This window comes from Leishmania infantum, chromosome 24, assembly GCF_000002875.2.
Source record: "Leishmania infantum JPCM5 genome chromosome 24".
Taxonomy (NCBI): domain Eukaryota; phylum Euglenozoa; class Kinetoplastea; order Trypanosomatida; family Trypanosomatidae; genus Leishmania; species Leishmania infantum.
The window spans coordinates 1-133546 of NC_009408.2; the positions used below are offsets into that span (position 1 = coordinate 1).

The following is a 133546-nucleotide window of genomic DNA, read 5'->3' on the forward strand; positions in this document are numbered from 1 at the left end:
ACACCCGTTCAGCAGTACACCAGTACAACAGTACACCAGTACGCCAGTACATCAGGGCACGCACACGCCTCCCATCCTGTTTCAGACCATGTCTCCGGGCAAGGAATCACTCCGTGAAAAAAACCCTAACCATAACCCTAACCCTAACCCTAACCCTAACCCTAACCCTAACCCTAACCCTAACCCTAACCCTGGGCCCCCGCACCCCCCCCCTCGCCCCCGCCTCGGCCCACGGCGCAGACCCACCCCACCCCCGCGCCCCAGGAATGGCCACGGCCGCGAAACAGCAGAGGGCCACGCCCCGCGTGCCGACGCAAAGAGCTTCGAAAATGGAGCAGACAGCGGCCGTCCAAGCAGCCACAAGATGGAGAACAACTAGCGCGGTGGTGCAGTCAGGCTCCCTCTGTGCGCTCACCTCTGTCACAGAGGCAAGGCGCACAACCACACAACACGGGGCAGCCAAGCATCTGCAGAGGGGTATGGCAGATCGCGCAGGCACAACCACGAGGGCACCACAGGCCGCTACAACAAGCAAACATCATAGGAAAATCTCAGAGCAGCACAGGTGGCACAAAAAGGAGTCACATCCCTCATTCCGGTGTCCTCCAAGGGCTTTCCACAGCTACCAGTCATGTGAAGAGCGGCTGGGGCGCACGGTTCGGACCACAGACAAGGCACCCATAGGAGGAGCGAGGACCGGCCGCTGGATGCCACAGACGGTGAGAGCCATGGGCACTGCCGACGTGGGTGCCACAGGCGCACACACCCACCCGTGAGCTCACAGGCAGGGCGTTGCGGCGCACCAGTCTCGGCACCAGCCCCACTTGACGGCCTTCATTCACGCGCCGCACGCAAGCCCATTGACGACACGTTGTTTTCACACTGGAAGCACCAGTAAGCCAGACCGACTGGCGTTACGGCCGCCTTCACCACAAGCAACTAAACAAATGCGAAGCCCAGGGTGCTTCAGCGCGACACACCCTAGCCCACCAACTCTGTGACGGACACCCCACCAAAAAGGCAGGGGAAGAGAGGCGTCAAAGCCGCCAGCGCAGCTGCGTTCCACAAGGGAAGCGAACGAATCTCCTGAACGCCAAGCCCCCGCACACGAGGACTAATGCAGCAGCCACGCCCCCGCAAGCGGCAACGAGAGCCAGCGGCAGTCGAAAGCCATCCTGATGAGCAGGAAGGTTCGCTTGTTGGTGGCCCAGCATGGACCGCGAGCATGGGGCGCATTACATGGTAGTCGGCGGGGTCGAGTCCCTGCCGCATTACGGCACCACGGAACCGACTACTCGAGAGAAAGGCAAACGTCGCGCATCTTGTACAGCTTCTCGGCGGTAGCGCACGCAACGGTGGCAAGCGCGCCGTGGAGGAACCCGTGTCGACGTGGTTTCTGTGTCTATCGCGCATAAAAAGGTCATCTAACTGGCTCTCGTCACAACTGTGGCCTTGCATGCTCGTTCGTGGGCAAGGAAATCGCATTGATGCAATGCTGCCGCGGTCACACGAGCGTTGGCAACGACGCTGAGAAGCTCGCAATATGTGCGTTGTGAGAGCGGACACCAGCCGCATAGCTTACAGGGACTGCTGTCGTCCCAAAACGCCGAAACCATACCCTATCATCCACACCGCGGGTGCCGCAGCTACGATCCTTGGGCGCGGGGTCCTTTTGGTGCCCTAGATGGATTGGTGCACGGAGCGAGCTCTAATCTTTGCTGCGTCGACTCAGCAGCTTGCAGGAAGAAATGAGGCAGGGCAAGATATAGTGAGACGCACTGTCTCATGCGGCGGCGGATGGTTTGTCATAAACACCTGGGATTGCGGCGCGTTGCTGCGACGGCACTGAAACTGCGGTTGTTTCCGTGAAGGTGGTCGTGGGTTGGTGCGTGAAAGAAGCAAACAAGCGACCAAGGCGGACGAAGGTCGTAAGGCTTCTGAGCTGCGTGATGTGCGGAGAACGCTGACCACCATTGCCAGCGACAGACTTGCAGCGGCTGCGCGAGGTGTGGACGTGTTTGTTCTTGAATGGTGGTTGGGGGGGGGGGGGGGCTCTAGGTTTCGCGTGTTTTGCCGACTTTCGGCGTGGCCGAGCCCAGTGGAGCCGGTGGGGGTCCACGGGCGTCTATGGCGCCACGGTCCGGAAAACCCCAGGGGGCTGCTGAATAAAATTGGCAGCGAGGAGGGGGTAGTGGTGGCCAGCAGGTTCGGAGGAAGAGTGCGGGCGGAAAGCTTCATGGCGGCTGACGTGGGTGCACCGCCTATGTGTCTGCACAGAGCATCTATGATGTGCTGGCGGTGACTTGAGGTGAGGCAACTTGTGTGATCGATTTTTCGGCGCTTTTATAATGGTAGCAGAAAACAGTGAAAACGGTGAAGGGTGTGGGAAAGAATGGGGGTACAAGTATATCGCTCTCATGGAAATCACCTTCAGCAATCAAAAAGGGAGAGAACGATTTCACAAAATAAGGGCATGATGATGCATTCCAATACATGCGCCTCGTTCTTCCCAGCTGGCGAGTTTTCTATCACTGATCAAGAATATACCAAGCTGCTATGCTTCGCCTTAATCTCACGATAATACTACGCAAGAATACGAAGACCTACCTTTTTTTTCCCTCCATTCAAGGATTCCTGTCTCTTCATTGTAGTAGCCCTGCACTACGCCTCGCATGGTTGATGACAAGCCACGAGACGGCCTGTCTGCAAGAGTATGTTTGAAACGAATGTAGACAAATGCGAGGAGCACGCCCAGGATACGGAGAAGTGTATCCATGCGTGCAATATCCACTGTCCCCGTCATACGCTGCGGGAAGTCTCCTCTGACGAATTCCAAATGTGATGTGTGTCTCACCCAAAATATGTGAATGCACGGCAACGTGCGCGGCAAAGGGCCGAATAACCTAACCCTACGGTCCGTGCTTCAACCTACGTCAGCGCCTATGGCGTAGAACCGCCGTTGTGACCAGCTGCGCCAGCCTCGCCACCTTCAGCAAACAAAGCAGCCAATCAGCCAGGCAATTGCGCAACTGTAACCATATTCACCGTCGGAGCCTCCCTCTTCCCTGGCACGAAGCACGGCGCGTTGTCCTTCCGTCGATTCGGCAAATCGGTGGCCTGCCCCAAAGGCAGTCCTGGGACACCCATCCTTTTGACAGAGCCATGCAATCAGGCTCGGGTTATCCACACTCATGGCACTGAGCCCCTGCTTCGGGTTTATGATTGCGCACCGCGGCACGCAAGTACTTCATCGGGAGCTTCATTGGGTTGATTCTCGTGTTGCTCCGCGAAGACCAGTGGTGCCACTTGCGAAAAGCCGTTCTTGCATGTATAAGCGAGCAATCGCTCCACCGCGGCACTGTCCGCCCGGGCTATTCCGTGTCAAATGGCTAGGGAGCTTGACAGCGTTGCAGACAAACAACATGAGCGAATGTAGCGCCGTCTCGAATCCCTCATGAGGCGCTATCAGGCCCCTGGGTAATTTCTTGCGCAAGAACCGACTCTGCAGTCTTGCCCGACAAATCAGTGTATGTGCCTCCCCACGTCTTCACGTCCGTGAGAGCAAGCGCGCCCTCCACACCGTTGGCTTCCTCGCGCTTTGTAAGACTTTCTTGGTCAGAAGAATGCGTCCAAAACCCGCTCTCACGTCTCTGTAGGGTTAGCGGTACCTTGTCAGCTTCGTGGTGCAGCTTGAGAATAACAGACGTCTGACTGAGAAAGGTCTCCTCCACGTTCCCCAGTTTGTTTGCCAAGCGCATCACCTCGACAGCAGGACGCCACCAAACTCATCGAGGGTCGTCTTCGCTGTGTTGTCACCCTCATCCACGGCCGCCACAGCTTGTGGAGTGGCCTCGACTAACGGTTCCAAATGTGCTGTATGCTGGAATGAGGATATTCATGTCTTTCTCCAAGACTGAGACTTGAGTGGCTAGCTGTCCATCCTTCGTACAGATCTGGCCCCCTGTTAGCCTTTCCATTGTGGCTTTCTCTTCACCGAAGCGACGGTTGAACTGATGTAATTTACTTTAAACATCAACTCGATTGTTTCTCTCTTCCAGTAGAGCTCAAAAAATACCTTTTGTGTTTTTGGCGACGTAAACTTGCGAGAAGACACACGGTGACGTTTGTGAATGTGCAGAAGGAGGCACTAAAAGCCACTGGTGCACTCCAGATCTGAGATGCGCAGGGGTGCAAGAAAGGGAGAAACGAATGTTTTATCGAATGATCCTATTGTACTGGAGGAAAGTATATGAACTTGGTCGTCATGATCATATGGTTCTTGCCGGCCATCACGCAGTCAATTATGTCACAAGGTTGGGCAAAAAAAAAGATTTGGAAATGGCTCATCTGCATGCCAAATGCAGACGACTTCTGTCTAGTGGCCCTTCGCGTAAGCCGCACTGAAGCGTGTGCTGTGCGCAAGTGTCATTTTATCATTGGCAGTGAGGAACTCATACACGCTGCCTACTGTCGTGCGTGAAGGGATACTTTCTGTGTCCCTTGTCGGTGTCGCTATATCATGTCTCGACCCTGTTTACTTCTACTTGGTATTGACGTTGTCTTTGCTCACATTTCGGGTAGCTGCATCAATCACGTAGGGAGAGCAGATTTAGTGATGCTTCGTCGAGGCTTTTGCCGCAGTATCCCGCTCTTGGGACCTACCTTCACAGAGCTTGTGGAGCGGCTGGACTCCTTTGAGAAGGAGTTCATCGAGTGGAAGGCGTTTCGCAAAGCGGTCGAGTCAACGTCGCCGAAGGTCACTGAAGCGGCGAAAGAGATTATCGCGGAGAGCATGAAGGAGGTGAAGACGAGCAAGGTCAACTTAGAAAATCCGCTGACGCCTGAAGAGTTCACGGAGTTGAACCAGTTTTACGCCAAGCAGAAGGTGAAGGATATATTCTTCGAGAACTTGCTCTATATCAACACACCGAATGATTTGATGCAGCATTCGGAGACCGTTTTTCGACAGTACCTTGTGCGCATTGCCCGCCGGGTACGCCACTTGAACCATGCACCGTACGGCCTTTCACAAATGCCGGGGATCCAAATGCTGAAGAAGTGGTACCAGTGGAGCTTTCACGACGTTCGCAGCACTCCAGTTCCAACGACCCGAGACGAATGCTACCGGTGCGACCGCATGGTGCGCCGCGTTTTCCTCCGCCACTACAACGTGAGCTCTCTCATCACCGATGGTATGGTGGAGTTTGCCAGCCGCGAGGGATGGACGCATGTAGACGAAGAGGTGATGCGCACATATGATGAGCTGCAGAACTTTTTCGAAGCATTTTGCCTGGGTCGCGTCCGACTTCGCTTTTTGGTAGGCAATTATATGTACCTTTCAACCAAAATCCTCGGTGTCTCGAAGGAGGAGTACGCCGTGAATGATCCAGACGGGCTCACAGTGCCAATTTTTTTCGATCATAATGCGGAAGACTTTGTTGGGCAGATATGCAAGAAATGCTCTCTGCTGGTGCTCACAAAGTGCGCGATCAAAGAAGCACAGGCGAGTTATGATGCGGAGATCGAGCTAAAACTGGCGGGGGATCCTAATTTGGTCTTTGTTGGGATACCGTATATCACGTACGACATCATTTGCGCGATGCTCGAGGACGCCGTGTCTGCCAACGTAGATCGCCAGGAGCGGACAGGCAAGGCGTGCACAAAAATCGAAGTCACGCTTGCGCAGTGGCCGACAAACAAGCGCTTTGTTCTGCGTATATCGGATACGGCGGGCGGGATGACTTTACGCCAGGCTTCGAAGCAGCTGTCCTGCTGGTCTCTTTACAGAAACATCCAGGGTCATAATCAGGATACGATTTCGACGTGGACCTCGAGTCCGATTCGGCTACCTTATGCGTATAACGCCGCTCGCGTGATTGGTGGGAACATCACCCTGGCGTCCATTGAAGGCTACGGGACGGATCGGCAGCTTTATCTGCCGTCCACAGGACTTGCTGGTGTGTCTCTGTGATGCTGCGGAGCACCGGAATGAGGGGGGTGAGGCCACCACAGCCTATGCGTTTGAGCGGTGCCGGTGCCTCATTTCGTTTTTCGTCACGCTTTTACGCGGGCCGTTTTTCCATGTGCGTTCTCTATCTCTTAACCGACTGCTTCTGTTACCGTTTTGTTGTTTTTATCGTAGTAGGCGCCGGCTATTGTCGGTGGAGCCTGACTCTCTTTTTTTTTGTTGTGGAGGTGTGATTTTTCGTTCGCTGAGGTGCATGAAAGTGTCTGGATTTCTCGCCTCTGTCGAAGGTGGCTTGCTACTCTCGTTATATACCATCCTCTAGTGCGTGCAGTCACGTTGACAAGGAAGAACGAATAGGTGAAAAAATTATCTGACTGCGGGGCTGAATATATGCAGACACTGATTTTGAGCGATGCTCTGCAGCGGCTTCTGCTACCAGTGTGGTAGCGCCTGTACTCAGTGAAGCATCTCCCTACTCGTAGCTTCTCTCATCCATGGAGTACGCTGCTTCGTAAATGTCTACGTGAGCGCTTTTTCGTCTTCAAACGCCTCCCGCTTTTCTCGCTTGATTTGCAGTCGGGTACGCCGTCACGAATTCGCACCGTGTAGTTGACACACACGCAGCAGAATAGCGTTTGCTCTCTTTTTTTCTCTTGTCGCTGAATAAAAGAAACGGAAAGATGAACAGTACAGATACAAAGCAGAGTGCCGGCTACTTTAAGGAAAAGGCGACGATCGGCTTGAGCACCTTCAGTGGTGATGAAATAGTAAAGGCTATTTTGAAGACTACCAGCCATCTTCTGAAGGCACCGAAGGAAAAGTACATGCAGAAGCTGCTGGCGGCTTCGTACGGGCAGTATGGATCTGGATTGAGAGAGGGGCTTCCGCTCAATGAGTTCATTGTCCGCGAGCTGGAGAAGCGATCTCACACGCACAACTGGATTGTAGTGCTGAAGACGATGGTCTCTTTTCATCGGCTGATGTGTGATGCGTCGGACAATATGGTGGAAACGATCTGCTGCTACAGACATGTGTTTAAACCCTCAAAAATCAAGAACCTGGCTGACACCGCCGACGGGGCTGGGCAAGCGTATTTTATTACTCAGTACATGACCTATCTGGAGGAGCGCTGTCTTATGCAGAGTGCTCTCGGGAAGGGTCGGCGCATTGAGATTCGTGAGTTTGAGGAGTACCTGGAGACGCTGAATTCAAACTCGCTGCGGCCGGTGTTTGAAATTCTGCTTCGACTCTTCGAGGCGGTGCCAGAAGTCGAGTACCGTGAGGCTGTGGTGAACAACTTTTGCACCATGGAGGCGTATCAGCTGCTGATCCGGGACGGAAAGCAACTCTTTCAGCACTTGGCGAAGCGTGTGATCTTTGTACTCGATGGATTTGAGGAGTTTTCGCTGCCTGAGAAGCGGTGCTGGTTTGACCTGTACCGCAGATATGCCAGTGCATTTGTTTCTGTCAAGCAGTACTTCGATTCCATTTTGTGTTCCTCGCGCGTTTTTCTGGAGCCAGTGCCGCAGTTAAAGCCGCTACCGGAGTCCTTGCTGACTCGTTTGGAGGGTGACATACGCGCCAGTGAAATGGCAAAGGAGCGACCGTGCACGCTGGAGAGCCTCGGTATTTGCAGCAGCGAGGATTCGCGCGTTGATACAAAGGATGAGAAGATTCCACCGCCGCGCCCGCCAGAGCCGGCTGTGGTAAAGCAGCCGGAAGCTGTCACCACTAGCACGCCAGCGGCACCGGCGTTTTCATTGGATGACCTTTTTGTGCTGAATCAGGAGCCAACGAAGCCAGTGCAGCCTTCTTCCTGTCCTGCCTCTTGGACACCTGCACCACCGGCGGCCACGTCGTTCCAGCAGGGCTCCGAGCAATTTCAGTGGGAAGCTGGCGTGCCGCAGAACTGGGGATCTGGCGGCCCTACCACCCTCCGATCAAACGCGTCGCCACCAGGGCCGTCGCCGCCGCATGCTTTTTCAGGCGGTGCACCACCGCCTGCTGGAGAAGGCGCTCTGTACCCTCTGGTGCAATCGCCGTCGAAGCAGCCGCCGCCGCCGGTGCACTTCAAGAAGCCGGCGGATCCGTTTAAGGACTTGTACGATAGCTGCCACTTGGAATCCAAGTAGTCACTGATTTTCGAAGGAGAACGCTGTTTTTGGGAGTATGCTCTCTCTGGATGCCGTCCGTCGCCGCAGGCGTGTCGTGCTTGCTGTTTGACGCGGTTCTGCGGAAATGCGAGAAAAGGGATGCCAAGGGTTTCCTGTATTACGGTCCTCATTCTATCATCCTTTTCGACACTCTTCGGGGGTTCTTTTATCTTGCTGTACTCTTGCGAAAAGTTACTGTTATGAAGGATAAAATGAAGCGACAGAAAAGGTAGGATAGAGTACCTTGGTAGTAAAGGAGACTTGCGCAGAATGAATGCGACGAACCCTCTCTGTGGCGCCATCGTGCACATTGTTGCGTCTGGAAGTGGACGATGGCTTTTCGCGTCCTCATCATTTTCCCCTTTTCTTACACTCTCGCTTTGGATCTGTTGCGAACGGATCTGCTTTGCCTTCTCTTAGTACGTCTCACGAGTCTGTTAGGAAATGAGAGTGCTTTGTCTTCGGCCTCTGGCAGCTTTGCCTGCTGGCTTGGCGGCTCGGTTCTACGGCGGGGAGGGTGGAGCACGACCTCCTGCGGGTGGGCGATATCCGCGGGGTGGTGGCCCTCCGCATCCGGACCGACGGAAGGTGCCCACGGAGCCACAGATCGTTGCCCGCCTCATCACATTTTTCCCGCGTATCAACACATTTGTTCCGATCAGCCGATGGGCCGCTGCACTTCCAGATGACCTGCGAGAGGCATTGGTCCCGTACGGAGGTCTCGGTGCCTTTGCCAGCGCGCAGAGCAACTTTTTCATGATTCGGAAGGAGAATGGCGTTACCGTGGCGTCGCTCTCAGCGATGGGGGCAGAGCTAGCAATGGAGCACGAACGAAAGGAAAAACAAGAGCAGAAGCGTGTGGAGAAGCTCAATCAGAGGAGAGAGAACTTTGCGCAGCGCGGCCGTAGCTTTCCACCGTCCCGAGGCGGCCCGCCGCGGAAATAGTGGTTTCACAACTTTGGCCGTCATCGAGGTGGGTGACAACTTAGAGGCGCTTTGCGTGTGTACGCGTGCGTTTCCTGTTTTGCGTGTTGTGTGCTTCTTGTTGTGAAGATGTGAATGCTAAATGTGTTATGCTACCGCGAGAAAATACATGACGGATAGGCGGCTGGTTTTGTGCTGGCGCCGTGATGAGCGAAGGCATCGTAGTAGGAGGTGAGGTGTGCTCGCTGTTCTGGGTTTTTTCTGCCCTCTTCTCGTGTGATGATGTCAACTGCAGCTGATGTCGCCCGTTTTCAATCCATCACGCCTTTGGACCCCCTTCTCACTTTTTGTCTGAATCTTGCTGTTTCTTTTCTGGCACCATGCACGCAACGACAAAAACGATTCGGTTGCCAGGTCGGTTCGAAATCATGACGCACTACTCCCGAAAGCCGCAGGTGTCGTCGAAGAGCGCCAAGGCGAAGGTTAGCGACCTCCGCTGCCACTACAAGAACACCTTCGAGACCGCAAATGTGATCAACGGCATGCCGCTTCGCAAGGCTCAGCAGCTTTACCGTCAGGTGCTCGCCAAGACCCGCTGCATCCCGTTCAAGCGCTACAACGGCAAGATCGGCCGCACCGCTCAGGCGAAGGAGTGGGGCCAGACCAAGGGCCGCTGGCCGCGTAAGTCCGTCGTAGCGATGATGTCGCTGCTCAAGAACGCCGAGGCCAACGCCATCGAGAAGGGTCTTGACCCCAACCAGATGGTCATCAAGCACGTCCAGGTGGACCAGGCTGCCCGCATGCGCCGCCGCACGTACCGTGCCCACGGTCGCATCACGCCGTACATGTGCAGCCCCTGCCACGTGCAGCTGTTCATGTCGGAGAAGAAGGAGCGCGTCCCGACCCCGAAGAGCGCCCCCAAGAAGTGAGCGCTGCACGCATGAATTCACAGGCCAACATTCTGTTCTGATTTTGGTTTTATGGGATCGAAAAAGAGAACAACGTTAAGGATGACAGACGGAGTTGCGCTGCAGGTGTAGGTATATTTTCTTATGGGGCGATGCACCGAGAAAGCTGAGCGTCTTCATCTCACACGCTGAAGAGCAAGAAAGCCTGATCGTCCGCGCGCTGCTCCTGTTTTACAATGAACTCGTGAGTTAGCAGATTTACCTTTTCGGCTGTCGTCCCTCTTCACTCCCCAGAGTGCTGCTCAACTTCCGCATGTCTTCTTTTTTTTTCGTCTCTTGACACGGCATCTTTACGCTTCAAATTGCGTTTCTGGTGACATTCACTGCTTGCCACAAAGTATCCGAAGAATTTAGCTGCACGTTCTTCCACAGAGCAGGTTGCTGCGTTCTAAAAGTAGGCGAGGATGCGCTCAGAATGATTCGATGGGCCGCAGTTCTGCGTTGTGGTTCTCATGGCGTGCGCGAGGATCGCCAGGCCCTGGCGCGCCATCACTTGAATCTTCTTGACAAGCGTCACTGGGAACTGACAACGCCGTCTCGGGCGCTGCCGGTGGTGGAGGTGTTGATCCGTTCCGGTGTTCTGATGGACAGGCTTGAAAAAAGCAGCACCAAGCCCCTGGCGAACTTGACTCCATCCATGACAAAAAAGGAGCGCGGTTTGGTGCAGAAGCTCTCCCGCATGCTTCACCAAACCTCGCCACCTACGGCACGCCACGTATCCAGGAATGCAATGGAGGTGGACGAGGCGGTTCGTGCCGCGTATTCTTCGGCATGCGCAACCGGAGCGTGCACGCTCGATGTGGTAGTCGACCTGGCTTTCGTCCGACACCTTCGATTTCCTTCGTCTGCGCTGATGCTGCTGGAGCTGGTGGAATCGCGATGCATGAAAGTGTGCTGGACAAGAGGGAAACCGTGCCTCTCCAAGGAGGTGCTAGACTCCATTTGCGACCTCTTTGCCGAACACGAGCAGTCACTGGACTTCAGGGCAACGTGGTGGTTGCTCTCGCTGCTGGGCGGTGGTACCCAGGCCAGCGACTCCCCGATCACACTGTCTGCTGGAAAGCGGCTCTTTCGGCTCTGTGTGCGCCGCATTCATTACCTGCTTCCTGACCTGCCACTCGAAGATCTACTCCTCGCGTATGTACAGCTTGCACGCATCGAGGGCTACGAGAAGCCGTTCATTGTTCTTGGCGAGATTGAGAGGCTGGCCCTCGCCACCTCGTCAGATGAATACACAGCTGTAAGCACCAACGTGCTCTTGCGGTTTATGACGATGCCGTTCGCGATGCGGCACACCGATTTGAATCTGCGCCTGTGTGCCGGCTGGAGTGCGGCTTCGAGGATAACAGAATTTACGCAGGAGGAGTGTCTCGCTGCGTTCGCAATCGTTGCCGCGCTGCATGAGGGCTTCTCTGCTGAAAGTGCAGCCGCGGTTGCGGCACTTCGGGACTGGGAGACGCTGCACGACGCGCTTTTCGCACAGGTATTCTTTGTTGCGCATGAGATGACGGCGGCCGACTGCTTTCGCATCCTTGACCAGTCGGAGTTGATCAATATATCGGGCTGGGGCATCACCGTGCCGCAAATGCTGCTTGAGAAGCTTAAGAAGAGAATCGTGTCGGAGTGCATGCACTATGCCATGGATGAATGCCGTGTTCCTGAGGCAGCGGAGCTGCTGCTGCGGGTTGCGCTTGCGCTGCAGGCGTTGATGCAGCGCTACACAGTGCTGCCGAGCAACGCGGCCGACGAGCACGCTGTTGCTGAGTGCATTCTTCTTCTGGAACGCTGTATCACAGCGTTCCCACCTCACGGTTGAGGGATGTGACTTGGGGACGCATACAGTCGCGACATGTGCGGTGCAGTGCGCCGGCCGTTTCATGCTTTGTACCGTGTGGCGTCAAGTGAGCAGCTGCTGTCGTGCTTGCTTTCATCTTGTGCTGCAGTTTTGTTCTACACCGATAGAGTTCTTCCGTTGAAGGCGCCCCCCCCCCTCCCTTCACACGTCTATTTCAGCTGAAATGATGAAGAGGAAGGCGTTTAGAAAAGTGTGCTGTGCGAGCAGGACGCAGATGTGCACGTACACCAGTGTGCGCGTAGGCTGACGCCGGCGCAGTAGCGTGGTCCACAAAACCACAAGCTGGAAGTGTCGTGCGTGCAGCGGCTTCTTTCGGAGATGCTGACCCTTGCTCGTTTGCCGCGATACTGTGTTGCAGCGCGTATGTTTCTCACTCCCTCTCTCCGGCAATGCCATATTCTTTTGTGGCCCCTCCTCCACTGCCTTTGCCTCATTGTGTTCTCTCTTTCTTGCTCTTTTCGTAGTCCGTTTCGACGCCGTCCACTTGTGCACTGCATCACCAGCGGTGCAATACGCGGCTGTCTTTTCTGTGTTGTCCATTTTCTGCGTTTCACTAGCGGCGAAAAGTGGTCATGCCTTATTCTCCGCTATTTGCTGCGCTCATCCTATTTGTCGTGTCGTTGGGTTTCGCCAATGGCGACAGCTCGTTCAACTTTGAAGCTCAGGTTATCTTAGAAAACGCTACAGTAAACTCTGACTTCGTTGTGACGACCGGCTTCACCGAACTCATCACAACCGCGCTCCAGAATGTGGCCAACCCGCCATCGCCCCTGAGAACGGTGGTGCAGGCTGTGCCGCCTCACTTGGTGATCATGCTTAGCATGTGGTACACCGGAGAGCCCGAGTCTGTACAGACGGCAATCAGCAATATTAACAAGACCTACACCAAATGGGCAAGCGGTGACACCCTCGCCGTGAGCGGGGCGTTGAGCCACACCTGCTTGACAAATATCGGCCAACAGCCAACGTTCATAAACTACACAAACAGTTGCAGCTCCTGGGACGCGCTCCTCCCACCAAGCAGCAATCAAACGTGCTGGCGGAACTTGTCCCTCACGTTCTACACCGCAGTCACCAGCCAATCCGACCCCCGCGCCAGCCTCCAGTCTTCTCTCTGCAGCTTTCTTCCCACTGACTGTGGGCTTATTACCTACGGCGACTTGACAAGGACACAAGTCACTATCAGCGACTCAGTTGTTACTGTCAACGTCATGCCATTCACTGTCATGTCCGAAAACCGCGAGGCGACGCTGGCGACGCTTGTAACGTACGCCCAATACGCCTCAGTGCTGGTTGAGCACAACATCGTATACATTTTAGCCAACGGAGTGCAGGTGTTTTTTCAAGGTGACCCGCAGTCGTTCTCGATTAACGGCACCTTTGAGCAGTGCGTGAAGAAGATGTGGTACCTCGTCTTTTTGATTATCCTTGTCCCATTGTTTCTCATCGTTTCATATTGTCTGTTTCAGCGCGGACGGGCATCTGGAAAGCGGAGCATCAAGAGCTCGGAGAGGGATATCCGCGCTGGTGTTCGCTTTAGCGCCGCACCGTGGGCTAACATCGGCGGCGGCTATCAGTACGGCCCTCCGCAAGGGTACGGAGGCGGCTACAATGGTGTCGGTGATGGGCAACAAGCCGGTGCTCTCTACGCGTCGCCACAAACTGCCCCGCAACGGTTTTCGGAACAGGGGTTTCAGGGCGGGCTTCAGGGTTGGGGAGGTCAACACTACGATGACCAGTACTTTGGAGGCCAACAGTATGATGTGCAGCAATAGGTTCCTCAGGAAAGCTACGAGAACCGAAACAGCCAGTTGTAGTACGGTGGAGAACAGCACGGTGGTGCAAACCAGTGTGGTGGCGACTGTGCGGGCCCTGCGTACCTGTGCTGGCTCCAAGAAAACAGTATTCTGCTGTTGCCGCTCTCTCCTACGCTTCCCACCGATTGCTCATCTTTTCTGCTTACTGTTTCTCCTTGTGAGCGACGATGCCGTGTGTGCATGCAAGTTTGCGGCTTTCTTCTACGTCGTATTTGAAATGGCTTTGCTGTTGGTGCCTATGTACTAGGCTGCTAAAGTTCTTAGATGGCTCGCTTGCTTGCGCAGAGGCCTGAATCACTTTAATTGCTTTGTTTTTGTGCTCTTCCTCCGTTGCTTTCCAGAAGCTGAAAAGTTTGACGGGATTACAGGCACGTGGATCTGTGCTCGTGCGAGTGCTGTCGTCTTTCGACTCCTCTACTGTTGCCTCTCTTCATGGTGCTTTGCAGGTGTTAGTGCTCGATCTATTGTGCTGGTCACTCACGGAGTGCGTTTCGCTCAGATTGTGAAGGAAAAAGAAAACAAGCATCTATCAGGCGGAAACGTATCCACGTGCGTGCGCGCTCACTGTGCACTACCACCTTTGCACGACCGCCGGCTTCTTGGAAAAGAAGCTTTGATCGCTCGTATGATGCAGAGTAGGCGATACACTTCATGCACAGCGCTTAGTCCAGCTGCTCAGCACTTGCTTCAGAGTACTTCAGCTTCACTTCCATTCCCTTGCTCAATTTCCACTGCTTCTCGGCCGACATGCTCCCGTGGGATGCGGGCGCTTTTTTTTCTTGCAGCTCTTCGGCAGTTATCCGTCGTGCGGAAAGACGAAAACGCGCGAGACTCTTCTTGCACATCTTTCCGAATAAGAGCTTCGTGTTGGGTTTAGGCTTTGCACCACATGAGGTGCACTCGTTTCTGGGTGTGTGGCGCGCTGAGCCACGTGCCTGAGGCAACAGGTGTGGTCAAGGACTACCAGAAGATTGATTCGCAGAGGAAGGAACTGGCGGCGCGCGAGGCAAAGAAGGAGTACGAGAGCTACCCGCTGCGCTACCAGCTCCTGGAGTGCCGGCCGGGAATGCCTCTCGCTCTGACGAAGCTGAAGTATTTGCTGGCGTGTCGCCGCACACACCCCGACGCAGGTGGGGATACCGAGTCTTTTCTGAGGGTGAGCCTGGCATACCAGGACGTGATGAAGGACTACGGCGTGGAGACGGTCGACAATAAGATCGTCAACTTGGGGAACTTCCAGTCCGATGATCATGAGGCGCAAAACTACCTGGAGGCACGGGCCAGCATTAGCTCGTACATCCCCATCTCGACACTCGAGGATCACATTAGACAAATCGAGGAGATTCAGAGACGACTTGGAGACGAACTTTCGGAGAAGCTGACGTCAAATAGCGATGAGGCGATGTGGCTACTGGAGGACATTGAGGACTTCATGGAGCAAACAGGCCTCAAAACAGTCAAGCTTCGTGTGCTTGAGAACGGCAAGGTGCGAGTGAGCGATGCGCAGGTGCTCACGGATGGCACTGAGAGACCGCTGTTCCTTGAAGACGGAGAAGCGCCGCCGGAGCGGCGCATTCCTGCTAGCACCACCGGCGCGGAGACAGCATGCGTAAATAGTGCCTCAAAGAATGCGTTTTCCGCGGACGCACCGTCGAACCCGGCAAAGGAGGCGCCTCAGTCAAGCGAGGAGACGCTGCACGAAGCAGAGGTCTCCAGATCGGACATTGATATTTTGAATGAAAAGAACACCCTGCAGGACAGACAAGATGTGGCAGGGGTGGCCGCGCGGACAGCCACAGAGGTCATGAACAACACGGAGGAAGTGAAGCAGATGAAGCTGGAGGCATCTGTGCTATATGTGTTTTTCGTTTCGCTGATGACGCTTGTTTACGTGTACATTGAGGGGGCGATGCGGGCAAAACGTCAGGCAAGCTCACGCCCGGAGACTATGGAACACGTCACGAGCGACACGATGCTTCCGTGGTGGGGTAACGACGCCGAGTATGAGAGCCAGGTCAAGCGCATTTTCGTGGACGAGTGGAGAAAGGCACGTGCGTCGTCGCGCAGGGCGCAGACGTTTCAGGATGGCGTTGCTCGCGAGTCCCTGGACGAGGAGACTAAGCGCGAGATGGATTTGAAAATCTTCACCGTCACTGCAGAAAAGCTGCGCGCCATGCGTGACAATGCAGAGAAGCACCACGTCCGCTAGGACGCACACCGCATTCTCGATTTCCTTTGCCATTTGCGGATTCTCTACCTAAGCGGTGCGTGCTTCTCCCTGTGGGGAGTTCTCGCAGTGAGTTACCCTTGCAGGCTCAGGGGACGAGTGTGCCTGTTGCGCGCGGCCCTGGTGGCGATGCGAACCTTGTGCTTGTGTGCACATAGGGCGGCACCGCAATCTCATTACTGTAGTTTGTGTTTTCGCACTGCTCACACAATGCCTTTTGGCCGTTTTTCCAGCCCGGTGATGCTGCTACGCTCAGCTGTCTCTCCTGTTGGCCGTCTGAATGGCACCCCTGCCGAACCCGCAGACATCTTCTGAGAACACGTAGTGAACGAGCGAAGATTGCTAAACAAGGAGCACAGCGACGAACACAACAAGAAGCGCTTTTTTCCTTTGCCCTCTGTTGTATGCTCACTGCTGCACCTGCGTTCTAGAGACGTGCGTCAAAGGCTTGAATGGCTCTCGCAGGCAGCGATGCTGCCGCTTGCTGATTGTTAACAATTAGCCTATCCGATTGCTTGTTAGTTCGGGCAAGTCGAGGCCCATCCGCCCCTCCTCCTCTTTACGCGGCACCGCAGTGTGAAGCATCCTCATTAATGCTCGTGCCGCGATGGACGTCGGAGTCTCAGTCAAAGAGGCACAGTTTCGCGTTCGATGCCCACACCCTCCTTTCTTTTCAAACGCATATGTTTACTCTACGGCGGCCTTTTATCAGCGTCACTCAAGCCTTTTCTTTTCATCGACCGCTTTCGGCAGTTGCCAACCGACACGAAAAGTGCTTCACAGCAATGCCCGTCATTGGCTACAACTGTGATAGCGGCGCTGTGGTGGAAGTTGTAAACCCTGCAAGTGGGGCGCTTGGGTTTGCAGGGAAAACTGTCATCCCCGGCGGCATCGTCTCGGCAGCCTCCGCAGGCGATGGAGTTCTTTACTACCTCCCAATGTCGTCTCCCTCGATGCTGCATCGACGCGACTTGGAGAGCGGGGCGGATGAGATCGTCGAGAGTTTAGCTCGCGCGCACACGCAGGTTTTTTTTCACCGCAACAAGGTCATGTGCATTTCCGCCGGGAGCACCGAGGTGGTCGTGTATGACCCGCTCTGCAGTGTGACTGAGATTATCTCTCTCCCGTACCGTCTTGTTCGCGCCGAGCCGGCCGACCACGGCTTCGCCTTTCTTAGCGACTGCAACAGGGTGTTCGGCTACGATTTTAACAACGGCCTGACAGAGGTGATCGGCGGTGGTAGCATAACGAGCTTTCTGGGCCACTACAAGCAGTACGCTGTTGCGCTGCTTCACGACGGCAAGGAGCGTGTGGTGGGCGTCACTGAGGCCGGAAGCATCGTAGAGCTGGATGCGGCGTTGCCACGTGTGCCGTTCACGTCGTTGGATGATGTCGTTCTCCACACAAGCAACAATGAAGTGGTGTCCTCGAAGGGTGGAAGTGCGGCATCACCTGTCGGGGAAGTCCACCTTTCGAGCTCGCAGCCAACTGATAGCGAGGTCCTGTGCACCGTTTGCTTGTGCGAGTTCGATGGTGAAGACGGTATCACCTTGGACTGCGGGCACTACTTTCACAAAGAGTGCATTGAGCAATGGGTGGGCAACTGGATGGACTTCGCGGCGAAGGGTGAGCACGTGAAGTTTACCCGCGCTGTCTGCCCTGGCGGGTGCAAGCACTTGGTTCGCCACCCTATGCTGGCACAATCGAAGCAGATCAGCGATTTGTACACGGAGGTGACTGCGAAGAAGGCGGAGCAGCTGAAGCACTTTGATGCGACAAAGGCCGAGCACGAATTCCTTTTCTATCTCTGCGGCAGGTGCGGCGGCGCGTTCTACGGCGGCGATCAGGTGTGCTCACGGATGCAGGGGCACGAACCGTCGTCTTCCCCGCAAGAGCTGATCTGCGATACTTGCCTAAGAAAGGACCACAGAACATGTGACACGCTGACGGCCGTCTTCAAGTGCCGCTACTGTTGCAATCCCGCCACACAGCGATCGTTCGGCACTCGTTTCATGTGCGATCGGTGCATTGCGCGGTGGGACACCGCCGAGCCTGCGCTCATTCCGTGCCCGGGAGCGGACAGCTGCCCGTTTCACGGAAATCACCCGGAGCCGGCGTGCGACATTGCGGCCTGTCTGACGTGTCTCGATCCGGCCATGGTGAGCCATATTTTTGATCGAGTGGCGGGAGCTGCTGACGGTGCAGGTGGCGGCACCGATTAGTCCGCCGTGCACAGGACGTTGTGCTCCTCCTGTGCGAGGTGGTGGACGGTATGCTGGAGGCATTGTACAGGTTGCTCCTGTCTTCTGTTATTACTGTAAGAATGTGCTTACGCTAATGAGCGGCTTGCGCGCGCACTAAACTGCATCATGGGCGCAACAACATCTCTTGAACACACTGTCATATCGCTCCTTCGCCGTGTGAGAGTGCGTGTGATGTACTCATGCTGCTGGGACGAGTTGCGAGTGCTCTGCGCGGCTGGTGAGGTGGGCAGGACAACGCGTAAAGAGGGAGGCGCTATTTGCGCAGTCGTTTGTTTTTGGCCCTTTTTGCAGCAGTTGACGGTCCTGGTCGACGCGCCGCTCGCGCGCGGCCTTGTGAAATGCGATCTTCTCCCTCTCTCCAACTGAATACGATGGCTTCACTTCGCCCCTCTCCAAGCAGCATGGGGCGGCTTCCGTGTTCCCGGGTTTGCAACCTCTCGCTTTTCCCTCGACTTGTCTATCTGGTTATCTTCTCGCGTCTTGGCGCGAGCGCAACATGCAATGCGATGCTGCTTGCAAAGAAAATGTCGTCTGGCAGAATATACAAGCTTTTGTTTCGCAAGGAGCAGCCCCAGTGGCTGTGGGACATGGCACTCGAGGTCCGCCTCCCTGCCTTGTTTCTGCTGGCCGTGGTGTACGTGAACACAAAGTGCTACTACGACTCGCTGAGCGCGTACCAGGCGGGCTCACGATGGGGCATTACACAAGGAAAGCTGCTAGAGCTACGGAAGCTCAACTATAGGTACATTATCGTTCCGCGGTATGCGGTCAAGTATGAGTTTGAGGTGGATGGCAAGCGATACGTCTCGAGTCGTGGCACCACCGGTTCTCCGTATCGAAACTGGATGGAGGGGTGGTATTACGACACGATCACGGAGGCGGAGTATCTCCAGGCCATTCCAGTGCTTCGCGTAGGGGAACGATGCAGTGTCTTCTATGACAAGAAGAACCCCAGGGCACATTCGGCACTTGCGCAGGACGCCAACTCATTCGAGATTTCCTTTCTGGGATTCTTGGCTGTCTTTCCGCTGCTCATGGGCCACTACATGAAGGCCCATTTCTGGATGCTACGAAAGGCCTACATGCCGAACAAAAAGATGCGTATCCGCTTCCCAGTTTACGACCATCCGAGGCCACCCCCGCCGCCCCCAAAGAAACCTCAACAGATATCGGAGCTGCCGCCAAAGAATTGACCGCATGCGTGTGCGAGAGTGTGCTAGGGAGACTGCAAGACTTTCCTTGTACGGTGTTTCCATTGGGTACTTCTACGCGCGTGCCTGGTAAAGATGTGCCTATGACCACAATGTTGCCTTCGGCTGCACATAGGTGGGGTTTTCGTTGAGGGAAGCCGGATACGCAACTCCGGTCTTCCGGTGTTTGTGGCGGCTTTTTCTCTGTCTCTCCTTCTTTCTGGCGTCGAGTGATGCGGATGTGGCGTCTTAGCATCAACACTTGCGGCTACTCGCAGCAGTGCACGGACGCTGCTCTCCGTCTGTGCGTTCGTGTGTGTGTTTGTACGGCGCAGGACTTTGTGTTGTGGTGGGGACAGAGTTGCTGGAATTGTTAACCTTCCACATCTATCACAGCGTTGTGCAAAGAAAAGGAAAGCAAAGTGATGTCGCGCACATACGCAGCGATACTTGCAAGAATAACATGAGGGAGCCGTAGGCCGAACCTGGTGGAATGAGTTTTTCCAGAAGGCCAGCCAAGGTGAGCTGCTTTCCAAGGTTGACTGCGTCTGAAGAAGTGACGCTATGTGTGTGTGTGCGTGCTTTCGTGATGGGGTTCTCCACTATATGAGCGTGCTGGTGTGAGGTTCTCTCTGGTACCTAGCTCTCTGCGTACTCCCCCCTCTCTTCCCCCTCTTCCTTGTCCCGTGATGTTGTCCCCGCGTACCGCAACGTTTCTCTCGCTTTGGAGTCTTCTCTCTTTTTTTCCGTTGCCATCGGGCCAATCGTGCGGTATTCCGCTGATGAATACGCACCCTCATTGCAGCCGTCGAAAGGTTTGGAACACTGACCCTTGCTCTGAAACATGTCTGGTGAGTGCGTGTACGACTTGGTGACCGCCAGCGACTCCTTAGGGGCGGGCGGGACCGTGGTGACCGTCAAGCCCGCTGCCACCGCCAAGAAGAGTCGCCGAGCACCACCGCCTACAGCGTCCACCTTCGGCATTCACGGTACTAGCGCTGTTGTAGCTAACGCCGGTGGCGAGTACACAGACGCTTCTGTGCACCCCTCGCGGAAGCCCATTGGGACTTTTGGCCGCGAAGTCGGCTCGACGGTGACCCCGGAGAACTTTCTCCGCAAAAACGAAGGCCCGCTCACCGCCAGTCGCGGCGCAACGACTGTGGACAACTCCGCGTTTAAGAAGAGCGAATACCACCGCGAAAAGGCAAAGCCCGACGTGCCTTTGCGTAACGAGCGCCCTGTCATGGGGTTACGGACAGAGAAAAACTTTGTAGTCGCTAACGCGGTGGAAAACACGATGGCGGTGCCGACCAAGGTAACGCCAGCCCCACAGCCTCGTGCGACGGATCGCGAGGACTTTGGCAAGGTGCCGCAGTACATCACAGAAATCAAAGAAGACATGAACGCGCGCAAGCAGATGCTCGAAGACCACAAGGCGGCGGACAGAGCTGCGCAGGAGCGGTGGTCGGAAATTTCTCCGTCTGAGCTGGCGCAGCTGCTTGAGGGCCTTCAGCGTCGCTGGGACGCACTCAACAAGGACTACCAGACGAAAGGATTCAGCAAGTTGGAAACACCGTCGCAGCGTGCACATCAGGAGCTCGTAGAGAAACAACTCGTGGCCGTAGAGTTTTCGATGCAAAAGCTTAGCCGGCAGCACGTCTTCGTATTCGACGATCAGAAGTGAGTCGCCACGTGTGTGATGCCGCCTCTCTCGCAGGCCCGGGAGTAGAAGGTTAGACGCGTGCTTCGATGAGTGTGTGCTGCATCAATACAGGCGTTTTCGGTTGTAAGAATCAAATGTACCCTTACCCTCTGTGTTCCTTTCTTCGTGCTTATTTTCAAGTCCGTGTCGCAGCGGTGCACCCGCTCACGGCTGCCTTTATCGTGCCGTACCTCGGCTGTTGCTTTTAGAGCCCGCGACTTCAGGGTGGCCGTTGGAGGGATGCGGGAGCGGCAGCTGATATAGATGACGGAAGCAAATGGGCTGCTTTTGGTGAACTGAAGAGGGTCGGTGCTGTATGTGTATGCGTGTGTGTGTGTGCGACTGCGTCGGTGCCTCTTTGTATGCCGGATGTATAGATGACCCTGCGGTGTTTTGGTTTGCGTAATCGTGCGCACGAGCGCGCCCGCTGATGTACCTGTCTTTTTGTTTTGTCTGCGCATTTTCGAGTGGTGCAATGAAACCGAATACGGCAACACGCCGCTGCTGGACACGTTGGCGGTGCCCATAAGGTTGTCCGACTTTAGCGTTTGCCTTTTTACAACAGCTCCTGACATAACGTAGTTCCTTGGGTGCAGAGGATGGCATCACAGCCGGCGAGGCCATGGCCTGTTGCGCATCGATATCACGAAATCAACGTGGGTATGTTTATCACTTCGGCTACGGCGCTGCCTCGAGCCTCCTTCTCATCACTGCTCCCCGTACGCTCTTTCCTTTTTGATTGCTGAATGGCGCGCACTCACTGCATCGTGCCCTTCTCGGCTGTTGCCGGTTTCTTGGTTCTGCTCCCTGGTTTCCTGTGCCTCTTTGTGAGATCGCTGGTTTTAGGCATCGGCTGAACGGGCTTGTGAAGTTGATAGGGCCGCAAGGAAGAAACCAATGAGAATGTTCTTTGACAAGCGCCGCGTACTTACGGAGGATGCGCCGCGTAGGCCGTACCAGAACAATGCCTCTACAGCATCCTTCGAGTGCCCACTTCTCAAAGGGCTGCACTACGGGCAGCGGAAGCTGTTGCTGTCGGAAGTGGAGTTTTTGGTACAGATTTCCATGCACGTCAAACGCCGCGGCAGCGGTGCGTCTCCGAAGAAGGTGCTTGTCGTGTACGCCGGCGCTGCTTGCGGACTTCATTTACCGCTTATCTTTTCTCTTTTTCCGGCGCTCGATTTTGTTCTCATTGACCCAGCACCGTTTTGCTCACGAGTCAAGGAGATTGCGTCGAAGGAGGGGAGCTGTGTGCTGGAGCTCATCGACGACTTCTGCACCGCGGAGCTGTGCTTGCGGATTCGGCGTAGTTACCAGGAAACGCATGACATTTTCCTGGTGAGTGACATCCGTTCCGGCCAACCTACGGGAATGTCGATGAATCAGGAACACACGGACATGATCCAGCAAGACAACAACGCCCAGCGAGAGTGGTGTTTCTCCCTGGAGGTAGAGGCGGCAATGCTGAAGTTTCACCCTCCTTATCCGGCCGCCAAGGATAGCGACCTGGCCAACTACAAGGCACAGGACGCGACGGTGGAGGAATACACATACCTGGACGGAACACAGCTGCTTGGGGTCTGGGCACCCAAATCTTCCTCAGAGGTGCGCTTGATCGTCGTCGGTCCGTTCAAGCGCGGCTACGCGGCGCCTACTCGACGCTACTACTGTACAGTGCACGAGGAGCAATGCTACGCGTACAACACGGATAATAGGTACGAGAAGGACTGCGCGGCGGAGCGCCTCATCCTGGAGACGTACCTCAGCGCTTTTCCCGGCGCGTCGAAATCCGTCGAACAACTGTCCAAGACGCTCAGTGAGCAGCTGGAGTATCCGCTGTTTTGCCCGCTCGAGCCAGGGTTCACAGAACAACATGCACGGTGGGTGACACTGCTGTACTCGACCAGGAATCCTGCTGCTCTCCAGTACTTTGACCTGCTAAAGAACTACATGTCCGTCGAGCAGGTGGCAGGCCTTGTGACGAAGTACAAGGACTGCTGCGAGATCCCTACTGGAGTTAAAGTCGGCGATATCGAGTTGAAACCTCGTTTTTGGTCCGTCTTTGCAGCCGGTGACTTTGCTGTCGTGTACTGCTTCCCCGCCGTTCGATGGGGATGGAAACAGCACGCGGATCGACGCCAGCCGAACAAGCATGAAGACGACGGCAGAAAGAACCATCGCAGGTTCGCCGGGAAAAAGCGAAGGGCAAACGCCGCTTGACAGGCAACAGCCGAGGAGCGCGCGAAAGACGCTGGTGCTGTTCTCTCTGGCCGCCTACGGCAACAGTCTTGGGCGCTGCTCGCGAAGAAGCTTCTTCAGTCACTGCCTCGCAGGCTACGCAGGGCGAGAGAGGGGGAAATGAGGCGAAGTATCGCTGAATTCCGTCGAGCGATGCGTTTTGCGTTGGACTGCGCTTGTCTCTCGGAGGCAGTGCGCAACAAGGGAAAGAAGAAAAAACGGAGCGCAACAGAGTCGAATCGCGGGAGTAGCCGGGCTACTGAAAATAGTGCAGGTTCAGAGAGAGGCTCTCGAGCCGATGGCACGGAAGTTTCTCTCTGTTTTTTTTTCTCTCAGATGCTGCGGAAAAGCCTGCCTTGAGATCTCCCCTCCCATCTCCACCACGTTTTCCAGCACAGTGTCACTCGGTCTTCATCACTGCTGGCAAAGTTGGCCGAGGTGGGGAGGGTGTAGCGATGTGTATGCGGGCAAGTGAGCACAGAGATCATGATATCTGAAGTACAGAATATGGTTTAGTCTTGTCTTCCTCTTTCGTTCGCTACTCTCCTCCGCTATCGGATGTGGCGCACACACTAACACCCCCCAATCTCCGCATCTTTTTTTTTTCGATACTGGCATTGTGTTCGTTCCCTTACTGCGGCTGTGCACCTCTGACGACACCTCCGCACGCATAGATCTCACTTTACTCTCCACGCTCAACTCATATTTTGTTAGCCGTTTGACCAGTTCATTTTCTCGTTTTTGTAGTTGGTGCTAGCCGAGGACACACACACACGCAAAAGAAGATGAAAATCACGATCAATATTGAACTCGCGCACTCGGAGCTGTACAAGGCGGCACATCTTCAGCAGACAGTGTCCGAGCTAGACCCGAATGCCGTGGTGCGATTCAAGACGGATACGAGCTTCCTAGCACAGCGCATCAAGGATGCGGTGAAGGCGAAGCAGTACGACACAATAGTGAGCGAACTGGCCCACCGTCTCTCATATCCTGCTTCCTTTGCGGATAGCCTAGAGGTGATGTGCTCGATGGCGTTCTTCAGCAAGGGCCGCGTAGACAGCGGCGAGAGCGTTGCTCCATTTGTAGAGGTGCTTACTCGTCTGCCTGAGGAGGCGAAGGCGCACGCAAGGGAGGCGATCGTGCAGCGTGCAATGGCGTTTCTGTCGAAGCCACGGCGCCTGGACTGTAGCCGTGCACCCTTAATTGGCTATGCGGAGACCTTGGCCATGATGACGCGAAGGGAGCTGCTAAGCGTCCGTAGTGTCGTTGGGACTTTGGTGCAAATGATCGAGAACGACACGACTCGGACTGCTGGCATGACATGCCTAGGCAAATTAATGGAGGTCGCGTACGAGGCTGTCCGGAACTGCGACACTGCGACGCTGAGTGCTTTGCGAGGCGCGGTCCGCCTCGCGCAGATGAACGATACATTCCTGTACGACGTGGAGTACATTATGGAGGCATTTGGATGGTCGCCGTACAAGCCGGCGCTGAGCCTGCGTCGCTCCAGCTGCCATCACGAGTTCCCCATTCTCTCTCTTGCCTACTGTGGTGGTGCGAACCATCGCGAGGTGGTCGTGAGCTCCTCGTCGGACGGCACGATAGGGACGTGGGACGGCGTCGGCGTGCTGCTGCAGAACGTCCTCCTTTCGCGCCATTACGCTTCTTGCCTAGACCTCACAAACCGCGGCCATACCCTGATCGTCGGCGCGGTGGGGCGGTACACAAACACCCCGCCGGCCGTGATCTTTTACAACGAAGATGGCAATCGCAAGGCACAGTGGCAGGAGTGCGGCGGCACTGAGCCCGACGACGCTAACTTTATCTCTAGCCTCAAGTGTCTGAAGGACTCGTCCGGGTCGCGGTACTGCGTCGGCGTGCAAACGTCAAACGCAAACTCCCTCATGATCTTCGACGGCCAACACGTGACGCAGCGCTACTTTGATCACACGGACATCATCACAGCCATTCACGTTCCCAGCGACCGCGAGAACCTGGTCATCACCGGGTCTCGCGACTGCTCGACGCTGATCTACGATCTCCGAGACCCCCGCAACGTCAGCGCGGCAACGCACCACACGAACACTGTTTCCTGCATCACGAGCTGTGACAACAGCCTGTTCACGGCCGGGCTCGACAAGCGCGTTGTGGTGGAGGACTTCCGAATGCTGCGTAGCCCAAACGTGCAGCGCGACATGGAGAGCGCCGTGCTGAGTATGTCTGTTAGCAATTCTCTACAGTGCGCCGTGGCGACGCTTACTGGCGTGTACCTGATCAACTTTTCTAGCAACACCTCCGTACCCACGTCGTCGCGCTCCGATTGTGGCGGGAGTGCCTCTCGCTACAACGCCGTGTGCTGGAACAATGCCGGCACCATCCTCTTCGGCGGCGGCGAGGCACACACGCTGGATTTGTTTGCCCCTGCGTACGAGCTAAACTCCTTTGAGGTTTAATGGTGGTATCGTGCATCCATGAGGGGCGGCAGGGACGGCAAAGAGACGCTAAAAGCGAAGCGAAAAAAAAAAATACAGGCGGAAGCCGCTCGAACGCGGTGTAGTCACATACTGCAGCAGCGTGTGCTGAGTGTAGGCTCTATGTGTTGCCTCACCTGACCTCCTCCTGTCCTCTTAAGCTTTCCCTAACCCCTCCTCCTGATATACTCCTGCAACTGTTAGCCACGTGTCTCCGCTGTCCATGCCCGACCTCAATTTCAGCGCCTGCACAGGCGAAGTGCACTTGCGCTTCTCCTCCGCGTTTTCTTTTCTCTACTTTCTTCCGTTTGTTGCAAGTAATGTTCTAACATGAAGAGAGGGAGTGCAAGCTCATGCCCACGACTTCTCTCCCTAAACACCGGCGCTTCATCGTCTCAGCAAGGAATCGAAGAGCGTTGATGCGCAGAGTAGCCGTGTGGGACAGCGGTGTGTGTAGGAGAGAGACGGGATTGAAGTACTGAGCAAGCGTGTGCTTGGTCGTTTGTGTTCTTTTACCTTTATGCTTTTTTTTGGTGACTAAATCCGGCTTTGAGTGCAGTAGCTGCATGCTGCCATGCTTTGTTCTTCTGTTCTCCTTTTGGTTTCCACTCCTTCGTGTGTTTCTGTGTCTATCTTGTTGGATCCGCGTCTGTGTTACGTTTCTTTTTTTTTTTGCTACCTCTTACTGTACACTGAACCCCTCACGACAGGGGGACCCCTTTGGCGTGGTATCCAGGATTCAGCGCCCGCTGCGGGCGAGGAAGCCAAGCAGCCACCCTCTCCCCTGTCAACGCCGAACCACGTCCGGTGCTGACAGGGTTAGGTACCTACGACGTGAGGAGGTCAGAGCAATGTGTGGCTGCTGATGCCGGAGGTGGGGCTGTGGATGGATCTGCGGCGGAGCGACCTGCGGCAGCGAAGACATGTACACTATCCATATTATAGACAGAGCTGCAACGTAGTGCGAACGCAGCCCACGCGGCCCTCGCGCTGCCTCCTGGTACGGGCTGCCTCAGCCACGCCGAGGAGGACGCACGAGGTGGCGGCCGGCAGAGCGGGAGGTGGGTGGGTGTAGTTCGAGGCAGGGGCCGTGCTCGGGTGAGTGAGTCGGCGCATCTCGTGCACCGCGTGTGTCTACGGCTGCTTGGCACCACGCGATGGGGCCTGTGGCCGTCTTGCCGGGGGTGGCGGTAGGGTGGTGTCTGAGGCATGCTGTGTGGCAGAATGGCCACGTTGAAGGGCAAAAAAGAACTGTATACTGATGCATATGCATGCACCCACACCTACAAGGGTTAGTGGTGGGTGGAAGAAGTGTGAGGATGCCATCGCCGGGAACGGACGGCAAACTTCAGTGTGGTGTCCGTGCGATAGAAAAGAAAATCGAAGAAGGGTCACACAGCTCAGACGAAGTGCACGTTGCACGTCTTCCTGGTTTTGCCTGATGCGCTCACCACTCTCATTTTCGCAGCGATCCCGGCTTTTCCCCTCTGGTCTCACCATACGTCGCCGACATTGAACACAGCGCTCTTGCTTTTCGCCCGCTGAAATCAATGATGCTGGTGAGCGGAAAGAAGAATGAGCTAGGCTGACCTTGAATGGAGAGGAGAGCTACTGAGCATCTCTGGCCACCATCACCCATATCAACTTTCCTCTGTTTGATTCCTTGTTCTCCTTTTTGGTGTGTGTGTATGTGTGTGTCTGGGGGGGGAGGATAAACTCTCCGTGCACCGGTGGCGTTGCCGCGAACGGCGGATAACCGACGGCGGCCTCCACGGGCAGCACAAACGATTGCACACATTAGTTAGAGAGCGATAGAGAAAGACGAGGAGGAAGCGGCGCGCGGGAAACAACGACATCATTCGGGGGTCAGTGCACTTTTTTATTCCCTAATAAACACGAAAAGAGACATGGACAACGGAGCTCGCATTGCCGAGGATGTGGAGAAGTTTCTTCGCGCTGCGCGCTCGCGCGACACAGCAGATTGCAGCCGAATGCTGAAGGAAAAGCCAGAGCTCGTGAACTGCGTCGAGGCTGGCGGCTACGCTGCCCTCCACTTTGCCGCCTTCAACGGTGATGCCGAGATGGTTCGCCTTCTACTAGAGTACAAGGCGGATCTGAACATCGAGAACATGGACGGTAACACGCCTCTTGTCATGGGTGTAAAGGGGCGACAGCTGGAGTGCATTCGCATGCTGGCAAACGCGGGTGCCGATGTAAACAAGGAGTCCCACTCAGGAAGCACGGCTGCGCACTACGCCGCATCTATGGGATACCTGGACTGCCTCCGCCTTCTGGTGGAGCTGGGGGCCAAGACGATCTACGGGGAGAGCGAAGCGGGCACTCTGCTTCATTGGGCGTGCCACTCCGGTGACGTCAACTGTATCGGTACCGTCATTTACGAGTTTAAAGTGCCAATCAACGCAGTGGACAAGCACGGCGGCACGGCTCTGTTCACGGCCATTTTCATGAAGAAACTGGAGGCTGTGGAGTTCCTAGTTGAGCATGGCGCGGCGGTCAACATCGCCATTGCCAACGACGGCAGCACGCCGCTGCACATTGCTGTAGAGCATGCAGACTCGGAGTGTGTCCGCCTGCTGTGCAGCTGCGGCGCCGACGCTAGCGCCAAGAACGGAGAGGGCAAGACGCCGCTGGACTTGGCGAAGGCCGCCAACAACACTAATGCGGCCAAGGAGCTCGAGAAGGCGCAGGTACCACAGGAGAAGCGGGCTGATGAGGCAGCGCGGTTCAAGAACCAGGGCAACAAGGTATTCCAGCAGGGCGAGAACGTGAAGGCTGCAAAGTTCTACACCCTGTCCATTCACCTCGACCCAACCAACCACGTCTACTACAGCAACCGCGCCGCCTGCTACTTCAACCAGCACTTCTACACAGGAGCTTACTGGGATGCTCTGCGCTGTATCGCACTCGACCCGTCGTGGCCAAAGGGCTTCCTGCGCAAAGCCGCCACTGAGCTTGCGCTGAAGAAATACAGCGACGCACTCACCACCGCCTCACAGGGCCTGAAACTCGACCCCACGAACAAGGACCTCCAGCAAGTGAAGGACGAGGCGTTCAAGATGCTGAAAAAGTGATTAAGATAGCCGTCTCGAAAGGAGAACGCCCAGGCTGTTCGCTGCCCCTCTCCCGGTAAGCGGCAGCGAGGAGATGGGGTAGGAGCGAGGAAGGGCTTGCCTGGCGTTGAGCAGATAAGCCGCCATTAAAGCAGCTTTTGTAAGACCGTTGTGGTGCACAGTGCACGTGGGAATCGAGATTGAAATATGAAGGATGTGTGGCGCGGTCTCTCCCTCTTTGCAGGTGTGAATGCGTCGGTGCTTGCTAACGTACTTCTTAGCAGATGCTACGGGCGCCCTCACGTCGCTGAAAACAATGGAATGCGGAGCAGAAGCACCGAGCGTAGATCAGCTCCAACCTCTCCTTCGCTGCAGGAGGGCACATGGGTACGCTTAAGCGTCTTCACGGTCACCGCTGCTTTCTGCGTGTCCGCGCCCATTTCTTCTGTCTAGAGCTAACTTTGATCTTTAGCAACACACCTACGAGAAAGCGAGGCCTCTCATGGCGCTGGGGGGGGGGTAGCGCCGTTGCTCTTGCATCTCCTGCGATGCCTTCTCTCCTTACCGTGGCACTTGAGCTGCCTTCCATTGCCATGTGGAAAATGCACTTGCGCGAGTGGTGGTGTGATGCACCTGCGAGCCAAGGCCTGTGTGGCAGCGGCTTCTACTGCATCGTACCGCTTCCGTGTCGTCCTGCTGTACACCCTCCCTTTCCCCTTTTCTGCTGACACCTCGCGTCGTGTGCCTGTGCATCAGCTGCCCCACTCCTCCGCCTTGCACGATTGCACTCTTGCTGCCTTTTGGTTCAACGCTGTTCCCCCATTACAGGTAAACACGCAGCCAGAGCACTCTTGCCTGGCACAAAACTATAGTCCCCCACCCTTCGTCTCGTATTTCTCCCTCAGCACCACCCATCCAGAAGTTCAAGATGTCCGTTGTCGGCACTCTTAGCACGTACATGGCCGCGACCGACTCACGCGACAAGATGATCAAGGGTGCCGGGTGCTTCTTCAAGATGATGGGCGCCCTTTACGGCAACCCCAACTTCATGAAGACAGGCGCGGCCATGTCCGATGCACGCTGCTTGATACGCATGCTGTCGTGGCTCAGTAACGTGCAGAAGATCAGTGACGCAATGGAGAAGCGCATTGTACAGCCGCGCGACGTTCTGTTTGTGCTGCGGGTGCTGTTCGACGGCATCTTCAGCCTCCTCGACAACATCGTGTTCGCCGGGCGCTTCTTCAACCCCAATTCGCCAAGCCTGTCACAGCTGTCATATGTCTCGCGTGCAGCCCTCTTCTACGGCTATGCCGTGGCTGTAGTGCTCGACATTTATGACCTCGTGCGGGATCCGACAATGCCGAAGCGCGGTGACCGCTGCCTGGTGCTGACGCGCAACGCCTGCGATATGGTTTCAGCCATCGGCAATGTGTGCACTGTGGACATCGGTGGGGCCAATGTCGCTGGACTGGGTCTCATCAGCGCCATTATCGCGACCCGTGAGCAGCTCCTGGCGGCGGCCGCCAAATCTGGTGGCAACACCATCGGCGCTATCCCAGCGAGGGCGGCTGCGCAGCAGCCAAAGAAGTGAGGGTTCTCTTCGTTTCAACGCATGCCCGGCGGTAGGGTGTGCTCGGCTGCTTTTTTTTTTCCGTTTCTCTTTTCCGTCCATCCGTAGGCTTCGTTCTGAACACCAGTGCTGGGCGCACTCCGTCACTGCGCTTCCCCCCTCCCCCACTCTCTTACAACCTCCAACGCTTTTTTCATTTGCCTGTTTTACTCTTTTTTTGATTTTGTTGTATACACATGCACGAATAGACTTCGCCCCCGTCGACTGTTTCCTGCTTGTCTCTCCGAGGCGCATGACTCTTTCCCGCCTCTCATGGGTTTTACCCCCTCGCAACGCCACCGTCGCCAGTCGTCGGCACGAATCATGCCTTTGCATGTACGCGCACTCGCACGCAGGAGTTCAAGCGTGCACCTGGTAACGCTGCTGAGTCTTTTCGTCTAGGGTTCGTTTCTGAGACTTACGCGTGTGTGTCTCTTCTGTCATGAAGGAGGACCCCTTTGGCGTGGTATCCAGGATTCAGCGCCCGCTGCGGGCGAGGAAGCCAAGCAGCCACCCTCTCCCCTGTCAACGCCGAACCACGTCCGGTGCTGACAGGGTTAGGTACCTACGACGTGAGGAGGTCAGAGCAATGTGTGGCTGCTGATGCCGGAGGTGGGGCTGTGGATGGATCTGCGGCGGAGCGACCTGCGGCAGCGAAGACATGTACACTATCCATATTATAGACAGAGCTGCAACGTAGTGCGAACGCAGCCCACGCGGCCCTCGCGCTGCCTCCTGGTACGGGCTGCCTCAGCCACGCCGAGGAGGACGCACGAGGTGGCGGCCGGCAGAGCGGGAGGTGGGTGGGTGTAGTTCGAGGCAGGGGCCGTGCTCGGGTGAGTGAGTCGGCGCATCTCGTGCACCGCGTGTGTCTACGGCTGCTTGGCACCACGCGATGGGGCCTGTGGCCGTCTTGCCGGGGGTGGCGGTAGGGTGGTGTCTGAGGCATGCTGTGTGGCAGAATGGCCACGTTGAAAATAAGCAAACAATCATGCGCCTGTGTGCCCGAGGACATGTGCTCATTTTATCCACCCACCCGCAGCTGGCACTCAGCCGATGAACGTGGTGACACAAGGTCAAAGGAGTGGGAGCGTACTGCGAAAGGGATATGCGCCTTGTGTGATATGAGGGCGATATCGGGGGCAAAGTGTTGTGCGCCACGTTGATGAGGTACGAATCTACGGCGCTCTTCATGCCATTGCGCCCTTGAAGGGATCAGCGGCACTTGTAGCAGAAGGAGACATACCGCTGGCGCACAACAATGTAGGGGCCATCGTTGCATGCGACTGTGGTGCAGTATTGAAATCCAAGTTGCCGTGCCCTCACACCCCGTCCTCCTTTTGCAGCTGTGTGGTGTTCTCCATCGACGGCCAGCGAGTCACACCGCGACGTCGCAGCTTTACGTCTCTGTGGCACTGCTCGTTTGCACACTTTTATTTTGTTGTATGCTGCTTGTCTGTTTCCTTCGAACCCCGCCTCTCATGCTCACCTGCCGAACCGCTGTCCTGGACCGCGTGTGCCGATCCTTGAAGTCCTTTTCAACCACTTCCTCTCCCCCTCATCCTAGGCGACGCGCGCCTTTGCGGCTGTCAACCACTTCGTCTAGCGCAGCATTCGAAGATCAATCGCCCCGTGCACAAACAAAAAAGAGGGGTTGTTTTTTTTCCGCAGAAGAGCTGCATCTTCTTGTCACCGATCGTGCCTCGGTTGAGCTCATTGGTACCCATGGCCACTCTTGAAAAACAGTTGCAGTCCAGCACGCTGAGCAAGCAGTGCAGGGCAGATCTGCTCAACCATGTCGAGGAAGTCGAAACAAGCTCTCGGCGCCTCTCCAAGAAGATGATCACGCTCCCGGATTCCAACCTCCCATCCGCGGTCACGATGCCGACCGACAACTCCGTGAAGCGTGGCATTCGCGCCGCCACCGCCGGCGCTAACACGGAGCGGTCGCTGCACTACACTGCAAGAAAGCAGGAGAAGGATGAGATGGTTGCCAGCCGGATCATCTCTGACAGGAATCTGAGCGGAACGTACTTCAAAGATTGCTCGCACAAGTTTGTGAACGGCGCACGCAGCTGGCCTGACCCATTCCGGTCCTCGCGCAGCCGCACAGCACTTTCGGGCAAAGATATGGATTTTGTCTACCGCTATGCCGAGGCAGCGACGGGGTCCGCAATTGAGCGCCCGCAGCCGTCAGACGACGCCTCCGTTGCTGCGACGGCGGCGTACCGCAAGGCGTTCCGGCAGTACAAGGGAAGAGACCCCACCGCGAAGGAGATGGAGGAGGCAGGCAGGCTGGTGTACGCTTTTGATGAACACGGCAGCGTTGGGGTGCTTCAGAAGCCACACAGCTGCTACCCTCACACACACATCTCGGCCGTCAAGACGCACATCCGCACGTGCCCAAATCAGGTGTACTTACCGGAAGTGCCTCCTGTGCGTGCCGCACGAAGCGAGTTCCCCGGACCAATCCCAACGTGGTCGAGCACCAAGCGCACTACCACCATGGCCACCAATGGCACGTACCGACCTGGCCACCATCAGGCCACGAGTCTGAAGCGGGAGGCAATGAGTACGGTGGTGGGCTCTCGTTGAGCCTCACTTCTTTCGCTCGGTGCACTTACTACTCGAATCTCGCCACATGTGGTGCGTATGCGCGCTATAGACAGCCTCCTCTGCTGGCGTGCGTGGCTACTGTTCTCTGTGTTGCTGTGGTTACTGTTCAAGGTGAGTGGATGTACGGTCCTCTTGTGTTCGTTTTTGCTTCTTTTGTCCCCTGTTTTCTTTGTATCTCCCCCGTCTGGTAGACAGTGCACCACATGTGTCGAGGAGAACTGAGCCATCAACGTGAGGTGCTCGCACGCACCAGCCTTCGCCTGCGTGTTTGTGGCTGCGTTTAGACGTCTCTAGCGCCACGCCTCGCGCTGTTCGCCTCTCCTTTCCTAAAGTCCATGTATCTTATGCGTTTTTTTTTTGGGGGGGAGGGGTGGTCTGCATGTTTCTCGTTTTCTCTGTATTTGGAGAATGCAACTTGACGATGCAGAGGCTTATGCTCATGAAAACTGAGCGGTTGCCGTCTCGACAAGCAACCTCCCCAATATCCAGTTTCTTGCCCTCCGAACGAGCCGTTTGCGCGGAGGAATTGAATGTGTAGACTCACCATTGGCCATCTAAGCGTTTCAGTGCACCGGTTTGGACGGCAAGGCCCCTGCCCTCCGCGCAGACACCTGCGCAGATCCAGCAAGGAGGGGCTGATTTTCTTTTTTGGAGACCGGCCTGCCTTATGGCGTTGGCTCCGCATGCTCATCTGCCCCTTCTATACCCCGCCTTCACCACCGCTTTTTCGTCCTTGTCTTGACCTTCTCGTCGTTTTGTGCTCTCATCGGATGGCTCACACAGCAAGGAAGCCATTTCTGTTTTACTTGCGGTGCGCACATCTGTTTTGCCAAGCCCACTCACAGGTACATCTCCCTATTCTCGAAACCAGACGACAGCTGCAGCGATGGAGCGCACGGCTGATCAGCGCATTCGCACGACGGAGTGGGAGGACGTGCAGTATCGGTATGGCAACCGCGTCGGCAAGTACAAAACACACGAACTGGAGATACTAGCCCAACAAATTGCCGACAGAAACCAAAACACGTGCCTCACAGCCTATGACCCACAAGCGGAGAAAGTCGCAGCCAAGCTTGAGCGTGGAGGGTACGAGTACAAGGGCGGCGAAGAGGAAGGCACCAACTTCATTGTGGACTCGGACGACGAGGACGAAGCGGTGGCTGCTATCCGTCGAAGACGTCTGATGGAGCTGCAGCGGCAGAAGGCGATGGAGCGCTTTGGGGTATTACGGCACATCCCGGGCGCTGACTACGTCGCAGAGGTGACAGAGGCGTCTTCTTCGTGTTGGGTGGTGGCGGCGCTCATCAAACCGGGTCACAGCGACTGTGAGGCACTGTTGACGGTGCTTCGCACGGTGGCTCAGCGGCGCCGATCGGTCAAGTTCGTTTCGATGATCTACACCGAGGCAATTCCTAAATTTCCCGACGGCCTCCTTCCCTGCGTACTGTTGTACAAGGACAAAGAGTTGAAGAAGCAGATCACTGGGCTGGCAGACTGGCAGGCCCAGAAGAGGTTGAGTGTTGCCACAGTCGAGCAGGTGCTTTCTCGCAACGGTGTTCTGCCGCCTATCGAGGACGACGAAATCGACGAAGCCGTGGATAAGGATGAGTGAAGTGCCCAGCGTCCGTCTCTCGGATGGCTCTTCGTACCTGTAATTTTTGTGAAGCCTACAGTGGAGCTGCTTTCCGACCTTGGAGCTGCGCTTACGCTGAACGATCCGATGTGTACCTCTCAGGCCGCTACAAAACGTTTCTTACTCGTCGATGCCGTTGCTCTTGCTACTCCGCGTGCGTACAGCCATCCGCTGCCAGGCTTGTCGTTTTCGAGATGCCATACCGCTGTGAATCTTCCAGTCGTGCATGTTCATGTGTGTGTGTGTGTGTGTGTGGTCGCGTTTTCCCATGAAAAGGGGTTTGTGTGTGCTCCCTTTCTGCCCCGTCGCTTCTCCGCTTTTATCACGCAGCTGTGACGGCGAACCGCTGACGATGCAGGACTGAAACCAAACGTAAATGGCGGAGGACACTCTCTAGCTGTCACTATGAAGATGGAGTTGCTCCCGTCGCAAAGCGTGTGATGATAGTGAAGGCGATGCTGCTTTCCCAATCGCTGGCGAGACATACACGGAGTGCCTTGCGTGAAAGATGCTGCCACCAAAGCCTTCCGGCACCAACGAGGTGGCTGTCCGATCACCTCAACTAATGTCCGCTCCTCCGCCCCTCTCTCTTTCCTGGCCGCTGCCGTTAACGCCCCCTTACCGGCTCCTCTTTCGCGGTTCGTTTTCGCCTGTTTGTGTGTGGGCCTTCGCACCATCGCTTGAGGCCTGTGCGTACGCCTCTGCCCTCCCTCTCTATCCCCAAACTCATCCGCCAGCCTGTCTCTTTGCCGATTGTGCTCGCGCTTGAGTGCGGGAGGGAGGAGGCTACCATCGGCCACTCCTCGCCATGCCCGTCGACGGACACCTTATCGCTGATGTGCAGCGACTTCGCCAGCTCGGGGAGCAGTCGCTCTTCCTCCTCGTTGTCGGCGGTAAAGGTGCGGGCAAAAGTACGGCACTTCAGAGCTTCGCCAGCGGACTGCAGGTGGCGACCAAGGTTCGGCACGCGGCCGGAGTGCACGACTGTGCTCTTACCGCACCGGCAGCTGCTTCACCCGACGATGACTTCACACTGTGGACGCTGACCTACGCCACTGTGGCGCACAGCAGCTCGACGTTAGGCGCACTCTCTACCCGTGCACCACTGTTGCGGCCCTTCTCGATCGTTGTCGCTGATGACATTGACCTCCTCTGGCTTCTATGCAGCATGAACGGCCTTCTGCCACCCCTCCAGTGTCTTCTCCACGCAGTGTTGACGAGCTCGTCGTGTGCGGTCGTGGCCAGTGCTCCTAGTCAGGACACGGTACCGCCATGGCTACTAGAACAAAAGCTACCTGCTCTCTACCCGCTCCGCGAGCTTACCGAGGCGGGAGCGAGGCGGCTGTTGCGCAGCGTTCGGCAGCCACTCTTCAAATCACGTGGCGAGCTGCTCATTAGTGCACAGACCCCCTTCACATCACGTCAAATGTTTCTCTTCAACGCATGCATGGCACTGGAGGCCGCCTCGCACGGCGCTACCGGAGAAAAGCTGCGCTCACTGGTTCAGGAGGACCGCGCCTTCCTCCACCACCGGCGTTCCCCTACTGGCTCCCAGCGCGCACCTCCCCACCTTTACGGTTTAGGCGAGGTTCGCCATCGCATCAGCACTCTTGTCTCTGTCTTCGCCGCACACAGTAGCCCAGGCGGTGGCGGTCAGCTGATGGCATCCCTCCCCTCTTCCACCGGGTTGCTTCTTCACGGCCCCTCGGGGTGCGGAAAGTCCAGCCTCGCCCGACAGACGGCCGCCGATTTTCCGTCTATCCCATTTTTCTTTGTGGAATGCACGATGCTATTTTCCAAGTACCTCGGAGAGAGTGAGGCGCAGTTGCGGGAGGTTTACCGTCGAGCACGGACGCGCACTCCGGCGGTGGTGGTACTGGAGGACCTGGACGTCATCGCACAGTCTCGCGGCGCGGTGCAGCACGGAGGCGGGGACCAGAGCAGCGGCAACAGCAAAAGCCAGCTCGACGTCACAAGGCGCATGCTGGCGGGTCTCCTCTGCGAGCTGGACGGCGTCACAGACAACAGTGGCGTACTCACCATTGGAATCACTAATGCACCGCAGGTGCTCGACGCTGCCGTCCTCCGCCAGGGCCGACTTGAAACGCTTGTGTACATTCCGCCCCTCACCCAGGACGGGGCAGAGGAATGGTGCACGCATTTTTTCGAGCGATTCGACGGCGCAGAGGGGCAGAGGCGCGAGTGCATCGTGATGGTGGCCAGCCACGCGGTCGGCTGCGCTGCCGCGTCGCTGCAGTACGTCCTGCGAAAAGTGTTCGAAGCATGTGCGCTGCGTCACGGTTGGGACGCAGCCTCAGCCGGCTCGCTGCCCTTGCCGACCCTTGCGGAGATTCAGGGACACCTCTTCGAGAGCTGCTCCGTGCTGCGGCGCGTGAACCACCCACACTTCGAGTAATGGGCGCCTCTCACAACGCCTGTTAAACAAAACATAATTTCATAGATCAAAGGCATAAAGCGCTCTACGTGGCGTGTGTGTGGGCCTGTGTGATGCAGACGGGAGCTCGTGTTCTTGGCCCCCTCCCCAAACCCCACCCTGACGTGCTGCTCTTCCTAAAGGCGCTGCGTATCTCTCTATGCACTTGTGCCGCAGAGCGGTGAAATAGGTCTGATAGAAGATCTCTGGCGTAGCGACGCCCTCCCTCTCTCCGCGTTAGCCGGTGCCGCTTTCTCCGTTTCGTGGCGCACCCACCTCGGGTCTTCTGCTTTCAAATGGTCTTCTCTGCAGAAGTTTCAACGTGCGTCGCCCAGCAACGTTTTTGCTCCTCTCCGTCGCGCATCCTCCTTTCACTCTCTCGATCACTCCTGCTCTTTGCGGCCACAGGACGTGGCAAGCACACGTACACCGGAGCGCGCGCCGATCGCATTCGTCTCTTTTTTTCACGTTCGGAAAGAGGCATCAGCTGAACGTTTTTGTTCTAAAGCTCTCGTTTGTTTGGAGCCCGCCGCGCCTGCGTGTCCAGGGGCTCGTGGCTGACCTTGGCTGCCGCTCAAAGGCGATCAGCTCGCACGACGAGAGTAGGCGGCATACACACACACACTCACAGCGTCGGGCGCCTTGTGTGAAGGGTGAGGAGCGGTGGAGAACTGCTTTCCTGGAGTCTCCTCCGCTACCCTGCGTCTAATCAGCCTCGTGCACACATCACAGCTGCGCGTCGCCCTCTTGCAGGAACCTTCTCGAGGCGCCTACCTTCTTTGTGTTCTGTCTTGGTTGCGCGCCCAGGCCTGAGGGCGTCACGTTTTCCGCGGAGGATTTCCCGCAGTGCTATGAAGTGGCGCCCGCTGGCGTTTTTCAGTGCTCCTCGCCAACACGCATTCTGCTGCCTGCCTTTGCACCCCCTACGCATTCTCGCAGACACACACGCGCGAACGGGATCCGTCCTGTCACATTGCTCATCGTAGTATCTCTTATCCTCTGTGTCTCGCGCTGTTCTACCATTGTGTCTTCTCTTCCGTATTGTCTGGCGTGACAGCGGATGGATTACCGGTCGCCATTTGAGCTACGCCAGCAGCTCCTCGAGGAGGCCCGGGCTTCCCAGTCAACGTTGCCGCCAAAGAAGTGGAAGAGCAAGACCAAGGGCAGCAGTGGCGGCAACGGCGACAACTGTGCCGCGCCGCTCCCTAGGCACTGCTCAGTGGGTAAAGATGGCTCGGGCTTTATGCCCTCCACCGCACTTCCTGATGACCCCACCGCACTGGTGCGCGAGGTTCCTGGCGCCGAGAACATTGAGGCCCTCAATGCGGCCCTGGAGCGCGAGGAGGCGGTGCAGCGGTATGTGGAGAAAGAGAAGCTCTCGGTAGAGGAGTCTGCCAAGTACATTATGGCAAATGGCAGCACAATGCAGCGCATCTCTTTTTTCGGTCATGTCCGCGAGCAGCTTGTCGACTTGCCCTCGAAGGGGATCTCCAAGGTGCTGGAGACGCTACTGGACTCGATGTGGGCGCAAGACCCTGAGCTGCAGTGTCGCGCGCCGGAGAATCTTCTGAAGCTTGTAGGTTTGCTGGACCCGAACACGGCAACTAAGATGTATGACTTTACCAAGACAATGCTGACCGTCCAGACGCCGGAGATTCGCGTAGCGTGGTGTGAGTTGCTGCTCGGGCTCATCGACTACTTGCCTGTTAGTGTGCTGCAAAGTGACCTGATTGTGCTCGCCGTGAACAAGTCGGAGCACGCGCAGCCGCAGGATCAGCGCGAACTGAGTTGCAAGCTCTTTGGCGCCCTCTGCCAGCATATAGCTTCTGAAAAGGTCGAGGAACTCATACTGCCCCGAGCCCTGGCCTTGTGCCAGGACACGAACGTCGGCGTCCGCCAGCGAATGTGCCAGCAGTTGTGTGCGATTGCGCATTCACTGGGTGTAGAAAAGGCCAAGACACGCGTAGCGCCGGACTTGTTTGAGCTCCTGAGCGATGAGGAGCAGGCGGTGTCGCGAGCTGCCTTCTCGTGCCTTATCGACTTAGTGGAGTTCTTCGGCCCCGTCTACCGGCGCGAGAAGCTGTTCCCCATCATCAAGAACTTCATCTCGAATCCACCAAGCGAGGTGGTCGGGCTCCTCGTCGGAGAGTTCGGTCGCTTCCTCGACGCCATCAAGACTGACATCATGTCAGACGACGACGTGAAGCTTTTTGCAGACTTTTTCTGTGCCGCTGCGACGCGACACGAAGAGGAGGCGCGCCGTCAGTGCGCCTTTAACTTTCCTGCTGTGGTGGCATCGCTTCCTCGCACCGTCTTCGCCACGCACCTGAGCAAAGCGCTCTTGTCCCTCTCCTCTGATAGTTGCGTTGCTGCCCGGGTCAGCGCCGCTGCGGGCATGCACGAGCTTCTTCCACTGCTGCACTCGCCAACTGCTGACCTGTTGGAGCGGCCCTTCCTGCGCCTCATCGGTGACTCTGACACGTCCGTACGGGCGGCGCTGGTGAAGCACATCAACAACCTTCTTGATTACTTCCGCAGCGAGCTGAAAAGCTCGTCCCGCGTGTCGTTCTTTTCTGCTGTCCTTGACGCTCTCCTTTCGTGGGTGTCGGAGCCTGTGGTGAATTGGCACACTATGCAGCATGTCATGCAGATTGTGGACCACTATATTGACTCGTTCGAGGAGAGGACGCTGACGGAGCAGGTCGTGCCGCGGCTGTGGGAGTACGCCAAGACCGGGGCGACGATATTGAAGGCCGACTGTGCCACGCTCATTATGCACATAGCCTCCCGCATCGAAAACTTCATCGCGAAGGCGCAGATGTTTAGCCGCCTGAACAGCGAGTACGGTAGATCCAGCTCGTGCTACGCGCGTCAGACGTACATCTACTTTGTCTCTGCATCCTTTCGCTTTTTTTCCATGCGCTGTGTTCGGGAGCGTATGCTGGAGTGCTGCCTCGAGCTGCAACGCGACAGCGTGACGGCGGTACGACTGGCACTAGCGCGTACCCTGCCGCTGCTGTCGCAGACACTGCGGAAGAGCAACGCCGGCGCCCTCGAAGAGGAATTTACTGCTATGGTCGGCCGGCTGTGCGAAGACGTGGATGAGGAGGTGCAGGAGGAGGCTGCGAAGTACGTAGCAGGATGCGAACGCCGCGCTCGCGCGAACACCGCTGCGCCAAGCCGATTCAACGAAGAGGTGGATAGCAGACGAGAGAAGGCGGAGCTGGCGATGCTAGAGCACGCAAAGGAGACGGACAAGGCGGAGCGGCGTGCAAAGCTGCGTGACTTGCTGAAGAGCGAGCGTGAGAAGGAGCTCATGGAGTTGCCGTCACCTCCAAAGGGACGTAAGCCGGCGCCACCGGCCAGCACAGCACCGCTTCCGTTAACTCGTCGTCACGGCAGCAAGCTCTCTATATTGCCCTCTGCGAACACGGTGAGTCTGCCCCGCATTGCGACAGCGAAGCAAACACCGGCGCGGACCATGAGCCGCAAGAGGCCTTGAGAGAAAAAGGAGCGACAGAGAGAGGAGGGGTACCGTTTACGCTTATCCCGATCTCCTTGTCTGTGCTCGCTCGTCTTTTTCGTTGGTTCCACTTTGGCGCTGCTGCGGTTGCGTACGTTGGCTGCAGCGTCGCCGTGCTTCTTGCGTGGTCATACATCGTCGCTGGGGGCAGGGAAGTTGGAAGGTTTATGCTCTTCCACGCTGTTCTTGATCCTCCTCTTCTCTTTCCTTTCGTTTTTTCCGATCGGCCATCGTGAGCGGATGGACGGTATGGGGGGGGGTTCTCGCCCGTCGGTGGTTACGCGTGGCTCTCGTTTCTCTTTGGTTTCTTCGTGTTTCTTTCGTCCAGCGATCCTGCTGCTTCTGCGGCCGTACCGGTTGCACTTCGCTTCTTACGGACGACGCTTCTTTGCGTTCGGGAGCGCCAACGTCTCCCCTTACAAGACGTGTGTGTGTGTGTGTGTGTCTGTGTTGACTGTCAGCTGTACATATTTTGTGTGTTTGCATGTGTCTTCGCGTGTGGGTGTGTGACTATAAATGTATATATTTACACACGCATATACATACATACCTATATACAACGTTATATAGTTGCGCATGTGTGTAGATGAGGGAGGGGTGGTGATGGGTGCCGCTTTATCTGCTCTGGCGCCGCGCAGGCTCTCTCTGTGTTTCTCTTCTGCCTTCTGCGTTCTTCCTTCTAGGTCTGTTTCCCACATGTATACAAACCACGGAAACACTGCCGGTATAAAGAGCAGCGGTTGTGTGACACACATGTAAAATTTGCTTCTTGTTTGCCTCTAGGCCGCTACCATGGTCGTACCCTCTGTCTCTGTCGTTGTCACCTCTCTTGCTCTCCGGCTTTCGCACAGGAGCACATACACACGCCCGCTAATGAGAATGGTACCGTTCTGAGCCCTTGTGGTTTTTTTTGTCTCCGTCATCTTTTCTGTTGGAAGGCTGTGTTTCGCCTTTCCAACTTGCTCTCTCGCCGTCTTTCTGTTTGTGTGTGGTGCTGAATCGGTTATGTGATGATGATGTGTGCGTGTGTGCGTTGGGGGGGGTCTGATTCTGCATGATGCCGCTTTTCTGCTGCCTAGCCCCCTCACTGACGTGGGCGTTTGCATGTGGGGTGCGTTGTTGTCTCTCTATGTGGTTTTATTGCAGGGTGGTGGTGCTTGCGACCGACCACGCCACAGCAGCGCACAAATTCGCAGCCAGAAGAAAGAACGCACCGTAAGAGGGCTTCGCTTACATTATTCTTTTCGAACAATACTGCTCTTTCTCTCTGTGCCCGAATTTGTGTGCGCCTCCCCTCCGCCTCGCTTTCGCATGCGCGTGTGCATGTGCGCCCGTCTGTCTGTCGGTGCGAAGAATGCGGGAAGAGGGGCGGGGTGAGCATATGCACGTGTGCGTGTGGCTGTTCAGTTGTGGTGGCGCTTAGCAATATGGATTTTTTCACCAGCGTTGTTGGACGTTGCTTCTCTTCTCGTGACTCAGATGATGAGCTTTAGCCATATGTGATGGCAAAGACCCATCAGAGAGGTCTCTAGGAATCGAAACAAAACAGTATGCGCCGCTAATCGACAGTGAGGCTGAAGTACTCCACCCGTGCGCGTGCGGGAAGGCGGTGCTTCCTCGACGTCTCTTGCGCCAGCATGCGCGCTGATTCGCTGCATTTTCAATACCGCGGCGTCGGAGTCGCCCTCATCGAGCAGCAGAGGTAACACCGACCATGCGAGGGCGGCGGCAGCATCAGCAAGTGTGCGTGCCAACCGGACTCTGCGGCTTTGGAGTTCTCTACGTGGCATGGAGCTTGATTCCATTCTATATGTTTTCAATTTTGCAGCTTGTGTGCTCCTTTCTCCTTTTCTTCACTCTCATGACTGGTGTCTTCTTTCGCCGAAGCCGTTCTCTGCTGGCGCATTGCTGCGCCCTCAGACGCTCGGAGTCATCAGGGCTGATCGACGCACCACCTCCACTTAGTTGCTTCATGGTGCGTTGCGCCGCAGAAAGTCGGCACAGCAACGTTGGACGCGCCTCTCTCACACTCTCTTCCCCGTATCGCTGTTCTTCTTAACATTCAGAAGCCGAGAGACAGATGTCGATAGGGTATGTCTTCACTTGTGGCTCCACGGATGGTGCGCCCGTGTGATCTTCGCGCGCACCCGATTCAGCCGTCTTCTTTCTTTGTGCATATACTATCGTGAAGGCGTGCCTCGGAGAGTGAGTGCGGATCGAGAACTCTCGCTCTCTGTCCAACTCACCTCCTCCTCTCCGTCCCTCTGCCAGCAAGCCCCGTGCGCACCCCGTCCGTGCCTGACCTCTTTCGGTTGGTTTGGTCTCTGTATGTACCGCCGTGCGCGTTTCTCGGGGCATGATGGTGCGGCCAAGACCGGGGGCAGAGAGGGGGCGGATCTTTCGTTTTCCGTTTGGCGTCCATTGTGTGGAGGCGATCACGTTTCTGCCCATGTGTCGGTGTCACTTACCCTGCCCGCCTCTTTTTCTATATCTTTGGCTGTATGGGGGGAAGGGTGCCTCTCTCCCCTGCCCGGTTCTGCCAGTGACATCATGGGCGGCCCCATACTCTCGCTTGGACAAACAAGCACCGGCACACGCACACACACGTTTGCGTGTCTGTGTGTGTGTGTATGGCTGATCAAGAAAAGGACGGGCTCCACTAGTGCGAGTATGACGCTGGTGTAACTCTCTGTCTGTCAGTCTCTCGCCCCCTCTTCCATCCATCTCTCTCTCACACACCTGCACATACACACACACACACACACACACACCTCACACTGGCGACGCAAAGAATGCACAGGCTCGTCTACTGCAGGCTGTAGATTGCGCATTTTCCATGCGCTAGACCCTGCAAAGTAGGGCATGTCGGATAGCGAGTGGAGCTCTGACAGCGGTGTCTCGAACGCTGAGGCGATCGTCGCCGCCGCCCTGAATATGCATCTTGTCGAGCTCATGACGTCGCAGCACCCGTCGCGCGTGAGTCACCGCCGACCTGCTTACGCGACCTCTGAGAGCACGAGGGCTTCATCCGCGAAGATCTCACATAAGACTCGTGCTAGTGGCGAGGCGCCTCGCAAGCAAGCTCGTGTGGACATTAGTAACCTCATCCGACAGGCCCTCTCGCAGAGTGGTGCGCATTGCCCATCCGCCAACGTCGACGAAGTGGCGGGCCAAGTTGTCGCTGCGCTAAGACAGAGGGCTGGCGGTGCGGAGGTGGCCCGAGCGGTCACCCACGCGCTTGCCGATCCACTTAACGAAGAACTTAGAGAGAGCGTTCTCAGTGGTCGTCTGCGTCCTGAAGAGCTCGTTGCCCTCGATGAAGTGAGCCTCCTCAACCAAGCCGAGCGCGCAGTACTGGAAAAGGCTCGACTTGAGCGGCTGAACCAGCACTCAGTGGAGTATCTAGAGAGGCACAACCTCACCGTTACAAACATGTTCACCTGCCCGGAGTGTGGATCTCGTGAGTGCTACGCGAACTTCCGCTTCACCGACTTTGTGAAGTGGCAGGGCGATGATCAAACGCCGACGCTGCTGCGGTGCTGCAGGTGCTCCCTATCCTTCCGGCAATGAGTGCGAGAAGCGAGACAGCAGCGAGTGCGCCCGGTGCCTGTCTGTGTGCGTGGGCTCCTGTCAAAGCGCTTACTGCCTCGACTGTTTTGAGGCGCTGTATCCATCCATCTTCGAACCGCCACCGAACAGCGTGTCGGGGAGGCACACGAGAGACATGAAAAATATGCTGTTTTCCTTCGTGTCGCATTTGGCACCACTGTGCGTGCGTGCGTGTGTGCGTGCCTCGCGGTTTACCTCGAGATGAAGCGTGGAATGGGCAAGCGGCGGTGTGCACCTTTGTCAGAAAAAGGAATGAACACCTCCCAACTTGTGCAAGGTGCCGTACGCGTTGGCGCAGTCGTTGCCACATCCTCTTGGATGTCTTGCAACGGCAAACAGGGCGCAGAAGCCAAGTGTTGGCTCACCGCTTCACGTCGAGCTGGCGTACGCTTCGGCATGCACACGTTGCCTCTCAGACGAAAACCTCGCTATGCTACTCTTTGCTTACGCATTGTCTCGCGGCTCTCCTCCTCGCTGCTTCTCACCGCTGCGTGCCTCCGGCGCAGCTGACCGCACGCCCCCGAAGGTGTGGGAGCCACTCGGTGCTCGCACAGTGCCGTCGCGCTGCCTTCAAGAGCCCTTTCCTGCTTTGTACGCCGCAGAGGTGTCAGGAACGCACGGAGAAGCAGGGAGGGAACGAAACGCACGAGAAACAGCAGCACACCCGTGCCACGGTTGACCAGTGCTTTCATTGGCAGCGAAGCGCACCGGCCGTCTGTCGCAGCCAAGCTCGAAGTTGCTTGCACGCCATCACGCGAAGGAATTGCAGTGCCCCCTGTATTCTCATACACACATACACACACACACACACATACCCGCATAGACTCTTACGCGCATTATAGGGCGGTGCCGCCGGCGTCGCTCTCTTCATCCGGCGAGTCGCACGCATACCTCGATGCAGCTCCGCTTGCAAGCGGCGTCGTTCACTTGAATCGCGCTTTGCCGCGTCATATCTCCGCCCCCTATTGCCTCGCGTCTCCCCGCCTCCTGCTGTGCAGTATTGTTGCGGCTCCTCGTTGGCTCGCTCATTGCAGCGTCTACGCAGCAGGCCGCGTGCGACCATGTCAGACTCCGCCCAGCTGCCCGCTTCATCCGAGGCGCCCCCGCTGAGTCCGCCGCCTCTGCCTGGTGTGCCGACGCATTCTGTGTCACCGCTAGCAGCGCCGTCGCGAGGGGCGGAGGATGCGCAAAACTCATCGGCCGCTTCCCCGCTGAAACGCCCACGCGTCGCCGAGCCCATTACTCACTTTCTCACCCCCAACGCTCTAGGTGGCCTCAGTCAGAGCTGCAACTTGGTTTCACCCTCCCCTGCGACTTTGACAGCGGAGCAAGCCCGCCATGACGTCCATGCCGATACCGAGGCGGTTTCGCCGAAGCAAGCGAGGGTAGAAAGCAGGTCTGTCACCCCGCGGTCTCCCTACTCCAACCTGCCGCGCAAGATCCCTCGCAAGACGCCCGTCTCCAGCCCCACCTCGTCCCTCACAAACTCCACGCTTGTCACGCCTCCGACTGCCGCCGCCGCATCTCACGCATGCACGTCGGCGCCTAGCGTATCAACCGCGGCGAAGAGGATCACGCTGCATCAGCGGTGGGCGGCGTTACTGCATGGCGTGTTCATGAAGGAGCGGCCTTCGAGCGAGTCTGACCGGGTAATGGATCTGTGTGTGCGTATCGTGGAGGCGATTCCGGGCGATATGGAGCAGACGAAGGACACTTTTCAGACGCTGCTGTTCAACATCAAGGACTCCAAGAACGGCGAGCTGCGACGGAAAGTGATGGAGGGAGAGCTGCTGGTGGAGCGGCTCGTCACGATGGACGACCTTGAGCTGGCCAATCCGGAGCTGCGCAAGCATATCGAAGAGAAGATCGAGGAGCGCTCCAAGGACACAAATCTCAGCGAGATTAGGAAGGCAATGCGGACGAGCAACTCGACACTCTTCAAATGCCGCGTCTGCGGCGCTCGAGACTCCTCCTGGGAGCAGCGGCAGACGCGCTCGGGCGATGAGCCGATGACGGTGATCATCACGTGCAACAAATGCAACACGCAGTGGCGCAAGTACTAAGCTCAGGGAAAGAATGGCGCCGAGCCGGCGCAGATGGAGTGTGCCGAGGCGATGACCCTCTCCGTATGCTTCCCTCACGCTTTCTTTGATTCTCTCACGTGGGCACTTGCTGGCCGCTGTGGATATCAAGCTAATAACACCCGCCGCAGCGCTCAAGCACTATCTCTGTGTGTGTGTGTGTGCGTGTGTGGGAATGTGGTGTGCGCCGAGCTGCGGCGTTCGACGTGCGACCTCGCCATGTTTAGCGTAACTCTCTACTTCGTTTCGACTGCCCTTACGTCGCTGTCATCTGACTGCATTGCTGAACACAGCCGAGCGTGGGCAAGGCCCTTTAGCCCCTCTTCAGTAAGCCCGAAGAGACATTTGTGCGATATGCCTGCATCTGCCTGCGCATGAGTAGACGTAACTTGTGTGCAGGGCTACATTACGTCAGAGAAGGTCTGCGCGGTCCGCGGGCCCCGCGCTGAACACGGCTGCACCGCACCTCCAACTGCTTCCTCTGCACTCCACATCTCTCTCCTTCTGCCCTCATTCCTCCCGGCACGGATGTTGGTGTCGCCGGTGCCTTCGGCGTGGGCTCATCCATTTTCCGTGAGCGGCGTCGACGGAGCGTGCCCATTGTCTGTGGGAGCCCACCGTCAGACACTCAGCTGCCCTTCGGAGCCCAACTGCCTCTCTGCGCGTTCGACGCGCACACGCATATAAGAACATCGGTGCCGTCGCACAGGCGAACTTCCAAGAAGTGTAAGGAAGCGAAGCCTCCCGCACACGTTGCTACAGGGGCTGGCTCTCCACCGGGCTGGTACCGAAACTGCTCTCAGCGCCCTGTATTAGCAGACGGTCATCCCTACCCCCCCCCTCTATTCCTGCGCTGAAGTCTAGCATTCGTGCGCGCGCGCGGGCGTACACGCATCCATCGTTCTCTGTGGTGTGGCCGCTGCTGGTTTCGTTCCCTGCTTCGATCACGCAAACTTGACGTACCGATGAGGGTGACGGTCAAGTGGTTTCTGACGGGCAGGTACTCCGTTATCGAAGACAGTGATGCGATTTTGTCGCCGGACACCACCATTGCGGAGCTGAAGGGGCTCATTCATATTCGATTCGGCTTTTCATCGAATGAGCTTTTGCTGGTGCTGGATCACCTGCTAGAGAACACGGTTACCCTGCGCAGCCTCAGCATCATGGGTCAGCCGTGCGACCCCATCATGACGGCGCATGTCGTGAGAGAGTCGGTGCTCGAGATGAGCAACCTCAAGCACCAGGACGATACAAGTAAGGACGACGACCTGCACGAGTTCTCGCACGCCGATTTTATTCTGGCCATGAAGATGCTTGGCAAGGATGTGCCGGTTCCAGACGATCGTCTTGTCGCCATGCGTCTGAACGCCCCTCGCCAACGTCCAGTCTTCCTCGACGCTCGGCGGGAGGACGAAGACGACGCTGCTGGTCCCGAACGAGTCCCTCAGCCTCCACCCGGCATGCCAGGCCTGGCGGGGTGCGAGGTTCCGACTTACAACCCGAAGAAGACGGAGGTGTACCAGATCGTATCCCGCGTCCAGTATGGCCCGCGTAAGGAGGGCGTGGACACCGAATTCGCGATCCAGTACCCCGGTGTCAACGAGCCCTTTCCGTTTTGGGACATGCGCACACCAGATCCGTTTGCCCGCATCGATGGGCAGTGCGCCCCTGGCGAGGTCTGCCTCGAGCTCTTCTACTTTGGCGATTTCGACGCTGTCAAGGACCAGCCCGGCTTCTTGTTGGTGGTGCAGCAAAGCCTGCAGTCTAAGGCTGGCGTACGCCTGCGGACACCGCTGCCGCTGCGTGAGGCAGGGTGCATGTACCCCCTCATTGCAGTCCCCATTGTGCTGCACGAGATGGACGCCATGGAACTCGGTGACATCTTCTTTGAGGACTTTGGAAGGGTCGAGTCTGCACGACCCCTCAAGGGCAACAACGACGGTGCAGAAGTCGCTGGCAGCGGCGGCCTTGGCTGCGCTCCACAGTAGCCGATGCGAATGAGAAGAGAGGCGGTGGCGCGCAGTAAAGACCCTGTCAGTGACGCGCCTGCGGAAGAGCACGGCCTCCTCCACGGCTATCCGGGGTGGGGTGGGGTGTGATCTGCCGGTTGCTTTGGAGGATGACCGCAGAGCGAGCAAACAAAAACGAAGATGCGCCTCCATCCACGCAGGAGAGAAGATCGACTGTGTTTCTTCGCGCACGCGCTCTCGCCCTTGCCACCTCGTTGCCCGCCGGCCCTCCCCGCTGCTGCCTCACTTCTTCGCCGACCTCTGCGAAACATATACGTATCCTCGTTGGCGTACTGTTTGCTCCATGTCTTCGTGCTGTGGCTCTCTGTCAATGCTGTCATAGCAGTCACCGAGTTCCCACGCATACCCAACTCAACCGGTTCCACGAACCGACTCAGCATACCAGGTTTCTCATGCATACGCATACGCAACAAGTCTGTGTGAAGGCGCTTGCCTGCGAGCCGTTTTCCAGCCGGCTCTTCGACTTCCTCGTCTCGGCGCGTGTGTGCAGGCGCGGTGTGCAGGAGCGCGACTCGCTTCATTTGCCGCTTCTTCCATTCCGTCTTGTGTGCCGTGGCCATCTTACGAGTTTTGTGTCTTTTGTGGTGCATGCCACGTGCGACGGATATCGCAGCGCCTCATGTCGGTGCGCTGGGTCAGGTTGGGTTTCCACCGTCACATCGAAAGTACTCACAAGAGCGAGAGCCGGGGGGCTGGGGGGTGGAGGAGATGTGGCGTTTATGGACCGCAATAGGCTTGCACACACGTGCGAGCATACGCGCGTGCCTGTGCACCGACTCGGCGGCCAAATCTGGCTGATAACTTCCTCGTGGCAAATGATTTCCTTGTTATGGTCGAACCTCACATTCTATGCCGCGATCCTCTGTTTTGGATTCTCCTCCCCCCCTCACCTCTTGGTTCTTTCAGCCAGATGCCTTTGGATGAATGCTGTGGCTGCACGGCATGGCGTCCAACAGTGTCATCGTCTACATTTTCGTCGAGAAGTGCTCTTCCTTATTCTTTTGTTGTTCTTGAACTCTGGTGCTGCGTTGATCCCTGTGTAGGGCGGCGCGTTGACGATGTCTTTCTTGCCTGTGGTTGGTCCCTTTCTTCTGTGGTGTCTGTTTCGCTCTTACCGCTCTTCACCCTCACATGCGGGCGCACGCGACGGCGGCACTGGCGTGCAGCGAGGGCGTGCTCTACTACTAATAGGAAGCACCTGCGCTGCGGCGTGCAGAGTCTGGAGAGAGACAACCGAGGAGAGAGAGCGAGCAAGGTGAGTGGCAGAGGCATGGGTATCTTGCCTTTATTCGGTGCGTGCGGAGGTGCGTTCTTGTCTCTGTGGACCAGCTTCCATCTGCGAAGACGCAGTTATCGTGGTGCTGACGTTGAGTTCGTGTTGCCGCGCCCCACCCCCTTATTTGCTTTTCACTGTATTCTCCTTGGCGCTGGCGCTTGACCCCCCCCCGGTGCCTTCCGACGCGAGGCACGCTCAAAAGGACAAGAGATGTCGAAGAAAATGGCAGCGGAGAGGGGCGGCGTGCGCGCCAGGTGAACGCTGCATGGGTGCTTGAGTTGGCGCACACTCACAGACGACGGCACCTCGTCGCTCTTGCCTCTTTCGATTGCTTTGCTGCCCTTTGTGACCTGCGTCGTCGTCGCACACGTGCACCATAGCAGCAGCGGAAACAGCTCTCTCCCTTCGCCCCCCCCCCACAGCTGGTCGATGTGCACATTCGTATGATGATGTTCACGGACAGCAAGCTACACGTGACAGCGGCAGCGATGACGCGCCTCTTTCGTTGCGCATCTTTGTCCGCTGCTGGCACCCTCTCCCTACCCCGTTTCGGTTTCTCTGCCTCCTATAGTGTTGCTACCCATCTGTATGCGTACCTGCGCCTGCGCTGTCTTTCTCTTGCGCCACCTGTTGCCCTCCTGTCGTCTCTCCTCTGTGTGCTGGTGACATCCAGGTGAGAGAGGCCCCCTCCCACTTCCCTCCCCCTGCTCGCTGCAGCCTCTCGTCCGCTACCTCACCTGCCACGCCCCCCCCCCTGGAGTGCAACCGCACATACACGCACACCAACGTATCCGACCACATGGAGGGGGCCTCTGACAAACTTTTGAGGGAGCCGTTCCGAGCCAACTTCAAGCGAGAGCGCTCCAGCTCCTACTCCACCGAGAGAGGCAGCCCGACGTCTCCGCATCTTCGGCGGCTTCGTCCCCTGCCGACATCGTCTTCCGAGGGCAAAGGCGCTGCGGACGGCGACGGCGAGGAAGACCCGCATACTCGGCGGCAAGCCGAGCCGGAGCTCTTCGAGCTCACTCCTCATGGCGGAACCGCCAACACAAACGTGCGTGCAACGCGCTTTGGTGTAGAGGGTCTTCGCATCGGGCGAGACCCCAGCTGCTGTGACCTGGTGCTTCCCTCGAACTCGGTATCGAGGCTTCATTGCGTACTCTCTGTCCTTGGTGATGACGTGTTCGTGCACGACAACAGCTTCAACGGCACTTTCATCAATGGCCGCCGCGTAGGGCGGGGCCGATGCTCGGTGTTGCATCCGCGCGACACACTTTCCTTCCTGAACCCCACACTAGAGGAGGCAAGCCGGTGTGGGTTTGAGTTTGCGCCGTTGCCGGGGCACTCCTCATCAGCCTTTACAGCAGTGGAAGGACTGCGGCGGTACGAGCTAGGGCCGGTGCTTGGTCAAGGGAGCTTGGCGGCGGTGCGGCTTGGTATAGACCGGGAGACGGGGGCACCAGTCGCTATCAAACTGATTGAGCGGGGGCGCTTCTCCTGTGAGGAGGCTGCGGCCTCACTGCACACAGAGATCGAAATGATGCGCAGCATGGATCACCCACATGTTGTACGGGTGGTGGACGCGTTTGAGGGCAGCGGCTGTGTCGCATTGGTCATGGAGTACGTGCGCGGCGGCGACCTGTTTGACTACATCGTCGGACGCGGACGCAACCCTTTCACCGAGGCTGAAGCGCGCCATCTCTTCGGGCAGCTCCTCGAGGCAATTTTGTACATCCACGGCCGAAGCATAATCCACTGCGATCTCAAGCCGGAGAACGTGCTCGTTGACGTCGTCAGGAGAGGGTCCGATGGCGAGGTTGACACGACCTCAGCCTCGGCGACGGCGACGACGCAGGGTGTGGCGTCATCGGCGCTGCAGACCGACGGCGATGCCGCGCTCTCCGTCGTGGACGATCACCAGGCGGAGGCAAAGACGGTTTCGCCATACGACGTGAGGCTGAAGCTGGCGGACTTTGGCAGTGCCAAGTACGAAGGCGGCGGCGCAGGGGGTGGCATGCTAGAGACCACCGGTGCCGCCACGCCAGTCTACGCAGCGCCGGAGCTGGCATGTTTTCCTGCGGACGGAGCACCACCGCACGAGATTACTGCGGTGGTGGATGTGTGGTCTCTAGGAGTGCTCCTTTACATTCTCTGCTCTGGTACCGTACCAAAGCCCCCCCGCGCTGACGCAGTCGTCGCCTTCAATCGGTCCATGACACATCTATCCGTTCTGTGTAAGGACCTCATTGCGCGCATGATGACAGTGGACCCATCGCAGCGCCCTTCCCTCGCCGACGTCTGTCATCACCCCTGGCTCGACGGCCTCACGATCTCCGGCGCACCGGACAGGGGCGCGCTGGGCAGCAAAGACGTCTTGTCTGTGACGGCGAAGCTGTCGCCGAGCTTTCCGGAGGCGGCGAAGCCGCTGTAGGGGCGCCACGGCGCACGCTCCAGTTTTTCCTGCAGGTGCGCTTCTGCTTCGGAAGGCGCGGCGGCTCCAGCGTCGCCGCTGACGCAAGATCACGTGCCACTCTCCGGCACTCCTTTGGCACCATTGCCACTGCATCTTGTTGCGCACGCGCACAGAAAGGTGCGTCTCGCTCCTCTCCTCGGCCGTCTGCGAGTGTGCCGCTGTATGCCATGCGGCGCATCCGTGCCCTCATCGGAAACAGGTGCATGCTTCCGGCGGAAAGGAGGGATATCCCGTGAGAGGCGAGAGTCAAGCGCTCCTCTGTGCGATTGCTTGAACACCTGCGTGTGTCAGCATGCCATATCCTCGGCTGCGAGAGAGGGGTAGGGCGGTGGTGCACCCACTCTTCCGTGCAAGCGCTCTGCGGCTTGTGTCCTCGTCTCAGCGGCGCTGCGTAGATTTCAGCTACAATGCGCAGGAAGGGGAGGGGCGATGGTGCTGTCTTCAAGAGGGTAGACCGTAAGCGCAATCAAAAAACAGCCAGCGGAGTTGTGGTGAGGCTGCGCCGCCCGCATTACACCGACCGCCTCCATCAGCAGTCCCACGTGCCGAGGGCACCGTGAGCCCACCTGTAAAGCTGCCTGCTCACACGTCCGAAGTAGGCTGCTTTCCTATGTTGCAACAGCTTCTGCAAACTCATGACAAACAATGCGGTCTCTCTGCACGCTGCCGGAGCTTCTGGCGAAGGCGCTCCGCGTGGCGTGTGTACCGATGCGGGAGCCCCTTTCCACTCTTTCTCCCGCATGCCGCCTTCTCCCTGCCCTTCCTTCCCGCCATGTCCTGCCGAGGGCTCGTGTGTTTCGTGCTCGCGCCTCACTTCACAACGGCGCAGCGCAGACAGACACTTACCGCTGACAGCGCCCTCGAAGTTCCCTCTCCGGGCCCTTCTATCGCACTTCAACCTCTCCATTCTTTTCTCCCCACCACGGCATACACGCTCACCTACGCAGGGCTGCGGTGGTGGACATCATCGACATCATCGCCGATGACGGAGTCCGGCGCCGATGTCGTATGCACCGGCAAAGTGCCGCCGCCGGTCGACGCGGTCTCGCAGAGGTCGTCCACTGCAGCGGCAGAGGAGGCGACTTCGTATCAAGAGACGGTGCGCTTCTGCACGTGGCGCAAACACGTGCGCAACTTGTATCAGCACCTGTTTCACATTGACCTCGTCTGGGAAAGTCCGGTGGCGCAGTTCATGCCGTACGTGACGGCAAAGAGTGGCCTCACCACGCACACCATACTGAGCGGAACTCGCACAGGCGGCCAAGAGCAGAGCTACATCCAGCTCCTGTCTGCAACGGTGCCGCAGGACACGCAGGCCCTGGACGGATCCGATGTAGCCTACAGCGAGGCCACTGGTGAGGTCGGCGGGTACGGCATGGCGCCGCACGCCTGCGGCCTCAACATTGAGCGGCGCATTCTTCACGATGGGGATGTGCTGGCAGCCCGATACGCGCCAGTAAACCCGCTCCTCATCGCATCGTCCTCTAGCAACGGGAACCTGTATGTGTTTGACTGGTCGCGGGTGCCGCTGGGCCGCTTCCCGAATGAGCCTTCGCGGCCCCGCGCGCCGCTGCCGCCAAACGAACTCAGCAGTGACGCGACGGAGGAGGAGCGAGCCCAGTACCAGAAGCGAATGCGTGCACTCAATGTGGTGGTGACGGAGCAGGACCGATGGGACCGTCGCACCGGTGAGGGGCAGCACGTGCTAACGCTGAAGGGCGGCAAGGGTGCCTCGGAAAACTTGGACTGGAGCACCAATGCGGAGGGTGTGGTGGCGTCTGGTTCCACAGGCCGAGTCTGTGTGTGGCGCGTGGCCAACTTGTCGAAGGACGACAGCCGCCAGGTGGAGCCGTTCAAGGTCTTCTCGCTCGAGGACGAGGAGGCGCGCGTCACGCAGGTGAACTTCTCGTGGACGTCGCCGGACACCTTCGTGGCGGCGTCCTCCACTGGTGCCGTGTACTTCAACGATGTGCGCATGCAGCACACCACGGAGGTATTCTCCATCGAAAACGCGGCCACCTCCCTCGCCCTCTCCCCACTTGACGGGAACGCGCTGCTCGTTGGCGACGCGCTGGGCAGCGTTCTTTTCTTCGACTTGCGCCAGAGCAGCAAGCCAGTGCAGGTGGACTGTCTGCATGACGACGAGGTGACCACCGTTCAGTGGTGCCCACACTCACGGCACCTTTTCTCCTCCGGCGGTCATGACGGTGTTGTCTGCATCTACAATCAGACCCGGCATAAGACGCTGTTCAAGCACTGGGGCCACACCGATGTGATCATGGACCTGGGCTGGAGTTGGCAGGAAGATGGCGCTGGCCAGCTTGTGTCCACCGACAGCAACGCCATTATGTTATGGAGGCCGCGGGACTTCTTCTACTGTGCTTGATGAACATAACGCAGAAGAGGTACTCTGGGCAAGCAAAACGGTATGTTGCCGTGCACGGCGGCGGCCGTCTCCGTGGAGGGAGGGGGAGGAAGAGGCTCACCGCCTGTTGACTCGACTAAGGACGAGGGCCTACTGTTCTCTTGTCTGCGCACTGCCACGGGTGGAGGGCTCTGCCGCAGAGGCGCAACGGTGTGCGTCGTCTCTCTCTCTCCTCTGCGAGTCGGTCGCTCTTGCCTGAGTTTCTGTGTAATCTCGTGGGCGGATGCTTGGCGGCGCAACGCGCTGAACGAGCGGCACGGACTTCGGGTCCTGCTCCTCGGCCCGCTTCTATTTCCCACACGTGGGCGTGCAAGCACCGCCGGTACCTTTCGCGCACACGTCCTCCTCTGTCTCTGTGAAGCGCACGCTGTCTTTCAGAGGCATTGGCCAAAAGAGGGTGCTGGAGGGTGTCATAGAAGGCGTACGATGCCGTCGCATAATAGGGTGCTCGCACGCAGTGCGCGCGCACTTGACGAGAGGCGTGCGTGTGTGCGTACGTGCGCGTGTGCGCCGTTTAGCAGATGCATAGAGACGCTAAGCGCGAATGAGAGAAACGAAGGCAAGTGTGCGCGAGAGACACGGCTGCGGACGCGCGTTTTCTTGGTTGCGTTCCGCACTGCGGTGGCCGCAGCCGCGCCGCTGTGGGGTTACTCTGGTGGGCGTGGCGTTGTGCCGCTTCTCGCAGCGTGTTGTTGCTTCTCTTATCTGTTAGTCGCTTTGAATGCGGCGGCTTTCATCTAATGCTTCCCCCCCTCTTCCGCCACGTGCCCATCGGCCAGGTCGCCAGGTCTGACGGCACACCGCTAAACTGCAGCCGCCCGCCTTGCTGTTGCGTGTGCGCTCCCTCACTCCTCACTGCATCTCACTTCCACGTATCATCTCCGCGCCCTGCTTCCACTGCCCGCTTTGCTGGCCACTCCACGTGCGCGCCTCGTACCGGACCCCTCTTCCCCTGTAGTTGTGCCCCTCTTGTAAACCACATCTTTCTCGAAGCAGCGCTCATGTCCGAAGCCGAAGTACAGACGGAGTGGTCTGAGCTGCCGCTTGACACGCGGGTGCTCGAGGCCCTGACAGACCTAGCGTGGAAGAAGCCGACCGCCGTCCAAAGCGCTTGCGTGCCGCTCGCGCTCAAGGGCAAAGACATCTCCATCCAATCCCGCACCGGCTCTGGTAAGACCGGTGCCTTTGTCATCCCAGCCGTGCAGCGCATCATCACGGAGCGGGAGCAACGTGGCAATGCTCGAGCACTGCCCAACCCGCGCGTCCTCATTCTTGTTCCGTCAGTCGAGTTGTGCGAGCAGACGGCCGAGGCGGCGCAGTTGATAGCCAAGTATGTGCAGCCTCGGCTGATCATCGACAACCTGACGTCTGGCGGCGCCGTGACGGCAAGACGCATTCAGTCTGCCCACATAGTCATTACCACCGCCGCTCTACTGGCGAAGGGGTGCAGCCAGGGCACCGTGACGGCTGACACCTTCCAGCATGTCCGCTTTTTCGTCCTCGACGAGGCCGACGTGGTGGCCTCGATGGCGGAGCGATCCCTGCGCACGGTGCAGTCGTTGTTGCCACCGAGCATGCAGGTTATTCTAGCTTCCGCCACCCTAACCAAGGGCGTCGCGGCCGTCAAAGGCCAACTACTGCGGCACCCGGTGAATGTGGTGCTCACGTCAGAGGACGTGGAGGAGTTGGCGCGTGGCGACGTCGAGGACAGCGCAGCCTCGCCGCAGGGCCCGGTTGTCGAGTCCCGTGTCAGGGTGAGGGACCCGCTGAAGAAGACACTGCACCAGTACTACTTGGTGGCCACGGACGAGTGCCACAGCCACACGCTTCTCTTTGGTCTCTACCGCATGGCCCTCATCACCGGCAAGACACTCATCTTCGTGAACGACGACGAGCAAACGTATCGTCTCCAGAATTTCCTGGAGCAACTCGGGGTGGCAACGCTCGCGTACGATGCAAACCTACCCATCAACGTGCGCCTCGACACTCTGCGTCGTTTCCAAAGCGGCATGGTGTCCACGCTCGTGTGCACCGATGGCACACTGGAGAGCGCAATGCAGCTGCAAGCTTCGCTGGAGGAGTTGCGACCAGGTGAGAAGGGCTCGGACGGTCAGTCGGGGTCATCGTCATCGCGGCGCCGGTCGCGGTCGGCTTCCGTGTGTAGTCGTGCGAACACCGAGGCGCCATCGGCATTGCACCGCGGCATCGACTTTGCGCACGTGCGCAACGTTGTTCTGTTCGACGGGGTGGAGGCGACTGACCCAATCGCATTGTCTCGTTACATTCACCGCATCGGCCGCGCAGGTCGTGCCGGCGAGGAGGGCGTGTCCATCGCGATTTTCACCGTGCCGCAAGCCCGCAAGTATCTGCGCCCGCTACAGGAGTACTGCACAGAGCGCGGCGACGCCATTCGGCCGTTTCGGCAGATGCAGCGGGCTGAGGTGGCAAAGCTGCAGTACCGCGTGGACAGCGTGCTCGGCAACATCACGCGTGCCTCGACGCGCAAGATGAGGGTGGCCTCCGTCGCCGCGGAGCTGAGTCGTAGCTCGTACCTGGCGAATCACCTCTCGCAGAAGGACACGGACGCCCTGCAGAGAGTTATGCGGCGGTCCTCAAAGAGGATCAGGGTGGAGCGCAACATCCTCGAGGTGCCCGAGTACATGCATCTGTCGACGGCAGACGACGTAGGCGCGTACCGGAAGCGTGTGCAAGCCAAGCAGACGCAGTCGAACCGTCTGCGCAAGGCAACGCAGAAGGCTTCCGCAGACCCGCTGAAGGCGGTGGTGTCTAAGCTGCGCTCCTCCAAGCGCAAGGCATAAAGCCATAAGCGCAGAGCCGAAAAGGGAGGGAGATGATGAATGCAGCGCACTCTGTGTAAAATGGAGACGGACGGACGGCAAGATGAGGTGCTCTCTCTCTGTGTTGGTGTGTGCAGGTGTCCATGCACGCATGACTGTGTGGCACCGCTGGCATTGGCTGATTTTGTGGGGAAGGGGTTTGCCGCTCTTTTTTTGCACATCTTCGTAGGAGTGCTGCAGAGGTGTGCGGAGCCGTCCACCTCCCCTCGTCCTTGTTGTTCCCGTCGCTTGTCCACCGTGACAGCGTCTCTTGGACCTTGATACCCGTCTCCGTCTGCCGCCGCCGCCCCCCCCTCCTCCTCACCATCACCAGCGCGTAAGCAGGTGTGCTAAGCTTCTTGTTATTCGATTAAGGGACGCATTACGCGATTCAGCATTCTCAACGTCTGCCACTGCCTCGAGCAGCGAAGAGTGCCGCGACGTGCGCATTCCTCTTGCTCTCTGGCCAACTTCATGAGTCACTGTGTGCCACAGGCACCGTAGCGAACGCACCCCAATTCGAGGTTTTCCACTGAGCAATTTGAGTGCATGTGCCGATAGGAGCTGCTCTGCGCATGCGGCACGGTCCGCGTGCCTTGCGTGCCTGCTTTCCATCTCTCGGCGAAGGACGCCATGCGACATGTTCCCTCTCACACTCCCCTTTGTTCTTTGGTGGTGTTCGCCGTACTCCGAACGATGGGCTTCTGGTGCACATGTGCGCGTGTACGCGCGCACCGTGCTGACGCACCGACGCACACCTGCACATCGGCTCGTCCTCTTCTCTCATCGTAATACCGCGGCTGCGCATCTGTGGGCGTATTTCAAGCGCGATTGAGCGACGCTGTTCCGCGCGTGAGCAACACACGCGCACAAGAACGCTCACTCACCCAAACCAATCGGCCAAGAGCCGGACACGGGCCAGAGCGGGCCCAAGTCTTTGGTGACGTCCATCCGTGTGCGTGTGTTCGTGCGCCGAGGTGTCTCGCTCGAATCACCTGTTCGCTTGCTCGGCGAGGAAGGGCGACGAGTCAGCAACAGCGTGGTGCCGCTGCAGCGTCTTATGTGAGGCGCTGCCGTGTGCCTTCCGTGCCCTTGCTGTGAATCGACCTCGTTCGTTGTTTTTCTGCCCCTGTTGTTGCACCACCATGACGACGGATGCGTCACCGGTGAACCCCTATCTGCTGTTCAGCCGCGCGGACGAGTTCAGCACGGATGCCAAGATCGACTATGCGCTCCGTCACTATGGCCTCTACACCTCGAGGGGGGACAGCGCCACATTTGCGCCAACGCCGCTGAACACCGAGCTTGATCGCCGTACGCTCGTCCGCACGCTGGAGGAGCTCAAGCGGGGCGTCTCCTTGGGTGACCGACTGCTCCCAGTCACGCCGAGCACATGCACAACACATAACACGAACGCCAGCGCCTTCTCGTCGCCGGAGGACGCTGCGTCACCTCAGTTTGACGCCCCCAATGACGGTGACGCCTCGAACGTGTTCTTCGACGGCACTGACGACCTCGACGCCAAGCCGTGGGATACCGCCGCGAGCAGCCATGCAAACTACTGGAACTGGCAGATGGAGGTGCTCTACCAGTCCTACCACATCTGGATCGCACTTGATTACGGGCGAGGCGTCTTCAGCATCACGCGCAACGGCGTCGTTCTGGTCGATCGCATGCCGACCATCGTCGCATCGATCCTGCAGGTGGTTGAGACGACGCTGCACGCCCGCGAGCAGGACCTGCAGCAGCTGCGCACCTTCGTCGATGGCGCCATCGCTGACGAGCAGACTCGATCACGCGTGATGCAGCAGGTGTGGAGTCCCACTGTTTTTGTAAGCGTGGTGTTGCTGAACGTTCCGCATGAGGTGGAGAAGGCTGTCCCCTTCAGCCGGCCCACCTCATCCGAGGCGGAGGCGGCCCGCGGTGGCATTCACCGCCAACGACAACGAAATCAACCCAGCGTCATCATGTACCCTCCTGAGTACCGCCGCTTCACACCTCTGGAGACTGACGGCGGCGAGCACTCTCGCTGCTCGGCCGTGACAGTGCTCTTTCACTGCGATGCTCGGGAGCTGCTCAACGACGGCACGTTCCTGGACCGCCTTCGAGACCTTCTCTGCCGCTACGAAAGTGTCTACCGGGAGCGCAGCACGCGAGAGGAGTGGCCGCAGTCATCGCTGGGTGCGTCGCTGGAGTACCTGGTGTGCGCGATGCCGGAGAAAACGCCGGAGTGCAACACGCTTATCTTAGTCAGCAACGTCGGCGCCAAGACCTCGTCCGAAGCATTCACCTTCTTGCAGAGCACTGTGCGACGCAAGAACCTCATCGTCTCCATTGTGGCGCTGAATCGCCTGCTCGCGTTCGACTCCCCCGAGCTCAGCCCACTCGCCCGGTTCCTGTCGTCTGTTGGCGGCTTCGCTGTGCATGTAGACTACTGGCTGGCGCTCGCGGCACCCCGGCTGAACAACGAGTGGTGCCGCAAGTTTGAGGGGGCGCGGTGCTTGGCTCAGCAGATATTTGTACACCTCATCAAAGGGTTTCCGGTGACCATCCCGGGCGCCATGCGGCGCGATTTGCTTGCGGACGCCGTTGGCGAGCCAGTGGTTCTCTATGACGGCGACCACGACCTGCCCGACTTCGTCATTGGCGCCTCCATGAAGGAGGTGTTGCGTGCCTCGGCGGCGCTGCGCTTCAACCAGGGGTGGAGCGTTCTGATCGACTATCGCGATGAGTCTGCCACGTCGCATATGGCAGCACGCTACGACCACGACTTCCACCGCGGCACCATCACGCTGCACTACGAGATGAACATCAACCGGCCGGCGGTGTATCGGCGCCTGCTCGTGTCAGGGACAAAGGCGCTGGTCGACCGCTTCTGCAGAACTCGGTGGGACGACGAGACGACAAACTCGGTCGGCGAGGGCAACGGCCACTGGCTCGCGTATCTCTCGCTGCTGCGACTGCGGGTGATAATGTGGATGAAGGCAGAGCAGGCTCTTATGCAGCTGGTCAACGCGGGCCCGCGGCAGACGCCGATGAGCGCCATCCCTGATCTCGCCCATCTCTCCTCCGCCGAGGGCGTGCTGTCGCAGTGGTTTAATGTTTCCACGGTGTACTCTCTAGGCGTCTTCTTCCGTTTTGAGCAGTTGCCACCCAGTATGCTGGTGAGCTACACCCGCGCCCAAGTCACGAATGGGGCGCCGACGGAGGCCGCCGCACGCGCCTGTGTACGGACGGCGATGGAGCGGCGCCACCGACTTGTCGGCCGCGAGGAAGATCTCACGTATCTGCACACGGAGACGGTGACTACGCCTTCGTCTTTTTCAGGTGCCGCGAACGCCGCCCGCGACGTCTTCTCTCTGGTGCAGTTCTTCCCACAGTACGAAACGAGGTCCGGCAGCGACTTTGGTCTAGCCGGCGCCTTCGAGTGCCGCGTGAGCTGTGTATTGTGCGATCGTGCCACGCAGGAAGCACTCATATGCGCGCTGCTGAGCGACATCGAGGAGGCGGTGAGCGAGCGCAACAGGGCGACGGCACGCAAAGATCGGCATCTGCTGGTGCGCACGTCGTATCATACAGAAAACGAACAGGCGCTTCAGTTAGTGAAAACCAGCCTCAGCACGCGGCGCATGCGACTGCTGACGAGCTACACGGAGGGGAAGCGGTACCCCGGCGCGGACGCTGGCTCCGCTGCACAGGAGAAAGGTGCGTATAAGTTAGGGTTCCCGCTGCTCTTCCGCATTCCGCTGCTGTCCTTCCCGTGGCCGCTGCTGAATGCGCTGTGCTTCCGCTGGATCCTCGGCTGCAGCGAGTTTTACCCGTTCCTCGCTGAGGAGATCTTCAGCCACATTGTCTCACGCCGCCTGCACGCGGGATTTGCGCTCATCGTGTACTACACATCATCGCTCAAGGCAGTGCTCATGAAGCGCGTCGGCGATCCCGAGACACACTCGGACGTGTGCCTATTCGACGTACTGGAGGCAATACCCTCGTCGACGTCGACAGCGGTGCCAGCGGCGCAGATTTCCCTGCGGCGCCTTGTCACGCCGTTCAAGCGAGCGCGGTCGTCGCTGTGGACGTACACGCACGACATTGAAGAGGACATGCACATCGCCACTGCCGTGTTCACGTGCAAAGTCATTACCACGCAGCAGCCCAGCAAGCGATCCCTTCTGGCTCGGCAAATGCGTGAGCGGGGCTTCAGCCCTATCGTGGCGCGGGTCGAGTCGATTCTGTTCTCTCTGCACGTGAGATACACGGAGTACGTGGAGTTGCGCTCGCCTCCCTCGCTCGGCGTCAAGGGGTGTGTGCAACTGCGCGAACGACTGCTGAACATTGTGAGCTGCGTCGGGGATCGCAGCGCTGTCGTGAAGGCCCGTATGCTGCAAGCGGACTACGTGCAGCGGCTGTCTTCCGGGGCCGACGTAGTGGACCCCGACACAGACGTGTACATCTCCGTATTGAGTCCGATGCGCTACAAGACAGTACTTTGTGTCTTGATACTTGAGAGCGACACGGAGGCCGGGACGGGGAGGCATGTGGTCAAGGTTGCGCTGTCTGCCCTTGATGCGCAACTGCTCGAGTACGCCATTGCTCAGCAGTACCGCCACCCCCGTCCAACCTTGCCGGGCGGAGACACAGCAGCTGCGGCATGCAGCGAGGAGTGTGCCGTGGCATCACCGTCGCACTCGACGATGCCGGAGTGCATTGCCGACCGCGCCGTCGTCTTGTCGCTGCGCCACCTGCTCACTGTCTTTACGTCCGTCTACTGCGCCCGCGAGCTCATCTCGTTCATCAAACGCGCGTCAGCGGAGATGGCGGCACCCGCCGTCGCGGAACTGACAGACGCCTACGCTCACCTCGGCAACTACGCGGTAGAGATGGACGTCACGCATCTGCTATACATTGTGCAGTGGCGCTGCTGCGAAACGGCCGGTGGGTTGCCGTGGAGAAGCAAGGTGCAGGAGGTGTTGACAGATGTACTGGCGTCGCAGCAGCGGAGCTTTTCGGCGCACCCCACCCTGTGGTTGCCGAAGACGAGAGCCGACCGGGCGCTGCCGCGCGACGAGATATCCGGCAGCAATGCCTCATCCCCCTACGAAGAGACAGATGACGAGGAGGTCCGTGAGTACGACGGCGAAAGCGACGGTCTCAGCGCCACGCGGGCGAACGCAACGAGTGAGGACGGCGGGAACGGGGGGAAGAGCGCGCATCCAGATTTACTCCCGGTCGCGGTGAAGGCATGCGTGCTTCTGCCGTTGTCGATCAGCGGCGTAGGCGTGGAAGAGGAGGCGGAATGCCGGTGGCTATCGTCGGCGTTTAAGAGGTGTGACGAGGGGCGGCAGAACACATTGCGTGAGCGGTCGGTGTGGACGATTCCGTCGGCATCGCTCAAGGACCCCGCCGCGACGGTTTCCTCATCGTCGGAGGCGGGGTACGCTACAGTGGAACGGCTGAAGCTCCGCCTCTTCGTAAAAACGGTGCCGGCGGACCTGCTGCCCCTGTGCGAGGACGAGTCTTTCTACCCATCCCAGACGGCCGTGCGGCGCACGCTGTGTCTTTTCTATTACCGCTTCACATCAGAGGAGGTTCCTGCCGCAGTGGGGGGCGTCTCCGCATCGCAGGCTCCGCCCTTTGTAGCCGCACCCAACTTCCTAGGCGCCGCAGACGAGGCGGCGACGACAGAGCTGGATGAGCTGTTCGCGCAGCCGATGGCCGTTGCGTGGGATCGGCAGCGCTGCCATGACGTCTTTCACAGCTGCACGGACCGCGGCTCGCTACCGATTCGAGTGGGGCAGGTGATGCAACGAATTGCAGAGAGGCTCAAGTGGCGCGTCGCTGTGTACTGCTTGCAGAACGCGTGCTACTGTTCAACCTTCCGGCAGCTCAGAGCACGCGTCGAATCGGAGCTGGTGACACAAACGACCATTTCAGGCGTCACGACTGAAGGCGCCGCCGCAGCCGCAGCAGGCGAACGGCGTGATGATGAGGCGCGAGAGATGCGGCTACGCGATCCCGTCCTGTCGCACAACGAGAGCGTGAGAGCGACGGGGCTGACGGAGAACGCGGAGTTGCACGCGCTTCTCTGCGACGTCGTAACCCCAGCCCTGCTGAGCTCCCATCGTTTCGTCTGCGACACGTTCCCGGTCGAGTTCACCCAGCAGAAGACGAACGTCGGCCGCGTAGTTCCGGAGGAGGCGATCAAGGACGTGTTCCACCACTGCGTGGATGAGGACTGGATGTGGGTCCTTCCTACGCTGCCCCTCTCCTACGTGGTGGTGCCTAACCGCGAGCACTTTGGCGAGCGCTGGGTGCTTGTGTGCGCGACGACAAAGCCGTCCCACGGCGTCAGTGGGGCTCGCGTTCTTTTATACGACGCCCAAGGCACGCCCGCGGCCCTGGAGACGATGCGCAACTACAGCAGCCACCTCCGCACTCACATGTGCAACAAGATCAAGCAGGTGAGTCAGCTGCATCTCCTCAAACAGCTGCGCGAGTCCTTCAACGCCAGCGCCGAGCTCATCCCCCCAGCGTGGGGAGACCAGTTCTGCCAGAGTAGCGGTGTGCCAGGCTGCAGCGTCTCCGCGCACCACGGAAGCCCGCCGTTCGACTCGCAGGACGCGTACGTGGCCGGGTCTCCCTTCTACCTGAGCGGCCGCAATGTGCTGGAGATTCCTATCTACTACAAGCTGCAGCATCAGTGCAAGAAGATCCTGCACCGCATCCAGGGCCACTGCTCGCGACTTGAGCTCGTCGCCATCTTCAACAGAGACCAGTGCTTCCTCGTCGCCGACGATGTCGAAGGGGACACGTTCCACTACCTTCGCTTAGTGTTTGTCAAGGACACGGCGCACACTGTGTCGGTGACCTCCCGCCCGCCGCCGCTGACGTCTTCGGATCGCTGCCCGCAGCTCGTGGTGCAACTCTTCAGCGCAATGCCAAACGCGAGTGTGCAGCGGCCGCTGCAGCGGCTGCAAGACTTCTGCTACCTTCTGGCGGTGCAGGAGCTGCAGGGGCACCTCAACTATGTGCAGCACAAGATGATCTCCTTCAACGACCTTGTTTTCCTGCAGAACCAGCGACTGGAGCCGATCGTGGTGAATCTGCGCACCATCTTCGATATCGCCCTCTCCAATTCTGACCACGACGCTCCCCGCGAGTCGTCGCGCGACGTCGGCACATGCCAGGAGCGGCAGCGAGAGATTGCCATTGCGCTGCTCTTCCTGAATCTTCGTGAGTACAAGTTCAAGCCCTTCGGCGTCCAGGACGAGCCCACGCACGCCACGAGCAACTTTGTGGAGCACTACAACCTCGAAAAGAGCCTCAACCTCGAGCCAGCGAAGGACTCTGCGCCAAGCGAGAGCGGCGGCAGCCAGGCGCTGCAGGCGTGGCGCTTTGTGAAGATCGTGGATGGCGTGACGGACGTGCTTGTCTCGTGCTGTCTCCACGTGCATCCCGACAACCCGCACGTAATTGTCCTCGACCGCTACCTGACTCGCATCCCAGCGGAACGCTACATCAACGGCGACTCGGAGAACACCATCCTGGCCCACCTGGCCCACAGCGTCGAGAAGACCATAGCGCAGCTGCGGTTTTTCGGCTTGACCTCGCCAGGCCATGCCTCTTTCCCGCTCTTGCGCTCCTCGGTCCACACGACGGTAGGCGAGCTGCTGCGCATCAGCCAAGAAACGTCTTCCAAGGACTCGTCGCTGCTGCGCTACCGGCACTTCTCGCTCGATAACGTGAACCCGGCGGTGCTGCCAATGCTGATGGATCGCATATGCGGCGCGCTCTCGCGCTACGGCCCGACCTGCTTCACCTACACCGCCGGGCGTGCTGTGAAGGGCGTGGCGCATGTGCCGAACTTCTCGTGGAAGTGGATGGAGAGCATCCAAAACGACGCGATGGCGGACCCGCTGGAGCTGTATGTGACATGCGGCTACGACGTCATGGACTCGCCCGAGGCGACAGCGCCGTTGGCGCCGACCCGCGTCGTGCCGTACGTCGTGCCAGGTGTCCCGATCACCTCCGTGACGACCGAGGAATCGCAGATGTCGCTGCTGGGCGAGTACCAGCTGTGCGAGCGCGGCTGCCCGTTGCTGGAGTACCGTATCGTTCTCTCCGTTTCCTTGACGGAGGGCCTCTCGCTAGCGCTCTTCAACCTGCGCGACACGGAGTACGTCGTGCGCCTGCTCGGCTACGTCGTGCTGTCGATGGAGGAGAAGTCGGCGCTGTTAGAGGACGTGCTCTTGCAGCGCATGGGCTACGCCGTGCCATCCTCCTTCAACGAGGCGGATCTGGCGCGCAACTGCTGCGGCGACGACACGAATGTGATTCGCACCAAGTCGCTATCCATCAGCTTCGACGCGTACCGGCGGCGCGTCAACAATGTCCGCTTCCGTCCGCAGCCCGACGCGGAGCGGGACGCGCCCTTGGTCGTGATACTGGAGGGGCTGTACAACCGAGGCCTCATTATAAACTACGCCTTTTCTGTCGAAGACGCCGTCAAAGTGCTGTTCGACGAGTGCCCGCAGTACTCACTGCAAGAATGCGTGCGCACTGTCGATGCGCTGCTCGAGGCGCGCGTGCTGTGCGACTATCCGAATAGTGCGCTAAAGCCGCAGATTTCCATTCTTGCTTCCCTGCCCCACAACGAGCAGCTCAGGTCGGACGCGCGCAATTGCCGGCTTAGCGAGGTGAGCGGCGTGCCGGCGGATGCCCTTGTGGCGTGCGTCTACCATCGCCACATCCTGGCGTCGCACATCATCGTGGAGGCACAGAACGCTCGCTCTGGTGTGGCCGAGGTGCTGGCGAAGTGCGATACGCTGTGGCGGGCGGGGCCGCAGAACAACGTGCTCGAGCTGGCGAAGGCGATCGTGACGCTGCAGCTGAAGAGCAAGGAGGTGTTCGGCACGCGTGTGCCCGACTTCTCCCTCCGCCGTGAGCGGTGGCGGCATGAGGACGATGTCCTGGACCCGACCCTTCCTACCCAGACCCAGCAAAACATGAGCTACGCCCGCCCTGTGGACGCGTCGCTGCAGCTCTACACGGAGCACCTGCACCAGCTCTACCCCTCCATGTGCATCATCGATCTCGACCCCAACGACCCGCTCACCACCTCAGACGAGGTGCTACTCAACCGTCTGCGATGCCGTTACGGCAAGGTCACAAGCGAAGACGGCGGCGTGGTGCTCTTCAGCCCGCACCTCTACTACGGGGTGATTCCGTTTGTGGACCTCCTGCGCTGTGGTACCTTCTACGAGCGCTACGGCTCACTCGCGGACGCGCTCGGAGAGGAGGCCATCGTCTCTCCCATCACTACCAGCGGGCTCTTCATTATCGAGGTGGGCTTCCAGGTGGTGCACTACGCTCTCGACTTCTTCGTCATCAACGGCGACGCCGTCCCGCCGGGCATTACGGCGAAGGTGGCCGCAGACTTCAAGCAGACGCTCCTGTTCGAGAGCGTCCTGTACGACGCCGCGGTGCGCAGCCTGGCACACTGCATGCGTACGCACTCGGTCGCGCTCTCGGGGCAGCAAAAAGCGTACATGGCGGTGAAGAACCTGGTCAAGTATCACCCCTTCCCCCCGATGCACTGCGCAAACATTGTGGCGGCCTACACCATCACGGACCCGCGGGTAATGCGGCTGAAGAACCTGACCCCGGGCGGCGCGGTGAACAGCGGCGACGTGCACGTCGGCACAGACGGTGTCCTCTACCTCTCGCCTCACAAGCACCACCTCCTGCAGCGCGAGCAGACAAACGACATGTACATGTATGGGGGCCTCATCATCTGGGAGCGGGCCCAGCTCTTCGTGCTTCTCACCAGCACAAAGGGCGTGAACAAGGCCTCGCCTGAGTCGAACCGCTACCTCTCTCAGCTCGCTCTGAGCGCCCGGCACCTGCTGCTGAATCAACTGCTAGACAGCACCCAGCAGGAGCGCCTAGATGTGGCGTGGCGGAAGTTTTTGACGGACGGGCGCGTGGCAGCAGCGACGACCAGGCGTGACAACACGGAGCGGGAGCTGCCGAGCTATGACGAATTTGAACTGTTGCGCGGCCACTCGCACAAGATCGTTCTTCACTCGTACGTGCCAATGCTGCAGATGATTCTGGAGCCGGTGGAGTGGAGTGGCGACGGGTGGCGCCTGCAGGCCGTATGCGCGCAGTTGTATCCCGAGCATGTTCTGCGCGTGATTGGACGCCAGCGAAGTGCCCGCGAGGCCCAGGAAACATCCGCGTCAACGCCACACGCACGCCACTATGACCTCGACACGGGCTCCCCGGCCGGGGCAGTGCTGCCAAGGCACGCCGCCGCCGCCTCCATAGTGGGACCGATTGGTGGCTACGACATCACGCGGCTGTTCATGTCGCCGTGCTTGACCGGCTGGTTTGTGGTGACGTTTGCGCCGAGCAAGGCGGAGGAGAGCGGCTGCTTTCTCGCCATGGAGTGCTTCTCCGATCCACACCGGCCCTTTGGCGCGAGTGTCGTGGTCGAGGAGCTGAGCCTGTACTGCAAGCCTTCTCGCGCCCCTCACCAGCATCGCGTCATGACATTCCTCAGCGAGGCGGAGCAGGCGCTGGTGGAGCGATTTGTGCGACTGGTGAACAGCGCCGTGTGGTCTAGCATTGTGCCGTGTGTCTCCCAGTTTATGATGTAGCGTCGCGACTGGTGCGCTCTGTCTCTTTCCTGTCCTTCGCCGCCGTCCTCCCTTCCTCCCTCCCTCTCTGGCTCGTTCACTGTTTCCGCATTGTCCGTTGTTGAGGGGCGAGCTCATGTGCACGTGTGTGTGTGTGGGGGGGGGTGTCGTGCGCTTGTCGCTGAGTGCAACAGCGCACGGCGATGGCGCCTCCTGCCGGCGAGAGCGAGGCGGAGGGAGGAGAAGAGTGGGCCGGCGGCAGAAAAGCGTTTCGTGGCCATCTGTGCCTATGGGCGGGCGGGTGATGGGGCTCACGCAGCGATGCGCTGATCGGGCGGTGTGCCCCCCTCCCCGAGGTCGCGCCCGCCTGCACTGCCACCCGCCCCTAACTCCACGCCCTCTCTCTGTCTTTCTCTTTGCCTTTTCGTTCTTTGTCTGGAGTATCGCTGTGGTTTCCAGCAACAAACAAAACACGACAACCATACGCGTCTTCAGCCAGCGTGCATGCCGCACACATGGCTGCCGGTGACGCGTGCTCCGCGTCAGGCGTGCGGAAGGGGGCGGAGGGGGAGAGCAGGCGGGAGCACCGACGCCACAGCAAACTGATACGCTCAGAGAGCGTGAGTGAAAAAGGAGGCACTGCAGCCGCCCCCTAAGCAAGTCGCCTAATCCAAGGCAGACACCGCTGCCCGACGCGTGCGAGGGTGCGCTTGGGCTCATATACCCATTTGCCTTTTATAGCCTTCTACGTCCCGCTCAAGCTTCGCTTGACTTGTCTCCCCCCTCGATTTTTCTCACCTGGTCTCCCTTCTCCTCGCAGTCAAACACGCGGCTTTCAGACACTCGACGCACGCGCAGACGTAACGCGGAGCCCCACGCTGCTTTCTCTCCCTCTCATGCTGTGCGGGTCGCCTTTTCCACGCACTTCGGATCAGCCCTCTCTCCAGCGTTCGCAACCTGCTGCGTCAGCACCAGATGGATCCCACAGCTCATGAAAGGCGGCTCACGTGTGAGGGAGACGGTGCGCGATCCACCGCCGGCGTCAACGGAATCATCAGTATCGCTACCCCCGCAGGACCTCAGCACCAGTCGCTCGAAAGTGGTTGCCGTCCCGCGCCACGGCGGCGGCGCTGTTGTGAGGTGGCACAAAGATAGTCCCGCGGTCAAGGTAACGGCGGCGGATGCGGCAGTGCACGCCAGTTGGGTGAGTGCGGCACACCTCTTCGTCAACCCGCACACAGACACGGTGCAACTGACACTCCTGCAGCCTGGGGTGCGCACCTACGTTGATGGCCAGCGCCTGATGCGAATCGGCTCTCCCGTAGAGGTGCGGGCAACCCAGCGCATATCCTTTGGTGCGGACCCGACGTCCTACATGATAACGCCGGCCCCGCGCGACCTCGTTCCGGGCACGCATGCAGCGTGCCCGCCGCCACCGTTGGCGGTGCCGGCGTATCCGGCAGCGGTAAGTCGGGAGGGGCAGACGTCGTCGCTTTCCACGTCACCGCCCTCGTGCTTTTCACCCTGTCTAGACTGCTCTCTGCCACCGCTGTGCGTTGACGGAGTGGGGGAGCGAGACGCAGCCACAGCTGTCTCAACGTCTCCAGAGGCCTTGAAAGCCGGTGTCGCACCAGCGAACACGGGATCGAGGCAGAGCGACACACCGCGCGAGGCTGTTTCAGAATCCCCACTTCTGGCAGCGCCACGGGCCTCGAAAATGCGCGGGTGTTGCCTTACCCACGCGTCGCGCAGCATCGCCGTCAAGACCGCCTCTACTGCAGAGGACGCAAGCGCTGTCTGCCGGACGGCGGAGAAGTGTGCCATCAGCGCACCGCTGACGGAGAGGACATCAACGGACCTTCTCGTGCAGTGCACCGCGACGGTAGCACGTTGCTCTGCGGACGTGGTGAGTACCACTACCGGTGCTGCTTTACCGCCTGTCTACTCGGAGGAGGAGCAGCTCGGGGCCGCGGCGTGCTCACCGTCGCAGGGCCTCACTGGTGAGCACGCGAACTCACTCGCATCCCTCTGCAACGAAACGGCTGAGCTGGCGCGGCGAGGAATCTTCAATGATGAGTCGCGAGCGCGCACGCATCTCCACATCAGGCCGTGCTGGACTTTGGGCCCCGTCACCAGTGTGCGCTCCCCGGACTGGGAGGTGCTGCGCGCCATGCAGGGTGACACAACACCACCGGTGCCACACGGCATCTACCAGTTCAGCTGCGGCAGCGTCGGCTTCGATGATGCGATGATGCAGCTTCGCAGAGGACGCGTTGGCCCTCTGGCACCGTCAGCGGGGGAGGTGAGACAACGGCCACAGCCCCTGAGGCCGCACTTGCGACGGTCTGGCGCGGCCCGGCACTGTGTAGCCCGCCACCCCAGTCGCAGGCTCTCTTTGGAGTTCGCCGAGCGCATCTCCATCGATGTGGAGGGCGGAGGCAAAGCAGCAGCCACGCACGCGACGCCTTCGTCAAGGGATGAGGCGGTCACCGAGCCCTCCAGTGTCCTGAGCAGTGACCTCACCGCTACCCAGAGTGCATGTCGGCGTCCTTATATGCGGGAAAAGCTGCACTTGTGTCCGCGCGTGCCGGTGAACCCGTTTATCGTCGAGGCTTTCGGCAAGACGCATCGGTATCGACCGCTGGCTCACCTGAGCGACACGCAGCACGCAGACAGCAGTGGCAGCAGCGCCAAGAGCGGTGATGGGGGTGCGCCAGTGGACGTCTTCGACCGGTTTGCTGGCGTGCCATGGCGGCACCCGATCGTCGCCGACGAGATGGTGACCCCGCGAACGGAGGCGCTGCTGCGCGATATCCTGCGGCGCCATCCTGACTCGACGTCGGCGTCCGAAGACGCGACCTTTCTGCACTGCGCCCTGCGACGCTCATACGACGCGGATGGAGACCGCTTCTCGTACGTGGACTCACCAGCATTCGTGCAGCTGATCTACACGAGATTCTCCTCTTTGCTAACGGCTATCAAGGCACGTTTGCAGGCGAGTCGTCCCGTGTTGCGCCTGTCGTCCCCGCTGCTGTGCGGCGGCGATTTACTGGGCAGCTTCGCGGACCTGATGGTGCTGCTCGACAGCGTCGCCCATTTTGCCCACTGGTCTACGATGCACACGTCGCTGCTGCTGCTCGGCAACTACGTGGACGTCGGCTGGCACAGCGTAGAGGTGTGCATGCTGCTGTGCTGTTGGGCGTATTTGCAACCAGGCAAAGTGCACCTCCTTCGCGGCCCTCACGAGGACCCGGCAGTAAACGGCAGCTACCGCCTGCTGGGAAAGCGCTGCCTGCGTTATAAGTGCCGGCAGCGCTTTGGCTCGCGCAGGGGCATCGCCCTGTGGGCGCAGCTGAACGACGTCTTTACCCTGCTACCGGTGGCGGCGGTGATTGATGAGCGGGTATTTGCCACGCACGGCGGCGTGCCACTGCTGCGCGCGTCGACAGCACCGGGTGGGGAGGAGGAGAAGGGTGCTGCCGTGAGGCGCCAGCGTGGGGGCAAGGCGCCAGCGCACTGCTTGTACAGCGGCACCTCTGGCTCACCGACGCCGACCTCGTCGGATGCAAACACTCCGGTGTCCTTCTTGTGCCACCTAGCAGCAGGCGTTGGCTCCGCAGAACGGCGAACTCCCTGCTCGCACGAGAGGGGCGGCGACGATGCCAGGCAGAGCGTGCTGTTTGCGGCGCGCCGCCCCTGCTGTATGCGGTATCACCGCTCACAGACACCCGTGATGGAAAAACCACGCGATGTTATCACGGTGGAGTACGCCGAGGCGCAGAAAGACATCACCGCGATCGGGCTGCTTTCACTCGAACCGCTCTCCGGCGACCAAGTGGACGAGAGCGATGAATGCCCAAGGACCAGCAGAGAATGGGCAACAGCAAGAGGTGCGGTGGTCTCCGCCACGGCCCTTCCATCGTCCCCGACGCCTCCGAGTAGTACCGTGCCACCTCCTCGCCAGGGCATGACGGGGGTGGCACCCGAGGGCAGATGTGACATGAGCGCTGCCGTTGCGCTGTCAGCTGCAACCACCCAGACCCCCGCGTCAGCACCGGTTTCGCCGTCGTCTCGGGCCGCCGACACCAGGTCCATCGTCGCTGCCACACCTTCACACTCCGAAGCGATGGCGCGAACGACCCCTGCGTGTAACACGCCATCTGCTGCAACGGATAACGTTCTGTGCGTTGTGCATGGCGGTCGTGTCGCCACACAGAGGTCCACGGACGCGTGTCACGAGGCCTTCTCATCGATGGAGGGACCGCGGCGAGACGACTTTCTTCCATTCGAGGCACTCCAGCAAGGGTGCGCTCCTCCAGCAGCGGCAGCAGCAGAGAGCTCCCCGGCACCGTGCTCCGCCGCCAGCGCATGCGTCACCGGCTCTGAAGTGCGGAGCGCGCAGGAACGCGAGGCCGACACGTGGCTGCCTCCAACGCACACCTCGGTGGACGAGGGCGCGCCGTCCGAGGACGACTTTGCCAACCTTCTTGAGGCCATGCACACATGTGAGTATGCCTTTCGCACCCTCCAGCGCTCCACCCCGTTGGAAAGCCAAGACGTGACCCGGCGTCTCCGGCTCGTGCGCGAGCTTCTGTGGAATCGACCACGTGAGGCGACAGCCAAACTGCTCACGCCTGAGGAAGAGTTGGACAGCGATGAAAAGAACGCGGCGGCGGTGCCGTGGTGGCGACCCTATCGAGTGGAGGGCTGCTGCTGTTGCTGCCCTGCTGGCCGTGCGCATCGCTGCTGCCACACCTTCGGCTCTGGCGGCCTCATCCGCTTTTTCCTCCGCTTCCACTTTTCCATGTTGATACGCGGGGCGCCGGAAGACCCTTCTGAGCTGTACGGAGCTGAGTTATCCGAAGAAGGCCGGCTGCTGACACTGAATACGTGCAGCCGAAGGTGCAAGACGGTTTTGCAGGCGGCGGCGTGCGTGGTGGAGTCTCAGACGCTGCGCCTTGCCACGTGGGGGTCGCAGGAACTCGCCGATTCTCTTGGACAGCTGTCACTGAGCAGTCTCCCCGGTGTTCGAGAGACGGAGGCGTCGAGGGCAGACTTTGAACAGTTTGTGTGCGATACGCTGCGCACCCGCCTGCGCGATCATCACATTGTTGGCCCGGCCGATCAGTGGAGTGTGCTCTCAGCGTACAAGACCTACATCCGACGGCGAGCGGCGGCCAGCGCAGCGTCGCGAAGGCTGTAGCCGGTGTGTCTGTGCCTGCGCTTGTGTGTGTGTGTGTCTGCGCACGCAACGAATCCCTTTCCCTCCGCATTTTGCGCGTTTTTTTTTTGTTTTGCTGCTCGCGTCGCGCCTCTTCACGGCTGTATTATCCTCTGCTATGTTTTCCTCATGTCTTGGCGATGCGTCTGCGCGGACCCTTCTGCGCTCGTGCTGACAGTCGAACCTCCGCTGTAATATGCTCGACGCTGTCGGGGTTCTACCCACCCCTTTCTGCCCCTCTCGGACGCATCGCCGTGTCGAGTCGCTCTTCTTCCCTTTCCTTACGCACTTGCACACAGAAGTAAAACAAGCATGAACAAGGAGCGAAAGTGGAGACCGATGCACAGGCCTGATTTGGCCAAGGACGGGTCGCGCAGGCGCGCCTGCCCGTCGATACGATGCGTTGCCTTGTCTTCGCCCGCCCGTCCTCCGCCCCATGGAGCCAGGCAGAGGCTAGCGACGGCACGCAGCGGTTATGCCGTTCGCTTCCATCATCGCCCCCTCCTTGCTCCCTTATCAGCGAAACAACACCCAAGAGAACCAAAACCAAACACGCAAACAACGTTGAGGGCACACGACGAAGGGGACTGTGTGCTGCGATTAGGCGAGGCGCTGATTTCCACCACCTCCACAAACGCACCTCCACACGTTGTACGGACCTTCAGCGTCGTTAACCCACTCAGACCCACGCACGCACGCACGGCGTCCACGCGACACCCTCCGCCTCGCTCACCTCAGCAAGCTGTGCTGGTACGGGTGCCTTTTGACCGCGCGCCATTTCCTTGCCCTCAACGCCGCTCCTCTCTTCACCGCTGCATTGAAGGCGGCTCGGCAAGATGAACGCCCTCTCAAGCCCTCGGGCTTCCATCGGCAAGCACCGCGCCTTGCACAGCGCGGCTGCCGGCAATGCGGCTCGAAAGCAGAGCAGCGGCGGACAAGCAGAGGTGATTGCCGCGGTGCTGGGGCGGGAGTCGAACAAGCCAGCTGCCGAGGTCGTCGTGGAGCGCATCCTAAAAGCTGCCGACCCGCACGTGATGTCGGTACCGGTGTACTACGATTATAAGAAGGATGCGCGCGTGTATAAGTGCTTCCCCAGTACACGGCAGGTTTCGACCCTCTTCGCCATGGACGGCAACACTATCGCTAAAGACTCGCCTGAGGCGCTGCAGCAGGAGGAGGATCGCCATCGCCGCATCCAGGAGGTGGAGGTGGCCGCCGCGGCGGAAACGAACCCGGACTTGGTCGAGGAAGGTGTGTCCACACGCATTCTCAAGAACCAGTTCAACTATAGCGACCGTGGCAGCCAGACGATGAACCAGCCGATGAAGGAGCGCACCGTCATGACGGACCCGCCGCCGTCGGCCTCCTTTGGCGGGCTCGCGACGGCGTGGGCTATCTACGACGCCTACGAGGGGGAGCGCATCCAGGCCGAGAAGGCAGCCGCGGCGCAACGGCGTGCCGCCCAAGCCGCACGAACGAGCAAGGATGAAGAGAACGCGCTCACCCATGCCGCGGCCGAAGCGTCTATCCGCGATGGTGCGGATGTCGGCCCGAAAGGCGTGGTGGAGCTGCTGGCGTCGCCGGAGTTTCGCAGCGCACTGCAGGTAATGGAGCGCATGGTGAACCAGAACGATTGCCAGGATATCATTGACGACTTCAAATACTGGGAGGATCAGAGCGATCTTTACAAGGAGGACGGCACGCTGCTGCCCTTGTGGCGATTCTTCACGGAGAAGACGCGCAAGAAGGCCGTTACTGCCATTGCCCTCAACGGTCGCTACTCGGACCTCTTCGCGGTCGGCTACGGTAGCTACGACTTCTTGAAGCCGTGCAAGGGCACGGTTCACTGCTTCACTCTCAAGAACGCAGTGCCGACGGGCTCTGGCGCCCCCGTTCCGGCGCACCCGGAGTTCTCCTTTCACCTAGACTGCGGTGTGCTCTGTCTCGCTTTCCACCCACGTGAGCACTCGCTGCTTGCCTGCGGCCTCTATGATGGCAGCGTGTGCGTGTTCGACATGCGGGTGAGCTCCCACGACACGGGGAGTGCGAACCACGGTCGCCCGCTCTACCGCGCCAACGTGCGTACTGGTAAGCACATGGACCCTGTGTGGCAGATCATGTGGATGGAGAGCACACCAGAGCTGTCCTTCTACTCCATAAGCACAGATGGCCGCGTGGCGAACTGGATGCTGAGCAAGAGGGAGCTGACGTCGCGGGACGTGCTGAAGCTTAACACTGGCGTTTGCACCGTGGACCCGGAGCAGATGCTGCTGAATGAGCTCGGCGGCATGTCGTTCGACTACTCACCCGCCCACGACAAGATGGTCGTCGGCACGCAGGAGGGCAACCTGCTCCTGTGCACGGTCAGCCACAATGGCCAGTGCGTCGAGCGCTATGAGGGGCACAGCATGGCGGTCTACACGACGCGCTGGAGCCCATTCCACCCGGACATCTTCCTCACCTGCTCGGCAGACTGGACTGTCAAGCTGTGGACGAAGGGCTCTCCCTCTCCGTTGGTCGTGTTTGACCTCGGCGACGCCGTCGGCGATGTCGCGTGGGCGCCGTACAGCTCCACCGTGTTCGCCGCCGTCACCGCGGGTGGCAAAGTGTGCGTATTCGACGTAGCACAGAACAAGACGGAGCCCCTGTGCGCGCAGACAGTCGTGAAGAACGCGAAGCTGACTCACATTGTCTTCAGTGAGGCGGACCCGATACTGTTCGTCGGTGACACTCGCGGCACCGTTCTGACTCTCAAGCTGTCTCCTAACTTGCGTAAGGTGTCGAAACCCGGAAAGGGGGAGCCGACGGATGCGGCGCACATCAAGACGTTGGAGGTAGAGAAGCTGAACCACCTGGTAGAGGTCACCATGAAGGACCGCGCGCTGTTGGGTGTGTAGAAGGAACACAAGGCGGGATGCGTGCTGCCTCCTCCTGCACACAAGCGCGCTGCTCAGTTGCTCTTCCCTTTCTCTCTTATGGGGCTCTCGCCGTGATTGTTAGCGGGCCAGCACACGCATGTGCCGGTGTCAGAGTTGGTGTAGGAGACCACGCGGCAGTTTCGTGTGGGCTGCGGATGGACGTGTTTGTTTTCGCGTCGCGTTGTTTCTCCTCTGTTGCACCTCCGACGCGGCTGTTGCTCCTCGATCCGCCCTCTGCGCCCCATGGCACTTGGGTGTGAAAGGTGTGACTATGGAGATGTGCTACGGAGTTGGCTTTTGTTGTTGCTGTTGCTGTTTGTGTGTGTGTGCATGTGCATGTGCATGCTTCTCCTCTCCCGTTCTCCCTCGATGCGCGCTGTGTAGATAGCTGGTGTTTTAGACTGCGCACCAGACGACACCCACATACGGAGAGAACGGAGAGGACGGGGGGAGGCAGAGAGGTGCCAGATAGAAGGGATCGCTGCATCCCGCTGTACAGGAGAGGAGCACGTGCACTCACAGGGAGACGTGAATAATGATTGTGGTCGTGCAGCGGCGGGGATCGGAAGGGATGGAGGAGGGAGGAGAGGGCGCGGCAGGAGTAAAGGTAGAGGAGTGAGGGCGAAGCTCGGGGCGGGGCATTGGGTCGCTCCACCTCCGCCCAACGTTTTTTCCTTCCACGCCCCTCTCTCGCCTGCAAACCCACTGGGCACTGCCGAGTAACTCCCCACCTCTCTTGTCCGTCGCAGCTGCCTCCTTCCATCGCCGACTCGCCCCTACGTCTTCCCTTGCCCAGCCTTCCTCTCTCTCTCCCCTTTCTTGCTCTGTTCTTTCAATGCTTTCTTGCCTTCTCTGATGTAACCAAGTACGATGTACAGCGGACCTTTGCGTGTGGCCGTGGGTGTGGGTGTGTGGGGGCTTTCTATGCGCGTGAATGTTTTGTTCCTCTGCACATCGCTCTACATGTGTATCTGTGTGTGTGTGTGTGCTTGCTTGCTTGCTTGCTTGGCTGCAGATGTGGCACTGTGCCTCCCCTACGTCACCACTGACCTTTTGAACGCGAAAAACAGGAAGAGTAGCAGCCAGCGACGACGGCGGTCTTGGGCACGCCTCACAGCGGCATCCCCTCCCCCGCCCCCCCCTCCTTCTCCCTTCGCGGAGAGACAGCGCGAAAGTGGTTGGTGGGGGAGGGACGCCCCGGTGCGTTCGGCTATGCAAGAAAGACAGAAACGACTGCCGGCACAGCCGGACGCCGCCAGCCCCACGCCCGGTGTACAGAAGAGGGCGTCTTTCAGCCCTTGCCTGCTGTGGCACTGCACTGCGGCCTTCCGTTTCCTCGGATGGGTGAAGATGTGTGCAAAGCTCGCGCGCGTGCTCCCCTCCGCCGCCTGCCCTCCAGTCCAGGGTGGCAGGCGGAGACGCCTCGGTCGTTGCCCCCCCCCCCTCCCCCCTCTTCACGACCCTATTGTCTTTTCGTTCTCTCGCTTCCCCGCCTTGTCTTCGCCTGTATCGTTTGCCTTTTCCGCTGTCCGCATCAACGGCATCATGCCCGCCTTTTGCTGCCGATTCTCTCTAAAACGCCGGCGACGCTCCCTGACGCACACGCACACACACACACACACACATCATAACAACGACAACACTAACACACGCGCATGCGCGTTTTCAAAAGAGGTTCTGTGGGGAAAACGGTGGGTGGTCAGCACACGCACGCACGTCGATACGGGAGGTAACCAGACAGTGTCTAAGCAGACTCCGATATTCTTCGTACACGCTGCGAACGCACCAGCTCCCTTTTCTCCCCGCCACATCCCTCGGCTGTCCGCGCGCGCACTCTTCTTCTCGTAGCCCTCTGCTATCCCTGCCCCTCCCCCTCCCATCCACCCACCTTCTGACTCATACTCCGCCCCACAACAATCAACGAGAGCAGAAGACGCGCTGGAGACACCGCCGTCGGCGTAGACGATCGGTGCTTCTGTTTCGCCCACTCTAAGGTCTTCTGAAGGAATAAAAGAGAGATACGCGTAACAGATATATACGCAGACTCACTGATAAGACAGAAACACACGCACGCACGTGCGCAGTCGCCCCTCTTCCTCTCCCTCCCGCACATCGGCACATAGGCGCATACGCGGACGGTGGACTCTTCTTGGGGCTTCGATTCCTACGCTCTGGCGCTTCGTCGCTGCTAGAACTATACGCACGTGTCTTCGTTCAATTGTATCGCTGCGGTGCGTCTAGCCTCATCCCCCCCTCTCCCCCGCGGCCACTTGCAAGCGCACAGACAGACGAAGCGCGGCACAACGGAAGAGAGTACAACGGAAGCGGGGCAAGGCGACCGCGATACTGGTCAGGCAACCTTACCTTTACCTTCCCTCCCCCCCCCCCGAACTGCATCCTCTCCCATAGACATAGACACGCACACTGAGAGGCACACTTGCTCGCGAGAGCTCTCCCTCGTGCGCTGCAGACAGACAGAAACAACGGAGGAACGGAAAGGCAAAACGCACCACGCTCAACTCACACGTATTGCTCTATCGCCGCGCATCGTGTGTGTGTGGGGGGGGCACGTGTCGACATCGCAAGCGCCCACCGATATAGATTCACCGTGTTCCCTCGGCATCTTTCCTTGTGTGATAGTTTGCGCACACGCGTCACGCTTGACGGCTTATTTTCGCTTTCCCCCGCGCACAATTCTTTCCTTTTCTCGTTGTGCCGTGCTGATCTCTAGAGCGCGATTGGGCCGCAGCTATTGCTACGTATATATCTGCCGTTCTCGTTCCACCCACGCACCCACCTCCTTGTCCATTCGATCGGCTTCCGAGGAGTGGTCCCTCTCGCGCGCACTATCCTGCTCAGCACATCCGTGAGCTGCTACTGCTGCTGCAAAAAGGAGCAATATACAAGCATAAGCCCTTCTTGCAAGCCTGCACTCTTTCATTGCCGCGCTACCGAGCACACCAGACACACCAGACACACCAGCATCACACTCACCTGTCACTTCCCAGACTTCATCGGCACCTCTGGTGCCCTCCTTCTCCTCCTTCCCTCCCTCCGCCCACCTTGTCCATCGATCGTGTGTCTTTTATCTTTCTTTGCCACAGACAACCGCAGACACTCTTTCTCTGCAGGCGCACTCGACCCTCCCCCTCCTCCTCACGTATAGCGTTGTGTTCTTCTGCCTGTGTGCGCGCGCGATTTTGAGAGTATCTCCTGCTGGCTGCTTCCGTGCTCTCGGCGTGGCGCACTTCCGTTTCTCCATCGCTCAGACGGCTCCCCTAGATATTGCCCTTGTGTCATTGCCCACGCCCTCCCCGCTCCTGCTCGTACCTCACCTCCCCCCCCCACACACACACAGGCGTAAGGGGTCTCCTCGCCGCTCGTTGCTCGCCAAGGCCACGCATCTCTGCACGCAGACACCCGTACGCGCGTACGCGGCGATAGCTTTTAGAGCGGAAAGGCACGGATTGTGGGAGAGGGAGTAAACAAGCCCCACAAGCCCAACCCCCTCCAAACACGCACACACATACGACGTGCAGTGGCAGAAGGTTTTCTCAGTTCTTGTTTTCAGACCCTTTCGCACATCTTTGGTTATATGCACGCTCACTGTCTTCTTTTTCATAGACTCAGCTCACTTTGTGCCCGGTGCCGTCGACCCACGCCGCTCTTCTTGTTCGTCACAGGCGCACACAGGGCCATCGTCGCGCACGACAATATCGCAGCGCATCGAAACTCCCTTGCACCGTCTCTCCCTATCCTCACTGTTTCTACTGTGCATCTTCTTATTGTGTGACGCGAGGGCGCGGACGGTGCGCGTGTGATCTGCTGGCTGGCCCCTGTCTTTGCCCGACCGCCTTCTCATCTCCCTCCCTCCATCCCTGTCCAGCTGCGCGCCTTTTCCCTGGCTGCGTTCTTCCTTGTTTTTCTTTTGCTTTCACGTCTCCGTTACACCTCCCCCTAGATTCGCATCCGCCTCTCTTCGTCAGGACACCGTTCGTCACACGGGGTGCGCCGTGCGGTGGAGCTTGCTTCCAAGCTCGCTTGCCCTGCTTTCTTTGCTTCCTCCGTCACCGTTTGGTTTTCGCAGCGGCTACCACCGTTGTTGCTCACCTGTTCTTCATCTTGCATCAATGACAACGCCTATCCACAGGCGTGCTAGCAGCTCTTCCCCGGATCGACTGCCCCCCGCGCCGCTGCCGTCGTCTCTGTCGACGATCAGGCGTGTGTGGAACGACCGCCTGCGAGCGTTTTCATCAGCGCGCGACGTTGCTTCCGTGGGCGAGCCCGAGGACGTCGTCAGCGGTACCCCGAAGGTGAAGGATGAGGCGCGGCTGCGCCAGGTCGCCGTCGCCAGCTCCGGCGGTGGACGCCTCGAAGCCGCGTCCGGGGTGGATGACGGCCTCACGGACAGCCCAGCTGCGACGGTGCGGACTCGCTCCTCCTCGCTCTACCCCACAAGGACGAGCAGCAAGCGAAGGACGGTGGTAAGGTTCAAGGATGCGACCCCAGTGAACCCTCACACTTCCGCTGTTGTCGCAGCGCGGCACCCTGTCGACCCCAACGCCGGAGATATGGTGGGCCTCGTGAAGCCGCTGTTTCCGAACACGCTGCTGACTGAGGCGCAGGATGAACGGCGGCTGCTGACGCTCGTGTTGGACCTCGACGAGACGCTTGTCAGCAACCGCGACTCCCGTCAGTCAGCTGCCGTGCTCCGGCCATACTGCCTTCACGTACTGAACGCCCTGCGTCACATGAAGGAGCTGGAGATCGTGCTGTGGACAGCATCCACGAAGGAGACGGCGTTGCCGGTGGTGGATCAGCTGCATAAGACGGGCATCATCTTCGACGACATCATCTTCCGCAACAGCATCTGGTTCACGCAGCCCATTCACACGAAAGACCTGCGGCTGCTCGGCCGCGACATGAACCGCGTGCTTATTGTCGACAACTCCGTCGGCTGCTGCAAGCTGCACCCCCGCAACGCTCTGCTCGTCGAGGACTTCCACGGTGTGAGGCGTCGCGAAGACGCGGCCCTTGTGAACGTGTACTACGTCGTGGACGCCCTGCTGCGTATGATGCGGGAACGTTCGATTCCGGTCTCGGAGGGACTGGGGCGCCTCATGGCGGAGGGGCAGCTGTGCCACCCGGTGAGCTACGACCTGCCTGAGTTCTTCAAATACATACCGCTGACGGAGGTGCCAGAGCTGAAGCGGCCGCCGGTCGGATGCTTTGTGCGGGCGAACACGGCACCGCCAAACACGTCTATCATGCAGCATTGGGTCTACTAGCAGACGCGAGACAAGGAGAACAAGCGGCCGAGCGGAGGCGGGCGACAAGGCGCGGTGAGTGGTAGAAGGGGTGCACACATCTGCGTCTAAACTTGGTCGTGCGCGTCATCACACGGCAGCCTTTCACGGACACGGTGCACCTGATAGGCGAGAGGCGAACTATTACCCCCCTCCCCCCCCACACACACACGCTCACAGGAGAGGTAGCGAGGAGGAGGTGCCGGACGGATAATGCCAGCCGTGCATCCCCGCTTCCGCCCCTGTTCTACTTCTGTTCGCTCCTCTCCTCCGTCAACTGAGTAGAGTGGCTTCGGCTGCGCTGTGTGGTTCTTCATTACATCAGAAAAGGTGCTGAAGCACCACCGCCCCCCTCTCTGTTATCTCTCCGTCCTGGTGCCGTGCATGCAGGTGCGCGTTCGTGTGCGTGTTTCGGGGCACCACGAATATGCCACCCGCCACATTTTTATTTTCCGTTTTTGTGCACACGCAAACCTTGTAAAGGGAGACGTGCGTAACAGAGCCGCCATGTGCTCTCCTACTAACCGGCACACCCACCCCCTCCCTGCGGTTGCGAGGCCGACTGTTGCATACACGCAAGCACGCGCACATCATAAAGGCATCTATAGATGCGCCCACTCCATCTTGTTTTTGTTTCCTTGTTGTCTGCTGCCCTCTTGTACTGTTGCGCTGCCCTTTCACGCGTGAACCCGTGGGCTGGCATGCGCGCAGCTGTTTTGGAGGTGGATGGAGGCTGAAGGGCTCTCGCGTGTTACCTTTTCGTTTTCATCCCTCTCTCGCGCGCGCATGCTTGTCAAAGTGGTGGTGTCCTGCTGATGCGGCGGTGCTTGAAGTTAGCGCAGATACACACACACACACACGCACACGCAGAGAGAGTGTGTGGAAAGGAGAACGTATTCGGGTCTCCATCATTCCCTGCACCGTCGTCCTCTGCAACGCCTATAAGCTCGCGCCCGCTTCTGTCGGGCGCCCCACCTTTCCTCCCTTCGCCCAGGCGCTTTTTTTTTTAGAATCGCCGTCTGCCTGCTCCACTGCAGCGCATTCGCTGTGTCCTTGTCTCCGTTGCTGCGTGTGTGTTTGTTCCGCACTCGGGTCCGTGGACGGCGCCCTTGTCCGCCCCATCTCTCGTCTCTCCGTCGTATTTCCTTCGGTGTGCTGCGCCTCGCTCTTGCTTGCCCACTCCTGCTGCTGCCGCTTCTGCTCCCATCACCCCAGGAAGCAAGCATGGGCACATGTGAGGTAGGTGTGCGCGCGCGTGTTTTGTAAGTACCCTTGTGTCCCCGTCGATTTACTTGTGTGTTGGTGGCAGCCCCGATCTCCCGTCCACGGAGAGACGAGATGGAAGACGTGGAGCGTAGACAAACAGAGTCTGAAGGACGGGCTACACCCGTCACCAGAGAAAGGGAGTCGGACTGCGGGTCGTTTGTGCAAGGCTCCCGCCCCGGACGTAACAGGGCGAGCTCGCGAGCCGCTGCGTAGGGGGTGCATGCGTGTGAGTGTGGTGGATGCGGCCGTTTCCTCTCAGCGGCAGAGCTTCGCACCACGGCGTCATCCCCTCCATCGTCTCCCCGCTCGACAAACTGTTGGAGTATCAACAGCGGACGAAGAGTGCATGCACATTGTGCTCTCAATTACGGTCTCCCATCTTTCACCTTGCACTCTCTCTCTGCTCCACTTCTCGCCTTGTAATGGCGCGGATCACCTCGCGTCGACGCACACACCCGTGCGCGTGCACGACGCTTGCGCATCGGCTTGATTTCACAGGTTTCCTCTATGCTCTCGTCTACGGACGTGATCTCTTTTCCCCTTTACGCCGACCACGCAGGCGCCTTACGAACCTCCTCCTTCACCTGAGGCGTGATCGCTCTCATCGCGCCCTCTCTGCGTGCGCGACGTGACGCTTGTGTATCTGTGGCCAAGTGAGGCCTTCTTCGCGCGTGCCTGTGCCGCCGGCTCTGCGCAGGCGGGGCGCGCGAGGCAGCGAAGTCGGCGCTTGCTGCACCGTACTTATTCATCATCGTTCTGCTGCGCGTGGCTCTCCTCTGTTCTCTCTATACACCATTATTGGCATCTTCGCACAGAGTCGAACACGCGGCGGCGCCACCATCATCGTTGCACGCAATCCGTCCCCCCCCCCCCACACCACCACCACCACCGCCTCACTGCCCCCTTCGTTTTTTTTTGCGTTTGAGATGTCCCGCGGTGTCAAGAGCTCGCAGAGCAGCGCGGCACGCGCGATGATGTCCTCGATGGGCACCCCGGCCGGCCTTAGCTCCTTCTTGGGCGGCTTTGCTACGGGTCTGGAGAACAGAGCGAACGCGGAGCGGGAGAGCGACTACGTCGTGAGCCTGAAGCTGCTGACCAAGACCAGCGAGATCACGAAGCAAAAGGCGCTTGACCGGCTGCTCGAGCTCATGAAATCGACCTCTGACGAGGTGCTCCTGCGTTTTGCCAGCGCCACCGTTGAGACAATCATCCAGCATGCCCGCCACCCAAAGCCGACGATTCGAGCGTCGAGCTATCAGCTGCTGCAAGCGCTGATGAGCAAGAATAAGGAGCTGAAGAAGACGATCGTGCCGGAGCTCAAAGTTCTGTCTGGTGTCTGGGTTATGGGGATGAACGACATGGAGACTGCCGTGAGCCAGGCAGCTGCGGCCGCCTTCGATGCCGCTTTTCCTGCGGAAAAGAAAACGCTCATGCTGCAGCAGTTTATGGACGCCATTATGGTGAGTCTGCGCACCGCGGTGGAGGAGGTGATGGCCTCGAAGAAACCGCTGCAGGATGACTCGCTGGACCCCAACGCGAACAGGATCTATGCGGCGCTCAAGTCGATGGGGTACATGGTCAAGCAAGTGAGCGCCGCGCAGACGGCAGTGCTGAAATTTGTCCAGGACCCGCAGCTCTTGGGTGCGCTTCTGCCGCCGCGAGAGGCGCCCAAGTCGTACCTGCTCGTCAAAACACCGCTCGCTCGCTCCGCGGTGCTGGCGCTCCTGCGCGACGTGGTGTCCTTCTGCCCTGCGACCCCCAAGGTACACCAGCTCGTGTCGCAGGCTCTCTTCGGATCAATCCTGGACCCGAACGTAGCGATGGCTTCGCGGACGTGGGAGCTCCTCCTCTTTTGGTGCCGCAGCAACGTCTCGGATGTGGTGAGTCACATGAAGGGTGGGTTTCTCGATGACGTGGTGAACTGCTTCATGGGGTGCCAACAAGGTGAGCTTGGGGAGGTGATTTTCCCGTGCCTGTTCCCTCTTTTGACTTCGCTCTCCAAGGACGCGCGGTGCGAGGGCATCCTGGATGAGTTTTGTGCGGCGCTGGTGGAGCGGCTGAGCGTAATGAGCGAGACGCCAAACGTGAGCGCGCACGACCTGGAGGTGGTGCTGACGGCGCTGATGGAGTGCTGGGAGCTGCACTGCGTGCGCAAGAAGACGAGCCGCGCGTCTGAGGACAGCGTGGAGCTGCTCACGGTCATTAGCTTCAACGTAGTAAAGCTCATACAGACAGAGGCGAAGGCGACGCGTTACCAGGCTGTCATCATAGCTACCATGGCAAAGAGCCTCCTCAAGACCGCCAACCGGTGCGAGGATGTGTTCAGACAGTGCTTGACCGTGATTGGCGCGCAACCAGGAGCGGCGTTCCGCGTACTCCCCGACTCCCCCGAGCCGGCCGTGCAACGCAGCTTTTCTCTCTTCCAGGCTCGCCTGCTGGGGCGGCTGTGCGCGAGCACGTCAACGCCACTGCCACCAGTGCCTGCTGCGACGACGACGTCGCCGACGACGCGGACAGAGGGTGCGAGCACCGCGCACTGCAAGGCGCTGGCCGCGGATGTGGCGAACAAGTGGCTGCTGCAGCAAGTGGCCGTCAGCCCTGATGAGCACAAGTGGGTTCAACTTGCTGCCTTCTTTGATGAAACACGCGATACCCAGTTCTTCCCCTCCGACGCGGTGGCGGACGCTGTCTTAGGCATCCTGTGCGCGTATGTGAGGCACACCCATGACGAAGAGACCTCGGCACAGGCGCATACACGTGAAAGCAGGGCGGCACTGGCGACTTTGGTAAAGGCGGGTCTGGAGTGGAAGCACCGCCCCGCTTCCCAGGACTTGATGGAGGCGACGTCGTCCACTCAGGAGCACACACTGAAGGAAGCTGCGCTGCGGCATTTGATGCAGGATCCGGCGAGGCTGTGTGAGGTACTAACCTGCGCCGTCGCCCAGTGCGACGTTGCCGGTGTTAGCCAGTGCGTCGCGGTATACGTCGAGCGTGAGCTGAACCTCTCGGAGGAGCAGCGACGCGGCGTGCTGGAGGCTCTATGCACTTCAGTGAAGGAAACGCTAGCGATGGTTACGGAGAGCGCAGCGGATTCGGACGCAGGGTCGGCAACCACCAGCGACTCGGCGTCCAGCTACAGCTCCTCCAAGACTTCGCCGACGTCGTCTGCGTCGTCGTCGGCATCATCGTCATCGACAAGCGACAGCGGCCTCGACAGCGACACGGCGGATGCTGATACATCCGCCGCAGGTGGTGGCGACACAACCAACCTCGCCCCGGAAGCGAGAGAGCGGATGAAAAAATGGGGACAACTCTTGCGCAGCGGCGGGGCCTTTGCCGGGCTTTTGCATCTGGACGCCGCGTACGTTGTGGGCCACCTGCTGAAACCTCTCTCCTACATCAGTGCCGCTGTGGCGACGCGCGTGTTTGTGGAGCAATACATCTCGGTCAAGGCAATGCGAATCGCGCTGCAAAGGCAGCAGTATCACATCGAGGGCAGTGGCAGCAGCGGCAGCGAGGGCAACGATGATTTGGTGGCGTACGCGATGGAGCGGAAGGTGCACTGGTCGAGCATCGCCGATTGCAATGCCGTCACGGCGGAGGTGGAGGAGCTGCTGGACAGCTACTCCGTCCGCCCCGAGGACCGCGACGCCGTGGCCATGGATCTTCTCCACTCCGTCTTCAGCAACGACGACGATCTGCCGCTCTCCTTCTTCGCTGTCTATCGGCTCCCCCAGCTCGCGCCGTACGCTTCCACGGCGTGCCTGCAGTCGTTCGCGACGTCGGAGTCGGTGTGGCAGCAGGCAGCGGTGGAGGTGCAGGCGGCCGCGCTGGCCAGCAACGAGTCGGCCCTCTCGCTCTATGATGGCTATCTCTCTCTCGACCTTCTGCGTCCCACCTTCACGACCACCGTACGCACAGCTCAGCTAGTCCGCCTGACGGACAGCGTCGATGGGGCGGCCGCAGCGGTGGCGATGGCCAACGTAGACCCCAAAGCGGTTGCCCGTGTCTTCTGCCAGCTGCTGCGCGTGGCGGCATCGAAAGAGGTGCTGGCGGACGGTGTGTGCCGCACGCTCTTTGGGAGCGTCTTCCCGGCCATGCTGGCATGCTTTGACGTGGCCGAGGTGGCGGTCGAGGTGGCGGCTATCGTGACCTCGACAGAGGGGCCTATGGCGGCGGCTGGGGTGCCGTACCTACTGCCAACGTTGGCGGCCGTGCTGCGCGATGTCGCGCCGGCGGAGGACACGGTGTTCCTGCGCCGTGCCATCCGTCTGGTGAGCGCCGTCTCGAGCACGGCGGTGACAGCCCTCTTCCATGCCGAGGGCGCCAAGGGCGTTTCACCGGTTCTAGCAGCGGCCTACACCACCTTCTTCTCAGTGCTGGATGAGGTTGCCGATATGCTGCGCTTCAACATCGCGGCACAGCTTCCGGCGGAGCAGGAGCGGCTGCTGCTGGAGGCGAGCTGTCAGCTGCCGATGTGGGACTTGACAACGGCGAAGCTCACTCTCGTGGTCCTGCGGCACCTCGCCTCTCTGCCCGCGGTGGCCGACAGCACTGTGAAGGGTCTCATAGCGTACGCATCGAAGCAAACACCGCTGTCTGGGCTGGAGCTGCTGGCCGAGCTGTCGTGCACCCACATTCCTACCCCTGATGTGTACAGCGAGCTCATCCGCGTCATAATTGACGCCCTCTGCCGCTGCCACCGTCTGCGCCACTTGCCACCCAACGGCCGCCTGCAGAAAGAGTCGGGTGGCTCGCTGATGGGCAGCGCACCAGCTGCCCTGACAACCCTGCGCCGAGTGGTCATGGCGGCGGTGCTGGCCAGGCGCGGCGTCGTGCTCCATAGCCGCATGGACAGCGTCCTGCGCAGCACGGTAAACCTCGTCGTGTTCGATGCCGTCTGCGAGGCAGTGTCGCAGCTGCGGTCGACGAAGGAGGGCGAGGTGGCCCCTCTCGCCAAGCTTATCGCGTTCACGTCACGCTTCATGGGCGACTTGCTCACCAGCGACGTCATGACCCTGCGAGGGTCGGAGACGAGCGTGGAAAAGATTGCCTCGGTGCTGTGCTTCGCCTACGCCTGGCTGTTCGCGACGAGCATTGCGAAGCTGGAGCAGCTCGGTGTATCGACAGTCGCGGGTGTCATTCGCAGCGTGTGCCTCCTGGCGAACCTGACGCTCATGCGCGCCACGGTCCCGCTTGCCGTGCCGATGCAGTTCATCATGCAGCGTTTCTCGCTGAAGCCGCTGCGCGAGGAATACTCAACAGCGCAGCCGGCGAAGGTGGCACAGTTCCGCCAACAGAACTTGGTGCTGACCAAGACGCAAAAGCAGAAGATGCTGCTCTTCCCGTACTTGCTGTCGTGGTGCGTCTACCTCACCAGCGTCCCACCGCCACCAACAGAGGAGGCGCAGGGCACTGGCAGCAACGTCGCGCGTGACAAGGATTGGCAGCGACAGGTGTACACCCTTCTCGATCTCTTGTTTGCTCTCATGCTGACTCCGATGGAGCGGGCCTCGACCAGGCTGGATTCGACGTTCATTGGTGCCTCACTGAACGCCGGTACCGCAGGCGACAGCAGCGCCACCGGGCCACTCGGCTTCGAGCTGGTTGCACTCACGCGCGTCGACGCGCCGGATCAGATGGCGCAGCTGGCTCGTGGTGCCTTCGCCGTCTTCACGCAGTTACTGCACGGCAACACCTTGTCGCTGACGAAGAGTTGGCTGGAGACGGTGGAGCGTAAAGGCCGCTCACTCTTCTACAGCTCCGTCGACCAGCACATCACCGGTATCCTCATTCAGGAGAGCTTCTTGTCGGTGCTGAGGCGCAGCCCTGACGGCAGCAGCAGCTTCAGCGTTGGAGACAGCTGCAGTGTGGAAGTGAACGTGGCTCAGCAGCTCATTGACCTGAGCTACGAAATGGAAGACGCGAAGGTCGCCGTGCGCATCACCTTCCCGCCGGCATTCCCTCTGCACCCGCCCGTGGTCGAGCACGAGACGGGTCGTGAGTGTGGCGTTTCCATGAAGAAGTGGCGCTCGTGGATGCTGAAGATGTCCGTCATCCTCTTCGGTGGCTCAGCGAACGTGTGGGAGTGCATTGACCTCTTCCACCAGAACCTTGATGCGCACTTCCGCGGTATCGAGCCATGCCCCATCTGCTTCGCCGTCGTGAGCCCCGTGAACCACAAGCTGCCAGACGTGCGCTGCTCCGTGTGCCACAACTCCGCCTTCCACTCGAACTGCCTGTACACATGGTGGGCCACAGGCTCCAACAACGTCTGCCCGCTGTGTCGCTCGCCATGGATCGCGGAGTAGGCTACCATTCTCCCCCCGTCCGAAGCGGACGGCGAGGGGGGACCGCAAGAGACAGAAAAGTCCATGTTGTGCCTGTGATTGTGCACATAAACGAGGCCGAAAACACTGATGAAGTGCGGGACGGCATCTGCGTGCCTGTCGTGGTCAACACGCAGCCGCACGTAGTGCTCTACCTCCGCGCACGTCCTGGGATCACTAGTTCAACCCCCCCTCGCACACACACCCCATCCTCTGCGCGCCGCAGTGCTGCGGCTAGAGCGGAAGCTCACCCCGCGCTGCCCTTCTTTTCGTAAACCAGTATGACGCTAACCAAACATGTAGCGATGAAGCCCTTGACGCGGTGCGCTGCGCTATATTCCCCGGTGCTTCGAGCTCTTCAGATTCATGGGAGGGTGCGTCGGGCGAGGCGGGCCGGGTGCAACGAAGACCCGTATGGCATTACACAGCATGAGCGAGTGGGCCTGGGCGCTACCCACAGCAGCATCAGTGCATCCATCCCCCTCCGATATCGATGACCTCTCCCTCGTTGACTGCCTTCGCGCGCGTCAGCAGAAGCAGCTGTGTGTAGAGATTGGTGATGAGAGAGCAACACGCTTTTTGTTGGCCAGTGTCTCTATGCAGGCTCGCACCTGTGCGCGCCTTCTTACGTCACAGAGCGGGTTCAGCCGCGAGTGGGTTTACATGCTTCCTTCTCGCAGCTCTTCCTCCGACGCGTCACCCATTGTGTCTCTCGTCCGCCTCCGCTCTCTTCCTCTCTGTCCGGCGGCGCCATCCATTCGGCTGGCTCGCAGCTGTGCACCATTTCTTGTTGTTCACTGCTTTGTTTTTTTTTTTCGTGTGTGCGTGTATTTGTGTGCAGCAAACAAACACAGAGACACACGCGCAGATCCCACAACCGCACCATCGCATCCGTGTGCGCTGCGCGCTGGCCGTTTCACCATCTCCCCTCACACCATCATCATCCGCATACCCCTCATTAGCCGATGAAGCCGTACGTGTGGCCAACCTCAGACGAGGCGCCGCCACCCTCTGGGCGCCGTACTTTTCCGTGCCAGTTCAAAGTGAATCACGGTACGCTCAACCTCTTCTCCCCCGCCGCGCCAGAGCCACAGCAGTGCAGCACCAGGGCTGTGGCAGGGCCGTTCTCCATCACAGGGCAGCGAGGTATTCTGCACCAGCGCAACCACAACAGGGAGTCTACGGCAACCCGCGAGTTCCCCGTGAATGGGCTGCGACGCGTATCGGCACCGCAGCGAAGCGAGACGCCGCACGGCATACGCCATATACGCGGCGCGGCGGGGGCCCAGCAGCATGTGCAGGTTGTCAACATCACGGACGCCTACAAGGACCCGATGCAGATGGGCCCAAGGCGCACCGGCGTCAAGTGCTTGCCGCAGAAGAGCGAATCTAACGACGTCAGCGCGGCGTTGGCCTTTGCGGGGTCGCGCCAGCAGCTTAGTGCACGTGTCCTCGCCGCACCGGTAGGGAAGCCGTCGCGGCCCTCCCTGTACACGATTGATTACTCAGACCAGGAACGCTTCGCGCAGGCGGTGCGCGATCACGCGCAGAAACGCGCACGTGGCGTGGCGGAGTTTTACGTGCAGCTCGTGCGCGACACCGTCGGTGGTGTGACAAGTAGCACGCCTAAGCCGGCCATTGTGCCGTGGTCTCTCGACCAGGAGCCGACGCGGCGGGTGCTGACGCTGGAGCGGTGCCGAGATCAACTCGTGGCGCTAACCTCAATGCCCATCTCGCTGAGCGACCTCGCTCAACTTCTGTGGGGCTCCAGCGATGGCGAGGCGGCGAACTCGGATGGCCTCACGAGCGATTTTGACAAGGATGCGTCGCTCCCGCTGAGCTGCCGCCCCGTGCCCTTTCGCGACTTCGCAGCCGCCTTTGGCCAAAACTCCAGCGACGTGAGACTCGCCCGCATGAAGGTGTGATGGCAGCGCTTCACAGTCAGTTGGGGCGACAGTGGTTTACGTGCTGAGGGTGTCGGCGCGTGGGCAGCTACCAGCGTGGAAGGGTTCCTACAAAAGACAACGAGTCCCTGTCCCGCACACATGGACACGCAGACACAGACGCATAGACGCAGACAGGTGCAGGCAGCAGTGGCGATGCTGCGTCTCTCTCGATCATAGACTCCATAGATGCCCTGCCGCTGCCTCTGCCTCTGCCAGTCCTCCGCATTGAAAGCGGCAGTCGAGGGCGTCTGTGTGTTTGGCGACGTGGTGATCTCTGTAGGAACTGAGCAGGAGATGGGGAGTCCAATAATCGGGACGTCACTGTTCTTCCAGCCCCCACCACAACTGTGCTCAGATTAGCCCACTCTTCGCTCTCCGACGTTCGCGAGTCGTTGCTGCTCTTGTCCTCTTCTGAGTCGCTTACTGCGTTGCCTACATTGGGGGGGAGGCAATTTGCCCACGCCAGAGATGCTTGCCTGTGTGCACTCACTCGCGCGCGCGCTCGCCCTCTTTGCGAATCTCTCTGAAAAGGCCAGCGGGTAGCATCAGTGCCGCTGCGCTATAGACCGGCGTATGACTGAGCCGCACATCAGAGGATAATAGACGTGAGGCCCCTCATCTCAGACATCATGAGCGTCGCTCGACACGTTTGAGGGGTGCACGTGGAGTGGCCGTGATCCTCTCTTTGCGGATTTGCCAACTCTTCTACTGAACTGATGACAAGAGGGACACATCTCAGTGCGTGGCATTCTCGGAGTCCAGCACACACCACTTTGTGGGGAGGGGGGACGCCTAGCGGCTCCTCAACCTCTGTCTCTGCCAATGCCGAGCCACCTCTGGTCGTGAAAAGGTCCAGCGCCTACGGGGCAGGGGGAGGTGAGTGCGATGCTGTATCGCTGCTGATGCGCGCGGTCAGGTCCTGTAGAGGGGGGAGGGGGCGGTGCTGCGTCGGAGCGTCCTGCTACAGCGCACACGCTGGTGCCATCTGTGTGTTGGGCAGTGTGTGTGCGTGACTCGAGTGTATCTCGCCTGGACCTCACCGCCCATTGGTGGGGAGGCCGAGTGTCATCCCGAGGAACATAGCAGGCGGCCGCCTGCGGACCGGGTATGGGGGTGGGTAGGCCTTGAGACAGGGGCCGTGCGGCGTTTGGCCTCGTGTTGTACGGCAGGGCGGCGATAGCACACGTCGAAGCGGAGAAAAGGTAAATTCTGTTCGGCTCTCTTCTTGCCCACAAGGCGCCTCTCTGTCTCTATCTGGCCCCCCTCCCCGCTTGCACACCTACTAGACGTGCATCGTCCTCTGTGCCTCTTAACAGGTGTGCCTCCGCATCATCTTTAGCTCAAAAACTCCAGGAGAGCGAGCGCACGTACTCGCTGTCCTCTTTTTTTTTTATCGCTGACTGCCTGGCAAGTCAGTGCGGCATCCGGCAACCTCGTCATGATCACCATCTTGGCCTGTGACCACTGTCGCTAGTGGCACCGGGTATGGCGTCGAACATGCACACACACACACACACACGTGCACACCAGCATTTGGACGTGGGGGCGAAGATCGACTCTAGCTCGTTGTGGAAGCTCCTTCCCCTATCGTAGCTGTACCGGCAATTTTATGCAGAGCCGCTCACCCTCTCTGATAGTGGCATATCCCCAGCGGTACTGGCCTTGTGCTTGTTGGTCTGGATTGATTCGCATACACCCACACGCCCCCCCCCCATCCCCTCCCTTGCACACAACTGTGCGCCTTCGAAGCAGATGCGTTTCCTGTAGCATTTGGTTCGATGCAGACCATGCTTTCCGGGTGTCTGTGTGTGCGTGTATCTGCACTCACTGGCGATGTTTCTGGCTTGCACTCTCATCTATCGCCATATCGTTGTCGCTGTGGTCGTTAGCCTCAGCCTTGCACGCCGCGACGAACAGCCAGCTCTGTCGTTCCCATCGCTGATGGATACATCTCATCCAGGCCATCCGCCTGTCTCGCGTGTGTGTGCTTTCAGGGTCGTTTTTCGCCTCTCGTATCCCGCGTATTGCCCCTATCCTGCCCTTCCACACACAGCCACGTGCGTGCACGGAATTCGCCGCTCGTTGCCGTTTGCTCTTCTCGCACGTGGACTCACACCCTACTCTTCTCCTTCAGCTTGCTTCTCTACGGACCCTTCAACCTTGTTGCCGTGCCCGAGCTCGAAACTTGGACAGCATCCGCACGCCCCCCACCCACCACCACGCACGCACGCAGAGCTGGGTGAGGACATTGTAGATATATCTTTCACCTCAGCCTTAGGAGGGGAGAGCTCAGTCTGACGTCTTTGCTAGATGAAGCTGGCAGGGTCGGGTGGCGAATGGGGGTGGGGCCAAAAGACGTTTTTAGTTTTGTTGGAGGGGGGATGTAAGGCGAGAAATGAGAGAGTGTGCCGTCACAACGCCTGACGGAAAAGGAAAGCATGAGTTGACATCGGAAGAGACGAGTCTGCGGAAAGAGGGAGGGAAGCTTGCAGCCGTCCTTCGCCCCCCCCCCCACCACCACCGCTCTTTCACGCTCGCCTTTCTCTGCCAGTGTATGCGGATCATGCCTCTCTCCATCTCGGTATGTGTGTCTAATCGGGTTCTACCTGCTGCTTTCGAAGCTGCCGCCTGATTTTTTTTTTATTCTGCATGCTGTCACAACTATATCCTCCCTTGCCCTTTGACAGCCTCTACGCCCCTTGGCGCCCCCCCTCCCCCCGCATCTCCCTCTCTGTCTTTCTCTCGTCCCCCTCCTTATTTCTGTGTGTGTGTGCTTAAGTGGTTTCTTCTTTACTTCGCTCGGCCTCATCGTTGTGTGTCAGTCCTTCTTCTCTGCCACGTGCTGCCGTTATGAAGCACACACACACACACACACACACACGCAGAGCACTTGTGTCGGTATGCGCCATGCGCCGACTTGTGATGTTTACCTCCTTTTGTTTTTGTTTTCCCGTGTCCGTGAACGGTCGCCGCAGGCCTGCCACACCCTTGCCCCACGAACCCCCCTCCACATCCTCAGACGTCTTGCAAGGCTGCTGCCAGCCTCACGCGTGCGCCTTGTGCGTGTTTGCCGGGGCGGCTTCGGATCATCTTCTCCCCTCCATCGCTGCCGTTTCGGTGCCTTTTCAGCTCTCCCCATGTTACACGTTTTGGCCTGTTTCTTATTCCTTTGGTGTGATCGATGATGCCGCTTCGTGCTGCGGGGAGGGGGGCGGTGGCGGCGCTTGTTATGGACCCTCTCCTCCTGCACCTCCCTGGGGCTTCGTCGTGGCCGCGGCAAATAGTGCCATCGATGAAAATCGTGCAACGGTCGGTGCGATCATGCCAAAGTTGCCGTCCCCTGTGCGCACGATATGCACACTAAGAACGCGGAATCGGACTCGAGAGAGGAGAGGGACGGGGTGTGAGAGCGACGGTGCTTGCATAGGTCGTGGAAGTGCCCCTCCCTCTTCACGCAGAAACACACGCGCGCGCGACCGCCAGCACTACAGATGCAAAGGCGAATCAAATAGAAAGGCGCGCTCTACTCCGGAGGTGCACAAAACACCCCTGCGCGACGGTGCGGCACTGCTCGCCGTGCGCCCCTCACGAGGGCTTTCGGCGGTGCCGATCGCTCACCCCCTCCCTGCCTCTCTCGCTCTCTCGCTGTGCGTATGCGAGACATTCTTCATGCTCGCATAGGTCGCATTACCTATCCGACACCCACCTCCCATCACTTCTCCCTCGCATCACCGAGCCTCTCTTCCCCCCCTCGCCCTCTCCCTTCAACGCCCGTCTTCTCACGGTGTCGACTCCGTTGCTACCAGCGATAGAAGAGCATCGACTCGCTTTCTACTTCTCTTTCCGTCGAGGCCTCCACCCGTGTACAGCCACCACCACCCTTCCCCCTCCCCGTCCACCATCTCCCTCGCCCCATACACGCACGCTTGTACAGATCTAACAAAAAAAAAGCACATCGGATAAGTGCCATGCTCCGCCGCGTTGCCCCGCTGCTGGCGGAGTTTAACTTCGTGCCCCTAGTATCGAAGGTGTCGCACAAGGAAACCAAGTACCGTCTCTTGACCAAGGACTATGTCTCTGTGGTGCAGCCCGGCGCTGGGCTGCCGGAGATGCTGCGAGTGGATCCGGCAGCACTTACGCTGCTGTCCTCCACGGCCTTCGATGATGTAGAGCATCTGCTACGCTCTTCGCACCTCATGTGCCTGCGCAAGATCTTCGACGATCCCGAGGCCAGCGACAACGACAGGTTTGTAGCGCTGCAGCTGCTGAAGAACGCGAACATCTCCTCGGCCCGCTTGCTGCCCGGCTGCCAGGATACCGGCACGGCCATCATCGCGGGCTACCGCGGCGATCAGGTGTTTGTGCCCGGCAACGACGAAGAGGCCCTCAGCCGCGGCGTGTACGACATCTTCCAGAAGCGCAACTTCCGCTACAGCCAGAACGTACCGCTCAGCATGTACGATGAGAAGAACACCGGCACGAACCTGCCAGCGCAGATTGACCTCTACGCCAGCAAGGGGATGGAGTACAGCTTCATGTTCGTCGCGAAGGGCGGCGGCTCGGCAAACAAGTCCTTCCTGCTGCAGGAGAGCAAGTCCGTGCTCAACCCCAAGTCGCTTCGCAAGTTCCTCAAGGAGAAGCTAGCCATGTTCGGCACCTCGGCCTGCCCGCCGTACCACGTCGCCGTCGTCATTGGTGGTACGAGCGCTGAGATGACCATGAAGGTGTTGAAGTACGCCTCCTGCCACTACTATGACGACCTGATCACAAAGCCAGATATGAAGACGGGCTACACATTCCGCGACCTTGAGCTAGAGAAGGAGGTGCTGGAGATATGCCAGAACATCGGGATGGGTGCTCAGTTTGGCGGCAAGTACTACGCCCATGACGTGCGCGTGATCCGCATGCCTCGCCACGGGGCCTCCTGTCCCATCGGCATCGGTGTTTCGTGCAGCGCGGATCGCCAGGCGCTTGGCAAGATCAACAAGGATGGCGTGTGGCTGGAGGAGCTGGAGATGGAGCCGTCCCAGTACCTGCCGGATGTGAAGGAGGATCAACTGCTCAAGACGCCAGCGGTCATGGTGAACCTGAACCGGCCCATGCCAGAGGTTCTTCAGGAGCTCTCCAAGCACCCCGTCAGGACCCGCCTCAGCCTCACGGGCACCATTATCGTGGCGCGCGACAGTGCCCACGCCCGGATGCGCGAGATGCTAGAGGCTGGTAAGCCGCTGCCGCAGTACATGAAGGAGCACCCCGTGTACTACGCCGGCCCGGCGAAGCAGCCCGACGGTCTTCCGTCCGGCTCCTTTGGCCCGACGACGGCTGGCCGCATGGACCCGTTTGTCGACCTCTTCCAGTCTCACGGCGGCTCCATGGTGATGCTCGCCAAAGGCAACCGCAGCAAGCAGGTGACGAAAGCGTGCCACAAGTACGGCGGCTTCTACCTGGGCAGCATCGGCGGCCCAGCGGCCGTGCTGGCGCAGGATGCTATCAAGAAGGTGGAGTGCCTTGACATGAAGGACCTTGGCATGGAGGCGGTGTGGAAGATCGAAGTGGAGAACTTCCCGGCCTTCATCGTTGTGGATGACAAGGGCAACGACTTCTTCGAACAGCTCTAGACAACGGCGCGATGAAGGATGCGCGCAGACGCGTTTTCGCACGAAAGTCGTGCAAGAGGGAAAGGGCTCTCTCGTTTTTCCTGTTTACGCATCGGCATGGCTGCAACCCGCGCGAGTGCGAAGTGAGGGGCTACAGAGGGCGGCACGGTTTGCACCTGCGTCTGCGCGTGTGCGCCCTGGCCATGCCGTTTCGGTGCGTGCAGTGCACGCCGGCGCACGCGCTCGCTACCGTTTTCCCTATCCTCCCCCGCCTTCCATGCCACCCGCTTTGGTGTTGCTGCCGTCTCAATATTTCTGCACCCTGTGCGTGTGTGCGTGCGTCTGATCGACGTCTCTCTGTGGGTGTCTGCCAGTCTGCGTATGTGTGGGTGTGGGTGTAGATGGCCTGCCCCTGCCCCCGCCCACACACTTCCTCCTTGCCCATACAACGAAGGGCACCAGAAAGGAGAACTGAACATCTCGAGGATAGGGCGCTCTCGCAGGCTGAGAACATGCATGGAGGGGGACGGAGAGGCACGAAGGAACGCACGCATCGGTGCGACGTCTCTCGTCTATCCCTTCAAGTGTATGCAGACGGCAGGCGCTCGCGAACCATTGAAGTACAGAAAAGCAGCCAACATCAGGGGCGAGAGAAGAAACGCGGAGGCATAAAGCTCGACCATGTGTTGACGTCGCGCCTCGCTTCGCGCTTTCCGTGGTGTGGATGGTGCGCGCTTGTCTCTCTCGAGCCCTTCCCTACCCCTTCCTCCTCGTCTTAGGTGTTCACGGGCTCTATGCGCTGTCCTCGACCGTGTTGACTGATCGCTCGTTCGCTGTGCGTGCTCGCTGTGCCTGCGCGAGTGAGAGAGCGCGCGTGTATGTGTACGTGCGTTGGCTGCTCTGCCTCTCGCCGCCGTCCTGCTCGCTCTCCACCACTCCCGTGTGCATCAGCTGTTTCACTAGCCCCTCCCTCTTTTTTGGAAGCTAGCTTGATGTCTCACGGAGGTTGCGGTCTGCGCCACCTTTTGCCTCGTCCTTACAGTGTATGGCCTATGCCGACTTGTTTCGTGTCTTGCCGCTTTCTTGGTCTCTACGACTCCCCTCACCCCGCGCTCTGTGGGAGTCGTTGGTGCACGCGTGGGTGCGTGTTCATCGTTTGGGTTCTCTCCCGCGTCGGCGGCCGCTTCCTTGTTCGGTTGCTTTCGTTTTTGTTCGCTTGTGCTCTTTTACTTGACGCATTCTTATAACCTTGGCAGTTTGCTAACCACCCACACCCACACACACCGCACCCCGATCCCACCCCACCGCCCACTTGCGCGACGATCGCCGGCTTATCTCTGCGCCCCTCTTCCCAGCATCACCACCACGAAGCACCTTCGCTCGACACGTGAAAAACGAGGCAGCTTCCCCGCATGCACCTCACTTCCACGCTCACGCTTCATGAGGAGGTAATAAAGTCGACGTGCGCAGAACGGCCAAAGAGGTCCGGAACGGGAAGGGAAACCGATGCTCGCGCCCCCCTGCCTTGCTCACACGCACCTGCACAAGCGCGTCCATGCAGGTGCAGGCTGGACTCCTTTTCCGGCGTTGTAAAGAAACCTGCGGTCCAGCGACGCGGCAGTCACGTGCCGGTCCCCTGCGCCGTCGTGCGTGCACGTCAGCGGCGGGTTCTTCTTCTTTCCTTTGTTTCCGTTCTCTGTATGGTCCTGTGAAGGGGGTCTGCGCATCACGTCGTTCATGAGGCACGCGCCGACTCTCTGACACCGAGTCCGATGCATGTGTGTGTGTGGTCTCGAAGCCCACTGACATGTCTGCACTCCCGCATCGTTCTCGTCTTCCGCCCTCACCCTCTCCCACCCTCTTCTGCTCTCTTCGCGGCTGCTATAATGCTGGTTGCTCCTTTCTTTCTATCTAGCTGTCTGTCTACTCTTGTCGAGTAGCACCGTCTTTCGCCTGTTGCTGTGCGCTCGCGGAAGTCGGCGTGACTGTGCCTGTGCAGGTGTGGACCAACTCAGCTCGACTGCCGCGCGGTGTGCGCTGGCCGTTCTCTTCGCGTCTACATCGATTCCTTACTGGCATACACCACACACGCACACGAGGACAAAATACGTCTCGCTCCTGAGCAGCTCTGCGTCTCCTGGCGCGTTCGTGGCCGGGCACGACGCACAGCTCCATCAGAGGAGCTCACCACCACCACCAGCATCACCACCACACAAACACACACACACACCGCCTGCACGGTTGTTCTACCACTTTTCCTCTTTTCGCTGCAACGAGGGCAATGCTGCGGAGACTTGTGGGCGGTCGGGCGTCGCGAGGCGGATCCATCATGAGCCACCGCGCGCCTCACTTCTCTGTCTCATCACCCTCGTCTCCACTGCAGGCCGCTCAACCATCTCCATGCCACACGTCGATGCGCGCCATTGGTACTGCGATGCCCGGCGCGATGCACCAGCCCGGGGAGTCGGGGCAGGCGGCTGGGTCGAGTACCACGATCGCCGGGAAGGAGACATGGGGGCAGTTCAGTGCCAAGATGCGTCACGGCCGCCGCCGCATCCGCGTCATTGACATTGCGGCGAAGATGTCCTATGAGTACCAGATGTTGAAGAAGATGTGTAAGCGGCGCCCTGCCATGCGGCAGTGGGCGGTGCGCGACGACTACTGCGACATGAGCCCCGGCGTGGTCGTCATGTCACCTTCTATGCAGGCTGCCTTCATGAAGGTGTTTCGGCTGAAGGACAAGGGTCTCATTCGCCAGTGCCTGCGCGACATCATCCCGATCATCGAGTACCGCAACCGCGAGGAGCGACCAGCCGCAATTCGCGATAAGCCGTCCGACATGATCCCCGAAGGCGAGCCCGACACCCTCAACCAAAAGAAGCGCGAGCTTTTCGAGCGCAAGGAGACAGGCGAGAACTTCAAGCCGCTCTACCTGCACGACAAGCGCTCGCAGGCGAAGCTGCGCTTCAAGATTCGGCAGCGGCTCATCAAGTTTCAGCGGCAGCTCGCCATCGCGAACGCTGTGGCGAGCCGCACCGTCCTGTACTCGGCGGATGACGCGATCGGCTACTTTCTCTTCCGCGGCGCTGCCATGTACGCCGGGATGCACCGTGTTTTCTTTGAGCTGAGCAAGCAGCTTCCGCATTTTGTGCCGAAGAGCATGCTGGACTTTGGCGCCGGCACCGGCACGGCCATTCTCGTAGCGAAGGAGGTGTACGACCCCGGCACCCTCGCCTACCCGCTTTACCGGTCCATGCGGCAGACCATGACCGGGAACGTGAGCGCGCAGGCGCAGCAGCTGCGCGAGCTTCGCTACGACCTCCGCCGCCTTAGCCGCAACAACACGGAGAAGAGGAAGGCCCGCTTCATGGCGGTGGCGGCACTGCTGGAGCGTGGCGAGGTTGACACGGCCGATTTGCCGGCCGACCTTCGCCGCGAGATCGCGCAAGTCGCGGCCAACGCCGCAGCGAACAAAAAGCGTCGTCTCATCACCGAGTCGCACGCCCGCTACCGCGAAGTCGTCGACGGCACCGAGTGGGAGGATGGCGACCCGCTCGGCGAGAAGAAGAGCACGGCAGAGGACCCAAGCGACGTGTTCGACGGCGAGGAGGACGGCGATGGCGGCGGCGGCGACGGGGCGGCGACAGTGGAGCGGACGTGGTGGGAGAAGCTGGTAGACATGGAGAATGCCACCGCGCAGGAGCGGGCGAGCCGGCGCCTGCAGCCGCTGCAGGAGGTCACGGCGATCGAGCCCAGCCCAGGCATGATGGAGATCGGCACGATGGTGCTCCACGACGACATCCCTAACGTCGCATGGAAGCGGTACCTGCTGCCGGAGGACGAGTCCATTCAGCACGATCTCGTAGTGGCTGCCTACTCCCTCAGTGAAGTTGCAGACTCGGCGAATCGGACGCGACTCGTGCAGCAGCTGTGGAAGATGACACGCGGCGTACTCGTGCTGGTGGAGTTCTCGAATCTGCACAACTTCAACCTCCTGATGGAGGCCCGCGACACGATCCTGGAAGAAAAGGGCATTGGTCTATGGGACTGGCAGCCGACCATTGTAGCCCCGTGCCCGCACGAGCAGCGCTGTCCGCTGCGCCACTGCAAGGCGGGCGTGAAGAGCAAGCGCATGCGCCTCTGCACGACTGAGGCACAGTACCGTGCCACCTTCATCGATGTCTGGGCACGGCACATGCCGCTGAAGGTGGGCATCGAGCCCATCTCTTACATGATTTTTGCCCGCAACGAGCTCGTGCCCGAGCGGGCGGAGCGTCGAGAGGCGCAGGTGAAGCGGGAAGAGGCGGAGCGGGTTCAGGCACGAGATGCGAAGCAGCGAGAGCTCTACGCGGCCTCGCTGTCGTTGAAGGACGTCGTCTTCGATCGATTGAGTGACGAGGCGCTGCACCGACCCTCAACCGGCGTGCCGATGAAGTTGTCGGGCGCAGCGACCGCCGATGACGTGGCTGCCTCGTCGACCCTTACGCAGGCGATGCAAAACGGCGCCACCAGCACCGCGGAGGTGGGCCAGCTGCCCTTGGCCGTCCCCCGCCTAGCCCAGACCTCTGCGCAGCGGTACAACAAGCTCGTCTACCCGCTCCAGTTTCCACCAGCAACGCACCGGTACAACCGCGCCTTCGTTGACGCTGGGTATCAGCGGCAGCGCGCCATCACGCCTTCCGAGATGCTGGTCGTTCGCGAGGAGTTGGAGGACATGCGGCGCCGAGTAACGCGAGCAAGCCCGTCATATCTGCGCGTGGTGCGCGACCCTACGTGCCGGGGCAAGATCCAGGCGTGCTTCTGCACACCGGATGGCGACCTCATCACCGCCCGCGTCTACCGCCGCTTCTACGGCGACCACAGCAGCGTCCGCCGCCACACGACGATGCGCTGGCAGCACATTGGCGGTTGGAAGCTGCTGAAGCGCATCCGCAGCGGCTCCCTCTTCCCACACGACCTGCCGCTCTACGCGGTGAATCGGCACCCCCAGGTGGACTTTCCCAACACCCTCGTCGGTGTGAAGCACTCCGCGGTGGAGAAGACGGCGATGCAGTACAACGACCCGATGTCGCTGATGGAAACTCCAGAGGAGGAGCTCTCGCGCGAGGAGGTGAAGCAGAAGCGCCGCCTGCTGCGCGACGAGGAGGAGCACAGGAAGGCAGAGGCGAAGCTCGAGGAGGTGCTGGGAACCAAGATCCGTGACGCCTCGCTGGAGGGCCACATCGACGCTCGCCGCCGCATCTCGGCCGAGGACTGGGCCAAGGCGGTGCGCCATGCGAGGCAAAAGACGGTGCGGCACACGCAGCAGACGATCCCGAACGCAGCCAAGATGCGCGCGCTTAAGCGAACGCTCGAGGTACGTCACCGCAACGTGTGGCGAGAGATGAAGCAGAATCGTCGACGTTGAGGGGCAGTCGAGCTGGAGATGTCCATTCGTTGCCCTCCGTGAACGCCGCCCTATCGGCCCACTGGCTCTTCTCAATACCAACAACGTCCTTTTCGCAAACTTTCCGCGCCCATGGTTTCCCTCTTGTGCGTCTGCATCTCTGCTGCTCCGCGCGCGCTTGTGGTGGCGGTGGCAGTGGCGGTGGGAAGGACGAGGAAGGGAGGGCGAGAATGCGTCCACCGCCCTCACCGCCTCCATTCTCTTGTGTTCCAACTGTGCCACAGGCGATTGAAGCTCACACACTCGTGTATCGGGAGAGTGCTGATGGGGCGGAGCGGATCACCGCGGCACGACAGGAGAGAGAATTCGGTACAGTGCGGCGCAGCGGGTTGACTCGCCGTTGCCTACTGGTGTTTGTTCACACTGTAACCTAACCACAAACAGACCCGCACACGCACCGCTCGCCGGTTGGTGGCCCGCTCTCCCTTCCATGGCCGCTGGAAATGAGGCGTGCGGGACACGGTTTTGTTCTTCTGTTTATTGTGACTTGTGGCACGTGCCGGCACGTGGTGATGTGACGTGCCGGCTGCTCACCTCTTCCGCGAGCATCGGCACAGCAACGCCCGAGCTCTTTGCGTACTGGTGCGTATGTGTGCGCTCATGCACGCTCCCCACTTCGCCCCCCCCTTCTCTCTCTCCTTGCATCTTGGCTCTCTCGTCTGGACGGTGCCTTTCGGTTATATTTCGACTTCTCGCCTCTCTGCTGTCACGCGCACTGGATGCAGCGACCGTCACCATCTCGACCAGCTCAAGCACCGGCCGCCGGCGCGGAGGCGGAGCGAATCGCGCCACAAAAAGAGAACGCACGTTCCCCCTACTTGCTGGCACCTTATCTGCCGATTTTTATCTTTTTTTCGGCGCACGATGACGCGATATCAGCGCTTCTCGTGGTGCCCAGTGCTGCTGGTGATGGCCCTGTACACCGGCAGCGTGCTGCTCTTCACCACCTCAATGCTCTCCACCTCCACAGTGATGCGGACGGTGGCGACAGAGCCGTGCTCTGGGACAAAGGTGCCGCCGGCAGATCAGGTAATACTCATCTTGATCGATGCCCTGCGGCCCGACTTTGTGCTGTCCTCCCTGCGCCCCTTCGCCCGCACGGGTGGTCAATGCACTGCGCACGAGGACGCGCTGGGGCGCCAGCGCTTGGACGGGGTCTACACCGGGCCAACGCTCCACTACGTGGAGGAGTCGTTGCGCTCGAGCCGGTCGGCGTCCGTGGCGTTCTTCCTCGTTGCCGACGCCCCAACGACGACGGCGCAACGCATCAAGGCGATCGCCACGGGCACGATGCCCGCCTTTCTCGAGGCCGGTTCCAACTTCAACAGCGAGGCCATCGAGCTGGACAGTATTCTCCGTCAAGTGAACGGTAGCGCTGTGCTGCTGGGCGACGACACCTGGGAGAAGATGTTTCCTAACACACCGGCACGGCGCCACTGGAAGAGGGCAGTCGGCATTCCTTCTTTCGACGTCGCCGACTTCGACACGAACGACAATGCCGTGCTGGCGGAGGTGTACAGCGTGCTGGCAGCCGAGACGCCAGAGGCCGTGTCACGGGCCAGTTTCGGCTCCCATGCGGAGGCAGAGGAGCAGGAAGGGCACGCGCGGCTCGTGGTGGTGCACTTTCTCGGCATCGACCACGTCGGCCACCGCGTCGACTCCGACAACCCGTTCATGAATGGCAAGATCCTGCAGCTGGACCAGATGCTGCGCAACGTCAGCCGCACGTTGCGGGAGCGGGCGACGTCGATGAACACAATGTTGCTAGTGCTAGGTGACCACGGTATGACCAACAGCGGTGACCACGGTGGTGGCTCGGCGCAGGAGACAGACACCTTCTTGTTCGCCGAGTATTTCTCAGGGACGGAGTCGGGCGCGACGCACGCGCATTCGCGGTCGTCGCCCGGGGCGAGCTTGGCGAAAGCGCAGGCGATCATTGAGCAACGCTGGCGAGATGGTGTCGACACTGAGTTTGACCGACTCCGCAGCTGCCACGCACATGCTGGGGTGCCGCGCGACCGACTTGGCGCGACGTATCAGGTCGATGTAACGGCCACCGTGGCTGTGCTCTTGGGAAGACCCATTCCGTACTCGAACTTTGGCCGCGTGATCCCTGAGGTCATGGTGCTGGCAAACTCCTCTGCCGACATCGACGCCGTCGAACGATGCAATCTGCGCCAGCTGCAGCGTTACTTCAAGGAGTCGGAGATGAAGGTGCCGCGCGACGCCTCGTGGACGAGGCCGGGGATATCCGTCACGCAGCAGCTAGCTGACATGAGCCTCTACGCTCGCCGCACCCGCACGGACATGAGCCGCCTCGGCATGTTCCTCGGCTCCACCGGGTTACTGCTGTGCGCCATGTCTCTCCTGTGGTCCCCAACCATCCGCGCGCACGTTCTGCCGTGCAGCGGTGCCGGCTGGTTTATGCGGTGGACAGCTCTCACACTGCTGCTCCGGCTGTGCTCGGTGTTCTCGAACAGCTTCGTCGTGAACGAAGACTCGGAGGTGCTCGGGCTGCTGAGCTCGCTCCTTGTGTTCTTGCTGGCGTCGCGGGTATCGGATTCGTGGACACAGCGCCGATTGAGCCGCGCAGGTCCGTCGTCGCCAGACGACGGCGCCAAGCTCACCACGGCGCAGCAGTCGTACCGTTTAACCGCACTTGACGGTATCTGCCGTGTTGCCACCATTCTTCCGCGTGAGACAATCTTCCTCGGCCTTCTCGCTGTCGGACTGCGACTCGGCGTGCCAATGCTGCTGCGCTACCGCGCCCACATCACGCACACGGTGGACACGGAGAGCGCTGTGGACCGCGTGCTGCTCAGACTGCCGGCGGGGCTGCGGTTTGAGCGAGTAGGCATTGCTTTCGGCGGCGTCGCCTGGTCTGCATTGTACCCACACCATGTGGGACGCACAACTGTGGTCGTCACATGTGCGTGTCTGGCACTAGTCTACCATGTCCCTGTAGCCCACCATGCCGTGCCGCTGCTCTGTATTGCCGCTTACCCACTGGCATGTAAGTGGGCGTCGTCCTCGTCGGTCTTGCAGCGCCGCGCTCGTAGTCGAATGACATCATTAGCCGCCGCCTCTGGCCACACCGCCTACGCGTACCTCGTCACGGTGCTGTGGCTGAGCTCGTTATGCAACGAGCGGGTGGGGACAGCGATTGTGGTGGCGCTGTACGGCACCAGTCTCCCATCTCTGTGTTGCTTGCTCCGCGTTGAGCCGGTGCTCACGCAGGGTGTCGTGCTGCACCTCTCCGCCTTCGTCGCCTTCTTCGCTGAAGGCCACCAGTGCATGCTGAATACGATCGACTGGAGCTCGTCGCTTGTAGGAATGCACGGCTACAACATGTATGCGGGCGGCGCACTGGTGCTCAGTCGCACCTTTCACGCTTTCTTGCTGGTACCGTTTGCCCTGCGCGCGTGGCCTGGCGCCGTCGCCGCTGCCGCCGTGGCGAAGGTGAACGACAGCCATATCGACGGCGCGGCATGTGAGGAGGCGAGGAACGGACATTCCTCCGCAGCCACCGTGGCACTCCCGATGCCCGCGCCGCGAGCGGGAGTCTCCGCTGCTGTTGTTATAACCGTGTATACGTATATCATGCTGGCGCAGTCCGCCATCTCCTGTTTCAACGGGTACATTCAGAAGACACACCTCATGCTCTTTCCCGTCTTCTGCCCCAAGCTGCTCTTCGACGGCGTCATTGCTCTGCTGACTTGCGCAGCAGCGCTGCTTGCACTCATTCGTCTCCCTCCTTCCAGGCATTGTGTTGTTTTCCCTCCGCTGACGTCGGAATAAGCGCGGGCGGTTGTGGCCGAAGGGGGCAGGGGGAGGGGACGGGTGCGCGTGGCGCGGAAACCATCCATGTAGGGCAGCTTGCAGGGTGCTCCGTCCAGCCACCAGCGCGTGTGCGCAGCGCTCCCTTGTAGATATGCGAGGTGCGCACGTCGCCGATAGTGGGGCCTGTGACAGGGCTGGCCGGTAGAGTGGTGGTGGTGGTGGTCAGCATGTCGTGTGGCAGGGAAAGGAACTTGCCGCATATGAAGGCAATAACGAAAAAATGCGTTCACTGCTGCCCGTCATATTCTCTCTCTCGACTACCGTCGCACGCGCTGAGCCGTTGAGTGTATGCTCAAGAGGAAGGACGGGGGGGGTGGGCGGAGTTTTCGATTCTGTCCGAACGTGTGCGCCCTCTTGTCGCCACCCACCCACCCACCCCTCCTCCCTCTGTTGCCCCCATGGGGAGGGAGGGGCTCCTTGGTGCAGGTCGACTTCTTCACGCCACAGGTGCAGCAACAACAACAGCCCCTCACAAACATATATATATATATATATCCAATAATCGCAAAGGGAGGAAGAGATGCTGCGTCGATTGGCGTGCCGTAGTGTCGCGTGCGCCGAAGTCTGACGCTCCGCCGTCCCCACTTGCGCACGTCTCTCTCTTTTTGCTATTACACAGAGGACAGAAGGACGCGTACCCGCTCTGCGCCACTGGTACACGTTCGGAGTCGGCCGTCGTACTCAAAGCCAGCGTATGCCTCTCTCCCTTTTTTTTCCTGCTTCTCCTCGCGGTGCCGCTTGCTTGCCTGGCCTGCTGCCGCGGCTCCGACTTTGCAGCGTGCCCGTACATGGAGACTCACCGCCTCTCCTGTTTCTCGCGTTTGTTCTGCTCCCTCACGCTCAAAGGCATACGCATGTATGCACGTGTCCACAGCCACAGGGGCACATGATGGAGGCCTACATACACACACTGCGGCTGCGCGTGCGAGATGCGGCGCATTCGTGCTGGACGGCAGCCTTCCCGTCAGATCGTCCGTCGGCTGCCTATTCGATCTATACGTGTATCATCAACAGCGGCCTGCTGGTGTGCAGCTTTGCGGTGGTGCTTTCACACCCGTGCGAAACGGTGGCGGGGCTTTGGGTGTACGCGGGCATGGCGCACTGCTTCGTCAACATGATTTTCGGCGTCTTGGTAGTGGTGCTGACGAGGCGGCAGATCGCCGCCGGCATTCCGGAAGAGACGTCACAGTGGCTCGTGTGTTTCTCTAACCCTCTCATCGCGGTGTACTCGCTGTACGTAGTATGGGAAATTGTATGGATGATCGCGGTCGTCCAGTTTTCCGACCGCAATCCCCACACCGTCTGCTCCTCGCACCTGAACGTGCAAGTTGCCTTCTTTGTGCTCTATCTGCTGGTCGGCTTTGCTCTCTTCTACAGCACGTTCATCACGGAGCGGTGGCGCCGACCGCGGTGGCGGCGCTTCGCGGCGATGCGCTACGACTACCTCCACCGCACACGCAGCCGGTACACCGTTCGCTGGAACGATGAGGACACTTCCATCGGTGGCGACGGGCAGCCTGGAGACCTGGACCGGGTAAGGATGTCGCCTCTTGACGGCACAGAGCGCACCACCACATTGGACTACGCGAGCATCATGGATGACTCGACGACGGCGGCCGGCGATGGGCGGCGGGACCGCGATAGTCGCGATGCACGCGGCTGCAGGCGAACAGGGGGATGAAGCTGCATATCCATGCACGCAGGCGTGCGTGTCTTAGCGACTCCGCCCCACCCCAACCCTCTCCCCGTAGAGCAGTACCCTGGAATCCTTCTTCCTCGGTCGATGCAGTGGAGATGTCGGCGTGTTTACGCCCACACACAATCTGTGCGTGGACGCATCGGTAGCCGCTCTACCTCAGCTCCTCTAGCTCTTAACGCGCACCTCCTGCCCGTGCTTCTTCGTCCACTGTCTTTTGTTCGGCATGGGGGCACGGCTGCGCTTTTTCTTGTTGCTGCTTCCGAGAGCTTCGAAGCACGCCGAAAAGGGTTGAGGAAGGAGTACACAAGCCCACGCGTACGAAGGCAGAGGAACGAGAGCGAGCGCGCTCAGTGCACGTGATTCTTTATTGCTTTGCCGGCCTGTGAAGACCTTGCACCAGTACCTCCTGCTGCTGTCGACACACTCTGTCCTCTGCAAGCGTGTCGTGTAAAGAAATGCCTGCGACAGGGCTCACTATCTTGGGTGACGGAGGCTGTGCTGCTTCACAAGCCTCTCTGTCGTATTGTGGGGACTGGCGACACTCGTCACCAGTGTCGCTGAGCGGTCGGTTGTGTCCCACCCACCCACCCAACCACTCACTCATCCTCATCTCCCCTACCGATCGCCACAAGCTCGACATGATTGGCCCTCTTTGTGCCACATGTCTCCTCCATCAGGCGCCCTTTCGCACTGCTGTTTCTGATCGCTCATCCACCACCCATCCCACCCACACGTGCGCCCACCTTTCTCAAGGCTCTTTTTCCTTTCGAGCTACAGACACTCACCGACCCATTCACACAGGCACATACTCACGTGGATGCGTGTGAACACACAGCTCTGCACCCTTCTCCTCCTACCCAGCAATGAGTGTCAACGGTGTGGCATTCGCTTCACCCAACTACACGTCCCCTACTCGCTGCGCGTCGCCCACCCTTTGATCTCCCTCCCCCTGCAGCGTGCGACGGGGCAGCACATCTGCGGCAGCCCTTGTTTGCAGCGCCCGGCCTTCCTCGCCGCGGCCCTCTTTCTTATGGAAACGATTCTATCTTCTTCGCTTATTTTCTGTCTCTGCGTCTTCCTTATCTATCTTCAGCGTGAAGCCTCCGCCTCTGATTTGCCCCTTCAAGGCGCCTCTCTCCCCACCTCCCCCACCCACTCCACACAAGCACCTCATTGTCGTCTCCGCTGCGCCGCACCTGCAGCTTGGCGAGACGTCTACGACGCTATCTTTGCTGTGTGCACGCACGTGTGTGTGGTGCTCCCTTTTTCGATTTGCTTTTCGCTTGCACAGGCGCCTGTGCACATATTCCATCATGAAGAACTGTTGCGTCTGAGGAGGCGATGACGGCGCCGATGAGACGTCGTTCGTCAGCGACAGGTCGTATGGGAGGTCGTCCTCGAAAAGCCCGTGCCCGATCGCGTGGACGTGACTGTGTGCGGATTCAGCACATCCAAGCTGTGCTGGGCGCTATCTTGCTATCTACCGTGCTCAGATTCGGCATATGGTGGCTGATCAACGACGAGCGACCAGACTACTCGAAGCTGGGTCGCGCTCGGTCGCCCTGGTGAGGTGAGGCGAGGCGGATGATCGGCGACCGTGTGTGTGGCGCTTGAGGGGCGGGGCAGCGGTCCCTGATCGAAAGACGAGGTTCTGGAGGCTCTAGCTCCGGTTACCTGCTCTAGTATCCTGCGGCAGCCACGGTTTGGCTTGCTGGCTAGTTTTGCCGAGGGAGCACACACACCCTATGTTGACCTTGCCTGTGTGCAGCACCTCTGTGTGCCATGGCGTTGGCGGACGAGGAAAACAAGCATGTCGCTGACGTCCTCCCTCACTCCATTCCCCTTTTATGCTCAAACGTGAACTGCCTCACTAACTCTCCAGCTCTTCTGTCCACGTCCGCGTTCGCCCCGAACACGAGAGATGTGTCTCCCGCGCCCGCGTCTGTGACGTCTCCTTCCATCTCGTCCTTCGCTGTGTGCTGGTTACAAGTAAGTGGGTGGTGCGCACCCCACTCGTGCGCAGCGGCCGCGTGTGCGCCAACGCATCGCCCCCTGGTGGTGGCTGCGGGTGGCCCCCCTCCCCGAGACGAAGAAAAGCCGGCGGCATGCCAGCAGCGACTCCCCCGCGTGGCGGAGCTCCCTCGCTCGCCGTGGGCAGAGGGTGCGGCGCAGACAGACATCAAGTCAGGAGCGGCCGCACTGCCCCCTAGCCCCCACGCACGCATAGGTGCAGCGACAAGAGGCTGCGGCCCCCTTGGTTGCGCCATCGCGCTGCACGTGGCGCCGTGGAGCTGGGACGTGTCCTGCTGCGCGGAGAGCCTGACCAGCCACGACGCAGAGGGCCACGCGTGGTCGCTGTTACGGGCTGGCGCTCCCTCCTCGCGGTGCTCGACGCGGCCCCTGCAGGGGCGGAGGGTGGCGTATCGCGGCGCGCTTGGCCATCATTCGTGGCGCTGCGGGCCCGCCGCGCGCGCCCCATTGCCGCCTGTCTTTGGTCGTGGTGAGCTGGAGCGCGACGGCGACGCTGACGAGCTCGCGACATCTGCACTGCCGGAGGAGCCAACGCCAAGCCGACATCCCCTGCCACCCGCGCGACAGACGCGGTCCGCCTATATCGCGGCGCGCCGTCCGCACCTTCGCCTCCGTCTGGCGACGAGCGCGCTAGGCGCGTGGCCCGATTCGGCGGCAGACGGTCCGTCCGAGACGCCCAGGATGTGACCGTGGGGTGGCAGCGGCGGTGGGCGCGCTGTGGTTGCGCGTATGCGTCCGTTGGATGAGCTGTGCACGGTGACAAGGCATACGGATGGACGAACAGATATGCTTGTTTGCTGTGCCGGAGTGTGCAGGGGTCGCTCTGCCTGCCCTTGTCGCGCCTCTCGCCGCCCTCACTCCTCCCCGTCTCCATGGCGAGGCGAGGCCCTAACGCACCACGTTGCCTGCTTGTCGCCCCAGAATATAAAACATGCATATACAGCGCCAAGCGTCCGAAGGATCTCTCAAGGCCACCCGCGTGAAGCGGCATCCCCGAGTGTGGGCCGATGCGGCGGGCGCCTCCCCCCTGTGTCCTCGCAAGCGGTGTGTCTCGCCTGCACCTCCCCAAACGTTCTCTTCCTCAACGCCTCTCTCGCCCTCCACCGTCGCCGCGTGCTCTGACGAATCTCTCAAGAAACATTTTGTCTGCCGCTCCTCCCGCTCTAGGACGTCACACCACCACCATTGCAGCGTCGACATGGCCAATTTTCCTTCGCCAGTGTGGGTGCGGCGCTACGTGCTCAACTTCAATGCCGTGGCGCTGGTGCTGCTAGCGGTGCAGAACGCTGGGTTTATAGTGTTGATGGGCTACATCCAGCAGCTGCAAGCTGCTGGTGGTCGGCAGGCAGCACAAGCAGGGATGAAGACGGTGAAGACGTTTGCCGGGTCTCATTTTATGGTAACTGGCGAGGTGATCAAGCTCTTCATCTCCATTGTGTGGTGCGGTGTTGATGTGCTGTTTGAAATGCAGAAGGACGCAGAGTCACTACCGCTCCCCCACGGCAACAGCGACGGTACGGGCAAATCAACCAAGCCATCTGAAGCGGGTAGCTTTCTCGCGTATGAGGAGACGTATGTGAATTCGCTCGGAGAGAGCTGGTCATTATCCCAAGGGTCTACGTCCATCTACGTCGGTGCCTGTGAAACGCAGGCGAGCAAGAAGGTACTGAAGGATCAGGAAGTGGCGGTAGCGGCGACTGCGGAATCGACGGCAAATGCGGCCCCGCTGCGGGTTCTCTTTGCCCGAAAGAGGTTCGCTGCCGTATTTCTGAGCCGCATGCGCCATGCCATCGGGCTGGACCACAAGTACAAAGAGACGCTGCTCATGATTGTGCCCGCCATCGTCTACGCTATCCAGGGGCTGCTGCTCATCTACTCCCTCAAGCTGCTGGACCCAACCGTGTTTCAGGTCCTGTACCAGGTGCGCATCCTCTTCCTGGCAGTCATGATGCGGGTCGTGCTGGACTTCCGTCTCTCGCCCATCCGGTGGGGCGCACTGGTGGCGCTGATGTTTGGCATCACGCTGGCACAGATGGGCGCGCAGAGCACGCGAGCGGATATGACAACCAGTAAGGCAGATGACGCTGCACGATCAGAGATGGAGAACGCTGCGGCGACCGAAAAGACCTCCAGCACGTGGTCAATGGAGGGTACACTGGCTGCGCTCGCTGGCGGCTTCCTGAGCGCGTTCTCCGGTGTGTTCATGGAGTTCGTGGTGAAGAAGCGCGGCAACCAGTTCCACCTGTCGGCGCGCAACACCCATCTCGCGTTCTTCTCGGTCGTGTACTTCTTTATTGTGTTCTTGTGCGAGATCTTCCAGCCGGAAGAGGGGGCGGGCGGGCTTGATGAGTTCACAAGCACGTTCTTCGACGGCTTCACCAGGCTGGTGTGGTTTCTGGTGGTTCTGCAGGCGATTGGCGGGATCCTCGTGGCTCTGGTGGTGCGCTACTGCGACAACATCGTGAAGTCGTTCTCGACGGCGTTCGCGATTGTGCTGAGCGGCACGGCGTCCGTGTTTCTGTTCCACACGCCGCTGAACGGGACGTTTCTGCTGGGCTCCTTCCTTGTGCTCACCTCCATCACCATGTACACTGTGAGGGAGTGAAGGCGGCTCAGGGGGCCACACTGTCGAATAGTCTTTTTGTGCGTCTATGTGCATGTGCATGTGCATGCGTGTGCCTTGTGGCTGGAATGCGAGGGCTCCTCCTCTGCAGTGTAAAAAAGCGGTGCAGTGCTCTTCGTGGACGCCTGGCAAATGTGAAGACGGAAACGAATGGCGGCGTATCGTCTCATGGCTGCTGTATTTTTTGCGTGTATCGCCTGTCTCCGGAAAGCTCTCTCTCCCTCTCTCACTCCCTGATAGCGCGCTGCCGACGCTTCGTGCATCATGTGCCTGCGTGCGTGTGTGTGGGGCATCGCCGTTGGAGCTGTGCTTTCGGTGCGCAAGGGGAGGGTGTGAATGATGACAAGCCGTGAGCCGTGTGTTTTTTTTTTCTTTGTTTCGCCTTCTTACTCTCTGGATTCTTTGCTCAGCCCCCTCCCACGCAACCCTGTTCAGCACCAACCCACTCTCTTTCTCTGTGTTACCTCTTCCCTTCCCTGTCGTCGCGCAATCACCCCAACTTTAGATGTGGAGAGCGAGATGGGGATAGGCAGGGGGGGTCAGGAAGATGCGGAGGCAGGCCTTTGCGTCCCTCTGTGTGCATGTGTGGTGGTAGTAAGCATGTGTGGGTGAGCGGAGGCCGTTTATTTTTCCCTTTGGGACGTGCGTATCTGTGTGCCTGTGTCTGTTTGCATTACACCCGACTCCACGCCCACTCGCTCTCTCTCTCGCTCCTCCCCTCTCTCCGTTTTTTTTTTTGTTGCCCTTGTTGCCCTTGTTGTCGCTGTTTCGACTTCTCCATGTGTTGGTGCGCCCACGCGCACACCACTGTTTCCTGATCATCCGTGCGCCCGTTTGGCTCGTATGTGTGTGTGTGTGCGCCCCCATCGACCCTCCCCCTTGTCCACGTCGATGATCTGTTAAACAGAGATGCCCTCCACCCCTCCCTCCCTCTCACCGTCCCCCTACAGTAAAAAAAAGAGCGGGGGAAGCAAAAAAAAAGCGAATAGCGAAACAGAGAAAAAATGTGTGGTTTGGTGTGGTTTGCCGGTGTCTTTTGGTGGTGTGGCAGAAAATGAGGTAAAGACGTTTGCTTCTCCGGTTGCTTGTTTTTCCTTATTATTCTGTTTCTCTACATATCCCATTTTCTGTCTCTCCTATCTGTTGACCTTTGCAGAGGGAGGGAGGGGGGAAGTGTGTATGTGTGTGTTGAGGTGTGGAGTGGGGCCTTTCCTAGATCCTATGCCACTGAGCTCACTTGGATGAAGGCAGCCCCCCACACGTTTTTTTTTTCGAAGACCTTCTTATTATCATAAAGAGTAACATACTTTCTCTCGCCATCGTTTACATACACTTCTTCTCTAAATTTTGTTTATGTGGAGTGGCCTTGGTTTTCTTGTGTGTGTGTTGCCTGACGCACCTCTCTCTCTCGCGCATGTGTTGTCCGCGTCTCGGGGACGCTGCATAGGGGCAAACAGACTAACACACATACACACACAGCGGCGCGCATCACTTTTTTTTTGCGCTGCTCTGTGTGGGCTTATTCGTTGTTTGATTCGACAAGCGAGGAAAAGAAAGAGGGCTGCTTGCCGCAGTCGGCTGTCGGTGTATGGCCTTTCTCTTCCTCCTTCCCTCGCGCCCTTCATGTTTTCGTATGGCTTCTTGGTATGTATGTCTTCTCTGCAGTTTTTCGGCATCGCGGGTTTGACCTCTGCCGGTCGCTCTCTCGTTGTATGCGTATATGAATCTCTGAACGCGTGCGCCTCCCTTAAACGAAGTTGGTTCTCATCCAGTACGAAGATTTCATTGTCTTCTCATCCCCAGCCGTGTTTTTCCGTATTGTTTTTATTTTCGACGTTCGTCTGTTTTCATTCACTCTCTGATGATGCCGGGCATCTCAGCGTGGTATCAGAGTGTAGCATCCACTCTGTGGGGAGGCCAAGCAGCCTGTCGCGGAGCCAAAAAGACTTGCGGCCGTGATCCTGTTTGGACCAGCTCACGACGAGTCGTGCCGACGGTTCAAGAAACATATGTATCTTTCTTTTTTTCCTGCTTTCGCTGTGCGGCCGTTGTGCTGAGAGCCTTGTCCTGGTCCTAGCCCGCCCTGCATGCACTGAAATTGAAGTAGGCGGGACGACGCCACGCGGTGTTGATTGGCCCGGCTCCTTGAATCCTCGATACGGATCTGTGCTCTGCAAGCGATGCATTCCACCCCGACACCCCTGCAAGGTGTTTGGCCCCCTCTGGTTATCAGCATGCCGGTGTAGCGGTAGAGGAGAAGCACCGTTGTGGCGTCTCGGTGCCCACAACGCAGGTCATGGGCACAGATTTGTGCCCTCCCCTCGTTCTCAGGGACGAGGTTGCAGCAGTGACGGTCTGACTTTGCGGCGGTGACCCTACTAGACGCATGTGCCCTCACGTCCGGCCACACAACTAGAAGTGGCCTGGTGACACAGGGAGTTCTCTCGATGAGATGCCAGGCAATGTCGCAGCCAGTCCTCGCTCTATCAGGACGGATGCCGACCCGCACCCCCCGCTGTGGGGCACGAAAAGACGACCCGGCCGGGCTTGAGATCACCGCCGAAAAAAAAAATGGTTCAGTCGCATACGTGACGTGCGCAAGCGCTATCGACACCTCCGCATGGCACCGCGCAGACGGGGCCGCGGAGACAGCACCCTCGCGCTCGACCACCTCATGGAGGATGGGGTCACCGTTACCACGAAGCTGAGTGGCCAGTGCGTGGTCGAGCTCGCTGTCCGCTTTGGGGAGGGATATGGCCCGGCGCCGCTAGTGATGGCTGGCACCCCCGTGTGCTCTTTCCACGAAGCGAACAGGAAACCACACCGCGCCGTGGTTGGAAAGTCAGCCGGAAAAGACCGTGCCCACAACAGCCGCAAAGAAGTGAAGATGCGCGAGCTTCAGAGCGCCGCGCCGGCCTCCACCACTACGACAAGCGGAAAGCGCGCCGGGGAGGGAGGGCGAATCGGCCATGCATCCGCACCCACCACAACCCCACTACACATACGCAAGCCACATAGTATACCGCTGAGATAAGGCAGGTTCGATGCCTCGACTAGTAGCGAAGGCCACCAGGAAAGCTGCCTTTCCTGGTGAAGCCGTCTATAGTTCATTCTCGTCGCTATAGCTGACACGACTGGAAGTCGCTCGTGAGAAGGAAGCCTGCGCGTCGCCAGAACATTGCCCTCTCGGGGATGTGGCCATCATCGAGCTTGAAAAGGGCGGCTTTGGAGGGTGGATAGAGTCCTGCAGCGCCTTCACCTCCAGCAGCTTTCGATCGCGGGCAAGCATCCACGCTATCCATGTCCCCACATGCACTGCACAAAACAGCAGTGAGACAGGGCGAGCGCCACCTCAGTGCGAGAGAGCAGGCCAACGCACCGGTGACGATACTCCAACAGAGGTTCAAGCGGCATCCGGCAGCCCCGCCCCGCCTGCCACTGAGACCCGGGCGCCACGTCTTTCAAACCTCCTAGGATGATGGGTGAGCGCGTGGTGGCACCTCATGAAGCTCACTGCGGTTCCGCCCCGGGCGCCGACTAAGTTCTCTATGACAGCGTCGAGGTCCTACCAGTGCACGGCAAGAGAGCGCTGGTGAACGTCTAGAACCAGAGCGTTGCCACCGGCTGCGCTCCTGCTGCATGGATAAAGTGTCGTATGGTGCCCCTTCTAAAGCCAAGCATGCCTCGCGATAATTCTGCGTCCTCGGGCCCCAGTGACCCGTGCCCTAACCGTAACCCTAACCCGTGCCCGTACCCCTGGAAGTTACTGGAGCGAATGGTCTCGCGGCGACTACGCGACCATCTAGAAGACAGAATTTCGCCATAGCACTCTGGCCTCCGTACTCACAATTCCACCGTGGGCCCTGTGGACTTGCCCCTTCGCAGAGCACCACAGCGCCAGCCAAGTGCCAAGACAGGGGCAGTGCTTGCGGAGCCCGCTCTCGCGGTCGACTCGCTAGAACGCAGCGCTATCATGGCGCTGGAGAAGTTCAAGCATCGAGTCCGTGCCGCACCCGCGACATCATGAATTCCTTGAACAGTTGCCGCACCCGTGTTCGGTTCCGCAAGACGACAGCGTAGATGGCCAAGCTTACACGCCGAGCTCCACAACGATCAGCTGTAGGCCCTTGTCTTCCTTGTGGCAAACTCGCTGGGTGTGGGGCTCAGCAGGATCCCCGGGCTGCGCCCCGCCGTCTGCGCGGATGGTCTCACACTCCTGGCACCCTCTGCAGGCATGGCTAACATATGAGCCGTGCGGTCGTTCGCCCCCTGGAAGAGAGAGCGCTGGACACGGGAGCGCTTGGCAGAGCGGATGGCTCACCCAAAACAAGGTGCACCCTCCTCGGTGTGCGACACCGCAACCCGCTGCCACCCTTTGTCGCACGAAAGTACTTGCAAGCGCATCTCCACCCTCGGCCTCTCGGCGTGGACGTCCAGCCGATGCGCAGCGTTGGCCAACACGGTGCAGAAGTAGCCGGGAAAAAAACGGCCCAGCCTCCACCTGCCAAGCAGAGGGTAGGCTGCCCGGGCGCGTGGGGCCCGTGAAAGGGTCCCCTCCGCTGTATCTACATTGCATTTTCCGCATCAGCAGTGCTCTACGGCACTACCTTGTGGTGGGCCAGTGCTAGCGAAACACCGCACAAGCCCTCATGAGCACTTTCACACCGTGGCAGTCGCAGTCATCGTAGGGACCCCCCAAATTGCGACGGGCAGCCACACCTCATTAAGGAGGCCCATCTACAGCGCTTCAACTCCATAGCTGGTTTTCGCCGCACACGCCGGATGACGGTGCCGCCACGACCTTTTGCCAGGAGCCACCCGAGTGTGCAAGCATCCACCCGTGCGGAGCCGCGCAGGAACACACACACACACCACTCATGTGCAGCGGCCGCGTGTGCGCCAACGCATCGCTCCCTGGTGGTGGCTGCGGGTGGCCCCCCTCCCCGAGACGAAGAAAAGCCGGCGGCATGCCAGCAGCGACTCCCCCGCGTGGCGGAGCTCCCTCGCTCGCCGTGAGCAGAGGGTGCGGCGCAGACAGACATCAAGTCAAGAGCGGCCGCACTGCCCCCTAGCCCCCACGCACGCATAGGTGCAGCGACAAGAGGCTGCGGCCCCCTTGGTTGCGCCATCGCGCTGCACGTGGCGCCGTGGAGCTGGGACGTGTCCTGCTGCGCGGAGAGCCTGACCAGCCACGACGCAGAGGGCCACGCGTGGTCGCTGTTACGGGCTGGCGCTCCCTCCTCGCGGTGCTCGACGCGGCCCCTGCAGGGGCGGAGGGTGGCGTATCGCGGCGCGCTTGGCCATCATTCGTGGCGCTGCGGGCCCGCCGCGCGCGCCCCATTGCCGCCTGTCTTTGGTCGTGGTGAGCTGGAGCGCGACGGCGACGCTGACGAGCTCGCGACATCTGCACTGCCGGAGGAGCCAACGCCAAGCCGACATCCCCTGCCACCCGCGCGACAGACGCGGTCCGCCTATATCGCGGCGCGCCGTCCGCACCTTCGCCTCCGTCTGGCGACGAGCGCGCTAGGCGCGTGGCCCGATTCGGCGGCAGACGGTCCGTCCGAGACGCCCAGGATGTGACCGTGGGGTGGCAGCGGCGGTGGGCGCGCTGTGGTTGCGCGTATGCGTCCGTTGGATGAGCTGTGCACGGTGACAAGGCATACGGATGGACGAACAGATATGCTTGTTTGCTGTGCCGGAGTGTGCAGGGGTCGCTCTGCCTGCCCTTGTCGCGCCTCTCGCCGCCCTCACTCCTCCCCGTCTCCATGGCGAGGCGAGGCCCTAACGCACCACGTTGCCTGCTTGTCGCCCCAGAATATAAAACATGCATATACAGCGCCAAGCGTCCGAAGGATCTCTCAAGGCCACCCGCGTGAAGCGGCATCCCCGAGTGTGGGCCGATGCGGCGGGCGCCTCCCCCCTGTGTCCTCGCAAGCGGTGTGTCTCGCCTGCACCTCCCCAAACGTTCTCTTCCTCAACGCCTCTCTCGCCCTCCACCGTCGCCGCGTGCTCTGACGAATCTCTCAAGAAACATTTTGTCTGCCGCTCCTCCCGCTCTAGGACGTCACACCACCACCATTGCAGCGTCGACATGGCCAATTTTCCTTCGCCAGTGTGGGTGCGGCGCTACGTGCTCAACTTCAATGCCGTGGCGCTGGTGCTGCTAGCGGTGCAGAACGCCGGGTATCTAGTCCTGATAAGCTATTCGCAGCAGCAGGGAAAAGAGTACCCGCTGGCTGCTGGCGGTGCAGAACCGGAAGAAGAGGAGGTGCGTACGGTCACCTTCAAGGCTTCGCACTTTCTCGCGACGACTGAATTGGTGAAGCTTTTTCTCTCTCTCCTGTGGTGCGTCGTGGACGAAGCTTGGGCAATGCAGCAGGAGCGCTGTTCTGCCGACACACTCACGACACCAACGGCGGCGTTGCTAGCTGAGGGTTCCGGGCGGAGCAATGTCGCAGCATTTGCCCAGACACCGAACTCCGTCGCGGATGCCTCGTGCCATCTCTCCCGCAATCTCGACGACGTCGCAGACGACATGGACGCTGAATCTCTCGATCACACTGTGCGGCTGCGGGTTCTCTTTGCCCGAAAGAGGTTCGCTGCCGTATTTCTGAGCCGCATGCGCCATGCCATCGGGCTGGACCACAAGTACAAAGAGACGCTGCTCATGATTGTGCCCGCCATCGTCTACGCTATCCAGGGGCTGCTGCTCATCTACTCCCTCAAGCTGCTGGACCCAACCGTGTTTCAGGTCCTGTACCAGGTGCGCATCCTCTTCCTGGCAGTCATGATGCGGGTCGTGCTGGACTTCCGTCTCTCGCCCATCCGGTGGGGCGCACTGGTGGCGCTGATGTTTGGCATCACGCTGGCACAGATGGGCGCGCAGAGCACGCGAGCGGATATGACAACCAGTAAGGCAGATGACGCTGCACGATCAGAGATGGAGAACGCTGCGGCGACCGAAAAGACCTCCAGCACGTGGTCAATGGAGGGTACACTGGCTGCGCTCGCTGGCGGCTTCCTGAGCGCGTTCTCCGGTGTGTTCATGGAGTTCGTGGTGAAGAAGCGCGGCAACCAGTTCCACCTGTCGGCGCGCAACACCCATCTCGCGTTCTTCTCGGTCGTGTACTTCTTTATTGTGTTCTTGTGCGAGATCTTCCAGCCGGAAGAGGGGGCGGGCGGGCTTGATGAGTTCACAAGCACGTTCTTCGACGGCTTCACCAGGCTGGTGTGGTTTCTGGTGGTTCTGCAGGCGATTGGCGGGATCCTCGTGGCTCTGGTGGTGCGCTACTGCGACAACATCGTGAAGTCGTTCTCGACGGCGTTCGCGATTGTGCTGAGCGGCACGGCGTCCGTGTTTCTGTTCCACACGCCGCTGAACGGGACGTTTCTGCTGGGCTCCTTCCTTGTGCTCACCTCCATCACCATGTACACCGCGAAGAAGTAACGACTCTTCGAGCTGGGCGACAGGTGGGCGAGATGAGATGCATCAACGTTTCTCAGTGATCGGCAGCCCTTTCTGGCATGTGTCTATGCAGCCTATGGGTTCTTGTGTGCATGCGGAAAGCTTCGTCGCTCTCGGTGGAGTACGCGCACCCCTCAGCGCGCAGCATTCTCAGTGTCCAGTGCCCCACTCACACTGTCTGCGGAGAAGCCAGGCAAGCCCCCTACCGATGCTGAGCGACTTCTGGTGGCAAAAGCCTCATCTGCCTACGGGGCAGGGGGAGGTGAGTGCGATGCTGTATCGCTGCTGATGTGCGCGGTCAGGCCCTGTAGAGGGGGGAGGGGGCGGTGCTGCGTCGGAGCGTCCTGCTACAGCGCACACGCTGGTGCCATCTGTGTGTTGGGCACTGCGTGTGCGTGACTCGAGCCTATCTCGCCTGGACCTCACCGCCCATTGGTGGGGAGGCCGAGTGTCATCCCGAGGAACATAGCAGGCGGCCGCCTGCGGACCGGGTATGGGGGTGGGCAGGCCTTGAGGCAGGGGCCGTGCTCCGGTGACTGAGCTGGCGCACATTGCTGTAGCACGTGTGTGTGTGTACTGCTGCCTCGCGCGACGCCGGTGATGGGTGGTAGGGCCTGTGGCAGGGCTGTTCGGTGGAGGGCTGGCATTGCTGGAGTGTAGCTTCAGGCACCGTGACGGAATGGTTGCGTTGAAGAAGAGCCAAAGTAGGCTCAGAAACCGAAACCTGCGACAGGCGTTTGCTGCGCACCTATTACGGAGGGTGAGTGCGGCTGCGGGTTGCGTGTGTACAGGCGTGTCTGCGCAGCGTCCTGCAGGGCAACTGTGCGTTCTTGGTAGGTGGAAGGTGATACTGTAAGAGGGTACTGAAAGGCACAGTGCCTGGACACGGATTTTCGCTCCCTGCGTCAGGGTTGTCGTTGGACCCCCCTCCTCACCCCGCATCTGCATGGGGAGGGGGCCGCACAGTTTCCTTGTCGATTTGGAGAGGTGTTTCCGTGGTGCAGCGATATATGCCTGCCTGCTTGCTTGCTTGCTTTCTTGTTCTCCCTTGGCTTGGTGTTTCTTCTACCCCTTCTTATGTTTAAGTGTTTCACCTTGTCTTTTTTCTTGCCGGTGTGCTTCGCGGGCGCGTCCGCTGCATGACCCACATTCCCTTCCCTGTCGTTTACCTTCCCTTCCATCATTTATTTCTTTGTGTTTTTTTTTCAGCGAGTGAACTCCATGCAGCTCGCCTCCCCTGCCTCTCGTCTCTCTCTCCTGTGTGCATACAGGCAACAGGGGCGGCGGCGGCGGCGGAAGAGGCCCCGGCGTACCGCGCGCGTCTCCTCGAGGGGAGGCAAATCGTGTCAAACAGGAGTGCAGGAGAGAGCAAGCGGAAGTCGCTTGACAATTTCAGCGTAGGTCGACAGACAACGTGCCCTCTGTTGCGCGCTCTCGATGCGCGGCCTGTGCTGTCAGTCTATGCGTGCGTGAAGAGGGCAATGCGCCGCGTTAAGTATTAAGGGAAGACGAGTAGAGGTGCTAGAAGAGGTTCTTCATCTTGTTGTTTTCTGAGGCAGGTTCGCCATGGACGGTTTCCTCCACTCCCCATCGGTACAACTGCACTCGGCACTCTCAAACTCTCACTGCTCCGGCGTCACATTGGTATCTATACACAGCGACCATCGAGCTTGTCGCTGTCGGAGTGCTGCACTACTATTGGTGTTTTCAGCGAACGTGTTTGATTGGTTTTTGTCTCTTATCTTCTACGGACAGCAGTGCCGGCACAAACACTTGCCGTGTGTGTGTGTGTGTGTGTGTGTGTGCTCATCGGTCATGCTGAGTACGGATTGCGTGATCCGACGCAGAGATGTGTTCTGTGTATATGAGTGTGTCCGTGGCTGCTGGTGGCGCCAGCTCACCTTCTTCCCACATGTTCTCACGCCCTCGCGCACACGTATATATATATATATATGTATCGGCTTTGGGTGACTCTACACATCTGCCTAAACGGTGAGCGGCAAAACAATGGGCAGTAGCTCAACGCAGGATACCCTGACATGCCACACATCTCCTGCGAGTCTAGAGCGTGCCGCGACGCGTGAAAATTGGTTTTGCGCAAGGATTCGTCAAAGCGGAACATGAAGACGTGCGCGTACATCAAGGGAGGACGTCGAGGCCGGGCCAAGGGCCACTCAGGATTGTGTGCGCGGGGGCCGTATGAAGGCAAAGAAATAGGATTTGGTACCCCCTGCCTCCCTCCATGTGCGCCTTTGCGCAGGCAATAAATGCTCGGCGAAAGCAGTGAGGCGTTGTTGTCCCTCTCAGTACTAATCGCACGCCACAGCAGTTTCCATTGAATATGTACATATCGATATATATGTATATGTACAACGCCCCCTTTGCCGTATATAAAAATATATATATGCATATATATATATGCACATGTAGTTTCTGTATAAGTGTTCCTTTGTATATTATATATATATGTGTGTGTGTGTGTGTGTCTGTATGTGGTGAGTGTTATTCTTAGCCTTTTCTCGTCCCACCCTCCCCCCCCCATTCTTTTTTTCCCCGCTTCTCTACGTATCTTTATCTCGAATACGCCCAATAAGATGGAACAGTCCTGCTAATGCATCCCGTGTTCCTCCCCCACCTCCAATACGCAGACACATACTCATCTTCTTATCTTGTCGTTGTTTCTTCAGTCGCAGGGAGCTGAGTGATGATCATGCGCAAAGACGAGTTCTCTTGTTGATTCCTTGTGTTGTCCTTGCACGACGCGGCACGGCATTTGTAGGTGAGTGTTATGCGTTGACCTGGTGACGCCCACAAGCTTCCGTAAAGTCCTTCACCCCCCGTCGTGTGGTTCACGTTGTATGCTACCTTCTCATTGATTCTTTATCATTCAGTGTAGCTTCATTCTCTTTGAGTGTCATTTGTATCTTCCTCTGCACTGCGCCGCAGTTCACGTGCCACGATGCGGCTTGTCCGTTCTACCTTCTTTTTCTTTTTTTTGTTAGGCAGCATGCATACCGACAACTCACCTCTCTCCCCTCGGTGCTTTGGAGCGGATGGCACTGTCTATACGGACTGCGCAACAAGAGGACTCCCACTAATATGTGTATGCACACTCGCGACGGTGCAACAAATGTTTCACGGCCCGTCTTTCAAGCAACGTAATGGCTGCGCGTGCTCTCAGAAAAACAAGATCTTGAAGCTATGCTTGACCAGCGTCCCGGCGGCTTTACTCCTGTCGCCGCTAGTAGGATGCGTTTACAGACCTGGCCAAAACTATACCGGAAGGATCAATGAGACCCGCGAGGGTAGTAAAGACGCGGCGGAATATGTGCGCCTAAATATGGCGTAATACTGAAAAGCGCACGGGGCCAGCCGGGACCGCCAGCAAGGAGCCCATCACGCTCTCCTCATCCCTTCACCATCTCTTTACTTTGCCGCGTTGACACCCATGCTCTTCTCATTTCCGCCTTGCCGCCCCCAGACACACAAACACGCTGGATTCATAGAACGCATCGGCCTTCTCGCACCTTCGCATAGTGCCGCTCTCCCTCCTGCCCTCCTTCCCCTCTCCTCGGCTCTCTCCCGTGTATACACTCCTCCATATCAATACATACCCTCACGCTTCGTCGTCGGTGTGCGGCAGGAGCACTCGGGCCGACACAGACGAACCATCCCGTCACAGGCAAATGCAGTGTCTCCTAACTCCCCGAAACGTGGCGGTGCAGACGAAACTAACAAAGAAGGGTCTGAAAATGTCTCCATCATCACTGCGCGTTGCACACTCAACACCGACGTCAGCGACGACGATAAAATTCACACAAGAGCCCGCGCAGAACCTCCGCGACAAGCACCAAGCAAAAAAATAACAAGGATGCGGACACTCGCGGACGTTTTTTTTTATCGTCTTCAATACTTCCATGTTCGTACTTCCCTGTTGCCGTGTGGTCTCCTGGCGCAGAGTAGCGCCGCGGAGAATGCATGGCAAGAAAGGAAGCACCACACCCACACACACACACGACTGCCGTCTCTTTCAGCTCCGTTCTTGCGTTCTTGTACCTCTCCCATTCCTTTTTCGCTGTTTCACGCGAAACGTGTCATCACTCCCCCTCCTCCTCGACTCGTCGTCACAACTGCGCCTCTGTTGCCGGTTTGCGTGTTCTCATGGCAAATCGGACTTTGGCTGTCGCTCCTCTGCCGCACCTCGCGTCCGCTGCGCCCCCCACCCCACCCCTTTTTCCCTATTCTCTCTCGATAAGGTCGTGCGCCGCCACTTCAACCCCCCCCCCGTCGGGTAGCGTTGGCCTTCTCATCCTTGCCAGCTATCCCTCCTCTGTTGCCACAATCAAGAAGCCGCAGATACACGCATCGCCTGCGCCACGCTGCCCGCCTGTCTGTCTCTCCCTCTCTCCCTGCGAACCTCCCATTCAACTCGTGCCCCTAACTTCCTCCTTCGCTGCTGCTGCCGGCGCGCCACTCAGTGTCGCTCTTGCTTCGTCCTGTCGAAGCTCTTTCCAGTTTCGCTGTCGCGCATGGTTTCATCTCTGCTGTTTCCTGCGTCCGTGCGTGCGTGCGTGTTGCCCTTTAGTGGGGATTTGTGTCTCCCCTCTCGGCCCCCTCCCCATGCCCAACACACACACATACACACACACACACCGCCCTTCCTGCTTCCTTGCCTCGTTCTTTAGGTGCACCCATACACCCATACGCACACACACACACCAAGTCACAGCCCGCACACGCCTAAAGGCCTCTACATCGGGTACATACGTGCAATCAATACACTTTTTGCACACATATGCTTCGCCACGTATGCTCGTCCGCCGTCGTGGCCTGCAGTGCTGGCCTGGCGCCGATCAGCTGCCGCCGTGTAGGGTCGACAAGCTACTTCTCGGCCGTGCCGCGCGCGCCTCCGGATGCCATCATGGGCATTGCTGCGGACTTCGCCAAAGACATGTGTCCAAACAAGGTAAACCTTTGCGTCGGAGTCTACCGTGATGAGCAGAACAAGCCCTTTGTGCTGGAGTCCGTGCGCAAGGCAATGTCGCACATTGTGGAGCGCGACACGCAGATGGACTACGCGCCCATTGCGGGTCTGCCATCCTTCGTGAATAGCGTGCAGCGGCTATGCTTTGGAAAGCCAATGCTGGACGTTCAAGGCGACCGCATCGCCTCGGCACAGACTCTTAGTGGCACCGGTGCCCTGCATCTTGGCGTGCAGCTACTGCAGCGCTCCTCTGGTGGCTCCGGCACCGCGACGCTGCACATCCCGAGCCCCTCCTACCCGAATCACCTGAATATCCTGCAGCATGTGAACGTTGAGGCTAGCTATTACCCGTACTACAATCTGAGTACGCATCGCTTGAACATCGATGCAATGCTCAACTATCTGCGCCAGCTGCCCGCCGGCTCCGTCATCTTGCTGCACGCCTGTGCGCACAACCCGACTGGGTGCGATCCTACGCCAGAGGAATGGCAGCAGATTGTAGACGTCATCTGCCGAAGCGATCTCATTCCGTTCGTTGACATGGCATACCAGGGTTTTGCGACGGGCGACATCGAGCGCGATGCCTACGTCCTGCGCGCGTTGAATCAGCAAGAGGTCCCCACGTACCTGGTGGCCCAGTCGTTGGCGAAGAGCTTCGGTCTCTACGGGCATCGCACTGGCGCCCTGCACATCCGCTGCACCACGCAGAAGGAGAAAGTGAATGTCCTGTCGCAGCTGCAGTCGACGATTCGCGCCACGTACAGCAACCCTCCCATCTTCGGTGCTCGCATCGCGGACGAGATTTTGCGGACACCGCAGCTGCGCGAGCTGTGGAAGTCGGAGCTGAACCAGATGTCTAGCCGACTGCAGGATGTTCGGCACCGTCTTGTCGCCCAGCTGCGCGCCTGTGGCTCGACGCGTGACTGGGAGTACCTCGAGAAAGGTGTGGGTATGATGTCGCTGACGGGACTGACGGAGGATCAGGTGATGGCGCTGCAGCAGAAGTACAGCGTCTACCTGACGCGCAACGGTCGCATCGCGTTTTCTGGACTGAGCTCCGAAAATGTGGCCTACGTCGCTCAGTCCATCCACGATGTGTCCCGGTAGACGATGAGCAGGTGCGGAGCGCGTGACTGATGTGGCCCCCTTCCGTGCCAGCAGCAGGCTGCGTCGCTGCGCATGCATTCTCTCCCTGGCTCACTGTTGCAGCGAAGATCAGCACACGCGCTCTCTGTGCATGGCCGCGGCATCGGACTGCGAGCGCAAAATGCGTCGCAATAGTTCTGTTGAGCGGTTCAGCTCACCCTTGCCCCATCCCTCCTTGTGCGCCCTTCCTTCCTTCATCGTCCGCGACCCGCTCCCGGGCGTCTCCAGCCGCCGAGTCGTACGGTGCCGCACATGAGGAGACGCACACTTGCAGGTTTTGGCAGACGCGCACACGCAAAGTGCTGAGAACGGGGGAGCGGGAGACGGAGAGGGAGACGGCGCCGACGTAGCAGCCGAAGGAGCACACAAGCGAGGAAAGGGAGCGGAAGGGCTCAAAAGCAGCTAAACACGAACAAACTTCGTACCGCCGACCGAAACGAGTTGCACGGATGCGGTGCGGTGAGACCGCAAGACCACCCTATCCCCCCAACACCTGGGGGCGGCGGCGAACATGTCTGCGTGCGCGCCATTTGCCGTACACTGAGGCATGTGAGTGCTCCTGTGCGTCGGCAAGAAAGGGGGGCGTCGACTGCGAACCCGGCCGATCCTTCCTCCGGAAGGAAAGAAAACGAAGCGCCGCTGAGCCGTGGAGCGCCTGTGTACGGTGCGCTCCACCGCTGCGGTGCCGGAATGCAGATGAAGGCACGCATGCGCATGCACGAATCGCAGCGGCGCCTTCCCACGTGCCGCGGCAATGGCGCCCTCCCTCGCCCCACGCCCCACCTCACTCTCCTGCAGGCGGACGGAGAAGGAGCGAGTGCCCAACAAACCCGGTGCATGGGCGTCGGCGTCGCGCAGGTGTGGACTTACCGCTGTTCGTGCTCGTGGACACAAAGTCATTGACTCCTTGCCTCCCCTCCCCCTACGCCACGTAAACTCACCCGGCAACTGCGAAGAGGCTTTCGCGGTTTCGATGGCTGATGCTTTTTGTGTATATCTGTGTGTATGTGTGCCCTCGTAATTGATGCACGTGAGGCGCGCAGCGGGTGCCGGTGGCAGCTCATGATGATCTCTTGTTTTGTGGCGGTTCTAGGAGGCGAGGCGTCAAGTGCGACCACCCTCCTCCGCCTCCCTTCCTTTCGTAAGCCTCGAGCTCCGTTGACTGAGCACATGGCATGCCATGCCACGCACACGCACACACACATACGTACACACACGGCCCTCCCTTTGGTTACTTGCTCAGTTGTGTCGGCGTCGGTGTGGGTGCAGAGGAGAAGGAGGGAGAGCATGCTTTTTCTGGCGTTGACATCCACGCCCCTGAAACCCACCCCACGGCTCGCACCGTGCTGCCATCCATGAGAATGGGAGGGGGAAATGGGTCGTTGATGACTGCAAGTGTTCCACGACTGCAAAAACCAGAGAGGGCAGGAGAGGGAAAACGACAGAGCAGGCGTAGAAGAGCGTCAACACAAAGTCGTTGCTGCACGGCGTGCCCATCCGTGTGTGTGCGAACCGCCTCAAAACACGAGAGGTGAGGAGAACGAGAGAAAGGAAAAGGGGCAGGTCTCCTCACCCCCTCTCACGTCATCGCACGCCCGTGCGCACTATGTCAGGCGGCCCTTTTCGATTTGCTCGTGGCATCTCCCATACGGCGTGGGGCGTTGTTCAGAGGTCCGCCGTGCACTTGTGCGTGCGTGGCGTCTGTATAGGCCTTCCCCCATAAAGACACTGAAGAAGTCGCCCGTGTGTTTGTGTCACACATGATGAGGTGTCCACCATCGCTTTCTCTCTCTCTTTCCTGGCCACCTCTATCCTTTCCCTCAATGTTCAAACGTGCGCACACGCACACGCACACACACACGCCTTCGACCGGCACCAGCATCTGCAGCGAGGGCTGAATCGCTCGAACTTAACCGGCACAGCAGCTTAACGCAAGGTGCCACGAGGAGGCGTTGAGGCCCAGGGGAAGAGACAGCGAGTCTGGCGCAGACGTTATCCGCTCTCTCTCTCCTGAGTGCGGTACAGTATAGAGGGACGGCATCTCTCCTCCCGCCCTCGCCCCGCCCAAGAGCGTGGTGGCCATACTTTGATCTCCGACTCTGACTCCCTGCCTCGTGGCTGCTTGCGAAATACTTGGCATCTGGCGCATCGTCTGCTCATTTCTTGCTGTTGCTGCTGTGCGCTTTCTCCGTGGCGGCGGAGCGCGATGCTGAAAGACCAGGATCGCGGCAGACGGGCCAAGAGAAAGCACGCACAGGCCTCTTCTTCTTTCGACCGCTGGCGTGAACAAACGCAGCGGCGTGGTGCTGACGCACACGGTAGCGGAGTGGAGTACCACTCTCACATGGACGATGGAGGCCACGTCGACCCGCAAAGCATCGGCCGGGCTGCGCTGGGCCACCGCAGCAGCCACGCGCCGCTGCCTTGGTCGCCGTTGCCGTACCCTGTCCCCCCTCCGGGTCAGCACAGCCGCCTGGAAGAGTTAGAAGGGCTGTTGCTCACGCAAGGACACTACAACCATCTTTTCCCAGCGGCCGCTGTATGCGACGAGGTGGGCTGTAACGTCATCAGCTTACCGCAGGTGACGCCCTCGAGCCGCACTCTGGATATGCCACCCAGCGATGCGGCATCTTCGTACTCGCACGGCGGCCTCGCAGACTCGCTCTGCGGTGCCGTGGACGGAATGGCCAAGGATGGCCGCCGCTCTGTCGCGATGGGCGGGTCGTTGTTTCTCAGCACACCCCACCGCCACACTCAGGAGGTGATGGGCCGCTGTGCGCTGCCGAACGGCGGCACCGATGCGACGGGTGCCATCAGCGCAGCCGAGTTAGAGGCAGAGCGGTATATTGCGCGTCTCGAGGAAGAGGTGCAGACGCTGATGATGGAGATCTCTGACAAGGATCGCTGCATTGTCTTGATGTCGGCTGCGAAGGATGCGATGGCGGTTCAGCTGCAGGAGCAGATCACAAGAGGGAGCCTAATCTCGGACGAGAGCGCCACGCGGCAGATGCTGAGCTACAGCTTTATGCGTACGGTGGCGTTCCAGAAGACACAAGAGGAGAGTAACCGGGCACTGGAGCTCAACACCCAAATCTCCGTTCTCAAATACGAGCTGAAGCTTGCAGAGACCATGCTAGCGCAGTCGCAGAGCAGCGTCACCGCCGCGGCATCTCAACACCAACAGCAGCTGTTCAAAGAAAAGAAGGGCGAGGACGAGCTCGCCCGCTCCTTATCCACCACTTTACGGTCTCTCCTGCAGGACGAGTACGGCCGGCTCGCGCAGCTCGTGTCAGAGATGCCAAGCAAGGTGCAGATGATAATGTCCGCAAGCGGTAGCACGCCGCACGGCGAGGGCGACAATGCCGCAAAGGATGCGGCGGCACCCCAGCAGCAACGGTTGCACGAATTGCTAGAGTCTCTGCTCGCCCCGTGCGGTGGTGCGGCAGCCTCGCCGGTCGGCGCAGCATCATCTGCCGCCTGTGCTTTGGCCAGCACCCCATCGCCGTCGCCACCGGCGCTCAAGGACGCGGACTCGTCGCACCTTGTTCGCCTTGTCTCCCGCGTGTGCCGCCATCACGCTGCCATGACGGATCTCTACTGCGCCGAGGCCGGCCGGAAGGCGGCGTTGGCGCAGTATGAGGGCGACGTTGTGCGCCTCATCAGTGCCAAGCAAAGCGCGCTTACCTGGGCGGCGCTGTATCAGGAGAAGAAGGATGAGGCCAAGCACCTGCAGGAGACGATAATGAGCCTGCGGGACGAACTGCGGGCTGCAAGAGGGCAGAGGCAACGAGTCGTCAGCAGCGGCCCGGGCGCGGGTAGCGGGATGGGTAGCGCCATCAGCACGCGGAGGTACGAGGCGTACGCTGCGCCGTATGTGCCTTCTTCCGCGAAGCTGCGAAGGTCGTCACATGATGCGCCTGAAAGCTCCTCTTTCTCACCGCAGATGAAGCCTCGACGAGTTGCTGCCATCAAGATGCCGATCGGCGTACTGCGAGAAGAGGCTCGGCGCCTCGGAGCCCTGCCGGCGTCGTACTACCGGCCGCTTGTCAGGCGCGCATCCCTGTCAATGAGCTCTCTCTCCGCATCAAGCAGTCCGGCGAACGCGGAACGGAAGCTGCGGATTCAAGACCAGAAGCTTGAGGCAAGTGGCAAGCGCAGTGGCTCTGAGGAGGCGTCTGTGGCGTCTGCTGTTGTCGAAGTGCTCACAGTCGTCGGCAGCTCGAGTCACGCGTGCAGCCCGGCTGTGTCCGTCCGTCGAGCCGCACCGCGCCAGCTGGAGAGCGGCGGCACGTCGCCGTCGGCACAGTCGCCTCGGGCGGCGCTGATACGCAAAGACAAGGCTCGACGCTCTGCTGCGCAGTCGCAGTCGCGGGTGCGTGACCCGAGACAGCGCTTAGAGACGACGCGTCAGAAGTGTAGCTCACGAACGGTTGTCTCCAGCTCGTCGTCCTCGTCATGTAAAAGCGAGGTACTTCCCGCTGCCCGCGCGCTGAAGGTGGCAACGTTGAAGCGCGTCTTCGCAGCGGAGAGGGCGAGTAGCTCGGAGTCCTCATCCTCGGCCTCCTCCGTATCTGTACTCAGCCACACCAAGCCGCAGAGGGCGGCTGCCAAGCCCACAGCGACGACGGCGAAGCAGCAGCCCCATCCGAAGGCAGTGCACAACTCCTTTGACGACTCCGACAACGATTCGAGCGAAGCGGGAGCAGCAACGGTGCCAGAGAGCACTTTCGATACGTCGCACCGACTTTCGACCTCAAAGCTGGCAGCAGCCGGTACGCCTGCCAAGACCGCCGTGTCCAGCAAGACGACCACCTCGGCCGCCGCGGCGTCCAAGAACTCAAAGAAGCGACGCGCAAAGGCAGGGAGTGACAATGACGCGTCGTCTGCCAACGTCAGCATGTCGTCGCTCTCATCTGTAGCTGTGAAGACCACATACGGCGGCCTCAGCACCTCCGCGCGTACGATCGAAAATAAGGGCACAAGCGCCGCCTCCGCTAAGCCAACTCACATGCGGAGGTCATCCTTTGACGAGGACGACAACGACGACGGAGCCGAAGACAGCAGCAGCAGCTCCGACAAAACCTTGACCACCCCGGCTCCTGCACCACGCGCCAAGGTCGGCTCGAGCACGGCAAGGGCCTCCACCGCGGCAACGAAGCCTTCAGCAGAAAAGCGATCGGTTTCTGCCACCACCAACACTGCCCCTTCCACTTCCAGGTTCGGGGAGGCGGCATCAAAAACATCATGTGCAAAGCCAGCCAAGCTGACACTTCCCACGTGGTGAGTCCAATGAAGATGCGGGTGGTGGTGGTGCTGCTGCTGCTGCCGCTGGAAAAGGGAAGGACGGGGGGAGGGAGGGGGCGCAAGACGTCAGAGAGGGTTGCCAGCGTAAGCGTATACGTTTGCCTGCCAAACTTGTCGGAAAAGAGCAAGCGAGGAAGCGGGCGCCGCCCTTTCGCACGTGGATCAGCTCCACTATCACTCGAAGCAGGCCAGGGTTTACACCGCTCGAACGCACTACGACGTATGGCAACCACTTGCGCGTGACACCTTAGATTGGAGGAGGACGGAGTGGTTGGTGCTGGGCTAGGGGAGGGGTGGCGCGCGCAATACACAGCGAGAAGCAGAATGAGCGGCGGGCATCTTCTGCTGGTGTGTGCATGTTTCTCATGATAGATTACCGCACCTGCGTGCTGCATCCCCCTTCCCCTACAGCGGTCGTTCACGTGCCTAGACTATGTGGTGGTGCCGGCGTGACTGTGGCTGTGGATGGAGAAGGATATGCATGTTCGTCTCCTTGTACCGAGAAGAGAGGGGGTCGAGGAGAGGGGGGGTGGATTCAATGACGTGCACTACTGGGAGATGGTGCTCTTGCGGCCAGACGGGAGAGAACGAAAAGCCTCTGCCGCCTCCATCGCGGCTGTGCGTAACTGTGAAAAACTTTCTTCTGTTGCTGCTGTGTGTTTACTTGTTTTTGAGTCTGTGTCGCTCGCCTTCTCTCTGCTGGCCTCGTGCGCGCGCTTATCGCTGCTTGGCGGTTGCTCGACTATAAAGAATGCAGCGCATCACCGCACGTTCCTCGCCTCCTCTATGCACACCTATGTATCTATGCGTGTGTCTGTGTAGATGCACGTGGTTGTGGATTTATGCACCGTTTCCGTTGGTGCGTCTACACATGTCAACCTGTCTTGCTTTAGATGTTGATGTGGCGTGTCGCTGGCTAGGTGTGCATGTGTGTGACGCTCATCAGCTGCACAGCATCGCCCGCCCCTCTTCCATCCTTAGAAATATCGTCTCGGTGCTTGATCTTCTCTCCGCCGATCCTTTTCGTCGTCGGGCCAGGGAGGGGGAGGGAGAGGGTTCTTTGATGCCGCTTGTTAGTTCGCTGTGCTCTTCGACGGGCCTCATCCGCGCATTACACGCTGCTGACTTCCGAATTATGTGGATGCCTAACTCGCTTGCACACGGTTAGACGTCTACATCTCATGGCATCTGTCCCTCTCTTCTGTTGCCTTTCTCGTCTTTTCAAGCCCCGGCTGTTGCATGGCCTGCGTGTGGAGAAGCGTGCGAGCGCAACTTTGAAAAGCGAAGAACACAACCCCTCGTGGTGGGGGACACATCTCAGTGCGTGGCATTCTCAGTGTCCAGTGCCCCACTCACACTGTCTGCGGAGAAGCCAGGCAAGCCCCCTACCGATGCTGAGCGACTTCTGGTGGCAAAAGCCTCATCCGCCTACGGGGCAGGGGGAGGTGAGTGCGATGTTGTATCGCTGCTGATGCGCGCGGTCAGGTCCTGTAGAGGGGGGAGGGGGCGGTGCTGCGTCGGAGCGTCCTGCTACAGCGCACACGCTGGTGCCATCTGTGTGTTGGGCACTGCGTGTGCGTGACTCGAGCCTATCTCGCCTGGACCTCACCGCCCATTGGTGGGGAGGCCGAGTGTCATCCCGAGGAACATAGCAGGCGGCCGCCTGCGGACCGGGTATGGGGGTGGGTAGGCCTTGAGGCAGGGGCCGTGCTCCGGTGACTGAGCTGGCGCACATTGCTGTAGCACGTGTGTGTGTGTGTACTGCTGCCTCGCGCGACGCCGGTGATGGGTGGTGGAGTGATGAGGGGGAGATGCAGCACATAGTAGATGGCCGAATAGACACGTTGACAAGAAACCCAACGCAGGACGCGAGAAGCGTCAAAAGACGAAGCACCCGAGGCTGCGCAACACTGTGCAGCGACGGGACGTGTCTCAGGAGCGGGGTGGAAGCGCTGGGGCGGCCAAAAGGGGCCATTGTGTACGTGCACTTGTACCCTCGACGCACACACACACACGCGCGAAAACGCATCACGCGTTTGGGAGGTTTTGCTGGGAGCGCATGCATCTTCTCTCCCTCTTTTCGCCACCGTGTCGACAGCCCCTCCTTTCTCCGTCCCGCCTTTCCGTTTCGTCTCCACTTCCCTTGCTTCCAGGTTGCCGGCCTCCCATCAAGGGCGCACCTGCTGCTCTTCAGTCTCCTTGGCACAGTGTGGAGCTGTTGCCCGCGAATTAACAAAGAACACTCGAGAATCGCCGCGTAACGATCGCAGCGAGGGCACCGCCACGTGTGTTGTAGTCTATTACACAGATAAGCACAAGTGTTAGAACCCCTCCCCTCTCCCCTGCTGTCGCGAGGATGGACCCTGCATCAAGGGTAAGTGTTATGAACGT

The 133546-nt window shown here is 59.4% G+C and overlaps 39 protein-coding genes across 39 annotated transcripts in view; all 39 read left to right on the plus strand.

The window, feature by feature from the left end:
* Positions 1–4519: 4519 nt before the first annotated feature.
* LINJ_24_0010 (putative pyruvate dehydrogenase (lipoamide) kinase) lies at positions 4520–5971 on the plus strand (the record flags this gene model as incomplete). The annotated part of the gene is made up of 1 exon (XM_001465828.1): positions 4520–5971. One exon carries the CDS (start codon positions 4520–4522, stop codon positions 5969–5971), a length of 1452 nt encoding a protein of 483 aa, XP_001465865.1.
* A 677-nt stretch (positions 5972–6648) lies between these two features.
* LINJ_24_0020 (putative clathrin coat assembly protein) lies at positions 6649–8100 on the plus strand (the record flags this gene model as incomplete). The annotated part of the gene is made up of 1 exon (XM_001465829.1): positions 6649–8100. One exon carries the CDS (start codon positions 6649–6651, stop codon positions 8098–8100), a length of 1452 nt encoding a protein of 483 aa, XP_001465866.1.
* Positions 8101–8565: 465 nt separating this feature from the next.
* Positions 8566–9066, plus strand: LINJ_24_0030 (conserved hypothetical protein; the record flags this gene model as incomplete). The annotated part of the gene is made up of 1 exon (XM_001465830.1): positions 8566–9066. One exon carries the CDS (start codon positions 8566–8568, stop codon positions 9064–9066), a length of 501 nt encoding a protein of 166 aa, XP_001465867.1.
* A 407-nt stretch (positions 9067–9473) lies between these two features.
* LINJ_24_0040 (putative 60S ribosomal protein L17) lies at positions 9474–9974 on the plus strand (the record flags this gene model as incomplete). The annotated part of the gene is made up of 1 exon (XM_001465831.1): positions 9474–9974. One exon carries the CDS (start codon positions 9474–9476, stop codon positions 9972–9974), a length of 501 nt encoding a protein of 166 aa, XP_001465868.1.
* A 454-nt stretch (positions 9975–10428) lies between these two features.
* Positions 10429–11829, plus strand: LINJ_24_0050 (conserved hypothetical protein; the record flags this gene model as incomplete). The annotated part of the gene is made up of 1 exon (XM_001465832.1): positions 10429–11829. The coding sequence occupies one exon, from the start codon at positions 10429–10431 to the stop codon at positions 11827–11829; it is 1401 nt and encodes a 466-aa protein (XP_001465869.1).
* A 611-nt stretch (positions 11830–12440) lies between these two features.
* On the plus strand, positions 12441–13643 carry LINJ_24_0060 (conserved hypothetical protein; the record flags this gene model as incomplete). Its single annotated transcript, XM_001465833.1, has 1 exon — positions 12441–13643. One exon carries the CDS (start codon positions 12441–12443, stop codon positions 13641–13643), a length of 1203 nt encoding a protein of 400 aa, XP_001465870.1.
* A 931-nt stretch (positions 13644–14574) lies between these two features.
* LINJ_24_0070 (conserved hypothetical protein) lies at positions 14575–15894 on the plus strand (the record flags this gene model as incomplete). Its single annotated transcript, XM_001465834.1, has 1 exon — positions 14575–15894. The coding sequence occupies one exon, from the start codon at positions 14575–14577 to the stop codon at positions 15892–15894; it is 1320 nt and encodes a 439-aa protein (XP_001465871.1).
* A 611-nt stretch (positions 15895–16505) lies between these two features.
* LINJ_24_0080 (conserved hypothetical protein) lies at positions 16506–18134 on the plus strand (the record flags this gene model as incomplete). The annotated part of the gene is made up of 1 exon (XM_001465835.2): positions 16506–18134. One exon carries the CDS (start codon positions 16506–16508, stop codon positions 18132–18134), a length of 1629 nt encoding a protein of 542 aa, XP_001465872.2.
* Positions 18135–18682: 548 nt separating this feature from the next.
* On the plus strand, positions 18683–19369 carry LINJ_24_0090 (conserved hypothetical protein; the record flags this gene model as incomplete). Its single annotated transcript, XM_003392474.1, has 1 exon — positions 18683–19369. The coding sequence occupies one exon, from the start codon at positions 18683–18685 to the stop codon at positions 19367–19369; it is 687 nt and encodes a 228-aa protein (XP_003392522.1).
* An 841-nt stretch (positions 19370–20210) lies between these two features.
* On the plus strand, positions 20211–21050 carry LINJ_24_0100 (conserved hypothetical protein; the record flags this gene model as incomplete). Its single annotated transcript, XM_003392475.1, has 1 exon — positions 20211–21050. One exon carries the CDS (start codon positions 20211–20213, stop codon positions 21048–21050), a length of 840 nt encoding a protein of 279 aa, XP_003392523.1.
* Positions 21051–21971: 921 nt separating this feature from the next.
* LINJ_24_0110 (conserved hypothetical protein) lies at positions 21972–23288 on the plus strand (the record flags this gene model as incomplete). The annotated part of the gene is made up of 1 exon (XM_003392476.1): positions 21972–23288. One exon carries the CDS (start codon positions 21972–21974, stop codon positions 23286–23288), a length of 1317 nt encoding a protein of 438 aa, XP_003392524.1.
* Positions 23289–24091: 803 nt separating this feature from the next.
* On the plus strand, positions 24092–25759 carry LINJ_24_0120 (G-protein (beta)-like protein; the record flags this gene model as incomplete). Its single annotated transcript, XM_003392477.1, has 1 exon — positions 24092–25759. One exon carries the CDS (start codon positions 24092–24094, stop codon positions 25757–25759), a length of 1668 nt encoding a protein of 555 aa, XP_003392525.1.
* A 1925-nt stretch (positions 25760–27684) lies between these two features.
* LINJ_24_0130 (ankyrin/TPR repeat protein) lies at positions 27685–28869 on the plus strand (the record flags this gene model as incomplete). Its single annotated transcript, XM_003392478.1, has 1 exon — positions 27685–28869. The coding sequence occupies one exon, from the start codon at positions 27685–27687 to the stop codon at positions 28867–28869; it is 1185 nt and encodes a 394-aa protein (XP_003392526.1).
* Positions 28870–29776: 907 nt separating this feature from the next.
* On the plus strand, positions 29777–30439 carry LINJ_24_0140 (glycosomal membrane like protein; the record flags this gene model as incomplete). Its single annotated transcript, XM_003392479.1, has 1 exon — positions 29777–30439. One exon carries the CDS (start codon positions 29777–29779, stop codon positions 30437–30439), a length of 663 nt encoding a protein of 220 aa, XP_003392527.1.
* Positions 30440–32182: 1743 nt separating this feature from the next.
* Positions 32183–33052, plus strand: LINJ_24_0150 (conserved hypothetical protein; the record flags this gene model as incomplete). The annotated part of the gene is made up of 1 exon (XM_003392480.1): positions 32183–33052. One exon carries the CDS (start codon positions 32183–32185, stop codon positions 33050–33052), a length of 870 nt encoding a protein of 289 aa, XP_003392528.1.
* Positions 33053–33959: 907 nt separating this feature from the next.
* Positions 33960–34685, plus strand: LINJ_24_0160 (conserved hypothetical protein; the record flags this gene model as incomplete). The annotated part of the gene is made up of 1 exon (XM_003392481.1): positions 33960–34685. The coding sequence occupies one exon, from the start codon at positions 33960–33962 to the stop codon at positions 34683–34685; it is 726 nt and encodes a 241-aa protein (XP_003392529.1).
* An 829-nt stretch (positions 34686–35514) lies between these two features.
* Positions 35515–37122, plus strand: LINJ_24_0170 (putative ATPase domain protein; the record flags this gene model as incomplete). Its single annotated transcript, XM_003392482.1, has 1 exon — positions 35515–37122. One exon carries the CDS (start codon positions 35515–35517, stop codon positions 37120–37122), a length of 1608 nt encoding a protein of 535 aa, XP_003392530.1.
* A 1078-nt stretch (positions 37123–38200) lies between these two features.
* LINJ_24_0180 (conserved hypothetical protein) lies at positions 38201–40642 on the plus strand (the record flags this gene model as incomplete). Its single annotated transcript, XM_003392483.1, has 1 exon — positions 38201–40642. One exon carries the CDS (start codon positions 38201–38203, stop codon positions 40640–40642), a length of 2442 nt encoding a protein of 813 aa, XP_003392531.1.
* Positions 40643–43525: 2883 nt separating this feature from the next.
* On the plus strand, positions 43526–44233 carry LINJ_24_0190 (transcription elongation factor-like protein; the record flags this gene model as incomplete). Its single annotated transcript, XM_003392484.1, has 1 exon — positions 43526–44233. One exon carries the CDS (start codon positions 43526–43528, stop codon positions 44231–44233), a length of 708 nt encoding a protein of 235 aa, XP_003392532.1.
* A 1100-nt stretch (positions 44234–45333) lies between these two features.
* On the plus strand, positions 45334–46335 carry LINJ_24_0200 (putative transcription elongation factor; the record flags this gene model as incomplete). The annotated part of the gene is made up of 1 exon (XM_003392485.1): positions 45334–46335. The coding sequence occupies one exon, from the start codon at positions 45334–45336 to the stop codon at positions 46333–46335; it is 1002 nt and encodes a 333-aa protein (XP_003392533.1).
* Positions 46336–47318: 983 nt separating this feature from the next.
* Positions 47319–48341, plus strand: LINJ_24_0210 (hypothetical protein, unknown function; the record flags this gene model as incomplete). The annotated part of the gene is made up of 1 exon (XM_003392486.1): positions 47319–48341. One exon carries the CDS (start codon positions 47319–47321, stop codon positions 48339–48341), a length of 1023 nt encoding a protein of 340 aa, XP_003392534.1.
* Positions 48342–50458: 2117 nt separating this feature from the next.
* Positions 50459–52090, plus strand: LINJ_24_0220 (putative protein kinase; the record flags this gene model as incomplete). The annotated part of the gene is made up of 1 exon (XM_003392487.1): positions 50459–52090. The coding sequence occupies one exon, from the start codon at positions 50459–50461 to the stop codon at positions 52088–52090; it is 1632 nt and encodes a 543-aa protein (XP_003392535.1).
* Positions 52091–53114: 1024 nt separating this feature from the next.
* Positions 53115–54518, plus strand: LINJ_24_0230 (WD repeat protein; the record flags this gene model as incomplete). Its single annotated transcript, XM_003392488.1, has 1 exon — positions 53115–54518. One exon carries the CDS (start codon positions 53115–53117, stop codon positions 54516–54518), a length of 1404 nt encoding a protein of 467 aa, XP_003392536.1.
* Positions 54519–55558: 1040 nt separating this feature from the next.
* On the plus strand, positions 55559–57376 carry LINJ_24_0240 (putative ATP-dependent RNA helicase; the record flags this gene model as incomplete). Its single annotated transcript, XM_003392489.1, has 1 exon — positions 55559–57376. The coding sequence occupies one exon, from the start codon at positions 55559–55561 to the stop codon at positions 57374–57376; it is 1818 nt and encodes a 605-aa protein (XP_003392537.1).
* Positions 57377–58539: 1163 nt separating this feature from the next.
* LINJ_24_0250 (conserved hypothetical protein) lies at positions 58540–68055 on the plus strand (the record flags this gene model as incomplete). Its single annotated transcript, XM_003392490.1, has 1 exon — positions 58540–68055. One exon carries the CDS (start codon positions 58540–58542, stop codon positions 68053–68055), a length of 9516 nt encoding a protein of 3171 aa, XP_003392538.1.
* Positions 68056–69025: 970 nt separating this feature from the next.
* LINJ_24_0260 (putative protein phosphotase) lies at positions 69026–73237 on the plus strand (the record flags this gene model as incomplete). The annotated part of the gene is made up of 1 exon (XM_003392491.1): positions 69026–73237. One exon carries the CDS (start codon positions 69026–69028, stop codon positions 73235–73237), a length of 4212 nt encoding a protein of 1403 aa, XP_003392539.1.
* Positions 73238–74091: 854 nt separating this feature from the next.
* Positions 74092–76152, plus strand: LINJ_24_0270 (dynein intermediate-chain-like protein; the record flags this gene model as incomplete). Its single annotated transcript, XM_003392492.1, has 1 exon — positions 74092–76152. The coding sequence occupies one exon, from the start codon at positions 74092–74094 to the stop codon at positions 76150–76152; it is 2061 nt and encodes a 686-aa protein (XP_003392540.1).
* A 4592-nt stretch (positions 76153–80744) lies between these two features.
* LINJ_24_0280 (conserved hypothetical protein) lies at positions 80745–81461 on the plus strand (the record flags this gene model as incomplete). The annotated part of the gene is made up of 1 exon (XM_003392493.1): positions 80745–81461. The coding sequence occupies one exon, from the start codon at positions 80745–80747 to the stop codon at positions 81459–81461; it is 717 nt and encodes a 238-aa protein (XP_003392541.1).
* A 2210-nt stretch (positions 81462–83671) lies between these two features.
* On the plus strand, positions 83672–89056 carry LINJ_24_0290 (conserved hypothetical protein; the record flags this gene model as incomplete). Its single annotated transcript, XM_003392494.1, has 1 exon — positions 83672–89056. The coding sequence occupies one exon, from the start codon at positions 83672–83674 to the stop codon at positions 89054–89056; it is 5385 nt and encodes a 1794-aa protein (XP_003392542.1).
* A 983-nt stretch (positions 89057–90039) lies between these two features.
* Positions 90040–90999, plus strand: LINJ_24_0300 (conserved hypothetical protein; the record flags this gene model as incomplete). Its single annotated transcript, XM_003392495.1, has 1 exon — positions 90040–90999. One exon carries the CDS (start codon positions 90040–90042, stop codon positions 90997–90999), a length of 960 nt encoding a protein of 319 aa, XP_003392543.1.
* Positions 91000–94988: 3989 nt separating this feature from the next.
* Positions 94989–96638, plus strand: LINJ_24_0310 (putative fumarate hydratase; the record flags this gene model as incomplete). The annotated part of the gene is made up of 1 exon (XM_003392496.1): positions 94989–96638. One exon carries the CDS (start codon positions 94989–94991, stop codon positions 96636–96638), a length of 1650 nt encoding a protein of 549 aa, XP_003392544.1.
* Positions 96639–98898: 2260 nt separating this feature from the next.
* On the plus strand, positions 98899–102024 carry LINJ_24_0320 (conserved hypothetical protein; the record flags this gene model as incomplete). The annotated part of the gene is made up of 1 exon (XM_003392497.1): positions 98899–102024. The coding sequence occupies one exon, from the start codon at positions 98899–98901 to the stop codon at positions 102022–102024; it is 3126 nt and encodes a 1041-aa protein (XP_003392545.1).
* Positions 102025–102927: 903 nt separating this feature from the next.
* Positions 102928–105861, plus strand: LINJ_24_0330 (putative ethanolamine phosphotransferase; the record flags this gene model as incomplete). Its single annotated transcript, XM_003392498.1, has 1 exon — positions 102928–105861. One exon carries the CDS (start codon positions 102928–102930, stop codon positions 105859–105861), a length of 2934 nt encoding a protein of 977 aa, XP_003392546.1.
* Positions 105862–106792: 931 nt separating this feature from the next.
* LINJ_24_0340 (conserved hypothetical protein) lies at positions 106793–107584 on the plus strand (the record flags this gene model as incomplete). Its single annotated transcript, XM_003392499.1, has 1 exon — positions 106793–107584. The coding sequence occupies one exon, from the start codon at positions 106793–106795 to the stop codon at positions 107582–107584; it is 792 nt and encodes a 263-aa protein (XP_003392547.1).
* A 2980-nt stretch (positions 107585–110564) lies between these two features.
* Positions 110565–112238, plus strand: LINJ_24_0350 (putative CMP-sialic acid transporter; the record flags this gene model as incomplete). The annotated part of the gene is made up of 1 exon (XM_001465836.1): positions 110565–112238. One exon carries the CDS (start codon positions 110565–110567, stop codon positions 112236–112238), a length of 1674 nt encoding a protein of 557 aa, XP_001465873.1.
* Positions 112239–118080: 5842 nt separating this feature from the next.
* LINJ_24_0360 (putative CMP-sialic acid transporter) lies at positions 118081–119703 on the plus strand (the record flags this gene model as incomplete). The annotated part of the gene is made up of 1 exon (XM_003392500.1): positions 118081–119703. The coding sequence occupies one exon, from the start codon at positions 118081–118083 to the stop codon at positions 119701–119703; it is 1623 nt and encodes a 540-aa protein (XP_003392548.1).
* Positions 119704–124516: 4813 nt separating this feature from the next.
* Positions 124517–125812, plus strand: LINJ_24_0370 (putative aspartate aminotransferase; the record flags this gene model as incomplete). Its single annotated transcript, XM_003392501.1, has 1 exon — positions 124517–125812. One exon carries the CDS (start codon positions 124517–124519, stop codon positions 125810–125812), a length of 1296 nt encoding a protein of 431 aa, XP_003392549.1.
* A 2245-nt stretch (positions 125813–128057) lies between these two features.
* LINJ_24_0380 (ppg3-related protein-like protein) lies at positions 128058–131135 on the plus strand (the record flags this gene model as incomplete). The annotated part of the gene is made up of 1 exon (XM_003392502.1): positions 128058–131135. One exon carries the CDS (start codon positions 128058–128060, stop codon positions 131133–131135), a length of 3078 nt encoding a protein of 1025 aa, XP_003392550.1.
* Positions 131136–133511: 2376 nt separating this feature from the next.
* The window catches only part of LINJ_24_0390 (conserved hypothetical protein), a gene marked incomplete at both ends in the record, with an annotated part of 1878 nt that continues 1843 nt past the window's right edge, over positions 133512–133546 (plus strand). The window contains one exon of the mRNA XM_003392503.1: positions 133512–133546. This exon is cut by the window's right edge and continues 1843 nt beyond it. Coding sequence (XP_003392551.1) covers positions 133512–133546 — 35 coding nt within the window.